This window comes from Pelophylax lessonae, assembly GCF_965119305.1.
Source record: "Pelophylax lessonae genome assembly, chromosome: 13".
Classification (NCBI taxonomy): domain Eukaryota; kingdom Metazoa; phylum Chordata; class Amphibia; order Anura; family Ranidae; genus Pelophylax; species Pelophylax lessonae.
Genome location: NC_138780.1, coordinates 179,076,709 through 179,214,378, shown reverse-complemented (window position 1 = coordinate 179,214,378; position 137,670 = coordinate 179,076,709). Strand labels below are relative to the sequence as shown.

The following is a 137,670-nucleotide window of genomic DNA, read 5'->3' as shown; positions in this document are numbered from 1 at the left end:
GTAGATATTGGGGGTATTAGGAGAGGACAGATAGGTATGGGGGGTATTAGGAGAGGACAGGTAGGTATGGGGGTATTAGGAGAGGACAGGTAGGTATGGGGGGTATTAGGAGAGGACAGGTAGGTATGGGGGTTATTAGGAGAGGACAGGTAGGTATGGGGGTATTAGGAGAGGACAGGTAGGTATGGGGGGTATTAGGAGAGGACAGGTAGGTATGGGGGGTATTAGGAGAAGACAGGTAAATATTGGGGGTATTAGGAGAGGACAGGTAGGTATTGGAGAGTTATGAGAGGAGAAAAGGTAAGAATGGGGGGTTGGGGGGCAGGTATAGGAGGTCAGCTGGCTTAGCAGTATCTTGCTGTCATGCACATTTCATCCTCTTAATGGTGAAGTTATGTTAGGGCAGGAAGTGGCCCCAGAGAGCCTGGCAGGGCCCATTGTCTCCGGCTCCTGGGACACAGTTACATTTATACTGGGAGTCACATCTGGAAAAGAAGCTTTTAGCGGAGAGCACTGGGAGTACTGGGGAGTGAGAGAGAGTCCATCGTCCATTACTGGGCAAGAGGCGGCCAACCGTGTGCTGGTTAACCCTTCACCCTCCGCTGTGTGCTGTACTCTGGTTAACCCTTCACCCTCCGCTGTGTGCTGTACTCTGATTAACCCTTCACCCTCTGTCCACTGTGTGCCGTACTCCACTTAACCCTTCACCCCCACTGTGTGCTGTGCTCCAGTTAACCCCCTACTCTCTGCACTGTACCATATTCTGGTTAACCCTGTGCCCACTGCTGTGTACTGTACACAGGTTAACCCTTCACCTGCCACTGGGTGCTGTACTTTGGCTAACCCTTCACCCTCTGCTGTATAGTGTTTACTAGTTAACCTATTAATCTCTGTGGTGTGCCGTATTGTGGTTAACCCTTCACCATCCACTGTGTGCTGTATTCTGGTTAACTCTTCATTGTCCGCTGTGTGCCATATTCTGGTTAACCCTTCACCTCACGCTGTGTGCCATATTCTGGTTAACCCTTCACCTTCCGTTGTGTGCTGTATTTTGGTTAACCCTTCACCCTCCACTGTGTGCCATATTCTGGTTAACCCTTCACCTTCCGTTGTGTGCCGTATTTTGGTTAACCCTTCACCCTCCACTGTGTGCCATATTCTGGTTAACCCTTCACCCTCCGCTATGTGCCATATTCTGGTTAACCCTTCACCTTCCATTGTGTGCCGTATTCTGGTTAACCCTTCACCCTCCGCGGTGTGCCGTATTCTGGTTAACCCTTCACTCTCTGCTGTGTGCTGTATTCTGGTTAACCCTTCACCCTCTGCTGTGTGCTTTATTCTGGTTAACCCTTCACTCTCTGTTGTGTGCTTGTATTCTGGTTAACCCTTCACTCTCTGCTGTGTGCTGTATTCTGGTTAACCCTTTATCCTTCGCTATGTGGCGTATTCGGTTAACCCTTCACTCTCTGCTGAGCGGTACTCTGGTTAACTCTTCACCCTCCAATGTGTGCTAAACTCTAAATAAACCCTTTATTCTCCACTGTTTTACCCTTAACCCTTACTGTGCCATGTTAACTTTTCTGTTCCTCAGTATTTGTTGTCCACATGTTAACCCTTCGGTCTCTGTGTTGTGTACAGAGATCCAGGTATCCCCGTCAGATACGCAGTATAACTATGTGGTCACCATGGATCTTTGTCTCTGTCATTTTGCACCCACAGCTCAGTGGTTCCAGTGACAGAAATGACCCTGACATGCTGTGTCATTATGTTTATTGAACCCTCTGGCTGTCACATGTGTCACTGGGGGATATGTGACACACTTGTGTCACATATCTCATACATTGATCCGCACCAAGTCTAATCATCATTATAATATAATTTCTCTGCCACAAATGTGAATTGCAGCATGAGCAAGAAATTTATAGACAAACTGTATTGGTATCAGATTTTGCCATAAAACTCAGAAAAGCTAATTTCCTCCACCAGCACCAATCTGTTCACGAATAGTTTCCTGAATTATATGATTCCAGGCTGAGATCCCAGGACTCCATCATACTGGTCAGCCAGTCATATCGGCGGATTTTGGGTCTGGTGTCCAGTAAATTGGCAGTCTCTGATAAGGGTAAAAGATGGCCAAAGCCTACAACAAGCAGCTACAGCCTCCAATGAAGCCTGCAAAGAAGGGGAGGCTACCCTGTGTCGTGGCCTGGTCTCAGCATGGTATAGGGCTCTTCCAGCTTTAAGGGAGTGAGGTACTATGTACGGGGTGAGGCCTGGACCATCTGCAGCCATGATCAGGGGGGGACTGGGCCAGGGGGCAGAGGGGCAATTGCCCTCCCCTGGGCCGCTCTGATGCCCCATAAAAAAGGCTGCACCGCTTCTGCCACAAACATGCTTAAAGTATTCCTGGTGAAGAGAAATAAAGGTTAAAAAGTCCCTGCCTCTGACCTACTGAGTGCGGGTTGAAGACAAGGACAAAGCACAGGCCTCCCCCCCAGCATGGATGGTGTATGTAAACTGTGTCTGAGCAGAAGCCAGTTTCATGCCCAACTGAAGACTCTTTCTCCCCGGCCAGCTGCACCCGAGCTGTCCCAGATCCCCCACCCTCCCCCTGCTGGCCAGGTCGGGAACCCGGATTCAGCCGGTAAGTAGAGAGTATCTGGAGCAGGGCTTCAGCTTGGAATGGGGGCCAGGAGGAGGATTGGGAGAGTGGGAGGGGGGTAAGGGAAAGTGGGAGGGGGGCCGACTCGCTGCACCATGCACCTCTGGTTTGTACTTGCCCCCTGGGCCGAACGTTGCCAGTCGGCCCCTGGCCCTGATATCACTCTATGGATGCAGCACCTGGTCACTATATTTCCATCCTATAGATTTACTGGAGAGCTCCTATCTCATACCTAGGGACCCCCCATACAGAGCTGCTGTTAGAAACTACGGGCCCCCGTACAGACCACCTGACAGGGACCCACCACCAAAATTATCAAATTATATTTTCGCAAAATTGGTGCCGGCATTTCAATACCAAACTCTCCGTGCAAATTGAACAAGCCCAAACACCTTTCACCATGAGCAGGTCTCCTCGGGTTTTCCGTGACATGCCTCTAGTTTTGAAATCTCATCCTGTGATAGGAGTTACCCTACGGACCTGTGAGAGCACACGTAACCACAAGGGGCTTTTTATTGCAGATTCCCCTCTGTACTCTATTTTAGGCAACCCAAAATTTGCCCCGGAAACTCTAGCACAGTCGTTTACTCTGTTGCGACGTTTAGGCACCTTTCAAGCTTCACACTTCTTACTGAATAATCAATGGCCATCCATAACCTCCCTTACGAATACCCAAGGTACCTTCAAACTCCCTTTCTGGAACGCCTTACAAGTCCACGATTTCCTTCACTCTCTACCACTCCCACGTTCCTTCTGTCGCCCCCTGATACCCTTCGAGGAATTATGTTCGGAAGAGAGCATCCTCTCAGGCTCCCTTTCCAAAAAGTATAATTTACTAATTTCACCGACTGACCAGCCTAACCTGCCTTGGGTTGGTAAGTGGGAGAATGACCTGGGTCGAACCTTCTCCTTGAATCAAATACGATACCTGGTCAGATTTACATCTAAATCCTCAGTATGTACCAAACTTCAGGAAACCAATTTCAAGATTCTCACCAGATGGTATTACACGCCCACAAAACTTCATAAATGCTTCCCAGACGTTTCGGACCGCTATTGGATATGTCGGGAGGCTGAGGGCACCCTGCTACACATATTCTGGTCCTGTCCAATACGGTCGCATGTCTGGTCGGAAAGATTCTCACCAGATGGTATTACACGCCCACAAAACTTCATAAATGCTTCCCAGACGTTTCGGACCGCTATTGGAGATGTCGGGAGGCTGAGGGCACCCTGCTACACATATTCTGGTCCTGTCCAATACTGTCGCATTTCTGGTCAGAAAGATTCTCACCAGATGGTATTACACGCCCACAAAACTTCATAAATGCTTCCCAGACGTCCAATACTGTTGCATTTCTGGTCGGAAAGATTCTCACCAGTTGGTATTACATGCCCACAAAACTTCATAAATGCTTCCCAGACGTTTCGGACCGCTATTGGATATGTCGGGAGGCTGAGGGCACCCTGTTACACATATTCTGGTCCTGTCCAATACTGTCGCATTTCTGGTCGGAAAGATTCTCACCAGATGGTATTACACGCCCACAAAACTTCATAAATGCTTCCCAGACGTCCAATACTGTCGCGTTTCTGGTCGGAAAGATTCTCACCAGATGGTATTACATGCCCACAAAACTTCATAAATGCTTCCCAGACGTCCAATACTGTCGCATTTCTGGTCGGAAAGATTCTTACCAGTTGGTATTACACGCCCACAAAACTTCATAAATGCTTCCCAGACGTTTCGGACCGCTATTGCAGATGTCGGGGGGCTGAGGGCACCCTGCTACACATATTCTGGTCCTGTCCAATACTGTCGCATTTCTGGTCGGAAATACACAGGACTATACAGAATTTTACTGATCATCCTATCCCGAACGATCCGGTTTTCTTCCTCCAGCATCTCACGGATATAACAGCGTCCTCCTATAAAAAGTCAATCATCAGACACCTCCTCAACGCCGCCAAATCTTGTCGCCCCCTTCAGTGGCCACTGTTGCGAGTTGGGTGCGTAGAGTGGAAGACATAAGTAAAATGGAGGACCTTGTTCTGTCTTCCCAACATAAACATGACAAATACACAAAACTGTGGCGAAACTAGGACCTATTTTTTTTTATCAGAGGAGGGAGCTGCCCTACTAGGGTCATAGTCATACCTTGGGTAGTAGACTACTCCCTTATCATTTACTGCCAACCTTTATCGGAAACCATTCCCCCCCCATTTTTTTTCTCTTTCTTCCCTTCTTCTTCCTCCTTTGACTCCTACCCCCCCCCCCCCTTTGATCTCCCTATTCCTTTAATAAAAGAAAGGTGGGGAAGATTTGAGACCTTTTCAAGAGTGTAATGTACGAATATAATTATATTATTGTTCTTTTCTGTGGTTGTTATAAACACCTTGCCGTTGTATTTCTCTTCTCCCTTGCCTCAATAAAATTTATATTTGAAAAAATGATCTGTGGGACGACACTTTAAAATGACCTCAGAGCTATTGCTCTCACCTAGGTATTTGCGGTGACACCTCACATATTTGGAGCAATTTTGGGTTTACATACACGTCATTGTCCTATGCTGTGACCCCTTGGTGACGGGGGTGCTTTACATTTTCTTGTATTTTTTAAAAATATTTTTTTTAACTTTTAAAAAAAAAAATTTCTTTAACTTTTTTTGCCACCTTAAGGGACTAACAAGCCCCCTGTGTGATAGCATTAGGCAGGGAACCAATCATCTTTATGAAGACATTGGGGTTGATTTACTAAAGGTAAACAGACTGTGCACTCTGCAAAGTGCAGTTGGTCCAGAGCTTAGTAAATGATGTAAAGCTTCACTTCACAAACAACACCCAATCACATGCAAGGAAAATAAAAATAAATAAAAAAAACAGCATTTTTGCTTGCACATGATTGGATGATGGAAGTCAGCAGAGCTCCCCCTCATTTACTAAGCTTTGGAGCAACTGCTCTTACAGAGTGTGCAGTCTTTTTGCCTTTAGTAAACCAACCCCATTGATTTACTGAAACTGAAAAGTGCAAAATCTGGTGCAGCTGCGCATGGTGGCCAATCAGCTTCTAGCTTCATCTTGTTCAATTATGCTGAAAACCTGTAAGTAGATTGGTTTCTATGCACAGCTGCACCAGATTTTGCACTCTCCAGTTAAGGAAAATCAACCAGTGAGGGTCTAATAAACCCTCAGTATCTCCCCTGTCTTCCACTGCAGCTAATCAAGCACAGATCATGCTTGATTAGCTGCATCTAACGCTACATGTAGCTGCGGAATGACAGCTGTGAACCAAGAAGTGACGTTATAAATGCTGTTTCTGGGTTCATTATTAGCAGGGGTGATCAGGGGAACCACCTGCTCTAACTGTGAGAGCCCAAGAAACACCACAGGAGTCGACCTAAATGGGGCTGGGGGGTTTGGGGCACATCAGAGCCCCATAAAAGTGATCAGGCGTTGCTAGGACCACATATATCACTTTAATTTTAAAGAGCTTCACCGGCTGTAAAACTCAATAGCAAGCTCACGGCTGCAGCAGCCGCTTTCTTTACTCCTTGTATACCACGCCGTTTATAAACGTACGTTGGTAGACAAGCGGCTAAGTTGTACTTTGAGCACAGATCCCCTCGGGACCGATGTCCTTCATTATGATTAACAGCAGTCAAGGAATCCTTTGTCATTCTGGTCAGAACTCTTTCCAGTGTTTCTACTGGTCTCAGCTCAAAATACCAACAATTCAGCCTCTAAAACCCGAACAACTGCTCATTCAGGGCTCTTCCCACAAGTCTCTGCATTTTAAGTTCCAACTACAATTCATGTAAAGTTTATGTAAACCATAACAATGGACTTCTCTTATTTGCTCCCTGGTCTTTTAAATATCCCATTGAAAGTGTTTTGTTATATCAGTTTGATAAGTGCAAAAACATCTGTTGATCCTGCCAGAAATCTTGTAAACTGATAACTTTAAGGCCCCTTTCACACGGGCTTTCTGATCAGGTCCGTCTGTCAGTTTTTAAGGCGGATCTGATCGGATGCCCCATGCACCCCTATGGAGCAGCAGATGTCAGTGGTGACATGTCCGCTGACACCCGCTGCTATCCGATCCAATCCTGTCCGTGAAATCCAGATGGATGGAAACCCTATTTTCCATCCGTCTGGAGGATCGGATTGGATAGAAACGGACAGGCGGTCCGGTTTCATCCGATCTCCCATAGAGGAGAGCGGGGATCTGACAGCTCAGTCTCAGCACAGTGAGCGGAGACAGAGCTGTCATCCGCTTGCTCAGCAGGGAGCAAAACGAAGTCCGCCGGGCAGAAAGGCCGTGTGAAAGGACCCTTAGCCCACATTTGTGCGATTGCGGAGATCGCATGTAATTCAGAGTGCACTGCTCCTAAATGACATGCGATCTCATGTGCGGTGCGAATTTCAGCCATACACTTTGTATGGCTGAATTTGCACCGCATTCGCACTAAACTCGCACATGAGGCTTTTTCTTTTTATTCGCAGCAGAATCGGATCGCATGGTGATTCACACTAGTGCGATCCGATTCTGTGTGAACTTGCAGATCGCACTGCGATATGCAATCGCAACTGGGGGTGTCGTTAACTTTTAATTGACACCCCCTGCGTATCGCATATGGCAGTGTGAACTGCCAGAGGTGCGGATGCGATGTGGGATCACGCTGCATATTCGCAGCCTTCCCGCATCGCACAAATGTGAACCGGCACTTAGACCCCTTTCAAACATGCGAGCTGTTCATTTAATCAGTTCAGTCACATCAAAATGGATGAAGTATTCATCAGTTTTTATCCGTTTTCATCAGTGCTCATCAATTTTTCATCGTTTCGGACGAAAAACAGACCATTTGTCAGTTTACATCTGTTTTTTGTCCGATCCATTTTTTAACAGAAGAATACTAGAGCTTTGATCAGTTACAAAAAACGGATGATGACGGAGGCGGATGTAAACGGATCATCCATTTACATCTGTTTTTCCATAGAGATGCATTGATGTCCCCTTTTCATCCGTCGGATGGGTGAAAAACAGACAAACGGACAGCATGGGGCCTTAGTGAACTCAGTCTGGACCAGTGGCGGCTGGTGCTCCATGGGCCGGGGGGGCGTTTGATGGACCTCACCAGCTCGCACACCATACCACCCTCCACCCCCCCCCCGCCGTCGTCCCCCCTCCCCCTTTGACCTCTGGGTCCAGCTGCGTTCCTCTAGCCCTCAGGACGACCTCCTGCGACCACGTGCCACTGCTACAGAGGAGGAGACAGCCTCCCCCTTCCCTCCGGGACTCTGCTCACCAGCCAAAGACCCCGCAGCACATGTGCTCCTGGCTTTTATACAGTATCCCAGAATGCACTGAGACAACTTGTCCCTGTCAATCACCAGGACTGTATCAAAGGCTGTGCACCCATTGGTCAGGTTTCCTCCCACTGTCCAACATGCCTCCCTATTGGACCAATGTGAAACACTCTCTAGACACAATTAATCACATACTGAGCACAATGAGCAGATCTTACTAACAGATCCCGCTCTCTGGTAAGCAAAGACCAATATAGATTTGTCTGCAGCCCCTCTGGTAAGCATACAGAGCCAAAATCTATACTCTCTCACTAGCACCTACCTAGGAGGGTGCTACATACCTAGGCGGGTGCTACATACCTAGAAGGGTGCCACATACCTAGGAGGGTGCTACATACCTAGGAGGGTGCTACATTACTGTTTTTGAAACCGTTAACATTGGCGGGTTTAGTTCTGCTTTAAAATTTACTGCTTTTCAGGGGCTCTGGGCTTCAGCAAAATGGCAGCCTCCAGCAAGAAGAAACAGGGGCAATGCTGGAGGCAATTTACAGAACACACTAATGTTGGTAGCTTATTTATTAAGGTGGAATGTATGTTCCTTGCTAAAGAACATTATTTTTTATCATGTTGTTATGGGTAAAGATCCGCTTTAGGTGTCCGTTGTCCTGGTGGCAGAACTACAACTCCATGGGTATAGTTTGGCCCCCCGGTGGAAGAGGAGATGTGCCAAACCAGACAAGGATGTTAGCGTGATAACTGGCAAGATGAAGATTTTAGATTTCCACTTGTGCAATGTACAGATGAGTCGTCTCCTGTGCGGAGCGCCCCTCCCCCACACACACACCTGCAGGATGGTGCAGACAGGTGCTAGTGACAGGCTGTAACTGAAGCTGCAGGTTCCTGAGCCACATCCGCCGGTGACAGAGCAGAGAGCCGTGTCCTGTCAGCACAGCCCGGGGATTGTATGCATGCCACAGTGAGATGCCATCCCGGGGGCATTGTCCAGGATAAGAGGGCACCGGGAAACGTGACAAAGCGGTAGATACCTTGAACAGACACCCCCCCCCCCCCCCCAGCAAGCAGAGCAGAGAGTCAATACATAAAATCATTCACCTACTTACTAGTCAGCCCCATCCACACTCACTAACGTACCAAAATACCCCCTGCATATCCTGCCATGGCGGATAGCATTCTGTACAGGTTGTCTTGATTGGTTTCACTGTCAATGCCCAAAACAAAAGCCTTTTTCTAAAAATGAAGTCCGGCTTTTTTTTTTCCAGTCTTGCACACAGGGGAGGACTGGGCCAGGGGGCAGGGGGGCAATTGCCCCCTGGGCTATTCTGATGCCCTATAAAAAGGCTGCACCGCTTCTGCCACAGACATGCCTAAATGATTCCTGCTGAAGAGAAGTAAAAAGTCCCCACTGCTGACCTACAGGATGAAGACCAGGACAGAGTGCAGTCCTCCCCCCCAGCATGGATGATGTAAATTGTGTCAGAGCAAAGTCCGGTTCCATGCACCACTAATGACTCTCCCCTGGCCAGCCTCAACCGAGCTGTCCCAGCTCCCCCCAACTGCCCCCTGCTGGCCAGGTCGGAAACCTCTGGCCAGTGGTTAGAGAGTACCTGGAGCAGAGCTTTAGCTTGGAATGGGGGTCAGAAAGATGCCGGGAAAGGGCAGAGAGGGAGGGGGGCCGAGTCGCTGCACATGGACCTCTGGATTGTTTCCCCCCCCCGGGGCCGAAAGTTTCCAGTCAGCCCCTGCTTGCACAGTTGTACCAGCTCCTTTTCTGTAGTGAAATTGCTTACTCTGATTTCACTGCACACTGTGAGCTTCTTACATTGTGCATTAGAAGCTGCAGCAAGTCAGATAGAGCCCCACGTCTGGCTGGAGGACAACCAGCATCATCCAACAACAAAGAATGCATAGTGGCTCAAGCAGGGAACATGTTACAAAATCAAAAACAAGGACTATACCTGCGCTTGGTGAATAAAATAATGTATCAAGTCCAATAAATAAGGCTGATAGCACCAATAAGTATGATTGTAACCCATAGAAACACTATAAAACAAAGAGGGGTGCAGCGCCAAAATATAAAAAACTTAGTCCAATCAAGGAAAAGTTCATATAGGAGAAACAGAGATAATCCCCACACCAGATGCCGTGACTGCTGAAGGCACGCTTCACCACTGTGTCTGGAGGAGAAACCTGCTTACCAGAGGAAATTGACCCTCAAATTATAGAGCGGTCAAATAGACCCCACTGTGTAAGTTCTCAGCCGCATCGAGATTGGATGGTCAGGCTAATATGTATAGGCCACTTCTCCAATGCCAGGCAGACAAACCCAAACGAGTGAACAGGCCAACCTCAGGAGTAAAGGAACTCAGTTAGTATAGTTGTCCTGAAACAGTTTATTGAATAAAAAACCTTAATACACACGTCTAAACAGATCAATTCAAGCATATAAATGGATGTACGAAGAAGGCCGCAGCGTGACGTGCTTGCGTCGTGTCTTGGCGTCTTACGCGTTTCGTCATCAATTAGACATTATCGGAGGCGTGTCGGCACCCTACAAGCACGCTTTATACATAGCACGGAAACCGGAAATGGCCAAAGACCAGAAGACAACGAACTAGATTGGGCTCCACGTTGCGTCTCAATCACAGGAAGAAGAAAAAAAAGAACCAATAGTCGACCTACATGTCCCGGAACCAAGAAAAAGGAAAAAACCTTTTAATGTATATTTAAATACAAGCCGGAGCACGTAAAAAAGGAAGGACGAGTTTGTAAAAATAAATAAATTGTTTTAATCCGGAAAAAAGGAAAAGAATTATAGCAGCAATGGAAAAAAAGGTGAGAAAAAACCCAAAGTGGAGCGCCCCCTAGTGGGGACAATATATACAGCAAACAGCTACCAAATAAAATGCATAAATACATAATTCGTAAATGATACAACTGAATAATGTCCATAGAGCAGTCTTGAAGACTACCCTTGTTGTCCATATGAAAGATGGGGCACAGTCTCCAGACTCAGGGCCAGCCTGGAGGGGAGTGGAAGCAATCTCCAAACATGCAATAAAACAGAGAAAATAGGCGACTCAGAGTATAAGCTGTGAAAGATTTAATATAGCAGGACACGATAAAAACTCACAGCAAAGTGTGTAAAATCAGGCACATGAGATGTCCGGTGTGGGGGGGTCTGCATGGGGCCGCCTTATTGGTCTTGTAGTGCCGCTCATGTCGTTGTCCTGTCCAGCAGGATGTGAAGATGGTGTGGAGGGACGAATCAGAGGGCTAGACTGCAGGGGGAGCCCAGCGTCTTCCATGTATGTGTCACTGGCATGATCACGACGCGTTTCGGAGCATGCGGACTGTAGTAGGCTGCCAGCGTGCGCTCCTTTTTCAATACTTTGATGTGAGTTTTTATCGTGTCCTCCTATATTAAATCTTTCACAGTTTATACTCAGAGGCGCCTGTTTTCTCTGTTTTATAGCATCATCTCCCAAACTGCCCTTTTATTTATTGCATTTCATTTTTTTTAAATCATGGAGACCCAGCATGACATTACTGTTTTCAGGAGGCTGTATATAGCCCCTTCCACCAACCACAATCTGGCTGCATTTCATAGAGATGCACAGAGACCCGAGTTATGAAGTTCCTGGGTCTAAAATATGTAATAAAACCAGAAAGGATTTATTTAAAAATGTTATTAGCATGTTGATGAGGGGGGAGGTGTTGAACCAGAGAAGGAAAAATATAAATAGAATTAACTTCAGCTTTATGCTTTGGCTGGAGGTGAGGAAGGGAATAGGACGTCTGTCTGAATCTTATTGCTGGGGAGTTCCCCGCTCCCTTCTGGTCATTGTGCCATGCAGGCCATTCCTGTGATCCAGGCTTCCTATTGCCTCATACTGCACATATTTCCGTGACAATGTAGCTTGTAGCCAAACCATTGGATTCTCTGCAGGAAGATTTAGAGAATGATGATTGGGTGCAGGGATCCATTAAATTGCCAACACCCTCTACAATATTACTATCTTCCTCAAATAACGATGCCAGTCTGTGGTGCACACCATACTGTTATACACACACTCATGGGGAAGGAGGGGGGTTATTTATAGGGAACACCACACTGCCGTACACACACTCAATGGGGGTGTTTTATGGGGAACACCACACTCCCGTACACACACTAAATGGGGGTCATTTATGGGGAACACTCCACTGCCGTACACACACTCAGTGGGGGGGGGGGGTCATTTATGGGGAACACTCCACTGCCGTACACACACACTCAATGGGGGTGTTTTATGGGGAACACTCCACTGCCGTACACACACTAAATGGGGGTAATTTATGGGGAACACTCCACTGCCGTACACACACACTCAATGGGGGTGTTTTATGGGGAACACTCCACTGCAGTACACACACTCAATGGGGGTCATTTATGGGGAACACTCCACTGCCGTACACACACTCAGTGGGGGGGTCATTTATGGGGAACACTCCACTGCCGTACACACACACTCAATGGGGGTGTTTTATGGGGAACACCACACTGCCATACACACACTCAGTGGGGGTCAATTATGAGGAACACCACACTGCCGTAAACACACTTAGTGGGGGGGGGGGGGTCATTTATGGGGAGCACCATACTGCCGTACACACATTCAATGGGGGTAATTTATGGGGAACTCCATACTGCCGTACACACACACTCAATGGGGGGTAATTTATGAGAAACACCACACTGCCATACACACACTCAATGGGGGTAATTTATGGGGAACACCACACTGCCGCACACACACTCAGTGGGGGGGGGGGTCATTTATGGGGAGCACCACACTGCCGTACACACACACTCAATGGGGGTAATTTATGGGGAACACTCCACTGCTGTACACACACTCAATGGAGGGTCATTTATGAGAAACACCACACTGCCATACACACACTCAATGGGGGGTCATTTATGAGGAACACCACACTGCCGTACACACACTCAATGGGGTTTTTTTATGGGGAACACCACGCTGTCGTACACACACTCAGTGGGGGGTTATTTATGAGGAACACCATACTGCCGTACACACACTCAATGGGGGTGTTTTATGGGGAACATTCCACTGCCATACACACACTCAGTGGAGGTTTTTTATGGGGAACACCACACTGTCATACACACACTCAATGGGGGATCATTTATGAGGAACACCACACTGCTGTACATGCACTTAATGGAGGTTCGTTTATGGGGAACCCCACTCTGCCTTACACATACAATGAGGGTTATTTATGGGGAACACCACAATACCATACCCACACTCATAGGGGGGTTATTTATGGGGAACACCACACTGCTGTACACACACTCAATGGGGGATCATTTATGAGGAACACCACACTGCTGTACATGCACTAAATGGGAGTTCGTTTATGGGGAATACCACTCTGTCGTACACATACAATGGGGGTTATTTATGGGGAACATCATACTGCTGTACACACACTCAATGGGGGTTAATTTATGGGGAACACCATACTGGGGGATAGGGAACATCACACTGCCATTCCCACACTCTTTGGGGGTAATTTATGGAGAGCACCATACTGCTGTACGCATACTCAATGGGGGGTCATTTATGGGGAACACCACACTGCCGTACACACACTCAGGGGGGGAAGGGGTAATTTATGGGGAACACCACACTGCCACACACACACTCAATGGGGGTCATTTATTGGGAACACCACACCGCCACACACACACGCACTCAATGGGGGTCATTTATTGGGAACACCACACTGCCACACACACACTCAATGGGGGTCATTTATGGGGAACATCATACTGCCATTCCCACACTCATAGGGGGGTTATTAGTGGGTCACACTACACTGCCGTACACACACTCAATGGGGGGGGGGTCATTTATGGGGAACAACACACTGCCATACACAATCGGGAGGGGGGGGAATGGGGGAAAGATATTGTTGCCCCAGGACAGAAGGACTTCCGCCAGTGTCTGTAGTTAATCTGAGGGACCCCACATTTGTCCTGAACAATTTCCAACCAGCTGCTGCTAACATCTCTTCTATATAAATATCACTGATTAGAAATATTGTCTGCCAACATACAACCACATCTAACAGTGAAGGAAATGTATTATATGGAAGAAAAAGACAATAATCCCTGTTGTTCTTAGACTTCAATGTGACATATCTCCATTCAATGACATTATTTCCCTGATCACAAGTCATGTCTGGGTCACTCATGATACAATCGCTCACACATCAGAACAAAGATTCTTCCTTCTGAGAAATAAGGATCCCACTATGTACATGTAACTGTGCAGGATCCCTTTAGTAAGAAGAGGAGGGACATGCTTCAATGTGTGGATGGTGTGGGCCCTGCCTATGTGTTAGAGACTTAATGAGATCCCACTTTTGAGCAAAGCACAGCGTGGGGTCCCATGTATGCATTGAGCACAGTGAGAGACATCTGAAGAAAGGACAGTGCTGGGTCCCACGTATGCATAGAGCACAGTGAGAGACATCTGAAGAAAGCACAGTGCTGGGTCCCATGTATGCATAGAGCACAGTGAGAGACATCTGAAGAAAGCGTAGTGCTGGGTCCCATGTATGCATAGAGCACAGTGAGAGACATCTGAAGAAAGCACAGTGCTGGGTCCCATGTATGCGTAGAGCACAGTGAGAGACATCTGAAAAAAGCACAGTGCTGGGTCCCATGTATGCATAGAGCACAGCAACAGACATCTGAAAAAAGCACAGTGCTGGGAGACACGTATGCATAGAGCACAGCAACAGACATCTGAAAAAAGCACAGTGCTGGGAGACACGTATGCATAGAGCACAGTGAGTGACATCTGAAGAAAGCACAGTGCCAGGTCCCACATATACATAGAGCACAATGAAATACATCCCAAGAAAGCAAAGTGCTGGGTCCCACATATGCGTACAGCACAGTTAGAGACATCTGAAGAAAGCACAGTGCTGGGTCCCACGTATGCAGAGTGCAGCAACAGACATCTGAAAAAAGCACAGTGCTGGGACCCACGTATGCATAAAGCACAGTGAGTGACATCTGAAGAAAGCACAGTGCCAGGTCCCACATATACATAGAGCACAATGAAATACATCCCAAGAAAGCAAAGTGCTGGGTCCCACATATGCGTACAGCACAGTTAGAGACATCTGAGGAAAGAACAGCGATGGGACCCAAGTATGCATAGAGCACCATGCGGGGTCCCATATATGCGTAAAGCACAGTGAGAGACATCTGAAGAAAACATAGCGTTAGGTCCTACGTATGCGTAGAGCACAGTGGGAGACGTCTGAAGAAAGCACATTGCCGGGTCCCACGTATGCATAGAGCACAGCAACAGACATCTGAAAAAAGCATAGTGCTGGGTCCCATGAATACATTGAGCACAGGGAAAGACATCTGAAGAAAGCGTAGTGCTGGGTCCCACACATGCAGAAAACACATTTTGAGACATCTGCAGAAAGCAGAGCACGAGGTCCCAGGTCTGCAGAGTGCCCATTGTGGGGTTCCACATCTGCAGAGAACACAGTGCAGGGTCCCACCTCTACAAAAAGCACAATGCTAAATTCAACATTTGCAGGGAATACAGTGCTGGATCCCATGCCTGCACAGAGCACAGTGCGGGGTCCCACATCTACAGAAAAAAAAGAGTATGGGGTCCCATGATTGCATAGTGTAGGGTCCCAAGTTTGTAGAGTACACAGTACAGGGTTCGATGTTTACACAGTATGGGGTCTGAGGTTTGTAGGATGCACAGTGCAGGGTCCAATGCTTGCATGATGCATAGTCCAGGGTCCTATTTTTGCACAGTGTGGGGTCCCATGTTTGCAGAGTACACAGTGCGGGTCCCATGTTTGCAGAGTACACAGTGCGGGTCCCATGTTTGCAGAGTGCACAGTAAGGTCTCGGAGGAACACGCCGCTTACATTCCTCAGCATCATTAGCTGCACTTGACGTTGTCATCACATGCTAATTATCATCAGCTAATAAGAGCAGCAGAGCCACTATATTACAGATAAGATCAGGAGGATGTAATCTCATCGGAAAATCTCCCTTCACTGGCTCATATAGAGGGAGGGGGGTGCACGGGGTGAATATAGGTGTGTGTGTGAGGGGGGGGGGTGTAATAACTAACCCCCGCCTCCCTCTAATTCCAGGGACACAGCCAGTCTGAATACAATGAAGGACCCCCCTTCCTTGTAAAATGATAGGTGACTTCCCCACCCAGACAATTTTAAAAGCTCTGCAAGCTCAGACAATGGCAACAGTACACTGGTAACTCAGCAAAGTGCAAAACGGTCACCCAGATTTACTATACAGCCAATACACGACTCTCTTTACATGTACTGAGGGTCCAGCCTGGCATCAGTGCGTGGTCTGTCAGGGCAGCCAGCATGACCCGCACACCATCTGTCCCGAATTTCTGGCCTGTGACCAACTGACACCCACCTGACTGTGCTGCATGTCCCTGGCAGATGTCTCCTGTCCCTGGTACTGCTATGACATGGCACCTTCTGCCCTTACCCAGCAGGAGAGTGCTCAGGCCAGGGCAGAGAAGAACTGCTGACAAATACTACAAGCCAATTCCTTCTACAAATATATAATAGAAAGTTTATTGAATATGTACAAAGGAAAATAACTTTTTTTACAGTCAGCAGACTAAACCCTCATCCTCCGTCTTCCCCACATCCCACTCCGTCTGGAGCTCCGAGCAAACTTCAGTGTAAAGCAAATCCCAGTCCCAGTGCACGTCGTCCTGTGGAGGAAAGCCACATTAATATATAACTCCCATACAATATCATCACCCCCAGCTGCCCCCCCCCCCCCCGACATGTCATATACCTTCCAGACATGCTACCTCCCCTCAACATGTTATCCCCCCCCCCCCCCCCCAGACATGTCAACCCCCCTATACATGTCATCAATCTCAGTCACCCAGGACCATAACTATAACAGGCCATGGATATATCTGGTTCCCATCATTCCAGTCTGATCTCACCTCTCTCACTTCCCCTTCTGGTGACAAGACTTTGGTGAGGAGTTTTAGATCGATGTCTCCATCCTGATAAGAGAATATGATAGTGTTGAGTGAAAAGAAACGTCTAAAGTCAAACTGTCCATTAATATACATAAATGCAGATTTTCGGTTTACACCAGATAGTAGAGCCAACTGTCCTTCCCTGTCACACCAGAACCACACCAACCTCAATACTACAACAAACACTACAGGTACTCTTGGCTAAGGGAGTTATGCATTGTCTGGGGGAATTCACTGGAGGGAAGGATAACTTTTGGCAAAAGCTTAGTGTAAGGATGAATGGGGAAAACTCAGATCTGGTCATATGTTGTTCACCCCTTTTTGGGAGAAAATCCTCTTCTGTGACAGGACAACTGATTAATGGAAGTGAGGAGGAGGTCCAAGTAAAAAGGATAGTTACATTGCCTGGAGCAGGGACAGGTAAGGCATCCAGGCCAGTGGCAGTATGTGGGGCACAGGGGTGCCTATTGGCAGTATGTGGGACACAGGGGATGTCTAGCAGCAGTACGGGGGAAACAAGGGGTGTCAAGTTAAAGTATGTGGAGCAGACAGGGTGCTTCGTAGCTGTATGTAGGCCAGACAGTGTGCCTAGTAGCAGTATGTGGGCCAGACGGGGTGCCTAGTAGCAGTATGTGTAGCAGACAGGGTGCCTAGTAGCTGTATGTAGGCCAGACGGGGTGCCTAGTAGCTGTATGTGGAGCAGACAGGGTGCCTAGTAGCTGTATGTAGGCCAGACGGGGTGCCTAGTAGCTGTATGTGGAGCAGACAGGGTGCCTAGTAGCTGTATGTAGGCCAGACGGGGTGCCTAGTAGCAGTATGTGGGCCAGATCGGGTGCCTAGTAGCAGTATGTGGGTCAGACAGGGTGTGTAGTTGCGGTATGTGGGCCAGACGGGGTGCCTAGTAGCAGTCTAGTGGCAGTATAGGGGGCACAGGGGATGTTTTGTAGCAGTATGGGGGGCACAAGGGAGGTTTAGTGGCAGTATGTGGGGCACAGGGGATGTCTAGTGGCAGTATGTGGGTCACAGGAGATGTCTAGTGGCAGTATAGGGGGCACAGGGGATGTCTAGTGGCAGTATGTGGGGCACAGGTGATGTCTAGTGGCAGTATGTGGGACACAGGGGATGTCTAGTGGCAGTATAGGGGGCACAGGGGATGTCTAGTGGCAGTATGTGGGGCACAGGGGATGTCTAGTGGCAGTATGTGGGGCACAGGGGATGTCTAGTGGCAGTATGTGGGGCACAGGGGATGTCTAGTGGCAGTATAGGGGGCACAAGGGATGTCAAGTGGCAGTATGTGGGGCACAGGGGATGTCTAGTGGCAGTATGTGGGGCACAGGGGATGTCTAGTGGCAGTATAGGGGGCATGGGGGATATTCACTGGCAGTATAGAAGACACAAGGAGCTCACCAGGGTCTGGAAAGCGGCGTGTCTCATAAGGTCATTGTCCAGGTCTCTATAGGTCATCACTCGATTTACTTGGACACTAAAGGAAAGAAAATCCAGGTGCACATTATATAAGTGATAGAAATTAGAAGCATTGGGGACAAGGAAGTACACAAAGTGTGGAAGGGTGTAGAGGACACGGCATACAGAGACATAGAAAGATACCTTACCTGGGGGGTGCAGCAACTTGCTGCGCTAAATCCTCCTCCTGAACCTCCTCCAGATCCGGAATCACCGGAATATCTGCCGAGACAATTCCAGAAATGTCAGAATATCAAAAAATGTTCTCTCTCAGTTATCCCTGACCTGTACCCGTATCCCCGTCTTCTCTCTGTTATCCCCGTCTCCTCCCTGTTATCCCCGTCTCCTCCCTGTTATCCCCCTCTCCTCCCTGTTATCCCCCTCTCCTCCCTGTTATCCCCCTCTCCTCCCTGTTATCCCCGTCTCCTCCCTGTTATCCCCCTCTCCTCCCTGTTATCCCCCTCTCCTCCCTGTTATCCCCGTCTTCTCCCTGTTATCCCCGTCTTCTCCCTGTTATCCCCGTCTTCTCCCTGTTATCCCCGTCTTCTCCCTGTTATCCCCGTCTTCTCTCTGTTATCCCCGTCCTCTCTCTGTTAATCTCGTCTTCTCTCTGTTATCCCCGTCTTCTCTCTGTTATCCCCGTCCTCTCTCTGTTATCCCTGTCTTCTCTCTGTTATCCCCGTCCTCTCTCTGTTATCCCCATCTTCTCCCTGTTATCCCCGTCTTCTCCCTGTTATCCCCGTCTTCTCCCTGTTATCCCCCTCTCCTCCCTGTTATCCCCCTCTCCTCCCTGTTATCCCCGTCTCCTCCCTGTTATCCCCCTCTCCTCCCTGTTATCCCCCTCTCCTCCCTGTTATCCCCGTCTTCTCCCTGTTATCCCCGTCTTCTCCCTGTTATCCCCGTCTTCTCCCTGTTATCCCCGTCTTCTCCCTGTTATCCCCGTCTTCTCTCTGTTATCCCCGTCCTCTCTCTGTTAATCTCGTCTTCTCTCTGTTATCCCCGTCTTCTCTCTGTTATCCCCGTCCTCTCTCTGTTATCCCTGTCTTCTCTCTGTTATCCCCGTCCTCTCTCTGTTATCCCCATCTTCTCCCTGTTATCCCCGTCTTCTCCCTGTTATCCCCGTCTTCTCCCTGTTATCCCCGTCCTCTCTCTGTTATCTCCGTCCTCTCTCTGTTATCCCCGTCCTCTCCCTGTTATCCCCGTCTTCTCCCTGTTATCCCCGTCTTCTCCCTGTTATCCCCGTCCTCTCTCTGTTATCCCCGTCCTCTCCCTGTTATCCCCGTCTTCTCCCTGTTATCCCCGTCTTCTCCCTGTTATCCCCGTCTTCTCCCTGTTATCCCCGTCCTCTCCCTGTTATCCCCGTCTTCTCCCTGTTATCCCCGTCTTCTCCCTGTTATCCCCGTCTTCTCCCTGTTATCCCCGTCCTCTCTCTGTTATCCCCGTCCTCTCTCTGTTATCCCCGTCCTCTCTCTGTTATCCCCGTCCTCTCTCTGTTATCCCCGTCCTCTCCCTGTTATCCCCGTCTTCTCCCTGTTATCCCCGTCTTCTCCCTGTTATCCCCGTCTTCTCCCTGTTATCCCCGTCTTCTCCCTGTTATCCCCGTCCTCTCCCTGTTATCCCCGTCCTCTCCCTGTTATCCCCGTCCTCTCCCTGTTATCCCCATCTTCTCTCTGTTATCCCCGTCTTCTCTCTGTTATCCCCGTCTTCTCTTTGTTATCCCCGTCCTCTCTCTGTTATCCCCGTCTTCTTTCTGTTATCCACGTCTTCTCTCTGTTATCCCCGTCTTCTCTCGGTTATCCCCGTCCTCTCTCGGTTATCCCCGTCCTCTCTCGGTTATCCCCGTCCTCTCTCGGTTATCCCCGTCCTCTCTCGGTTATCCCCGTCCTCTCTCGGTTATCCCCGTCTTCTCCCTGTTATCCCCGTCTACTCTCTGTTATCCCCGTCTACTCTCTGTTATCCCCGTCTACTCTCTGTTATCCCCGTCTTCTCTCTGTTATCCCTGTCTTCTCTCTGTTATCCCCGTCTTCTCTCTGTTATCCCCGTCTTCTCTCTGTTATCCCTCTCTTCTCTCTGTTATCCCTCTCTTCTCTCTGTTATCCCCATCTTCTCCTTGTTATCCCTCTCTTCTCTCTGTTATCCCCGTCTTCTCTCTGTTATCCCTCTCTTCTCTCTGTTATCCCTCTCTTCTCTCTGTTATCCCCGTCTTCTCTCTGTTATCCCTCTCTTCTCTCTGTTATCCCTGTCCTGTACCCATATCCCTGTCTTCTCTCTGTTATCCTGGTTCTGGGCTCATGTGACCCCACACAACCACCTTTGGACTCCATGCATCTCACTCACCTTCACCCTCATCCGACTCATCCAGACTTTGCTGTTTCAAGCGGCTGCTGCAGTAAGGAGAGAGAATGTAAACAGCGCACCACAATGTACACAGAATGTATAATAAAATATACAGAGCATGCTAAAATGTGCCAAGTTGTAATAGTATATTATAATGTGCACAGAATGTATAATAATATGTATAACATAATATACACTACATACTATATAATTGTATAATAATGTACAATTCCCAGGAGTAATAGGTGTTTGCATACAGCCACCTGTACAAATCAATTACAGGCTATGGCTGTATGATGGTAATCACATATTTGAGTGTTTATTTGAGTAGCAAATATAGTATACGGTGTATATATTATTCATTTTATTATACTTGTGTAGTTAATATAATGTACATAGCATATTATAATGAGAACAGAAGAGTGAGAGATGGTCATTATCCTGTACACTATACTGGGGGCCAAGTCAATCATTGTATCATTGAACATGTGACAGACTCCGGACACCCCGACTGGGTATCTCCGCCAAGAAGCTGCTTCCTAAGCTCTGGAACACAAGATCCGTGAATCTGGCTATAGTTACCCCAAGAACTCGACAGTACAAGTTTTGGAGTCAACCAGAAAGAACTGTTTTTTGAAACACAGGCACAAAGAGATATACACTGTGGGACAATCCCACCTCCCCCTTAGCAGCCAATTCACATACACATATACATCCCATAATAAGTTGATCTTAAGGCAGACAGAAACAATAGAACAATGGGATACAGGTACTTAACAATAACAAACCCCACCCCACTATCTAGCAAGTGTCTATGAGACACTTCTGCAATATTCTAGCAATCTGAAAAGTCAAACCGTTCATCTTCATATATTTCCTGAGGGACACTGTTCAGAAATATTATTGTCCCAAGTGAAAGAGCCCCTCACTCTTTCAACACAAACCCCACATATAGAACCCAGGATAACCGGGGTAACATGAAAGGCTGAGTCCAGTGTGGTTGTACAGCGAGTCTGATTAGTGCAGACCCGACCGGGGTTCTTGGTCACCCTGTGCCCCTAATAGACACAGGGTGACTTATACATAAGAGAGGCCGGGGAAGCTGGACAAGGAGTTTCCCAATCTCTCTAAAGTAATCTGGGTTCCACAAGCCCCCCCACTCACGTCACAGAACAGACCTAACAACAAAATCACATTACACAGTGGCAGAGATGTCAGGGGCAATGGAGGAAAATGGAAATGGTTAATTGTAATAATTTATATTTAAAATGTTCCTAAACCCACAACAGTAAAATCAGTGTGTATATGCAGTAAAGCATGTTGGTTATACTCACTGTGGAACCTAACCCTGTGCATTGTGTAAAAAGGCTGTTTGATCCTGTCTTCTCAATTCCTCCCCTTCTTCCACTGTCCCCAATCATTCCCTTGATAGAATAGAGGCTAGGGGACAAGCTGCACATGCTCAGTTTGGTGTGTATTGCTAGAGAGCTAGAGAGTGCATGTGATCAGCACAGGGCCAATCAGCACTGTCCAGAGAGAGGGTCAGAGGTCCTCCTACAAGCTTTAGCCAGACACTGATAGAAGTCATAAGACTGCCATATACTGCTGATGAGAAAAGGAATTTAGCAGTATAAATTTACTAATAGGACAGGGTCCTGGGTTTAGTATCATTTTAATATTAGGTTTTCCTCGTATGAATGGCTGTAACAGACAAAACATGGTGGCATCTTACAGGGAAGAGAGAAGCCATTTCTCTGCCCTCTAAGATGCTGCCGTGTTTTCACAAAGGACATGACTACACCTTTAGACTGCGTCACTTACTCTTCCACGTCCTCCGCACCACGCTTTCCCAGCCTGCAAGAAAGAAATATCTTTTTAGCCAAAAACTGTAACGTGAACAGTCCTTCTGTATGCCGGTCTGGAAAGTCCTAGTATTAATATCATGGAAATTAATGTGGCCTATGCGGGGTCCAGACGCCATCTTGGAGCCCCAAGGATCTCCAAGTTTTCCCATAGGACTGCTGAGGGTGTCTCAGGCTGTAACTCTTCCAGTACTCCATCAACAGCTCCCCAATGTTAGAAGGAAATACTCACTTGGAGGTCCCTGAGGAGTCGTCTGCCCATCCCCCCTGCCGCAGCGGTTTGGGGGGGCCCTGAAACAAGAAAATGAAGAAAAATCAGAGCAGAACATTCCAATAGCAAAGAACACTTTGTTACCACTAATATACAGTATAAGATACAGGATTCCAAGTAAGGGCCCATACACATGGACGATCTGATCGGGTCTGCCTGTCAGTTTTTTATACAGACCTGACCGGAAGGTCCATGCACTCCTATGGATTGGCGGGTGTACACCGACTTGTCTCCGTTTACACTCACCTACCGCCGTGTCCATTCAGACCCACTAAAGAAGAATTGAGGAGGACTGCATCTTCTCTAGTTTGGGTGGACCACATCAGAAGTAGCCGGGTGTAAACGGACAGCAGAGTCTGTTTACTTCCAAATGCCCACAGAGCAGAGCGGTGTCTGTCCATGTCCGCTCTTCATAAATTGAGCGGATACAGACCTGTCATTCCCCCCAATCTGCTCCGATCAGCAAAATATATACAGTATAGGATATATGACTCCAAGGAATACATTGCTTCCACTTACAGTCATGTAAAACGTAAACACCCTAGAAATTTTTAACTTTTCAACATATTTGAACAGGCAAACTGTACATCAGCCCTCAAAATTTCCACTCACCTGCCTGCATTTGGCGAGTGGAAAAATTTGGAGGGCGAGTGTGGGGCTGCCTCAGAGAGGCAAATCCAAGCCGTGTCACAGCGGGAGATCCCCGCTCTATGTGATCTGGTCGGCTCTCATCCCTGTGATCCCCGTGCACTGGTGAGGCTATGCCAATGGGCGCTGATTAAGCTGCATTGATGGGCACTGGTGAGGCTGCACTGATGGGCACTGGTGAGGCTGCACTGATGGGCACTGGTGAGGCTGCACTGATGGGCACTGGTGAGGCTGCATTGAAGGGCACTGGTGAGGCTGCATACTCCCTAAGAAAATTAAATAATTGTCACCTAATCTGGACCACCAGATTCTAATTTTTGGTTGTAAAGGTAGGTGCGTACTCACTTTTTCCAAATGACAAATCTGCATTTTTGTTCATTTAAATGACTGAAAGTGAATACACCATGTCAGTTCTAGGTATCATTTATTCAGGCATATAACCTTTATCTAGAAGCACTATCAGAATCACTTTGCAGTGGAATACCTTCCTTACAGGATGTCTCCAACTTAAAAGCTGACCTCAATGCACTGTTTCATTGGGCAACTATGTGGCAAATGAGGTTTAATGTTGATAAATGTAAAGTTATGCACTTGGGGGCTAAGAATATGCGTGCATCATACATACTAGGCGGAGTAGAACTGGGGGAATCCATAGCGGAGAAGGATCTGGGTGTTCGGGTAGATCCTAAGCTTAATAATAGCATGCAATGCCAAGCTGCTGTTTCCAAAGCAAGCAAAGTCCTTTCTTGTATTAGGAGAGGCATGGACTCCAGAGAGAGAGAGATGTAATTTTGCCCCTCTGCAAATCATTAGTAAGACCTCATCTGGAATATGCAGTTCAGTTTTGGGCAGCAGTTCTCAAAAAGGATATTGGGGAACTGGAGAAAGTGCAGAGAAGGGCAACCAAACTGATAAGAAGCATGGAGTAGCTCAGCTATGAGGAAAGATTAGAGGAACTGAATTTATTCTCTCTTGAGAAGAGGAGATTAAGTGCCGGTTCACACTGAAGCGGCACGACTTTGGGGGCGACCTGTGAAGTCGCGTGCACCGTGACTTTGGCGCGACTTGCACGGATTTCAGAAAATGAATGTCTATGCAAGTCGCTCCAGGTCGCCCCAAAGTAGTACAGGAATCTTTTTCTAAGTCGGAGCGACTTGTGTCGCTCCTATTAGAACTGTTCCTGTACCACACAATGGACCGCGACGGTGCGCAACTTGTCAGGCTGACCAAGTCGCCTGACAAGTCGTACTAGTGTGAACCGGCACTAAGGGGGGATATGATCACCATGTATAAATACATAAGGGGTCCATATAGTAAACTTGGTGTTGAGTTATTCAATTTAAGGTCATCACAGAGGTCAAGAGGGCACTCTTTACATCTGGAGGAAAAGAGATTTCATTGACAAATACGGAAAGGTTTCTTCACAGTAAGAGCTGTGAAAATGTGGAATAGACTCCCTCCAGAGGTGGCTCTGGTCAGCTCAGTATATTACTTTTAAAAAGGCCTGGATTCTTTCCTAGGTGTATATAATATAACTGGGTACTAACATTTATAGGTAAAGTTGATCCAGGGAACATCTGATTGCCTCTCGGGGGATCAGGAAGGAATTTTTTCCCCTGCTGTAACAAATTGGATCATGCTTTGCTGGGGTTTTTTCGCCTTCCTCTGGATCAACTGCGGGTATAAGATTGTGTATATGGGATTGTATGGTTGGGTTTTCTTTACTGTTTTTTGTTTTTTATTGGTTGAGCCAGATGAACTTTTGTCTTTTTTCAACCTAACTATGTAAGATCTATGGTTTGCCTGTTCAGATATGTTGAAAAGGTTGACAATTTCTATGGGGTGTACTTTTTTTTTCACATATCAGTAAGGCCGGCCATAGGCAGAGCAAATTGCTTCATTCCCCCATTAACACAGATGAGGTTAATAGGGGAATCCCTCCAGAGGAGCCATTGTGTTCTCCCGGCAGGGGGATGAGGGAGGCCACCCCCGCCGAGGGAGCACAGTGATTATTGTTAGTGCCTATAATTGCATGTAAAATCCGGCAGGCTGGTTGTACCAAAGTCAATCGATTGATCAACCATTCAGCCTGCCCATACATGGTTCGAATCTCGGCTGGTTCCTGCTGAACCGGCTGAGATTTGAACTGTCTATGGCCGGCTTTACTGTCCTTGAATCTTTCTGAATGTATCTGACACAGGCAGCATATGTGGAGTTAGCATGGAAACCTCTTTTCACATTCAGCGCACCTCTCTTGTGGCGGAGCTCCGGGAGGTGTCCCCATCATCTTGTTGGGTGTCCTGAGCAGCCCGAGCACGACGTCCCATCCTGGCGCCCTGCAGAGGGAAGATTTCATAGAAGTGTTAACACCGGAGTCACTGCACTTCACATACATCTCACCATATGGATAATGGGTGGGGGGGGGGGGGTGTATCTGTGTATACAGTGCCTTGAAAAAGTATTCATACCCCTTGAAATTTTCCACATTTTGTCATGTTACAACCAAAAACATAAATGTATTTTATTGGGATTCTATGTGATAGACCGACACAAAGTGGCACAGAATTGTGAAGTGGAAGGAAAATTATAAATTATTTTTAAAAAAAAGTTTTTACAAATAAATCTGTGAAAAGTGTGGCTGCATTTGTATTCACCCCCCGGAGTCAATACTTTGTAGAACCGCCTTTCCCTGCAATTACAGCTGCAAGTCTTTTTGGGGATTTCTCTACCAGCTTTGCACATCTACAGAGTGAAATAGCTCAAGCTCTGTCAGATTGGATGGAGAGCGTCTGTGAACAGCAATTTTCAATTTTCAAGTCTTGCAACAGATTCTCAATGTGATTTAGGTCTGGACTTTGACTGGGCCATTCTAACACATGAATATGATTTGATGTAAACCATTCCATTGTAGCTCTGGCTGTATGTTTAGGGTCGTTGTCCTGCTGGAAGGTGAACCTCCCCCCAGTCTCAAGTCTTTTGCAGACTCTAACAGGTTTTCCTCTAAGATTGCCCTGTATTTACTCCTTCCATCTTCCCATCAACTCTGACCATCTTCCCTGTCCCTGCTGAAGAAAAGCATCCCCACAACATGATGCTGCCACCACCATGTTACACGGTGGGGATGGTGTGTTCAGGGTGATGTGCAGTGTTAGTTTTCCCAACACTCAGTTGACCAGAGCTCCTTCTTCCAGGTTTGCTGTGTCCCCCACATGGCTTCTCACAAACCGCAAACAGGAATTCTTATGGCTTTCTTTCACCAATGGCTTTCTTCTTCCACTCTTCCATAAAGGGCAGATTTGTGGAGTGGGTGACTAATAGTTGTCCTGTGGACAGATTCTCCCACCTGAGCTGTGGATCTCTGCAGCTCCTCCAGAGTTACCATGAGCCTCTTGGCTGCTTCTCTGATTAATGCTCTCCTTGCTCGACCTGTCAGTTTAGGTGGACGGCCATGTTTTGGTAGGTTTGCAGTTATGCCATACTCTTTCCATTGTCGGATGATGGATTGAGCAGCGCTCCGTGAGATGTTCAAAGCTTGGTATATTTTTTTATAACCTAACCCTGCTTTAATCTTCTCCCGAACTTTATCCCTGACCTGTCTGGTGTGTTCCTTGGCCTTCATGATGCTTTTTATTCTCTAAGGTTCTCTAACAAACCTCTGAGGGCTTCACAGAACAGCTCTATTTATACTGAGATTACATTACACACAGGTGAACTCTATTTACTAATTAGGTGACTTCTGAAGGCAATTGGTTCCACTAGATTATAGTTAGGGGTATCAGAGTAAAGGGGGCTGAATACAAATGCACGCCACACTTTTCACATATTTATTTGTTTTAAAAAATATTGACAACCATTTATCATTTTCCTTCCACTTCACAATTCTGTGACACTTTGTGTTGGTCTATCACATAAAATCCCAATAAATACATTTACGTTTTTGGTTATAACATGACAAAATGTGGAAAATTTCAAGGGGTATGAATACTTTTTCAAGGCACTGTATAGGAGGGGGGTCTCTGTGTATACAGTGCTATGGGAGGGAGTCTCTTTGTATACAGTAGTATGGGAGGCGGTCTCTGTGTATACAGTACTATGGGAGGGGGCTCTGTATATACAGTACTATGGGAGGGGGTCTCTGTGTATACAGAACTATGGTAGGTATATATACGGGAGGGGGTCTCTGTGTATACAGAACTATGGTAGGTATATATACGGGAGGGGGTCTCTGTGTATACAGTATATATACGGGAGGGGGTCTCTGTGTATACAGTATATATACGGGAGGGGGTCTCTGTGTATACAGTACTATGGGAGGGGGTCTCTGTGTATACAGTATATATACGAGAGGGGGTCTCTGTGTATACAGTATATATACGGGAGGGGGTCTCTGTGTATACAGTATATATACGGGAGGGGGTCTCTGTGTATACAGTACTATGGGAGGGTGGTCTCTGTCTATACAGTATATATACGGGAGGGGGTCTCTGTGTATACAGTACTATGGGAGGGGGGTCTCTGTGTATACAGTATATATACAGGAGGGGGTCTCTGTGTATACAGTACTATGGGAGGGAGTCTCTGTGTATACAGTATATATATATATGGAAGGGGGTCTCTGTGTATACAGTATATATATGGGAGGGGGTCTCTGTGTATACAGTATATATATGGGAGGGGGTCTCCGTTATACAGAACTATGACAGGGAGTCTCTGTGTATACAGTATATATACAGGAGGGGGGTCTCTGTGTATACAGTATATATATGGGAGGGGGGTCTCTGTGTATACAGTATATATATGGGAGGAGGTCTCTGTGTATACAGTATATATATATATGGAAGGGGGTCTCTGTGTATACAGTATATATATATATGGGAGGAGGTCTCTGTGTATACAGTATATATATGGGAGGGGATCTCTGTGTATACAGTATATATATATACAGGAGGGGGTCTCTGTGTATACAGTATATATATATATATATAGGAGGGGGTCTCTGTGTATACAGTACTATGGTAGGGGGTCTCTGTGTATACAGTATATATATAGGAGGGAGGGGGTCTCTGTGTATAGAGTACTATGGTAGGGAGTCTCTGTGTATTATACTCGCCCCGGCTCTCCGGCTCTCTCCCAGCTCCAGCACGTCCTCCATGTCCCGGTTGGTCACTGCAGTCACTTACTTGTCTCCATAGCAACCGGGCCGCTCTCTCCGGAAGCCTCAGCAACAGTCAACGCCCCCTACTTGGTAGCCGCGCCAGGGAAACAATCCTCCTTCTCTGGTTGGCCAGTTACAGGATGTCGTTTCTCCTTACAAGCTCCGCCTCCTTTCCAAGCTGATGAGAATCAGCGGTGACCGCCCACCCCCTCTAGTGGCCGAATAGGGGGAGTGCGGGATTAGCTCTGTATGCAGCCCTATAGAGCATGTCAGGGTTATACGTACAGTATAGATGTAATAAATAATTGCAGGGTTAAAGTTTAGCTCTTAACGTTAAGCATTAAAGTGTAAGCTCTTCTGGTGCAGAGTCTAGCTCAGTGTTCTCTGTACAGCACTGCAATATATATCAGAGCTACAAACATGTTTAATAATACCAGTGTATAAATGGTTGATGGGATGTTAGAATGTAAGCTTCTTTATTGCAGATTAATGACAGTGTTCTTTGTACAGCACTATGGAATATGTCTGAGCTATATACAATAGAGTGTGTGATGATGGTGGGATATTAGAGTGTAAGCTCCGCTGGTGCAGTGACTGGTGCACATGACTCAGTGTTCTTTGTACAGCACTATGAAATATGTTGGAGCTATCTATACCTGTGAACAGGGCCATCTTACTGAATGGGCCCGGGGCCCCACTTGCCCAGGGGGTCCCACCTGCCCAGCGACCCAGCATTAGTCCAGATTCCTGTGTGAATCCCCCCGCCAAACGTAGCAGGTGGCAAGCGGCTGTCGGCCCTTCACTGCTGTCAGGCCACTTGGGCCGTGGAGGGGGAGCCCACAACTGCAGGAATGGCTGTCCGCCTCCATGGGAACAGGAACACACAGGACAGTGGAGTCTGACTCCCATCCCTGTGTGTGTTCACCGGACCCAGCCGCCAAACATGGAAGCTGTCATTAGCCTGGCACTGCTGTACCAATAAATATCGCCTTATCCATAATTTGCATTTTTATTCTCGTGGGTGATTGTGTAGGCGGGGCCCTAGTGCACTGCATTTCCCGGGGCCCTTTAATGCTCTTAAGATGGCACTGCCTGTGAAGAAGTGAGGCCAGGAGCAGGAAGGGCCTCTCTGTCTATTCTGCTGTAGCGCTACCCCTACAGAAGCCGCTGGTGATTTGGTCCTACTTCTCCCCCTCAGGACACACACAGCCAGGCACACAGAATTTTCAGCATTCTTCCTCTACCTCAAAAATCAGACTAGGACGGGGGTCGGCAACCTGTTGTTCGCAATCTACCGGTCGACCGCGGGTAGGTGACAGGTAGATCATGATCAGGTCTCTGTCTTTCAAACCCTCAGGTTCTAGTGGCATAGAAGCATGGGAAATGTACAGTCTCCTGAGCTCTTCAGCCAGGAAACAGTCAAAACACATCCTAGGTGGTGGAGGCATTCCCCACCCTGCGGCACGCCCCTTACCTGCATCTGCGGGTTGGGGAATGTGTGCGCCGCCTAGGACGCATTGTCGGCTTGGATACCAGTGCTGTCAGCCCTGGATTTGTGGTGACCAGGGTGTAGTGTGCTGATCTCTGCCAGCCCTCCTCTCCATTCCATCCAAAGGGCTTATCTGTGTTATCACATGGGATGGATGAGTGAGGATGGCCAGTGGTGATTAGCGTACCACATGATCAGCATCAGGAAACTGCTTCTGTCCTCCCCTGTACCATGCCCTCCTAAATTTTGTGTACCCTGACCTCTGTGCACTGTGCCCTCCTGAACCCCAGTACCATGCCTTCCATCTACCGTGCCCTCCTAACCCCCAGTACCATGCTCTCCTAATCCCCACTACCATGCCCTCCTGACCTCCATCTATGGTGCTCTCCTGAACCCTCAGTACTATGACCTCCTGACCTCTGTGTACCCTGACCTCCATGCACTGTGCCCTCCTGGCCCCCAGTACCATGCCCTCCTAAACTCCAGTACCATGCTTTCTGTCTACTGTGCCCTCCTAACCCCCAATACCGTGCTCTCCTAACCCTATGTACCGTGCCCTCCTGAACCCCCAGTACTGTGACCTCCTGACCTCTCTGTACCGCAGCCTCCTGACCTCTGTGTACCCTGACCTCCATGCACTGTGCCCCCCTGGCCCCCAGTGCCATGCCCTCCCTAAACTCCAGTACCATGCTTTCTGTCTACTGTGCCCTCCTAAACCCCTGTACCGTGCCCTCCTGAACCCCCAGTACCATGCCCTCCTAACCTCTGTGTTCCGTAGCCTCCAGACACTGCCCTACGCCATAACTTATAAATTGGAGATAAAAATCTACAACCCTAGCAGCGCAATATTTCTTTAAACATAAAGTGCTTACGTACGTATCTATATACTACTAAATAACATACAAATATTTCAGTGCATATGATTATATTAAACATATAATAATAAATGTATATAAAAATAAATTATAGTGCAATATATGAATTAAAGTGCATAAGTGCTCTGTGCAACCCAAAGAAAATGTCCAATACAAGAGTCCAACAACTGTGTGCTTCAGCCAACAGCATCCATATGATGTGTCCTAATCATGCAGGGGTTAAGTGGTGGTGGGTATCTCCAAACACTCGTGAAGAGTGGTATAGGTAAAGGATTACCAGAATATGTGGATCCCTGTTACCTTATAGCAACAAGGATCATATAGCGTTTAAATTGTTTCCAGCCTCAGGGTACACTGTTATCCAATCTCCTTAATGTCAGGGTCTCCGTGTGTCTCCTTTGTATACCCGCTCCTGAAATCAAACACTCTCTTGCTTCAGGAAGTCGGTCTGGCGTGCGTTCCACAGCTGGGATCTGAATTGAGGCAGCGTGCGGGTCAGCTTGACATGTTTCGTCACTACGTTGACGTCCTCGGAAGCTGCACAATTTTACACTGCCCTACTGACCTCTCTACATTGCCTTACATCCTACCGACCTCTCTATACTGCCCTACGTCCTACTGACCCTTGTACACAGCCCTACCAACTACTGACTTCTGTACACTGCCTTCATCCTACTGACCTCTGTACACTGCCCTACCCACTAGTGACCTCTGTGCACTGCCCTACATCCTACTGACCTCTGTACACAACCCTACCTACTACCGACTTCTATACACTGCCCTACACACTAGTGACCTCTGTGCACTGCCCTACATCCTACTGACCTCTGCTACACAGCCCTACCTACTACCGACTTCTGTACACTGCCCTACCTACTACCGACTTCTGTACACTGCCCTACACACTAGTGACCTCTGTGCACTGCCCTACATCCTACTGACCTCTGTACACTGCTCTACCTAGTACTCACCTCTGTACATATCCCTAGCTACTACCAACTTCTGTACACTGCCCTGCACACTAGTGACCTCTCTACACTGCCCTACATCCTGCTGACCTCTGTGCACTGCCCTACATCCTACTGACCTCTGCTACACAGCCCTACCTACTACCGACTTCTGTACACTGCCCTACACACTAGTGACCTCTGTGCACTGCCCTGTCTACTACCGACTTCTGTACACTGCCCTACCTACTACCGACTTCTGTACACTGCCCTACACACTAGTGACCTCTGTGCACTGCCCTACATCCTACTGACCTCTGTACACTGCTCTACATACTACTGACTTCTGTACACTGCCCTACCTAGTACTCACCTCTGTACACATCCCTAGCTACTACCAACTTCTGTACACTGCCCTACACACTAGTGACCTCTGTGCACTGCCCTACATCCTACTGACCTCTGCTACACAGCCCTACCTACTACCGACTTCTGTACACTGCCCTACCTACTACCGACTTCTGTACACTGCCCTGCACACTAGTGACCTCTCTACACTGCCCTACATCCTGCTGACCTCTGTGCACTGCCCTACATCCTACTGACCTCTGCTACACAGCCCTACCTACTACCGACTTCTGTACACTGCCCTACACACTAGTGACCTCTGTGCACTGCCCTACATCCTGGTGACCTCTGTGCACTGCCCTATCTACTACCGACTTCTGTACACTGCCCTACCTAGTACTCACCTCTGTACACATCCCTAGCTACTACCAACTTCTGTACACTGCCCTGCACACTAGTGACCTCTCTACACTGCCCTACATCCTGCTGACCTCTGTGCACTGCCCTACCTACTACCGACTTCTGTACACTGCCCTACACACTAGTGACCTCTGTGCACTGCCCTACATCCTACTGACCTCTGTACACTGCTCTACATACTACTGACTTCTGTACACTGCCCTACCTAGTACTCACCTCTGTACACATCCCTAGCTACTACCAACTTCTGTACACTGCCCTACACACTAGTGACCTCTGTACACTGCCCTACACACTAGTGACCTCTGTGCACTGCCCTACATCCTACTGACCATTGTGCACTGCCCTATCTACTACCGACTTCTGTACACTGCCCTACATACTACTGACCTCTGTACACATCCCTAGCTGCTACCAACTTCTGTACACTGCCCTACACCCTAGTGACCTCTGTACACCACCCTACCTACTATTGACCCTCGGGCACTGTCCTACATACTACTTACACTGGTGAGAGCAAGGAGCACAGAGCCAGGCTAGCACTGAGGCCAGCCAGGCCTGAAATTAGTCAAGCAAGTCAACCTGCAGTTCCAGTGGTACTGCCTTCATGATGGACTCCTGTATCAGTCTTGTGGGGGTGACCAATTACTCCCCAGACATGGAAAAATTGTGACTATAAGCGAGTTTCTTGCTGAAGCTAACATTTAGGTTGGGTTCGCACATGCTGCAGCCACGGCTCACAGCTGGGGGTCCGGTGTGTCCCTGTTCACCAATTCAGATGCAAATCAGGTTCGAATTTCTGCCTGAATTTATACCTGATTCAGAGCCAAAGACACACAGAGCCCTTTCCAAATGTGGACCACGGCTACTCCGGAGGCATGTGAACCAGTTCCATTAAGAGCCGGTCACACTCTCCTGTCATACAAATATTTCTTCATGCTTGCAGTGATCCTTAATCTCTTTGATGTTGTCCAGGTAGATCCCCACCCCTGAAAGGTTGCCTAACCCTGGCTTTTTTAACGTATCCACTGACCTTTTGTTCTAGAATGAGTCCAGGCAGAAGTCCTAATGGAAGGATCAGAATATTCATTCATCCAATCCAATATCCGCTGGAACTCTCCGTAACATACACACAATGAAGCGTATGTACTACTTAATAATCATCAAAACTGCTGGAACATTTCCCTCTCCACCAAGATATTAAATGTCAGTCCCCCTTCATTGGGCTTTGTCCTTACACAATCACTGGATAAGTCTGTGCATATTGTTCTGATATTTAAGCCCCATACACACACGCAGATCGTCGTCATACAAACGTCGGTGGACGAAAGATCTGCCGATTGTATGCGTGTTAGTATGGTGCCTCCGACAGCTGTCTGCACACAATCCGCGTACAAGAGTCTTTCTTGCAAACATGAAAATTTTTGTCTGCGGACACCAGGCATACGACCATTGTCTATTCAGGGGCTCATTTATATCAGCTCCACTTCAAAAACTACATTTCCTCTGATAGTCCCTCCCTGTAATGTCACCCCAAGATATGATAATTATCCCCAACTCTGTACCCCTAATAGTCCCTCCTCCATCACTCTGTACCCCCAATAATCCCTCCTCCATCTCTCTGTACCCCCAATAGTCCCTCCTCCATCTCTACGTACCCCTAATAGTCCCTCCTCCATCTCTACGTACCCCTAATAGTCCCTCCTCCATCTCTCTGTACCCCCAATAGTCCCTCCTCCATCTCTCTGTACCCCCAATAGTCCCTCCTCCATCTCTCTGTACCCCCAATAGTCCCTCCTCCATCTCTCTGTACCCCCAATAGTCCCTCCTCCATCTCTCTGTACCCCCAATAGTCCCTCCTCCATCTCTACGTACCCCAAATAGTCCCTCCTCCATCTCTGCGTACCCCTAATAGTCCCTCCTCCATCTCTACGTACCCCTAATAGTCCCTCCTCCATCTCTACGTACCCCTAATAGCCCCTCCTCCATCTCTACGTACCCCTAATAGCCCCTCTTCCATCACTCTGTATTGCTAACAACCCCTTTTCCATCACTATGTACCACCAAAAGCCCCTCCTCCATCATTCTGTAGTGCCAACAGCCCTTCCTCTATCATTTCGGACCCATAGCAGTCCCTCCTCCATCACTGTGTACTGCTAACAGCCCCTTCTGCTTCAACCTGTACCCCTAACAGCCTCACTGCCATCACTCTGTACCACTAACTGCCCCTCCGCCATCACTCTGTACCACTAACTGCCCCTCCACCATCACTCTGTACCAGTAACAGCCCCTCCGCCATCCCTCTGTACCACTAACAGCCCCTCCTCCTTCACTCTGTAACACTAACAGCCCCTCCTCCATCACTCTGTACCACTAACAGCCCCTTCTCCTTCACTCTGTACCACTAACAGCCCCTTCTCCTTCACTCTGTACCACTAACTGCCCCTCTGCCATCACTCTTTACCAGTAACTGCCCCTTCTCCTTCACTCTGTACCACTAACTGCCCCTCTGCCATCACTCTGTACCAGTAACTGCCCCTCCGCCATCACTCTGTACCAGTAACTGCCCCTCCTCCTTCACTCTATACCACTAACAGCCCCTCCACCATCACTCTGTACCAATAACAGCCCCTCCGCCATCACTCTGTACCAGTAACAGCCCCTCCTCCTTCACTCTGTACCACTAACAGCCCATCCTCCTTCACTCTGTACCACTAACTGCCCCTTCGCCATCCCTCTGTACCACTAACAGCCCCTCCTCCTTCACTCTGTACCACTAACAGCCCATCCTCCTTCACTCTGTACCACTAACTGCCCCTTCGCCATCCCTCTGTACCACTAACAGCCCCTCCTCCTTCACTCTGTACCACTAACAGCCCATCCTCCTTCACTCTGTACCACTAACTGCCCCTTCGCCATCACTCTGTACCACTAACAGCCCCTTCGCCATCACTCTGTACCACTAACTGCCCATCCTCCTTCACTCTGTACCACTAACAGCCTATCCTCCTTCACTCTGTACCACTAACTGCCCCTTCGCCATCCCTCTGTACCACTAACAGCCCCTCCTCCTTCACTCTGTACCACTAACAGCCCATCCTCCTTCACTCTGTACCACTAACTGCCCCTTCGCCATCACTCTGTACCACTAACAGCCCCTTCGCCATCACTCTGTACCACTAACAGCCCATCCTCCTTCACTCTGTACCACTAACTGCCCCTTCGCCATCCCTCTGTACCACTAACAGCCCCTCCTCCTTCACTCTGTACCACTAACAGCCCATCCTCCTTCACTCTGTACCACTAACTGCCCCTTCGCCATCCCTCTGTACCACTAACAGCCCCTCCTCCTTCACTCTGTACCACTAACAGCCCATCCTCCTTCACTCTGTACCACTAACTGCCCCTTCGCCATCACTCTGTACCACTAACAGCCCCTTCTCCTTCACTCAGTGGTACAGAGTGAAGGAGGAGGGGGCTGTTAGTAGTACAGAGTGAAGGAGGAGGGGGCTGTTAGTGGTACAAACAGCCCACTCCTCCTTCACTCTGTACCACTAACAGCCCCTCCTCCATCACTCTGTACCACTAACAGCCCCTTCTCCTTCACTCTGTACCACTAACAGCCCCTTCTCCTTCACTCTGTACCACTAACTGCCCCTTCGCCATCACTCTGTACCGCTAACTGCCCCTTCGCCATCACTCTGTACCGCTAACTGCCCCTTCGCCATCACTCTGTACCGCTAACTGCCCCTTCGCCATCACTCTGTACCGCTAACTGCCCCTTCGCCATCACTCTGTACCACTAACAGCCCCTTCGCCATCACTCTGTACCACTAACTGCCCATCCTCCTTCACTCTGTACCACTAACAGCCTATCCTCCTTCACTCTGTACCACTAACTGCCCCTTCGCCATCCCTCTGTACCACTAACAGCCCCTCCTCCTTCACTCTGTACCACTAACAGCCCATCCTCCTTCACTCTGTACCACTAACTGCCCCTTCGCCATCACTCTGTACCACTAACAGCCCCTTCGCCATCACTCTGTACCACTAACAGCCCATCCTCCTTCACTCTGTACCACTAACTGCCCCTTCGCCATCCCTCTGTACCACTAACAGCCCCTCCTCCTTCACTCTGTACCACTAACAGCCCATCCTCCTTCACTCTGTACCACTAACTGCCCCTTCGCCATCCCTCTGTACCACTAACAGCCCCTCCTCCTTCACTCTGTACCACTAACAGCCCATCCTCCTTCACTCTGTACCACTAACTGCCCCTTCGCCATCACTCTGTACCACTAACAGCCCCTTCTCCTTCACTCAGTGGTACAGAGTGAAGGAGGAGGGGGCTGTTAGTAGTACAGAGTGAAGGAGGAGGGGGCTGTTAGTGGTACAAACAGCCCACTCCTCCTTCACTCTGTACCACTAACAGCCCCTCCTCCATCACTCTGTACCACTAACAGCCCCTTCTCCTTCACTCTGTACCACTAACAGCCCCTTCTCCTTCACTCTGTACCACTAACTGCCCCTTCGCCATCACTCTGTACCGCTAACTGCCCCTTCGCCATCACTCTGTACCGCTAACTGCCCCTTCGCCATCACTCTGTACCGCTAACTGCCCCTTCGCCATCACTCTGTACCGCTAACTGCCCCTTCGCCATCACTCTGTACCGCTAACTGCCCCTTCGCCATCACTCTGTACCGCTAACTGCCCCTTCGCCATCACTCTGTAGCACTAACTGCCCCTTCTCCTTCACTCTGTACCACTAACTGCCCCTCTGCCATCACTCTGTACCACTAACTGCCCCTCTGCCATCACTCTGTACCACTAACTGCCCCTTCGCCATCACTCTGTACCACTAACTGCCCCGTCGCCATCACTCTGTACCACTAACTGCCCCTTCGCCATCACTCTGTACCACTAACTGCCCCTTCGCCATCACTCTGTACCACTAACTGCCCCTTGGCCATCACTCTGTACCACTAACTGCCCCTTGGCCATCACTCTGTACCACTAACTGCCCCTTCTGGTACAGAGTGAAAGAGGAGGGGGCTGTTAGTGGTACAGAGTGATGGCGAAGGGGCAGTTAGTGGTACAGAGTGATGGCAAAGGGGCAGTTAGTGGTACAGAGTGAAAGAGGAGGGGGCTGTTAGTGGTACAGAGTGATGGCGGAGGGGCAGTTAGTGCTAACTGCCCCTTCGCCATCACTCTGTACCACTAACTGCCCCTTCGCCATCACTCTGTACCACTAACAGCCCCCTCCTCTTTCACTCTGTACCACTAACTGCCCCTCCGCCATCACTCTTTACCACTAACAGCCCCTCCTCCTTCACCCTGTACCACTAACTGCCCCTCCGCCATCACTCTGTACCACTAACTGCCCCTCCTCTCCAACTCTGTGCTGCTTATAAAAAACAAAAAGTGCAATGCTCTAGTGCATAAATAGTGATTACAAATACACATCAGTACTTAAAAGTGTGTAAAAGATAAATGTGAGATCAAAAATATTGAAAGAAAAAAACTGAGAAATTAAATTCAGTAGTCCCACAAGCTGTGATGGAAGCAAGAATCTCCAAGATAGCCAAGGTGACACCATCCACTCTTATGCTTACCGCAATGAGTGTGACACCCCGATAAGAGTGGTCAACAAGACAGGAATGCTCCTTCCAGAGAGGCAATCAAAGCAGCTCCATCAACCAGGGTAGTAATAACAGATGAATCCACATCAATGATAAACTCCCATGTACATGTAAACTCGTCCACAAGTGGAAGCCAGGACCGAACAAAGAATGGAAAAATGCACCAAATAGCGTAATAGAAAACCCAACTCCTATTATAGCTAAGACCAAAGTCCCAGCAGGAAGCTAGGTCCTATTCTTTGAACTAGGCAGAAACAAACTGTTTGATGATAGCAGGGTGTGTGGGGTTATGCCTGCAGGGACAGCCCCCATAGGTGTGGCTAAGCTTTTTTCCTTGCCTAGTGCCTATTCCTGATTGGAGGAGCATAACCCTATAGTCTCTGACTAGATGGAGCTGCGTCTGTCTATGAATGATAGAAAGGAAAGGCAAAACATTTTTGTATAGATGTAAAAAAACATAATTACCTTTTCTCTATTTTATACTAAATGGGTTGTTTTACAAGGTGATCATTTACAATCACTTAAAGGTGCGTGGTCTGGCGTGTGTACACGCCCCTGATGACGTCAGATGTGACGAAACACGTAGGTTTGAGCCACATCCACACGCTACAATGCATGCACAGCTGTTTGTTGCCCATTTTTGATGTTGGAAGGAGTTCATTCCGTTGGCATCTCTCACGCCAGTTACATGCATGATTTTACACGTTTGACATGTGAGTTTAAAGTCCATTAAAGCTTTACTTTTTGACAATATTACGCTATTTGCGGCATTTTTCCATTCTATGTTTGGTCCTGGCTTCTGCTTGTGGACGCGTTTACATGTATATGGGAGTTTATCATTGAAGGGGGGTCGCACTCATTCTGTTAAGCAGAGCATGAGAGTGAAAGGTGTCACCTTGACTATCTTGGAGATTTTTGCTCCCATCACAGCTTGTGGGACTATTTTGAATTGCATTTTTACTTTTTTTATCTGGCTCTTTCAGTATTTTTGATCACACATTTATCTTTTACACACTTTTAAAGTACTGAAGTTTATTTGTGTAGCACTACTCCTCTGGGATCTTCTTAAACAGATCCCCCTGGGTTACCATTAGCAACTACTTGTAAATTCTTAGTACTTTAGATGCTTGGCTCAGTCAGTAAACAGTCCAGGGGATTTGGTTTTTGTTTTTATTTTTTGATGGGATGGGAGAAGGGATGAGTGGGATACTCCAACTTCGTAAACTATGCACAATCTTGACGACTTCTATCTATGTTGGATGCGGCAAGGCCGCTGCTTCACCTTGCCACTGAAGTGAAGTATTTGAAAGGCGAACTACTTGGAAATTACACTTCAGGGTTCTACTTGGAACCCCTTTTCTCTCTAACTGTGTGCGCTGACCTCACTGGAGTGGTCCCCTTCCTGGGCAGACCCCTTTGCAAGACCCCTGGTACTCACGGACACTGTTTTCCCCAGCTGACTCTGCCTTCACCTCCACTGTCAGCTTCTCCAGGACCTTTATGGCTCAGCTCCACACCTGGCTCACCAGGCCGACTGCCTGTGACCACTTTCCTTAGCATACAAAAGGAGAGACAGCTGTCCCCCTCCTCCTGGGACTCCGCTTCCCACCAAAGATGCCCTGTCATATGTGCCCTCAGCTTTTATGGTCAATCCCAGGATGCACTGCGGTTGTGCCCTCCCACTGGGACAGCCACAAAAGCCTGTGTGTCATTGGCTGGGTTTCCTCCACTGTCCAACAGGCTTCTCTTTTGGATACAGTGGGGACACTCCCTGAGACCAAGTGACTCAAACCTGGACACATGCAACAGGCAAAACTAGAAATCCTGCTCCCTGATAAGCAGACAGAGCAACTATGGCTTTCCTGCTGCTTTCCCGTAAAGCAGGAAAAGCCGAAACTGTATCTTCTATCTAGCTCCTGACTAGGAGGGTGTTACATTTGTAATCACAATTTATGCACTAAAGCGCTGCACTAATTGTCTATCCAGCAATATGATTTGAGTACACAATGCATGATAAAATATAAAATAATTTATTTCCTCTGTACAAGATATAAAAAAAAAATTTACATGAAATGAAGCAATCACAGTACATGGTATGAACAGACTAAGTAGCAGCTGACCAGTCTTGTTTGGAAGGTCTGAGAGGTAAGTCCCTGAACACCCTACACCCAGCAATGACTCCTCAGCCTCACGTCGGGCACACCGCTGTATCTTTCCTCCGCTGGGCTCTGCCTGATGTCCTAGCTGGAGCTACTGGTGGTCTGGATCGGGCAAATATAACCTGAGGTGGTTCTGGGGCTCCTGGAAGAGACAAGCCAGTTACGTTGCTGGTTGGAGGATAATCAGGACCAGACAAAGAGATGGATCCCTTACCTTGTGTGAGCATTCGTGTGTCTGCGCTGAGCCCAGGTCCTGCCATGTTCTGTCCCTCTGACACGGATACTCTGTAGAGGAAAAGTTCCCCATTAGCTACAATAGAACCTACATATCCCAGCTATAGGAGACTGGCCTCAGTACCCACCGGACAATGCGAGAGGCTGATAACTTCCGGGCCACATACGTCTTGTGACTGGAAGGAGGAACTGGCTGCAGATGGCCGCTGTGCTGACCTGGAGGCTGACAGGATGTGTATATACATTATAATCCATAGAGAGTAATGGCAGGTACACATACAGTATATTATGCATAGAGGAGCCCAGTTTGTAAATACACATATATTATACATAGAGGAGGCCAGTATGTACACATACAGTGCCTTGCGAAAGTATTCGGCCCCCTTGAACTTTTCGACCTTTTGCCACATTTCAGGCATCAAACATAAAGATATAAAAACTGTAATTTTTTGTGAAGAATCAACAACAAGTGGGACACAATCATGAAGTGGAACGAAATGTATTGGATATTTCAAACTTTTTTAACAAATAAAAAACGGAAAAATTGGGCATGCAAAATTATTCAACCCCCTTAAGTTAATACTTTGTAGCGCCACCTTTTGCTGCGATTACAGCTGTATGTCGCTTGGGGTATGTCTCTATCAGTTTTGCACATGGAGAGACTGAAATTTTTGCCCATTCCTCCTTGCAAAACAGCTCGAGCTCAGTGAGGTTGGATGGAGAGCGTTTGTGAACAGCAGTTTTCAGTTCTTTCCACAGATTCTCGATTGGATTCAGGTCTGGACTTTGACTTGGCCATTCTAACACCTGGATATGTTTATTTGTGAACCATTCCATTCAGTGGTGGGATTCAGCCGGTTCGCACCGGTTCCATAGAACCGGTTGCTAACTTTCTGCAAGTTCGCAGAACCGGCTGAATCCCTCTGCGCGTCTGAGGAAGCGCAGGACAATTGAATGTCCCGCGCTCGGACAGACGTGGCGGCCGGGGGGCGGAGCAGTGCGCTCCTCCCCGCCCATTCTGTGACAATAGCGAATGAGAATTAGCTATTGTCACATGATCCTCCTCCTGGCCAATCAGGGAGCGGGTCCTCCCGCTTCCTGATTGGCCGAAAGGCAAACACCGTGCCATTGGACGAGGAGGAGGCGCCGCGGGAGGACTCGGAGACGCGGGGAGCCGACTGCGAGACCGTCCATGAGGTAAGTGCATGGGTCTCGCGGGGGGGGATCGCTGGCACTCTGCAATTGGGGGCAATGCTGTGGCTGGCACTTTGCAATTGGGGGCAATACTCTGGCTGGCACTCTGAAATTGGGGGCAATGTTGTGGCTGGCGCTCTGCAATTGGGGGCAATACTCTGGCTGGCACTCTGCAATTTGGGGCAATGCTGTGGCTGGCGCTCTGCAATTGGGGGCAATACTCTGGCTGGCACTCTGCAATTGGGGGCAATACTCTGGCTGGCACTCTGCAATTGGGGGCAATGTTGTGGCTGGCGCTCTGCAATTGGGGGCAATACTCTGGCTGGCACTCTGCAATTGGGGGCAATACTCTGGCTGGCACTCTGCAATTGGGGGCAATGTTGTGGCTGGCGCTCTGCAATTGGGGGCAATACTCTGGCTGGCACTCTGCAATTTGGGGCAATGTTGTGGCTGGCACTCTGCAATTTGGGGCAATGCTGTGGCTGGCGCTCTGCAATTGGGGGCAATACTCTGGCTGGCGCTCTGCAATTGGGGGCAATACTCTGGCTGGCGCTCTGCAATTGGGGGCAATACTCTGGCTGGCGCTCTGCAATTGGGGGCAATGTTGTGGCTGGCACTCTGCAATTTGGGGCAATGCTGTGGCTGGCGCTCTGCAATTGGGGGCAATACTCTGGCTGGCGCTCAGCAATTGGGGGCAATACTCTGGCTGGCACTCTGCAATTGGGGGCAATGTTGTGGCTGGCACTCTGCAATTGGGGGCAATGTTGTGGCTGGCACTCTGCAATTTGGGGCAATGCTGTGGCTGGCGCTCTGCAATTGGGGGCAATACTGTGGCTGGCGCTCTGCAATTGGGGGCAATACTCTGGCTGGCGCTCTGCAATTGGGGGCAATACTCTGGCTGGCACTCTGCAATTGGGGGCAATGTTGTGGCTGGCACTCTGCAATTTGGGGCAATGCTGTGGCTGGCGCTCTGCAATTGGGGGCAATACTCTGGCTGGCACTCTGCAATTGGGGGCAATGTTGTGGCTGGCGCTCTGCAATTGGGGGCAATGTTGTGGCTGGCGCTCTGCAATGGGGGCAATGTTGTGGCTGGCGCTCTGCAATTGGGGGCAATGCTCTGGCTGGCACTCTGCAATTGGGGGCAATGTTGTGGCTGGCACTCTGCAATTTGGGGCAATGCTGTGGCTGGCGCTCTGCAATTGGGGGCAATACTCTGGCTGGCACTCTGCAATTGGGGGCAATACTCTGGCTGGCACTCTGCAATTGGGGGCAATGTTGTGGCTGGCGCTCTGCAATTGGGGGCAATACTCTGGCTGGCACTCTGCAATTTGGGGCAATGTTGTGGCTGGCACTCTGCAATTTGGGGCAATGTTGTGGCTGGCACTCTGCAATTTGGGGCAATGCTGTGGCTGGCGCTCTGCAATTGGGGGCAATACTCTGGCTGGCGCTCTGCAATTGGGGGCAATGTTGTGGCTGGCACTCTGCAATTTGGGGCAATGCTGTGGCTGGCACTCTGCAATTGGGGGCAATACTCTGGCTGGCGCTCTGCAATTGGGGGCAATACTCTGGCTGGCACTCTGCAATTGGGGGCAATGTTGTGGCTGGCACTCTGCAATTGGGGGCAATGTTGTGGCTGGCGCTCTGCAATTTGGGGCAATGCTGTGGCTGGCGCTCTGCAATTGGGGGCAATACTCTGGCTGGCGCTCTGCAATTGGGGGCAATACTCTGGCTGGCACTCTGCAATTGGGGGCAATGTTGTGGCTGGCACTCTGCAATTGGGGGCAATGTTGTGGCTGGCACTCTGCAATTTGGGGCAATGCTGTGGCTGGCGCTCTGCAATTGGGGGCAATACTCTGGCTGGCACTCTGCAATTGGGGGCAATGTTGTGGCTGGCGCTCTGCAATTGGGGGCAATGTTGTGGCTGGCGCTCTGCAATTGGGGGCAATACTCTGGCTGGCACTCTGCAATTGGGGGCAATGTTGTGGCTGGCACTCTGCAATTTGGGGCAATGCTGTGGCTGGCGCTCTGCAATTGGGGGCAATGCTGTGGCTGGCGCTCTGCAATTGGGGGCAATACTCTGGCTGGCACTCTGCAATTTGGGGCAATGCTGTGGCTGGCGCTCTGCAATTGGGGGCAATACTCTGGCTGGCGCTCTGCAATTGGGGGCAATGTTGTGGCTGGCACTCTGCAATTTGGGGCAATGCTGGGGCTGGCACTCTGCAATTGGGATCAATGCTGTGGCTGGCGCTCTGCAATTGGGGGCAATGTTGTGGCTGGCGCTCTGCAATTGGGGGCAATGTTGTGGCTGGCACTCTGCAATTTGGGGCAATGTTGTGGCTGGCACTCTGCAATTTGGGGCAATGCTGAGGCTGGCACTCTGCAATTGGGGGCAATGCTGTGGCTGGCGCTCTGCAATTGGGGGCAATACTCTGGCTGGCACTCTGCAATCATTAGGGGCAATGCTGTGGCTGGCACTCTGCAATCATTGGGGGCAATGCTGTGGCTGGCACTCTGCAATCATTGGGGGCAATGCTGTGGCTGGCACTCTGCAATCATTGGGGGCAATGCTGTGGCTGGCACTCTGCAATCATTGGGGGCAATGCTGTGGCTGGCACTCTGCAATTTGGGAGCAATGCTGTGGCTGGCACTCTGCAATCATTGGGGGCAATGCTGTGGCTGGCACTCTGCAATCATTGGGGGCAATGCTGTGGCTGGCACTCTGCAATCATTGGGGGCAATGCTGTGGCTGGCACTCTGCAATCATTGGGGGCAATGCTGTGGCTGGCACTCTGCAATCATTGGGGGCAATGCTGTGGTCACTGTGCATTGAAAGGGGGCATGCTGGTCTCTCTGCATTGAAAGGGGGCACTCTGGTCACTGTGCATTGAAGGGGGCATGTACACTGGTCACTGTGCATTGAAAGGGGGGCACGCTGGTCTCTCTGCATTGAAAGGGGGGCACGCTGGTCTCTCTGCATTGAAAGGGGGGCACGCTGGTCTCTCTGCATTGAAAGGGGGAACGCTGGTCATTCTGCTGGGAAAGTCGGAACTGGTTACTAAAATTTTTGAATCCCACCACTGATTCCATTGTAGATTTTGCTTTATGTTTTGGATCATTGTCTTGTTGGAAGACAAATCTTCGTCCCAGTCTCAGGTCTTTTGCAGACTCCATCAGGTTTTCTTCCAGAATGGTCCTGTATTTGGCTCCATCCATCTTCCCATCAATTTTAACCATCTTCCCTGTCCCTGCTGAAGAAAAGCAGGCCCAAACCATGATGCTGCCACCACCATGTTTGACAGTGGGGATGGTGTGTTCAGGGTGATGAGCTGTGTTGCTTTTACGCCAAACATAACGTTTTGCATTGTTGCCAAAAAGTTTGATTTTGGTTTCATCTGACCAGAGCACCTTCTTCCACATGTTTGGTGTCTCCCAGGTGGCTTGTGGCAAACTTTAAACAACACTTTTTATGGATATCTTTAAGAAATGGCTTTCTTCTTGCCACTCTTCCATAAAGACCAGATTTGTGCAGTATACGACTGATTGTTGTCCTATGGACAGAGTCTCCCACCTCAGCTGTAGATCTCTGCAGTTCATCCAGAGTGATCATGGGCCTCTTGGCTGCGTCTCTGATCAGTCTTCTCCTTGTATGAGCTGAAAGTTTAGAGGGACGGCCAGGTCTTCGTAGATTTGCAGTGGTCTGATACTCCTTCCATTTCAATATCGCTTGCACAGTGCTCCTTGGGATATTTAAAGCTTGGGAAATCTTTTTGTATCAAAATCCGGCTTTAAACTTCTCCACAACAGTATCTGGGACCTGCCTGGTGTTTTCCTTGTTCTTCATGATGCTCTCTGCGCTTTAAACGGACCTCTGAGACTATCACAGTGCAGGTGCATTTATACGGAGACTTGATTACACACAGGTGGATTCTATTTATCATCATTAGTCATTTAGGTCAACATTGGATCATTCAGAGATCCTCACTGAACTTCTGGAGAGAGTTTGCTGCACTGAAACTAAAGGGGCTGAATAATTTTGCACGCCCAATTTTTTAGTTTTTTATTTGTTAAAAAAGTTTGAAATATCCAATAAATTTCGTTCCACTTCATGATTGTGTCCCACTTGTTGTTGATTGTTCACAAAAAAATTACAGTTTTATATCTTTATGTTTGAAGCCTGAAATGTGGCAAAAGGTTGAAAAGTTCAAGGGGGCTGAATACTTTCGCAAGGCACTGTACACATCTATTATACACAGAAGAGGCCAGTATGTACAAATATATTATACGTAAAGGAGGCCGGTATTTGCACATATATTATACGTAAAAGGAGGCTGGTTATATTATAGACAGAAGAGGCCAGAACGTGCACATATATAACACATTGAGAGGAGCAGTATTTACACACATACATAGAGTAGGCATGTACTGCAAATACACATACTCTACATGGAGGAAGCCAGTATGTAGACATTTATTATACATAGAGGGGAGTAGCATGTACACATATTTTATACACAGAGGAGGCCAGTATGTAGACATATATTATATATAGAGGGGAGCACTATGTACACATATATTATACATAGAGGAGGCCAGCAAAAATAAATTATACATAGAGGAGGCCAGTATGTACACATATTTTATACATAGAGGAGGCCAGTATGTACACATATGTTATATATAAAGTAGGCCAGTATGTACACATATTTTATAAATAGATGAGGCCAGTATGTACACATATATTATACATAGAGGAGGCCAATACTGCATGACACTATAAGGTGCATGGAGGACCATAGGAAGAAAACACTGCTATGCTTTGGTTGAACAGCCAGGGCCTTCTGTCTGTCTGTCAGCCGGTTTTCTGCTGAAGGTCAGATTTTGCCATCAGAGGAATCGTGCCCTTCGTCCTCCCAACAGTCTCAGACCATAAATCTGCCCTGAGCCCGCACAGCCATCACCCATGCCTATCAGCGGCGGGCAGAATGGGGTAACTGTAGAGAGGAGATCTTACAAGCAGCCCATGTGAAAGTCGCCCACCTGACCCCCATCACTGATCCTGTACGGCTTCTATATGATAGCAATGTGTGGGGAATTTCTGGCCATGTTCCTTTCAGCTCCTCCACCCTTGTAGAGAGGAAATAAACAAGAATGTGTGTGAAAGGTATAGTTTGTTATGTGGGAACAAGCAAGGCTCTGGACTTTTTTTGCTCCAAATAAACTTGTTATGACTAAATAATGAGATTATCTTCCGAAAATTCACAGAGTTTTGGATGCCCATGGGTTAGATAAGTGGGCCAGGCTGGTATTATTGAGGAGTGTGTCAACTGTTAATCAGCTTCTTTGCATACATGATAAAAATTATATAAAAATATCCTGTGAACAATCGAACACTTTCCTTTTGGCTGTTAAAGTGGCAAATATATACGCTCAACAAATATTTTCACCGCACATGACAGTGGAACAGATACCATCGCTGTTATAAAGTGCCATCACTATAGATTTAGGACAAAATGTAAAATTTTTCTACGGCCTGGATATTAGAAGAACAATTCAGAACCTCTACCCCAATGGAGTTCTCTGATTGAGGGAATCGCAGATCATTGAGCGTGGGATGAAAAGGTGATAGTAAAATGTTATTATAATACGGTTCATGTCTACTGAGGAGTCCTTATACCTCCTATACTTAGAATTACTCCTTATATTTGCATTGCACTCCATACCAGTGTATAACGTGTAGCACGTTTTCTAGGTATTGGGCCCGATGTGGGTCTGCCATTGTTACCGGTAACACTTCCAGCATGTTTGAGCTGTGAATCCAGGTGTGAGCACTGAGACAATGACCATTCCGCCATCTTTGGTTTGTTTTGTTTTATTGAGTTTAGGGGATGGGAGAAGGGAATGAGTGGGATACTCCTCCGGCTCAACTAGGTACAATTTTGGGACTCTTGTAGAAAAATGCCTGTTACGCTGTCTTGACGCCAGCTGAATGCCAGCCAACGCTTCCTGACGCCCGAAGACACCATAACACCGAAAACTGTGCTGGAACCTCGACTTAAACTCAGAAGATCCAGGACTGTAGAATACTTGACTCCTGACACTGCTTTGCTTAAAAGTCACTGAACAGCTCCCTCCGGCCCTGCGCTGGCTTGAGGTACCTCTTTGTAAATTCCTGTGCTGCTGCAACTCTCAACTTGTACACTCCACACTGTACAAGGACTCTTCAGAGCCCAAACTTCAGGCGCCCCCTTTAACACTTCAGGGTCCTCTACCTAGGTACCCCCTCTAACACTTCAGGGTCCTCAGACCAGGCACCCCCTTTACAGCTAGCTGACTCTTGGATCCTAGAACCTTCTCCGGAGTGGGCCCCTCTGACACTAGGCAGACCCCCAGGGGCAATCCTCAGTACTCACAACCTTTATAGGCTTTCCTGGGACTGGACCCCTCTCTCTCTCTCCGCTGGTTCTCGGCACACCGGATCCCCTTTCAGCTCCGCCGAGACATCCACTTCTTCTGACAGGAGGAGAGACAGCCGTCCTCTCCCTCCTGGGACTCTGCTTCCCACCAAAGACACTGAGTCATGCCCCCCCCCTCAAACTTATACCCACTCCCAGAATCCTCTGCGGTAGAATCTGCCTTCTGGGGTAGATACAAGCCTGAATGTATCTCTGATTGGGTTTCCTCCACAGCCCAATGAGAAACCTTTCACAGGGCCAGTGGGGAGACTCCCCTCTCAGCAGACACATTTGGGAGCCATGACAACCTACCTGACAAAAAGAAAATCATGGCTCTGCTGTTAGGCAGACAAAGCCCACTATATTTTACCTAGCACCTACCTGTAGGGTGCTAAATCCATAAAAGAGCTGTGTCACCAAAATATAAAAAGATCACATCTGAGTGCAGATAGTGCAATGTTTCAGAGTTGCGCAGGGCCCCTTATCAGGAATATGAAGCCCCCCTACCCTAACCTCTGACATCATAAAACCCCCAAAATGATAAACAGTAGTGACATTTTAAAATACCTCTTTATGACACCAATCTGTGGTGTGCTGGTGACACATTTCCTATACTCAGAAAGTGAACTCACCTGGTCCCCACTCTGACTCCGCCCTGATGGAGGCCGATGGTTGGTGCCAGGTAGGTAAGGGCAGGTGTTGGTGTCGACCTCTGGGTTCCATGCCAATCGTACCCTTTGAGTACCATCCCTGAAAAAGACAGAACCGTGTGACCGTAACTGACACGTGACATGAAAGCCATGTGCTCCTGTGCTCAGTATACTGGGTGTGACTTTTGAAACGTGCTCCTGTGCTCATTGTACTGGGTGTGACTTTTGAACCGTGCTCTTGTGCTCATTGTACTGGGTGTGACTTTTGAGCCGTGCTTCTGTGCTCAGTGTACTGGGTGTGACATGTGAGCCGTTTTCCTGTGCTCAGTGTACTGAGTGTGACTTGTGAGCCATGCTCCTGTGCTCAGTGTACTGAGAGTAACATATGAGCTCTGTGCTCCTGTGCTCAGTGTACTGAGTGTGACTTGTGAGCTGTGTGCTCCTGTGCTCAGTGTACTGAGAGTAACATATGAGCTCTGTGCTCCTGTGCTCAGTGTACTGAGAGTAACATATGAGCTCTGTGCTCCTGTGCTCAGTGTACTGAGTGTGACTTGTGAGCCGTGCTTCTGTGCTCTGTGTACTGAGTGTGACATATGAGCCGTGTACTCCTGTGCTCAGTGTACTGGGTGTGACATATGAGCTCTGTGCTCCTGTGCTAAGTGTACTGGATGTGACATGTGAGCTGTGCTAAGTGTACTGGATGTGACATGTGAGCCGTGAGATCCTGTGCTCAGTGTACTGGGTGTGACATGTGAGCTGTGTGCTCCTGTGCTCAGTGTACTGGGTGTGACTTATGAGCCCTGTGCTCCTGTGCTCAGTGTACTGGGTGTGACATGTGAGCTGTGTGCTCCTGTGCTCAGTGTACTGAGTGTGACATATGAGCCATGTGCTCCTTATGCTAAGTTTACTGAGTGTGACATATGAGCCAGTTTCTGTGCTCAGTGTACTGGGTGTGACATATGAGCCGTGAGATTCTGTGCTCAGTGTACTGGGTGTGACATATGAGCCGTGAGATCCTATGCTCAGTGTACTGGGTGTGACATATGAGCCATGAGATCCTGTGCTCACTGTACTGGGTGTGACATATGAGCCGTGTGCTCCTTATGCTAAGTTTACTGAGTGTGACATATGAGCCAGTTTCTGTGCTCAGTGTGCTGGGTGTGACACGTGAGCTGTGTGCTCCTGTGCTCAGTGTACTGGGTGTGACTTATGAGCCGTGTGCTCCTGTGCTCAGTGTACTGAGTGTGATATGTGAGCCGTGTGCTCCTGCGCTCAGTGTACTGGGTGTGATATATGAGCTGTGTGCTCCTGTGCTCAGTGTACTGAGTGTGACTTGTGAGCTGTGTGCTCCTGTGCTCAGTGTACTGGGTGTGATATGTGAGCCGTGTGCTCCTGTGCTCAGTGTACTGGGTGTGACTTATGAGCCATTTGCTCCTGTTCTCAGTGTACTGAGTGTGACTTGTGAGCTGTGTGCTCCTGTGCTCAGTGTACTGAGTGTGACTTGTGAGCTGTGTGCTCCTGTTCTCAGTGTACTGAGTGTGACTTATGAGCCATTTGCTCCTGTTCTCAGTGTACTGAGTGTGACTTGTGAGATGTGTGCTCCTGTTCTCAGTGTACTGAGTGTGACTTGTGAGCTGTGTGCTCCTGTTCTCAGTGTACTGAGTGTGACTTGTGAGCTGTGTGCTCCTGTTCTCAGTGTACTGAGTGTGACTTGTGAGCTGTGTGCTCCTGTGCTCAGTGTACTGGGTGTGACATATGAGGTGTGTGCTCCTGTGCTCAGTGTACTGGGTGTCACATATGAGCCGTGTGCTCCTGTGCTCAGTGTACTGGGTGTGACTTGTGAGCTGTGTGCTCCTGTTCTCAGTGTACTGAGTGTGACATATGAGCCGTGTGCTCCTGTGCTCAGTGTACTGGGTGTGACTTATGAGCCATTTGATCCTGTTCTCAGTGTACTGAGTGTGACATATGAGCCGCGTGCTCTTGTTCTCAGTGTACTGAATGTGAAATATGAGCCGTATTGCTTAGATAGTTCTCACCTGGCTCCAGGGTTGGAGTGCTCAGCACCTGTGTGGATTGCTGTGCCCGAGAGGGGGCGGAGTGCAGACCCTACACGAATCCCACCTCCGGTGACGGCTTTGCTAGCAATGTTCAGGTTGGTGAGCTGAGGGAGAGAATTCTATATTAATGCAATTATTCGGCTTCTGGAAGTAAGGTGGAGCAAATAAACAAAGTTATAGCAGGAAGCCATAGAGTAGTCGGGAAACCTCTGGAACTGATGATAAGGATGGATCTCTGCAAATCTTGTCTTGATTAGGGATCAGTTATTTGTACTAGCAGACTTAGGGGTTAATGTATTTACATAATCTTGAGAGTGATCCCTAATAGGTTAAGGAAGATACAGACACATTGTAGACTGGCACTGAGGTGGTAATGCACATGCTGGTGTGGAATGTGGACTCCAAGTACTGGAGGAGCAACATCACCGCAGTTGGTGTTAGCTCCTGTGGAGAGCCATGTTGTGCTCGAGCGTGTTCCTGTGGATAGCAGGGTCAAAGAGGGGATGGTGTGTGTTCCTGTGGAGCGCAGGGTGGTGGAGAAGGTGTGTGCTCCTGTGGAGTATAGTGGATTGTGTGCATTCCTGTGGAGGGGAAGGTATGTGTTCTTGTGAAGTGGGGTGGTAGAAGGGGTGGTGTGTGCTCCTGTGAAGTTCAGGGTGGTGGGGGAGATGGTGTGTGTTCCAGTGCGGGGCAGGGTGGTGAAGAAGATGGTGTATACTCCTATTGACTGCCAGGTGGCGGAGTTGAGAATGTGTGCTCCTGTGGAGTGCAAGGTAGGTGGTAGAAGGGAGGGGAGGTTTGAGTGTGCTCCTGTCGAGTGCAGGGTGGTGGAGGGGATGGCGTATTTGTTCCTGTGGAGTGCAGGGTGGTGGGGGGAATGGTATGTGTTCTTGTGGAGTGCAGGGTCAGAGGGGATGGTGTGTGTTCCTGTGGAGTGCAGGGTGGTGGAGGGGATAGTGTGTGTTCCTGTGGAGTGCAGAGTGGTGGAGGGGATAGTGTGTGTTCCTGTGGAGTGCAGGGTGGTGGAGAGGATGGTGTATTTTCCTGTGCGGTGCAGGGTGGTGGAGAGGATGATGTGTGTTCCTGTGCATTGCATGGTGGTAGGGGGAAATGGTGTGTGTTCCTATGGAGTGCAGAGTGGTGGAGGGAATGGTATGTGTTCCTGTGGAGTGCAGGGTCAGAGGGAATGGTGTGTGTTCCTGTGGAGCGCAGGGTCAGAGCGGATGATGTGTGTTCCTGTGGAGTGCAGGGTCAGAGGGAATGGTGTGTGTTCCTGTGTGGAGGGAATAGTATGTGTTCCTGTGCAGTGCAGGGTGGTGGAGGGGATGGTGTGTGTTCCTGTGGAGTGCAGGGTCAGAGGGGATGGTGTGTGTTCCTGTGCGGTGCAGGGTGGGGATGGGGGGCCAGTGTGTGTTCCTGTGGAGTGCAGGGTGGTGGGGAGGATGGTGTGTGTTCCTGTAGAGTGTAGGGTCAGAGGGGATGGTGTGAGTTCCTGTGCGGTGCAGGGTGGTGCTGGTGAGGGATGATGTGTGTTCTTGTGGAGTGCAGGGTGGTGGAGGGGATGGCGTGTGTTCCTGTGGAGTGCAGGGTGGTGGAGGGGGTGGTGTGTGTTCCTGTGGAGTGCAGGGTGGTGGAGGGGATGGCGTGTGTTCCTGTGGAGTGCAGGGTGGTGGAGGGGATGGCGTGTGTTCCTGTGGAGTGCAGGGTGGTGAAGGGGATGGCGTGTGTTCCTGTGGAGTGCAGGGTGGTGAAGGGGATGGCGTGTGTTCCTGTGGAGTGCAGGGTGGTGAAGGGGATGGCGTGTGTTCCTGTGGAGTGCAGGGTGGTGGAGGGGGTGGTGTGTGTTCTTGTGGAGTGCAGGGAGGTGCAGTACTGGGACTGGAATGTGGCACAGCCACGGAACACAGATCTTAATAAGCAGTGCAGTTAGAGAGGTTAGTTACCTGTTGGGTAAACTGTCTTAGCTGAGTGAGGTTGTTTCGGCATGCTTGTTTCTCTGCCAATCGCTGCAATGATGCTGTCACTGCTCCCACATTATAGGGGTCTTCCAGCCCTTTCAATGATCCTGCAGAGTTACAGCGTGTACGCAGAGCACTTGTCTGGGCACTGGCTACACCAAGGAAGAGAAGAGTGGACATGTGAGGAGAATGCAGGAAATAGAAAGAAAAGAGTATGTGGTGTAAAACAGATGGCACTGACATACTTGCAATACAATGGCGCAGTGGTAATATAATGATATGTGTAATGCTATAACAGGAAACTGTATGAAAAAGTCAGCACTTTGAGCTGCATCTGTGAAGAAACCAATCACATTCCAGCTGTTATGCGCTTTGGAAAGCAAGCTGAAAAACAAAGCATCTGACTGGTTGTAATGGGCATCAGAGACAATGCTTTTTTATACTAGGATATAGTAAGGTTCCAGCACACTAGTGGGGTACATACCTGGTCGGGAAGAGCTTGGCCGGCTCAGTCTTTGGCTGTAGATTTGGGCAGCACTCTGGAAGGAGGAGAAGGCTCCCAGGGTAGAGGTTTGGGAACGGGGTACAGGCTGGATCCCAGGGCCAATACTGGTAGAGTGGGCTGAGCTGGAGGAAGTGCACAATCTGCTTCCTGTGGAGGGAGGACAAGACTGGTGCTGATGTGATGGGGACCTGACCAGTTGTGTGGTACTACCATCTGATAAGACACTGGTCACAGAGAGACTAGCGGCAGAGATATCAGCAGTCTCAGAGAGCCCGGCTCCTGCTGAGGCAAAAGGGGATTTTAGAAGAGGGGGCCAGCAGTTCAGGGAATGACTGGCATCTAAGAAAAAAAGAAAATTATCTTGTTGTATGGGGTAATATGACACTGTAAGAGCTCACCTGGGACATTCCTGGACTGACTGACTGCCTGCTGCTGGATGTTCAGATTACCATTTTCTGGTCTTCTGTCCATCACACCGTCCAGAGTGCCTGCAAAGGAAGACATGTTAGAAGAGGAAACTGGACAAGCAGTGGATAGGACTATAAGTGGATGGGACAATCAGCAGAAGAGACAATCAGTGGATGAGGTAATTAGCAAAAAGGACAATCAGCACATAAGACAATCAGCTGAAGGGGACAATCTGTACATGGGGCAATCGGTGTCATCTGTGCACCATACCAAAGAGAAGCCCCCCTGTCCCTTCATGTGCAAACCCCTCGACCACTCACCTGGCTGCCTCCCTTCTCTTGGCACACTGGCTGACCCACCCAGGAAGACACTGGCGGATTTGTTCTTGTGGGTATAAAAAGTGAGAACCTCCTCTAGGTCACACTCACTGAAAGACATGGCACAACCTTAGAGAGCATGCAGGGCGACATGGCAGTGGCGCAATCTCAGGCAGCATGTAGGGTAACACAGCAAAATCTCAGCATGCAGGGTGACATGGCACAACCTTAGCGAGCATACAGGGTGATGTGGCACAACCTCAGCAAGCAAACAGGGTGATGCGGCACAATCTCAGAAAGCATACAGGGTGCCGCAGCACAATCTATAAGAGCATTAGGGGTGACACGACACAACCTCAGAGTTCATGCACCGTGACGCAGCACAGCCTCAGAGAGAATGCAGGGTGACGCGGCACAATCTCAGAGTGTGTGCAGTGTGACGCGGCACAACCTCAGAGAGCATGCAGAGTGACATGGCACAATCTAAAAAAGCATGCAGGGTGACGCACCACAACCTCAGAGAACATGCAGGGTGGTGTGGCACAACCTCAGAGAACACGCAGGGTGTCACGGCACAACCTCAGAGAACATGCAGGGTGATGCAGGACAACCTTAGAGGGCATGCAGGATGACACGGCACAACCTCAGAGAACATGCAGGGTGACGCAGGACAACCTTAGAGGGCATGCAGGATGACACAGCACAACTTTAGAGAGCATGCAGGATGACACGGCACAACCTTAGAGAGCATGCAGGCAGGGTGACATGGCACAACCTTAGAGAGCATGCAGGATGACACAGCACAACCTTGGAGGGCATGCAGGGTGACACGGCACAATCTTAAAGACCATTAGGGGTGACGCAGCATAATCTCAAAGACCATTAGGGTTGACATGGCAGAAACCCAAACAGTATGCAGATTAACACAGCTGAGCCCACAGTAAGCCAATTATTATTACCTAGCTTCAGATATGAAAGCCTGAAAGTCCTCAGGGTCCACACCTTTACCTACACCGTCTGAGGAGTCTGGGGAGCTCATCTCTCGTGTCTCCTATAAGAAGCCACAACATGAGTGACACAAGAAATACAAAGCATGGCAAGGAGTGCAAGCCTGGCTACATAGGGAATGCTGGGTATTCAGTGCAGAGTACACCATATATTGTAAAACACAGAACAAAATTAAGATAAGTCTATGCACAGTAACAGCACCTAGTACAGCAAAAATAAAAGCATTCTGGGTAAACAGAAACAAAAATTCTATTTACGGATTACAGTATACCGAAAATAGTTTTGTGAACATAGAACTTCAGGTGCTAAGGACAGGAAGAACAGGATTCTGGGTACACAGAGAAGGATACAATAGAGGATTCTGGGTTTTGAGCACATGGTCACCTTGTTGTACAGGGTAATGAAGTCACCCAGCTGATTGGCCAGCATGTGACGTCTTTCCTGGAGTGGTAGAGAACGGCTTGGGAGTGTCACGCTCACAGATCGCTGCAAGTTACTGGCTGCCCGCTGCAGAAACCGCATCACCAGCTCCTGAAATAAGTGACAGGAGTCAGGCAATGCCACAGAAATCTTTTATACTAGAACGACACCAGTCACTCACCATCTGCTCCTCCTCCTTGGGGAGTGGCTCTTCTAAATCTTGTTGTCTTTCGAGACGGCTTTGCACCCGCTGCAGGTAAGTGGAGAAAGCCCAACGAGCCTGAACCTTGCTGCAAACAAAGATCATCATAATTGTGGGAAGACGGAGTACCATTCGTAATCCGCCATGTTTTCAGCAGACATACCTCAGATTTTCCCCTCTCTGTAGGATCTCCAGGATGCTGACCCGAGGAGCGGGTGGGGGAGGGGGAGGGGGAGGGGAAGGGGAAGGGGAAGGAGGCACTGTCTGCGGCTTCAGGGACGGAGGATCCGGCATCTCTTCCACCTCTTCCTCCTCCGCTTCCTCCTCCTCTTCCTGCTCAGTTGTGGAGCCCTCTGGGGGACGAGACAGCCCTGTTATAGATATAAAGAACATATCAGTGTACAATAGAAAGCTGTAACAGTTACTCCAAGTAGTTTAGAAGGAGGGGCATACAATATTTAATTACTACAAGGTGTAGGAAGATAAGCCTATGATATACCATTTCTGTTAGAGATATGGGGGAGGAACTAGCAGCACAAAATTATTATAGGAGGTGCAAAAAAGACAAGCATATGGTATCAAAAGTCTGCGATACCCTATCTAAATAGGAACTGCAGGGGAGGAGCCTGTAATACCCAATCCTAATAATAACTTTGTGAAAGGAGCCCGTGACAGCCGGTCTCAATAAGAACTGCAATGGGGGAGCCTGTGATACCCAATCTCAAAACTGCAGAGGATAAGCGTGCAATACCTAATAATAATAAGTACTGCAGGGGAGGAGCCTGCAATACTCAACCTTATTAATAGGAACCGCGGGGGGGGGGGGGGGGAAGCCTGTGATACTCAATCTCAACAAGAACTACAGTGTGGGAGCATGTGATACCTAATCTCAATCAGAACTGCAGAGGTATGAGCTTGTGATACCTAATAACAAGGAGTACTGCAGGGGAGGAGCCTGAAATACCCAACCTTAATAAGAACTGCAGGGGAGGAGCCTGTGATACTCAATCTCAAAAAGAACTGCAGAGGCTGAGCCTGTGTTACTTAATAACAATAAGTCCTGCAGGGGAGGAGCCTGCAATAACCAACCTTTGTAAAAACTGCAGGGAGGAGCCTGCAATACCCAAACTTAATACGAATTGCAGCGGAGAAGCCTGTGATACTCAATCTCAATAAGAACTGCAATGGGGGAACCTGTGATACCTAATCTCAATCAGAACTGTAGAGGTATGATCTTGTGATACCTAATAACAAGAAGTACTGCAGAAAGGATCCTGCAATACCCAGCCTCATTAAGAACTGCAGGGGAGGAGCCTATGATACTCAGTTTCAATAGGAACTGCTGGAGAGGTACAGAGGAACTCCCAGATATTTTTCCTTTCTGTGAATCCAATTGCTCAGGGTCCTCCAGATAAGTAAAACTCCTAAAATCCTATCTGCATGTAGGAAGGTTTATGGGTCACTTGTATACAGGGCAGACAGCTCTCCCTCCATTTACCTGCCCGGCGAACCAAACCATGTTTTCTGGCCTTGCGCATTTGTAGTGACAGCAATTTGCGCTCATACAAGGCAGCATGCAGCTTGGGTCTGGTGTCACACTTGTGATTAATGACCATCCTGTAGGAGAGAGGGAGATAGTCAGACTGTGCATGTCTAGGAGGTGGATAAAGGACAGTTACACTGTGCATGTCTATTAGGTGGATAAGGGACAGTTACACTGTGCATGTCTATTAGGTGGATAAGGGACAGTCACACTGTGCATGTCTATGAGGTGAATAAGGGACAGTTACACTGTGCATGTCTATGAGGTGGATAAAGGACAGTTACACTGTGCATGTCTATGAGGTGGATAAAGGACAGTTACACTGTGCATGTCTATGAGGTGGATAAAGGACAGTTACACTGTGCATGTCTATTAGGTGGATAAAGGACAGTTACACTGTGCATGTCTATGAGGTGGATAAAGGACAGTTACACTGTGCATGTCTATGAGGTGGATAAAGGACAGTTACACTGTGCATGTCTATGAGGTGGATAAAGGACAGTTACACTGTGCATGTCTATTAGGTGGGTAAGGGACAGTTACACTGTGCATGTCTATTAGGTGGATAAGGGACAGTCACACTGTGCATGTCTATGAGGTGGATAAGGGACAGTTACACTGTGCATGTCTATTAGGTGGGTAAGGGACAGTTACACTGTGCATGTCTAAAGAGTGGACAGGGAAAGCCAGGCTCATACCTACCTGTCTGGGAAAAGGTGAGTGGCCAGCATGTAGTTCATAGATGTTTTATGTTCCAGGAATGAGCTGTATCAATAGGAGAAAATAATATAATACACGCAGCCAGAATGATAGGCAAATAAATGTGTTCTACTAACACACTCACCCATATAGTGACCATGTGTCGTGTCTGGGGAAAATACGAACATAGCCCCCCCTCCTCGCTTCTTCTTCCTGGACTCTCTGCAGTATTTTTACCTGGAAACACAGGACAGTTATTTACACTCTGCACAGTACCACTTCTCTTGTATGCCGGGTGTAATTCTCAAAATCTGTTATTATTCTGTATGTTTGGACTCTGCACAGTACCACTTCTCTTGTTCTGCATTCTGGGTGTAATTCTCAGTATCTGTTCTTGTTCTGTATGTATGGACTCTGCACAGTACCACTCATCTTCTCCTATATGCTGGGTTTAATTCTCAGTATCTTTTCTTATTCTGTATGTATGTATGTATGTACTCTGCACAGTACCACTACTCTTGTTCTGTGTTAAGTGAAATACTGTACACAAAGTGCAGGGACAAAAGTAAAGAGACAGGCAAGTGTAGAGTGGCACACACGTATACACAGGAAAGCTGACCTCTTCAGTAGAAAGTCCCAGGGTGCAGCTTGTGCGATTCCCGCTTTTGTCTCTGCTCCCAGCCTGCAGGCCCGTTTCAATGTCACTGGCAGATAGGGGGCGCTGTCTCTGTGAAGGCAATCATTTACTTTTATATAATGTATGTTTTTTGAGCAAAGTTTTGATTATTTTTTCCCCAATGATTCTTACTCTTGCTTTCTGAGCCCGCTTGTCATGCAGCATGACTCCTCCACGGCCCGGCCTCTGCAGGGGGTCCTGACACTCCAGACCTGCATAATCAGCACTGTTATTCATCAAACCGACAAAAACACCCTCCCCACCTACATTATGAACAATAAACCCACTATATTATACTTACCAACCAGCGTCAGCATGTCTGAGATCATGGAGGCCTTCACCTTCAAATCCAGAGGAGCATCACTACAGGTACAATAGGGAGATTACTACTATCAGTGCTACAAAGAGACACACACTGGGCAATCACAAGAGTAACAATATATAGAGGCCCACGCTGTTCACCTTGGAGCACTGTGCAATCACCAGGGCAACATTATTTAGAGATTTACACTGACCAATACAGTGCACTTTGCAATCATAAAGATGATAGTATAAAGGGGGCGTAACTACAGGGGTTGCAGGGGTTGCTATTGCAACCAGGCCCCATGCCCTGTGCAGCTCCCCTGTGAACCTGGATAGGAGGGGCGACGGGGGCAGCATGTATAAAAATCACTGTCCTCCTTTCTCCTCCTGTAGCTGCAGGAGGAAAATGGAGGAGATTGGTTCCTCTGTATGCTGCCCTCACCACCTCCCCTGGTCCCCCCCCCTCACTGTGCTCCCTTCCCTCTCCTGCCGGCTGCTGCAGGGGATGTGTCACAATAGAGAACCAGGAAGGGGTCGGTAAACATGTAATTTACCAGCTCCTTCCTTTTCTGAATGGACAGAGTCATAGTCAGTGACATTGTAAAAAAAATAAAATAAAATTATAAAAAATGATACAATTAAAATACCAAAAAATAAAAACTACTGATACCAGTGGGTGAACTTCCAGGATCACAAAGGTCACACTTACGACCAGGCCCTGGCATTCCACCACCGTGGGGAGGCCCCAAGATGGCAGGAAGGGGACCCACAGCAGAACTTTCGAAAGGGCCCGACAATGAGAGTAAAGGGCCCCAGGATCAGTGGGAAGAGCCCAAGGCTTGAAGGGAAGGGCCCCGGCCAGGGGGCCCTTCATGGTTTCTTGCACCGGGGGCCCTGAAGGTTCTAGTTTCACCTCTCATAGTATATAGGGCCTGACACTGACCACCAGGGGGCACTGTGCAATCGCCAGGGTAACATTACATAGAGACTCACACTGACTAACAAGGGGCACTGTGCAATCACAAAGATGATGTTATACATAGACAGACACTGACCACCAGGGGGCACTGTGCAATCACCAGGGTAACATTACATAGAGGCTCACACTGACCAACAAGGGGCACTGTGCAATCACAAAGAGGATGTTATACAGAGACTGACACTGACCAGCAGGGGGCACTGTGCAATCATCAGTATTGAGGGGTTGATTTACTAAAACTGGAGAGTGCAAAATTTGATGCAGCTGTGCATGGTAGACATTCAGCTCCTAACTTCCTCTTGTTCAATTAAGCTTTGACAAAAAAAACCTGGAAGCTGATTGGTTTCTATGCAGAGCTGCACCAGATTTTGCACTCTCTGATTTTAGTAAATTAACCCCAGAGGCTTACTGTCACCATCAGGGGGCACTGTGCAATTACCAAGATGATGTTACAGAGATAGGCTCACACTCACCAGCAGGGGCGCTGTGACATCACTAGTATTCATACTCACCAGGCTAGAGATGGAGATAGATTGACTTCCAAAAGCCAGGGCTTCATATTGCTGTCAATCAGCACATCAAAACCATAGAGCTCTGCAGTAAAACAACAGGGAAACAGTAATACAAACAATTGCAGGAGGTCAGCACCACTATTTCCCCCACAAGGAGGGCACACAGCCACACACTCACCAAAACAGTTTCCTCTGTTGGCAAGTAAGGATTTACAAGCAGCAGCAATCAGAAGTTCCCCGGAGATAATGGTTTTAATGATCAAATCCTCCACCTGAGACATGAGGCCTGAAACAAGAACATCCAGCATTAGAACTAGACTGGTGACATATCAGGGTCAGGAGAGGTTTGGGGACTGTCATCGCACCTGCAGTGTCCTTTCCTTCCTGTTTTAGGTATCGAAGCATTGCGCTCATACTCCATTTATTCCCATAATCCTCCACTTCTGGGTCATCACAGCTAAGAAAAGACAGAAGAGAGTGAAAAAACAATGGAGGAGGAGAATATAAGGTTTTAGGGGTTGATTTACTAAAGGCAAATAGACTGTGTACTTTGCAAAGTGCAGATGCACTCTGCAAGAGTGGTTGCCCCAGAGCTTAGTAAAGGAGGTAAAGCTTCACTTTGCAAAGAATGGAAGATAGCAGAGCTTCTGGTCATTTACTAAGCTCTGGAGCAACTGCACTTTGCAAAGTGCATAATCTATTTGCCTTTAGCAAATCAACCCCATAGTCACTGTGCATATATATATATATATATATATATATATATATATATATATATATATATATATATATATACACATACATACATACATACACACACACACACTGTATATAGTATGTGTATTTCTGGAGCCCCAGGTACCTGACATAGTCACCACTCTTCTTATTTACACTGTAGTTGGTAAGATGCATGAACTGGTTTTTGATGTTTTTGGCTGTTCGGTCATAGCGAACTGTGGCAAACCTGCATAAAAAAAGAAAAAAAAAAAAAACATTGTGAAAAGTACACCATCAAGCTGTCAAAAATGTTTTCTTGAAGTTTATTGAGGAAGAAAAGAATTCAGAAACAGGTTATACTGATGCCTACACTGTTTAGCCTGCCCCGTATACCCCCCCCCCTTTACCCAGCATCCCTCAGTTTTGCGAGATAGCAATATACGGATCCAGAGAAATCAAGAGAGGTGGAATCTAAATTTTTTTTACAGTCTGGGCATCCTAAAAGCAACCCAACTGAGGGGTGGGCAACAGCTACTGACCAATTAAATTTAGAGTACTATCTGCACGCCAAAGGTATCTGAAGGAGCCAACTCCCAAATCAACTGCCATGATCAAGGGGAGGACAGGGGATCAACCCAATGTGGATGGAGACACCCAACAGAGGCCTGGTCAGTACACCGGTTCCAGAAGTAGCCCTCAATTAAGTAGTAACAGTCCCTCCTGGTGAACCAGACAAAAGCTCTATCCCCAGCCAGAGACTGCAAGGTAGCTTCTGTGGCGTCTTGACCCCAAATCTAGATCAAACCTTTCTGACCTCATGGACCGTTAAACTCACAATTTTGAATCCCACAGACCACCAACATGAATTTTACACTTGCTTATTTCCTGTTGCCTGTAAGTGGTGGAGTCAGCACGCCGCCTGTATCCCCAGGAAGATGTCAGCTGTGACGAAACGCATCGGAATTGGCGTGCTGACGTCACCACGTAGAACCCAGAAGGACGGGCGACAGTGCATCTGGCCGGCTATCTGTAATACAGCGCTATATTATCTGATTGAATGTGAGTTTTTTTCTTTTACCATTAAAGTATTGCCTTTACATACTTCACCATGGAAGCTTCTGCATTTTTTATATGTTGACCCCGCAGTGGATGCTGTTTATGCCCCTCATTGATTGAGTACCATTTAAGGCTGCACTTCCACTCAGCGCTGATTCGCAGCTATCCTACATCTCATTGGCCTCCTTACCTGGACCCATTGGGGATCGAGTTGAATGGTGGATTCTTTACCATCATCTGGTAAGCGCATTGGCATGTCATATTAACGGACGCACCGTGGAGGAACACATATAGTACTGCTGTGGTGGAGGACTTCACAACTTTTCCCACACTGTTATTTCACTTTAAATTTTAAATTTTATTCATTTAAGTTTTTTGGGCCCTTTACTATTAGTTTTTTATTAATTTTTTTCTCATACATATTCTTTTCTTTTCCTGTACTGTGCATCTTATTATCTTAAGTTGTATTGTTGCTATACTTGGCCTTCAGAGCCGAGTTGTATGTTTGTATCTTTTTATTATAGTTGTGCACATGTATACACCTGGTTGTGTTATTCCACACTGTCAGAGTTTTTCACTTTAGAATATTCAATATTTTTTTAATTATATATATTTATCAAATTTAGCGCAGCTACACTTTATTTATTTTATCTAGGTGTTTTCCACTTCTAGCTGCAGCTATAAACTTTTTTGGGTGTTTTAGCGCGGTTATTTTTAGAATTATATGAATTTTACATGCCTTATACACACATTGCCCCGGCTCCCTGCCCCCCTCCCCCTGGATCACACAGCTGTCTTAAGGGCTGAATATCGGGTGGTATCGGCTTGTTCAATAGAAACTGGTTGACATTCGGCCCTTGTGTACGGCAGGCAGTCTGACAGAAGTTGGCCCAACGTCTGGCTTCTGTCGAAGGGGCATGACCGAAAAAAGATCTGTGGATCGGCATCTGCCCAGCACCCTCACCCTCAGCCAATGGCTGAGAACACTGACCGATGTGTTCTAATGAGGGATTGGGGGGGAGCTCTTCAGTACTTTTTTGTTCAGCCCGTTGGGTTTTAGGAAAAATAAAATGATAGCATGTACCAGGCTTTATACACACACAATGCTACGGCTCTCTGTCCCTCCCCTCACTCTGCATCACATTGCTGCCTTACACAGAATCATCATTGGATCTCACCACCTTATCCAGCCATGTGCTTGAGCTCCGTGTTCCCTCCCACAGTCTGTAATCAGCACTACCATTGGAAGTCCCCTCGGGTATCAATGAGCACTGACAGTATTGTTTGTCAGTGGGTATTGAGAACAACACTAGAAACAACAGTGGGTGGTATACATCCACTATAATGTTGATTTGCTGGAGAACCCCTGGGGACCACCAACATTTTCTTGTGGACCATCACTGGTTTACAGATCACTGGCTGGCAACCACTGATCTAGATGCCTCTCCTTGAGCCCAAATGCCAAAGGAGAGGCTGAAGGTGACAGAGTCAACAAGAGAGAACATGGCCATAGCAAGGCAATTCCTAGACAACCCACAAGCCCCAAAGGGAGAGGAAGGGTCATTTTTATGACAAGTAAGGAAGAGAGCAAAGGTCCACCTGAAAGGTACCAGTGGGGGGCCTAAGTTGAACCACCTTGCCCATTGATGAAGCAAAGTTATGAAGCATCAGACCCAAGCGAGGTTGGCAGGAGTAAAGACCAGTCTAAGGGCTTAGGCAGTGAGTCCAGAAAAGTGACCCACTTTGAAAGGTCTCCTGTTCTTCTGCAATGGGCATGCCAGGAGGAGGCACTAGGAGGTAAGATCCAGTAAACAGAATGGATACTTCTAGGGGATGCTAAATAGACAGAACTTTAAGGAGCAAAAGAACCAGCTGGAGTGGATTCTTGGCAACCTTGTAGATCGAGAGATTCATCTGGAGGTATGGGACTCATGGTTGGCAAATAACATGATCAACAGTACCCAAAAATAGAAAACTCCCCTTTAAGTAGGGGTACAAGTTCAAGAGGCATACAATTATGAAGATACGTTCCTGCCAGGGCCGCTTAATAGGGGGGGGGAGCCACCAGCCCTCTTGTAGGGGGCCCGAGCACACAGGGGGGCCCACACAGAGAGGGGGATTAGTGATGGACAACAAATACAGAAATATTCCTCCAGCACCTGAATCTGATCTGTCCTTCTCCCTGCTATCAGCTTTTATCTGTTGAGAAAGAGACATTCGTCCCTCACTAATCCCCCTCCCTTGTGTGGGCCCCCCTCCCAGCACTGGCTCTAATTTTATCTCTACTCAGGAGTTTATTTGTAAATTGTAACTTTGTTTCTCTCTCTCTATATCTCTCTGATCACTGAGCTTCAACTGCCCAGCCTGTATATTTTTCTCATCTCATCTTCTTTTTTATTTAACATAGTTTTTTTTTTTTTAGATTTAGCAGGAATTATGTGAGTTATGTTATATTTGTGTCTGATAATAGTGATTTTGTTGTAATTTTAGCTAAATATATCTTTAATATTTTCTTGGGGGGGCCCTGCCAGGTAGTCTGTACGGGGCCCCGCAATTTCTAACAGCTGCCCTGGTTACTGCCAAGGGAAGAACGAGAGTGCGGGGAACTCAAACAGGACTTGGCTGATTGGAAACAGCCCTGTTAAAAGACTGATGAGGAACAACTGAATAAGATGTTTATTTCAGGAATCTGTCTTGATAGCTACAAGGGGTGACCTGAGCACCCGAATGCTGGCAGGGTACACTGACCAGGGACTCTGCTGAATGAATAAACAGCCCCCGACTCAAGCTCTGCAGTCTTAGTGAAAAGCAGGATTTGAATGCAATGCAATGCATTGCAGTAGAAGAAGGAGCAGGGTGGGGTTCTTGTAGCTTGTGTGAAACTGGCCATACTTACCTAGTAAGCCCTTCTTCATACAGGTAAATGACCAGAGGATCGTACCAGGTGATTAGCACATAGAGGCGGACATCAAACTTAAACCCTAGAGGAGGGAAAACAGTGAGTTTTAGACAGCAGGCTTGCACCTCCAAGCTACTCCCCTTCTCACTACCTGCTTACCCACCAAAGCTCTGATCATTTGATCCAGATCACATCTCACCTATATACCACCCACCCAAGGATCGTATGATCATGACCATATCTTCCAGAATCGTATCCTCATCACCCGCTCAGAGGATAATAAGAACCCTACTCACCTTTACACCACCTGCTCTCCTCCTCACCATTCACCAGAGGATCACCTAACCCCAACTCACCCCTTACCTATATACCACCCACCCCGGGATCCGATGACACTCCCCCCCCCCCCTCACCTCCTCATCAACCACTCAGAGAAACATAAGAACCCTACTCCCTTCTAAACCACCCGCTAACCTCCTCACCACCCACCAGAGGATCATATGACCCCGCTCACCCCTCACCTATATACCACACACCTGAGGATCAGATGACGCCCCCCCCCCGCTCACCTCCTCACCACCCACCAGAGGATCATATGACCCCAGCTCACCCGTCACCTATATACCACACACATGAGCGTCAGGTGATGCCCCCCCCCGCTCACCTCCTCACCACCCACCAGAGGATCATATGACCCCAGCTCACCCCTCACCTATATACCACACACCTGAGGATCAGATGACGCCCCCCCCCGCTTACCTCCTCACTACCCACTAGAGAGGATTATATATGACCCCTACTCGCCCCTCACCTATATACCACCCACCCAAGGATCTATTACACCCCCTCCCTGCTCACCTCATCATCACCCGCTCAGAGGATGATAAGAACCCTACTCCCATCTACCCCACCCGCTCACCTTTTCACCACCAACCAGAGGGTCTTTTGACCCCAGCTCACCCCTTATCTATGTACCAGCCACCCAAAAATAGGATGATGCCCCCCACTCACCTCCTCATCCCCTAAGATCATAAGAACCCTACTTACCTCTACACCACCTGCTCACATCCTCACCACCCACCAGATCATCAAATGACCCCCACAAAACCTTCTCGCCACCTTCTCACCTCCTCCACATACAAACCCTCTACCAAACTACGAGGGCTTCTGAGGCTCACCATCTATGAGTAGAGGGTTACCGATGTAACGAGACACTAGAATATTGTCTTCCAGGCTTATCTGTGAGGGCTGGAAGAGAGACAGAAAGTTAGGTATCAGTACAAAGCAGGAAAGAAGAGGGGTATACTCCAGGACCTGTAAAAGCATGGATTCTTAACCTGCGGCCCTCCAGCTGTTGCGGAACTACAAGTCTCATCCTGCCTCTGCCTTTGGGAGTCATGCTTGTTTACCTGAAGCTTTGCAATGCCTCATGGGACTTGCAATGCCACAACAGCTGGAGGGCCACAGGTTGAGCACCCATGTGTTAAAGTATAACTAAAGGCAAGATTATACCCTAATCCCTCTCACTCTGACCCCCCGACTGCTGGACGCAGGCTTCTCTGCTAGGAGACTTTCTGACCATAGCCCTTATTTGGTGACATTCAGGCTCCAGCATGGGCGCCCTCCACCAGCCTGGCGGCTTAACCCAACCTGGCTTACCCTCATTCCTGAGGAGAAGGACTTGACAGCAGTCTGGAAGCAGTTTTTTCATGACAATGACCACACTGCCCCTCCTCCGGCGGTCTGGGAGGCATTTAAACTTCATGTCAGGGCGACCCCTTATCTCCCGTATCAATAAATTGAAGTCTAACTCCACAACGGCCCTTATCCAAGCCTCCCAAAAATTATCCTCTGCTGAGCAGTCCTATGTAGCAGACCCTTCGCCCCCTAAGGCTGCACAGCTTAAATTGATGGCTAGAGTGGTTACCCAGTTAGAATACGAGAGGGCCAGGAGGAAGCTTTTCTTTCAAAAACAAAAACTTTTTGAGCATGGGGAATGAGCGGGTAAACTTTTGGCTTATTTGGTACACAGCGAGAAGAGCAAGACATTTTTTTGGTTTTGGTGGAGTGGAGAGGGATTAGAATGCTTGTCAGTTTTTATTGCTGTCTGTGACACTGTTAAAGCGGAGTTCCAGCCATTTCACTCACCTGTCCAACGGTCCAGCGATGCGGCCGCCCCGAAGCCTCGATCCTCTCCCTCGGCGCCGGCATCACTGCTGTGGGCACCCGGCTGTGACAGTTTGCAGCTTCAAAGCCGGGTACCCACTGCGCATGCGCGAGTCGCGCTGCGCGTCTTGATTGGCCGGCAATCTTCTGGGACCTCTGACATGTCCCAGAAGATTGCAGGGAGGGAGGGGGAGAGGAGAACTTCCGTTCGGGGCGCCGCGGCACTCCGAGCGGAAGTGGGAGCAGGTACCTGTCAAAACTAGGTACCCGCTCCCCCCCCAAAAAAATGACATGCCAAATGTGGCATGTCAGGGGGTTAGAATACCTAAAGCGGAAGTTCCACTTTTGAGCAACGAGCGGCCCCGCTGGGCGGAGTGGTTTATGGATCCTTCCTTAATATAACCTGCACTGTGAAAAGCAACACAATTTAGATGACGTTGGACTGCGGGTTAAAGAGGAAGTAAAGTCCAAAAAAAAATCCGAGAAAAAAAAAGCCCTGTAAAGAGAAAGGCATAATGAGCTAGTATGCATCGCATACTAGCTCATTATGTAGTACTTACCTTAAAACGAAGCCCCCGCCGTGCCGCCACCTCAGCGACAGGACGGCGACATGTCCTGCCGTCCCGCTTCCGGGTTCGCGTCCTCCGGCCATCTGATTGGCCGGAGGCGCGATTACATCACTCCCGCGCATGCGCGCGGGAGCCGCTGTTCACGGCACTGAGCTCTGAAGGAACGGCACGGGTGGCCGTTCCCTCAGAGCGCCTGCGCCGATGACGTCATCGGCAGTTTGCGCTGTAAATATCTCCTAAACGGTGCAAGTTTGGGAGATATTTATAGCACCTATAGGTAAGCCTTAATATAGGCTTACCTATAGGTAAAAGTTATACAAGAGGGTTTACAACCTCTTTAAGTTGTACCGGCTGGATCGGTATCGTTGGGGGTGGAGCCATATCTATCCAGACAGGCTTGTTTGAGATCCCCTGCATTTATGCTCCATTGAATCTTTATTTGAGGTGAGCACCCACTCACAAGGGGGTGCACAGTTGTTGTCGAGCTGTGACAATCTGGTCACTCACGTTTGGGGAAGCACTAGCCACTCTTAGGTGGCCTGAGCACTTATTTAGAAGAGTTTTTCTCATCACTAAGCACTACTTGGACTTTCTTATTGGACTTTTATTTATACACTTTGCAACATTTTTTGCACTTTTTATTATCATTGTTTTCTCCACACATTTATATATTTTTTAATATTTGCACGTCACATTATTTATTGATTTGAAGTGCTACTGATCATTATTATATACTTACGTATATATATTTTTTATCTTTGTTCATTTATTTCACTGGTTGTTAGGTAATTTTTACTCATATTTGCGCAACACTATTTATTTTTTTAAAGGGAAATCTCCCCAATGGGACACAGATGGCTAAAAAAAACAAAAAAAAAAAAAACCCTACCTTGCTCTAAGGCCCCTTTCACACAGGCGGACCGTTCAGATCCGCCTGTCCGTTTTTTTGGCGGATCTGAACGGTCCCCCCATGCATCTCTATGGGGGATCGGATGTCAGCAGAGACATGTCCGCTGACATCCAATCCGATCCGTCAAATCTAGACGGATGGAAACCCTATTTTCCATCCGTCCAGCGGATCGGATGAGAACGGACTGACGGTCCGTTCCCATCTGATTTCCCCCATAGAGATGCATGGGGAACGGACAGCTGTGTCTCCGCACACAGCGCGGAGACATAGCGGTCATCCTCCTGCTCAGCGGGGGATCGGCGGCTCGATCCCCCGCTGAGAAAAGCGGAGTCCGTTTGACGGACTGCTGTGTGAAAGGAGCCTAATAAAATAAAATAAAACGGAATTTTTGTAAAATCTTACCGTAAAATTCCTTTCTCTGAGTCCTCCGACAGTCGCCGCCCCCCGCCCCTCTTTTGGGGTTTTTGTGTACTCTTACTGCTATGCTAACAAACTGAGTTGGGAATGCTGGTGCAGGGAGGTATTGACTAGTGGGACAGCCCCTAGGGGTGTGTCTATGCTAAAAGCTTTTGTTATTAACAAATCTTGTGCCTAGCTACTCCTGCGGAGCAAAGGTCAATACCCATTGGTGAAGACTTGTGAGTGGGCGGCGACTGTCGGAGGACGTAAGAGAAAATACGTTTTTCCTGTCCTCAATCACTGACAACCACAGCTAAAAATCCAAGACACGGGGACTGGTACATAAATACTGAATGCACACTTGGAGAGAGACAGCTTGAGACACGCAAATTTCTATGGCAGCTCAACATAGAGAGAACAGAGGGAAAAAGCACGGCAAGACAGGCACACAGGCAGTAGTAAGAGAAAATGGCTCACAACAGCTAGACAATATTGTTACCGTGACATACAGAGTTCACCAGATAGATTCCCCGTCCTCTGGATGATGCCACTGGCTTTACAATCCAAGGGCCGCGGTCCTTAGAATAAGCATCTGCAGAAAGAGACACTGATGGGAGATTTCTTCACATATTTGTATATAAAAACTCAGAGATTCCCCATCCCCAGCTGCTAATAGTACAATTGTCCTATCATAAGAAGTATTCAGCAGAGTCTTCTTCTAGTACAGAATAGATGGTGACACTTACTGCAGAAATCCTGGTATTCTCCGGGGAGCAGATAAGTCTGGGGCTGCAGGCTGAAGTTGCATACACCATGCGTTTGCTGCATACGCTGTACATTCTTATACAAACGATCCTTGCGGGTCAGCTCGTAGGACCTAAAACACACAAAAGTGGATGGGAACATGAAAGTACATCTCCCTGGATAACCAGCACTTTCTAAACGGATGGAGGGTGTATAATAAAGGATTAATGGAGATCATAACACTGAGGGTCAGGACACTTTCTCCCTCTTGCCACCCGATGGCATCCCATATCATTTCTACTGTTCAGCCTGCATAGAATTATTCAGGTGGCACCTAAACAGGGGTCACACAGCCTGGAAGATTTTTTAAGAAAGATGACTGCCCAACATTTCTGCAGCTTTATTATGCTGATACAGAGACGGACAAGAACCTTCTCGCTACCCGCTAACTTACTTCCAGAGATAAAGGCTGCAACAGGGTCCTAGGCACGGTAGCGGCTTTGGCCCCCCATCCCTTTGACTGACATGGATAAGGATTGGAAAAGACATGGTTTGGAACATGCATGGATTGAACAGGCCCCACTAAACACCAACTGCCTAAATACGTCTTTCCTATTTTTAAATAGGAAACATGTTATACTTACCTGCTCTGTGCAGTGGTTTTGCACAGAGCAGCCCCGATCGTCCTCTTCTTGGTTCCCCCACCAGCACTCCTGGCTCCTCCTCTTCTCTGAGTGTCCCCATAACAAGCTGCTTGCTATGAGGGTACTTATGCATGCTTGCTCCTGAACCCCGCTCTATGTGTCCATAAGACATACAGCCCCAACCCCTGCTACCTCCTCACTGGCTGTATTTGACAGCAGCGGGAGCCAACAGCTTTCGCTGTCGTCTCTCAGCCAATGAAGAGGCAGAGACCCAGGAGAGCAGCTGCTCTTGTGCACAGCACTGGATCATGATTGGTCTCAGGTAAGTAAAAGGGGAGGTGGGCCATGGCAGGAGCTGCATACTGAAGGTTCTTTACCTTCAGCCTTTAGAATCACTTTAAAACCGCTTGCTGATCACAATACATATATATATATATATATATATATATATATACACACATACATATACACACACACATACATATATATATATATATATATATATATATATATATATATATATATATATATATATATATATATATATATATATATAGCAAGTGGTTTACCGGGGTTATGGCTAAAGCTATTAGCGACAGCGGGAGGGGTTGTTCCCCGGGTGGCCATAGAGGTGAAGAGAGACCAGATCCTCTCGGATCACCTCTATGATCTTTGAGGACCGGAGTCTAGGAAGGAAGTAAACATTTTTTTTTTCTTTTGCTTTTAAAGGTGGAGGAGAGATTTGGGGTCTTATAGACCCCAGATCTATCCATAAAGAAAAAAATTAAAGGGACAGTGTAAAAATAAAATAAATAAGAAAAAAAAAAATGTAAAGCGCCCCCATCCCTCCCTGCTTACATGCTGAAGCAAACGCATACACAAGTCGCGCACACATACTGTATGTAAACGGTATTCGTAACACACATGTGTGATATCGTCAGGAACGTTACAGCAAGACCAATAATTCTAGTGCAAGACCTCCTCTCTAACTCTAAACAGATAACCTGTAAAAATGTTTAAAGCATCGCCTATGGAGATTTTTAAACATTGTTGTTTGTCGCCATTCAGCAAAACTGCGCAATTTAAAGCGTGACATGTTCGTATCTATTTACTTATCGGAACATCATCTTTTAGATTTTACCCGAAAATTAGGTTATAAATCATGAAAGTGTATTTTTTCCCAAAAAATTGCTTTTGAAAAATGGCATTGCAAACACCGTGTGAGATAAAAAAAAATGATCGCCATTTTATTCTCTAGGGTCTCTCTGTGTTTGGGGGCTCTAAGTAATTTTCTAGCAAAAAAAAAAAGATTTTTTACTTATAAACAAAGAGGGCCAGGAAAGTCTTTGTCTTCAAGTGGTTAATGCAGGAGCATAAAAGTTGTAGCTGGACCACCTGGAAATCCCCTGGGCCTAGGCTGCTGTCTAGTTTGCCATGTGAATTATCAGGCTCTGTTACGATGTCACACTATGAATTCCCATCATGCCCATACCTGGGAAAGTGGTTGACTCTCTGGAAGCTCGTCAGATTTCGCAGGAGATGTGGCTTTATGTGTGATCCTGTCCACATGAGGTTAAAGTCATTACTATTGGCATTGACCTGGGAAAGGAGATAAGATGTTATCACAAGATGGCGGTGAGAAGATTTACGGAAGATATACAGACTTGTGTATCTCACCTCCTGAAAGCCATGAGCAGAGAGAATGTTGCGCACCAGTCGACTGTCTGTACGCACCATCTTGAAAGCCAGGCGGTAGCGTTCTGTGGGGGAGCAGTGAGAGATGTCAGAGAACACAGAAAAAAGCTTCAAGGATCCTGACCAGACCATGGACTCATGGGCCCAGATCACATGACTAAGCACTGACAGCTCTGCTAGCCTTACCTCCCACGGTGCGCCATGACGGCTCTTTGGTGAGGATGGCCTCCGGGTGGAAGACGATTACGGGTACTCTGCGAGAGACTCCAGTCCAGAGGATGCGGGGGGTATCCCTAGACAGAAACACAGAAAAGGTAGTGAGTATTAGGGATCGACCGATTATCGGCAAAACCGATATATCGAGGGCCGATATGCACTTTCCCCGATATATCAGAATTGTCCCCAGAGGTGACCAATATTCCCAATATTTCAGAAAATGCTTGTACCGGAGTGATGCCTTCAGCTAGAGGCATCAACCCGGTACCGGCGTCCATAGCCAACGGTTGGCCGTCTTGTAATGACAGCCAACGCGGCTGAGAAGCCACTCGGCTGTCATTACAATGAGTGGGAGGGGACGCCCCCCCCCCTCCCGCGGATTGCCCGAGTCTCCCGTCCCACCGAGGCAACCAGCCTGTATGGCCACCGAAGACCCGATCAAAGTCGCATACGGCTCTGATGCAAAATCCCCGAAGTGATGTCCTGACCGGGTACTCGGCGCCAGATTAAAAAAAATGCCAGCATTCAAAACAGCCAAAACTTGGCATTTTTAATGCTTTTAAGTGCAGAGGAGGGGTTTGGGGTCTTTTAGACCCCAGATCCCTCCACAAGAGTACCGGTCAAGTAAAAAAAACAATGTAAAAACATTTTTTCTTAAATGTACGAAAATATCGGCCCATACCGATACGCGATGACCACAATGTCGGTATCGGCAATGAAAAAACAATATTGGTCGATCACTAGTGAGTATACTGACCCTCAGAGACAGAAAATACACAAATTCAGGGACATCGCTGATATAGAGAACATTTATTGGGAATACCGAACAGATGGTGACAGAGCATAACCAGGGAAGAGAAGGAAAGCGCAGCACAAGCTGAAACCTTCATAGGAAGAGCGAGCAGCCCCGGTGCTCCCTTCTTTATAACAGCCAGTACCTGGCCAGCTTCATTAGGGCCTGTGCACATGGGTATCTGGGTGTATCAGAGCTGCCTCTCCCTTAAAAGTCAATATGAATGCAAAAGCAGCTGAAGGCGGTCAGACGGGAAAACACTGGATACATCTGAAGATATGGCTGCCGTCCTACGATAAGATAAGTAGCTAAGTCTACATCCTACTAGCACCTGACTGGTTGCTATGGGCCACTGTGTAATTTAAAGCAGTATTAATACCAAAGACACAAATATAATACATTGAAACTTACCAAGCCTTAAAATGTGGTGGCTGCATTGGTTTCCTTTTTTTTAGATACTTTTTCCTTTATTTTTAACCAGGTGATCTGGCCAGTACCACAGCTCCTGTCTTAGGCCCCTTTCACAAGGGCTTTCAGATCCAGTCCGCCTGATTGGATGCTCCATGCACCTCCATGGAGCAGCGGATGTCAGCGGAGAAATCTCTGCTGACCTCCGCTGCTATCCGATCCAATCCTGTCTGTGAAATCCGGACTGATGGAAACCCTATTTTACATCTGTCTGGAGTAGGGATCGACCGATTATCGGCAACACCGATATATCGGGGTCCATCTGCACTTTCCCCGATATATCAGAATTGGCCCCTGAGGTTACCGATATTACCGATATTTTGGGAAAATGCTTGTACCAAAGTGATGCCTGCAGCTAGAGGTATCACCCCGGTACTGGCATCCATAGCCGATGATTGGCTGTCTTGTAATAACCAATGTGGCTGAGAAGCCACTCAGCTGTCATTACAAGGAGCGGATGGGGACATCTCCCCCCTCCCACCGCCTTCCATGGCTTGCCCGAGTCTCCCATCCCACCAGGAGACCCGGGCATCCTACCTGCACGGCTGCCGAAGAGAAGACCCGATCAAAGCCGCATTCGGCTCTGATCGGGTCTCCATGTAAAAAACCCGGAAGTGATGTCATGACTTCCCTTCCGGGTACTGGGTGCCAAATTCAAGAAAAGTGCGAGCATTCAAAACAGCCAAACTTGGCGTTTTGAATACTCTTAAGTGCAGAAGAGGGGTACCCCCAGATCCCTCCACAAGAGTAGCTGTGAAAAAAAAAATTGTTTTAAATGTCCGAAAATATTGGCCAATATCGGCCGATACCGATATTCGATGACCAAAATATCGGTATTGGCAATATAAAAAACATATCGGTCGACCACTAGTCTGGAGGATCGGATAAGATCGATCTCCCATAGAGGGGAACGGGGCTCTGACAGCTTTGTCTCTGCAAAGAAAGTGGAGACGGACCTGTCATCTGCCTGCTCAGCGGGGATTGGCCACTAAGCAAAACTGAGTCCGTCGGGCGGAGTGAAAAGGGCCTTAGGGTTTTTCCTCTGGATTGAAGAGCAATGGAGACATCTTTGGACAGCAGCATTGTCAGCCTGGTGAGAGGGTAGTGTTAGATGCATTAGTGGATTTAGATGGAATTAAATACCAAATTTTTATACCTTAAAGTGGAGCACCACCCAAAAGGGGAAGTCCCTCTTTAAGTATTCCTTCCCCCCTCCCCTGACACTTTTGGAATGTCATTTTTTTTAAATATTTTTGAAGGGGGGGGGGGCAGGTACCTAGTTTTGACAGGTACTACCCACTCATACTTACGCTCAGATCGCCTATGCCAGGGGTCTTCAAACTTTTTAAACAAAGGGCCAGTTTACAGTTCTTCAGGGGGCCGGGCTGGGACCAGTGTGGGTAAAACATTTTCCAGTATTAGTAGGAGTAAACACTGCCCCATCATTGGCTTTAGCAGGAGGAATAGTGCCCCATCATTTGTTTTATCAGGAAGAATAGTGCCCCATGGTTGGTATCAATGGCAGGAATAGTACCTCATCATTGGTAATAATGGTAGGAATAGTTCCTCCCTCAATGGTATCAATGGGAGGAATAGTGCCCCATCATTGGCTTTAGCAGGAGGAATAGTGCCCCATGGTTGGTATCAATAGTAGGAATAGTGCCCCATCATTGGTATTAATGGGAGGAATAGTGCCCCATCATTGGTATCAATTTGAGGAATAGTACCCCATCATTGGCTTTAGCAGGAGGAATAGTGCCCCATGGTTGGTATCAACGGTAGGAATAGTGCCCCATCATTGGTATTAATGGGAGTAATAGTGCCTAATTGTTGGTGTCAGTGTGAGGAATAGTGCCCCAACATTCGTATTAATGGGAGGAATAGTACCCCATCATTGGTATCAATGGGAGGAATAGTGCCCCATCATTGGTATCAATGGGAGGAATAGTGCCCCATCATTGGTATTAATGGGAGGAATAGTGCCCCATCATTGGTATTAATGGGAGGAATAGTGCCCCATCATTGGTATTAATGGGAGGAATAGTGCCCCATCATTGGTATTAATGGGAGGAACAGTGCCCCATCATTGGTGTCATGGGAGGAATAATGCCCCATCATTGGTATCAATAGGAGGAATAGTGCCCCATGTTTGGTGACAGTTCGAGGAATAGTGTCCCTAGGGCCAGATAGAGGCAAGGAAAGGGCCGCATTTGGCCCCCGGCTAGATCATTTCAGGCTGGCCCCTTTTGCAGGCATAGATATGTAAAACAATATAAATAGGTGTCTATACTGTATAAATCCAGAAATACCCTGTCTCACCCCGCTCTGCACATGCTCAGTTGCTCTATTTTTAGGCACTGCTGAGTTTGTAGAAGCCGACAGCTTTAAAATAAAATTAAACCCTCCTATTCCTTTACAGCCAAGAAGTTGCTTCTGTTTGATCTGCAACTGCCATGGTGCTGCACATGTGATCAGTTATGACTCCAGCCATTGATGGTTTGACAGTTTGGTTAAGGACACAAGCAAATGTGACAGTTAGGAATCTGAGCATTCCCGTATTGTAACGTTTTTTAAAACCGTTAAATCGATGGGTTTAGTTCCATTTTAAATCAGCTACAGCAACTGTATTTTCTTTTGGGATAGAATTTTTACATAGTTAAATAAAAGCTGATCATTGTAAGCACCCCTATCAGTGGTAAATGGTTTGATGCAAGCCTCTAACTGACACTTGTGCTGGACAGTTTGATCTGTTAAAGGAAGTTGAAAAATAACAGACAGATCTCCAGAATCCCAGACAGATCTCTAGAGCCATGGAAAGATCCCCTAAACCCAGACAGGTCTCCAGAATCACAGACAGACCTCCAGAGCCACGGAAAGATCCAAGATTCACAGACAGACCTCCAGAGCCCCAAAAAGATCCCACAAACCTGGACATACAGTATCTCCAGAATCCTGGACAGATCTCCAGAGCACAGGCAGACCTCCAGAGCCACGGAAAGATCCCATAAACCCAGGAAAGATCTCCAGAAACCCGGACAGATCTCCAGAATCCTGGACAGATCTCGAGAGCCACGGAAAGATCCCATAAACCCAGGAAAGATCTCCAGAAACTATGAGAGATCTCCAGAATGCTGGACAGATCTCCAGAATCCCAGACAGATCTTGAGAGCCACGGAAAGATCTCATAAACCCAGGAAAGATCTCCAGAAACTCGGAGAGATCTCCAGAATGCTGGACAGATCTCCAGAATCCCAGACAGATCTTGAGAGCCACGGAAAGATCCCATAAACCCAGACAGATCTCAAGAAACCCAGACAGACCTCCAGAGCCATGGAAAGATGCCCTAAACCCAGAAAGGTCTCCAGAATCACAGACAGATCTCCAGAGCCCAGACAGACCTCCAGAGCCACAGAAAGATCCCAGAATCCCAAACAGACCTCCAGAGCCCCAAGAAGATCCCACAAACTTGGACATATCTCCACAATCCCAGACAGATCTCCAGAGCCCAGGCAGACCTCCAGAGCCACTGAAAGATCCCATAAATCCAGGAAAGATCTCCAAGATCCTGGACAGGTCTCCAGAATCCCGGACAGACCTCCAGAGCCATGGAAAGATCCCATAAACCCAGACAGATCTCAAGAAACCCAGACAGATCTCCAGAATACTGGACAGATCTCGAGAGCAACGGAAAGATCCCATAAACCCAGACAGATCTCAAGAAACCCAGACAGACCTCCAGAGCCATGGAAAGATGCCCTAAACCCGGACAGGTCTCCAGAATCACAGACAGATCTCCAGAGCCCCAAGAAGATCCCACAAACTTGGACATATCTCCACAATCCCAGACAGATCTCCAGAGCCACTGAAAGATCCCATAAATCCAGGAAAGATCTCCAGAATCCTGGACAGATCTCCAAAATCCCAGACAGACTTCCAGAGCCATGGAAAGATCCCATAAACCCAGACAGGTCTCCAGAATCCTGGACAGATCTCTGGAGCCCGGGCAGACCTCCAGAACCACAGAAAGATCTCATAAACCTGAACAGATCTCCGGAATTCCGGACAGATCTTCAAATTCCCAGACAGATCTCCAGAAACCTCTCCAAAGCCCGGACAGATCTCCAGAGCCATGGAAGGATCCCATAAACCCGGACAGATCTCCAGAGCCATGGAAGGATCCCATAATCCCAGAAATCCCCCCAAAGCCTCAGAAAACCCCCAGAGCCAGGGACAGACCTGTAAATCCCCGGATAAGTATAATATTCTCCCCCCTCGTACGGAATTCTTCTTCTCCTGCTAATATAATACACCACACCTGACCACATTCACCCTCCTTATACTAATATTCACCCCCATGTACTAATATTCACCCTCCGGCCTCCTCCTCCTCCTCCCGGCATAGTCGGCTCGGCATCTCTTTTCGCTTCTCCGTTACCACAACAACAACGCCGCCTTGCGTCATTTCCGAGTCCCGCCCATCACCGCTGGTTGCAGTGGATAGAGGGCGGGGCGCTGCTCGTTGGTCCGAGCTCCACGAGGTTCTCGTTTATCCAATAGAACGTAGCAGAAGAAGCACGTGATGGGTAGAAGGCGTGGCTAGCCTTGACAGCTGGGACAATGAACCTCTGCTAAGGGAAGTCAGACAGGCGCTGAGAGGTGAGAAAAGGGGGGTATGGGTATAGTAATGAGGGGTATTATAGGGGGTATGGGTATAGTAATGAGGGGTATTATAGGGGGTATGGGTATAGTGATGAGGGGTATTATAGGTGGTATGGGTATAGTGATGAGGGGTATTATAGGTGGTATGGGTATAGTAATGAGGGCTATTATAGGGGGTATGGGTATAGTAATGAGGGGTATTATAGGGGGTATGGGTATAATGATGAGGGATATTATAGGTGGTATGGGTATAGTAATAAGGGGTATTATAGGGGGTATGGGTATAGTGATGAGGGGTATTATAGGTGGTATGGGTATAGTAATGAGGGGTATTATAGGGGGTATGGGTATAGTAATGAGGGGTATTATAGGTGGTATGATTATAGTAATGAGGGGTATTATAGGGGGTATGGGTATAGTGATGAGGGGTATTATAGGTGGTATGGGTATACTAATGAGGGGTATTATAGGTGGTATGGGTATAGTGATGAGGGGTATTATAGGGGGTATGGGTATAGTGATGAGGGGTATTATAGGGGGTATGGGTATAGTAATGAGCGGTATTATAGGGGGTATGGGTATAGTAATGAGGGGTATTATAGGGGGTATGGGTATAGTAATGAGGGGTATTATAGGGGGTATGGGTATAGTGATGAGGGGTATTATAGGGGGTATGGGTATAGTAATGAGGGGTATTATAGGGGGTATGGGTATAGTAATGAGGGGTATTATAGGGGGTATGGGTATAGTAATGAGGGGTATTATAGGGGGTATGGGTATAGTAATGAGCGGTATTATGGGGGGTATGGGTATAGTGATGAGGGGTATTATAGGGGGTATGGGTATAGTAATGGGGGGTATGGGTATAGTAATGAGGGGTATTATGGGGGGTATGGGTATAGTGATGAGGGGTATTATAGGTGGTATGGGTATAGTGATGAGGGGTATTATAGGTGGTATGGGTATAGTAATGAGGGGTATTATAGGGGGTATGGGTATAGTAATGAGCGGTATTATGGGGGGTATGGGTATAGTGATGAGGGGTATTATAGGTGGTATGGGTATAGTAATGAGGGGTATTATAGGGGGTATGGGTATAGTAATGAGCGGTATTATGGGGGGTATGGGTATAGTGATGAGGGGTATTATAGGGGGTATGGGTATAGTAATGAGGGGTATTATAGGGGGTATGGGTATAGTAATGAGGGGTATTATAGGTGGTATGGGTATAGTGATGAGGGGTATTATAGGGGATATGGGTATAGTGATGAGGGGTATTATAGGGGATATGGGTATAGTGATGAGGGGTATTATAGGGGGTATGGGTATAGTGATGAGGGGTAATATAGGGGGTATGATTATAGTGATGAGGGGTATTATAGGGGGTATGGGTATAGTGATGAGGGGTATTATAGGGGATATGGGTATAGTAATGAGCGGTATTATAGGGGGTATGGGTATAGTAATGAGGGGTATTATAGGGGGTATGGGTATAGTAATGAGGGGTATTATAGGGGGTATGGGTATAGTAATGAGGGGTAATATAGAGGATATGGGTATAGTGATGAGGGGTATTATAGGGGGTATGGGTATAGTGATGAGGGGTATTATAGGGGATATAGGTATAGTGATGAGGGGTATTATAGGGGATATGGGTATAGTGATGAGGGGTATTATAGGGGGTATGGGTATAGTGATGAGGGGTATTATAGGTGGTATGGGTATAGTAATGAGCGGTATTATAGGGGATATGGGTATAGTGATGAGGGGTATTATAGGGGGTATGGGTATAGTAATGAGCGGTATTATGGGGGGTATGGGTATAGTAATGAGGGGTATTATAGGGGGTATGGGTATAGTGATGAGGGGTATTATAGGGGGTATGGATATAGTAATGAGGGGTAATATATAGGATATGGGTATAGTGATGAGGGGTATTATAGGGGGTATGGGTATAGTAATGAGCGGTATTATGGGGGGTATGGGTATAGTAATGAGGGGTATTATAGGGGGTATGGATATAGTGATGAGGGGTATTATAGGGGGTATGGGTATAGTAATGAGCGGTATTATAGGTGGTATGGGTATAGTAATGAGGGGTATTATAGGGGGTATGGGTATAGTAATGAGGGGTATTATAGGTGGTATGGGTATAGTGATGAGGGGTATTATAGGGGGGTATGGGTATAGTGATGAGGGGTATTATAGGGGGTATGGGTATAGTGATGAGGGGTATTATAGGGGGTATGGGTATAGTAATGAGCGGTATTATAGGGGGTATGGGTATAGTAATGAGGGGTATTATAGGGGGTATGGGTATAGTAATGAGGGGTATTATAGGGGGTATGGGTATAGTGATGAGGGGTATTATAGGGGGTATGGGTATAGTAATGAGGGGTATTATAGGGGGTATGGGTATAGTAATGAGGGGTATTATAGGGGGTATGGGTATAGTAATGAGGGGTATTATAGGGGGTATGGGTATAGTAATGAGCGGTATTATGGGGGGTATGGGTATAGTGATGAGGGGTATTATAGGGGGTATGGGTATAGTAATGGGGGGTATGGGTAAAGTAATGAGGGGTATTATGGGGGGTATGGGTATAGTGATGAGGGGTATTATAGGTGGTATGGGTATAGTGATGAGGGGTATTATAGGTGGTATGGGTATAGTAATGAGGGGTATTATAGGGGGTATGGGTATAGTAATGAGGGGTATTATAGGTGGTATGGGTATAGTAATGAGCGGTATTATGGGGGGTATGGGTATAGTGATGAGGGGTATTATAGGTGGTATGGGTATAGTAATGAGGGGTATTATAGGGGGTATGGGTATAGTAATGAGCGGTATTATGGGGGGTATGGGTATAGTGATGAGGGGTATTATAGGGGGTATGGGTATAGTAATGAGGGGTATTATAGGGGGTATGGGTATAGTAATGAGGGGTATTATAGGTGGTATGGGTATAGTGATGAGGGGTATTATAGGGGATATGGGTATAGTGATGAGGGGTATTATAGGGGATATGGGTATAGTGATGAGGGGTATTATAGGGGGTATGGGTATAGTGATGAGGGGTAATATAGGGGGTATGATTATAGTGATGAGGGGTATTATAGGGGGTATGGGTATAGTAATGAGCGGTATTATAGGGGGTATGGGTATAGTAATGAGCGGTATTATAGGGGGTATGGGTATAGTGATGAGGGGTATTATAGGGGGTATGGGTATAGTGATGAGGGGTATTATAGGGGATATGGGTATAGTGATGAGGGGTATTATAGGGGGTATGGGTATAGTGATGAGGGGTAATATAGGGGGTATGATTATAGTGATGAGGGGTATTATAGGGGGTATGGGTATAGTAATGAGCGGTATTATAGGGGGTATGGGTATAGTAATGAGCGGTATTATAGGGGGTATGGGTATAGTGATGAGGGGTATTATAGGGGATATGGGTATAGTAATGAGGGGTATTATAGGTGGTATGGGTATAGTGATGAGGGGTATTATAGGGGATATGGGTATAGTGATGAGGGGTATTATAGGGGATATGGGTATAGTGATGAGGGGTATTATAGGGGGTATGGGTATAGTAATGAGGGGTATTATAGGTGGTATGGGTATAGTAATGAGCGGTATTATAGGGGGTATGGGTATAGTAATGAGGGGTATTATAGGGGGTATGGGTATAGTAATGAGGGGTATTATAGGTGGTATGGGTATAGTGATGAGGGGTATTATAGGGGATATGGGTATAGTGATGAGGGGTATTATAGGGGATATAGGTATAGTGATGAGGGGTATTATAGGGGGTATGGGTATAGTGATGAGGGGTAATATAGGGGGTATGATTATAGTGATGAGGGGTATTATAGGGGGTATGGGTATAGTAATGAGCGGTATTATAGGGGGTATGGGTATAGTGATGAGGGGTATTATAGGGGGTATGGGTATAGTGATGAGGGGTATTATAGGGGATATGGGTATAGTGATGAGGGGTATTATAGGGGGTATGGGTATAGTGATGAGGGGTAATATAGGGGGTATGATTATAGTGATGAGGGGTATTATAGGGGGTATGGGTATAGTAATGAGCGGTATTATAGGGGGTATGGGTATAGTAATGAGCGGTATTATAGGGGGTATGGGTATAGTGATAAGGGGTGTTATAGGGGATATGGGTATAGTGATGTGGGGTATTATAGGGGGTATGGGTATAGTGATGAGGGGTATTATAGGGGGTATGGGTATAGTGATGAGGGGTATTATAGGGGGTATGGGTATAGTGATGAGGGGTATTATAGGGGGTATGGGTATAGTAATGAGCGGTATTATAGGTAGTATGGGTATAGTGATTAGGGGTATTATATGGTGTATGGGTATAGTAATGAGGGGTAATATAGGGGGTATGATTATAGTGATGAGGGGTATTATAGGGGGTATGGGTATAGTGATGAGGGGTATTATAGGGGGGTATGGGTATAGTGATGAGGGGTATTATAGGGGGTATGATTATAGTGATGAGGGGTATTATAGGGGGTATGGGTATAGTAATGAGCGGTATTATAGGGGGTATGGGTATAGTGATGAGGGGTATTATAGGGGATATGGGTATAGTGATGAGGGGTATTATAGGGGATATGGGTATAGTGATGAGGGGTATTATAGGGGATATGGGTATAGTGATGAGGGGTATTATGGGGTGGTATGGGTATAGTGATGAGGGGTATTATAGGGGGTATGGGTATAGTGATGAGGGGTATTATAGGTGGTATGGGTATAGTAATGAGCGGTATTATAGGTGGTATGGGTATAGTGATTAGGGGTATTATATGGTTTATGGGTATAGTAATGAGGGGTATTATAGGGGGTATGGGTATAGTGATGAGGGGTATTATAGGGGGTATGGGTATAGTGATGAGGGGTATTATAGGTGGTATGGGTATGTTGATGAGGGGTAATATAGAGGGTATGGGTATAGTAATGAGGGGTATTATAGGTGGTATGGGTATAGTGATGAGGGGTATTATAGGGGGTATGGGTATAGTGATGAGGGGTATTATAGGTGGTATGGGTATAGTAATGAGCGGTATTATAGGTGGTATGGGTATAGTGATTAGGGGTATTATATGGTTTATGGGTATAGTAATGAGGGGTAATATAGGGGGTATGATTATAGTGATGGGGGGTATTATAGAGGGTATGGGTATAGTGATGAGGGGTATTATAGAGGGTATGGGTATAGTGATGAGGAGTATTATAGGGGATATAGGTATAGTGATGAGGGGTATTAGAGGGTGTATGGGTATAGTGATGAGGGGTATTATAGGGGGTATGGGTATAGTGATGACGGGTATTGGTATAGTGGAAAGAGTATTATAGAGGGTTATGGATATAGTATTAGGCGGTAAAATAGGGGGGCATTGGTATAGTGGCAGTGGGGTATTTTAGAGGGGTATGAATATAGTGGTTGGGAGGTGTTTTGGGGAGGGGTATGGGTATAATGGTAGAGGGGTATGAGTATAGTGGTAAGGAGTATTTTTGAGGAGTATGGGTAAAGTGGTAAGGGGAATTATAGGGGGTATGGCTGTAGTGGTAAAAATAGTATAGGAAGTATGGGTATAATGGTAATGGATACTATTGGGAGTATGGGTATAGTGGTGAGGGGTATTGTTGGGAATATGGGTATAGTGGTAAAGGTGGGGGGGGGGGGAGGTTGTATTATAGTGGGTATGTGTACAATGGTGGGGAGCATAGTCTAGAGGCATAAGGGTATAGTGGTAGTGAGTAATAAAGGTAGTATGGGTATAGTGAGGGGTATTAATATGGGTATGGGTAGAGTGGTAGGGAGCATATTATAGAGCGGTATAGCAGTAGTAAGTATTACAGGTAGTATGTGTATATAGTGGTAGGGGGTGATTTGGAGTGGTGAAATGGTAATATAGAGGATATATGTAATGTATATAATGGTAGAGGGATATGGGTATAGTGGGATGAGGTATAATAGAGGGTATGACTATAGGGGTAGGGATATTATAGGGGGTATGGCTATAATGGTAGAGAAACATTATAAAGGGGTATGGGTATAGTAGTAATGGATATTATAGGGGGTATCGTATAGTGGTAAATTGGGGAATCATAGAGGAGTAAGGGTATAGTGGTGGTGGTGGGGGGTATTATGGAAGTATGGGTATAGTGTGTGTGTGCAGGGGGGGGGGGGGGGGTGTAATATAGAGGAGTATTATAGGGGTATGGTTATAGTGTGTGTGTGTGGGGGGGGGGGGGGGATGATATTCTAGAGGAGTCTGAGTATAGTGATAGAGGGGAGTGGTGTTTTATGGTGGGTGGAAAAAAGCAAGTGAGGGGAGTTTGAAATAGTAATATGTATTTGAGGGGGTGGGAAGGAGTTAATTGGGGGAACAGATAATGCAGTTATTTGTGGGGTGGGTAAGGGGGGATGGGGTATTGATTGGTAAGGTGGGATGGGGTATTTATTTGGGAGGATGTTTACGATGAGAGGAGGTATTTGATTGGCAGGAGCGGTAAGGTAGAAGGGGGGTATTTGCACAGGAATGGGTCGGGTGGAAGGGGGGTATTTGCAGAATAATGGGTAGGGTGGAAGGGGGGTATTTGCAGAGTAATGGGTAGGGTGGAAGGGGGGTATTTGCAGAGGAATGGGTAGGGTGGAAGGGGGTATTTGAAGAGGAATGGGTAGAATAGAAGGGGGGTATTTGCAGAGGAATGGGTAGGGTGGAAGGGGGTATTTGCAGAGGAATGGGTAGGGTGGAAGGGGGGTATTTGCAGAATAATGGGTAGGGTGGAAGGGGGGTATTTGCAGAGTAATGGGTAGGGTGGAAGGGGGGTATTTGAAGAGGAATGGGTAGGGTGGAAGGGGGGTATTTGCAGAGGAATGGGTAGGGTGGAAGGGGTGTTTACGATGAGAGGAGGTATTTGATTGGCAGGAGCGGTAAGGTAGAAGGGGGGTATTTGCAGAGGAATGGGTCGGGTGGAAGGGGGTATTTGCAGAGGAATGGGTAGGGTGGAAGGGGGGTATTTGCAGAGGAAGGGGGGTATTTGCAGAGTAATGGGTAGGGTGGAAGGGGGGTATTTGCAGAGTAATGGGTAGGGTGGAAGGGGGGTATTTGAAGAGGAATGGGTAGGGTGGAAGGGGGGTATTTGCAGAGGAATGGGTAGGCTGGAAGGGGTGTTTACGATGAGAGGAGGTATTTGATTGGCATGAGAGGTAAGGTAGAAGGGGGGTATTTGCAGAGGAATGGGTCGGGTGGAAGGGGGTATTTGCAGAGTAATGGGTAGGGTGGAAGGGGGGTATTTGCAGAGGAATGGGTCGGGTGGAAGGGGGTATTTGCCGAGGAATGTGTAGGGTGGAAGGGGGGTATTTGCAGAGGAAGGGGGGTATTTGCAGAGTAATGGGTAGGGTGGAAGGGGGGTATTTGCAGAGTAATGGGTAGGGTGGAAGGGGGGGGGGTATTTGCAGAGGAATGGGTAGGGTGGAAGGGAGGTTTTTGAAGAGGAATGGGTATGGTGGAAGGGGGGGGGGTATTTGCAGAGGAATGGGTAGGGTGAAAGGGGGGTATTTGCAGAGGAATGGGTAGGGTGGAAGGGGGTATTTGCAGAGGAATGGGTAGGGTGGAAGGGGGGGGTATTTGCAGAGGAATGGGTAGGGTGGAAGGGGGTATTTTCAGAGGAATGGGTAGGGTGGAAGGGGGTATTTGCAGAGGAATGGATAGGGTGGAAGGGGGGTATTTGCAGAGGAATGGATAGGGTGGAAGGGGGGTATTTGCAGAGGAATGGGTAGGGTGGAAGGGGGGTATTTGCAGAGGAATGGGTAGGGTGGAAGGGGGGTATTTGCAGAGGAATGGGTAGGGTGGAAGGGGGGGGGGGTATTTGCAGAGGAAAGGGTAGGATGGAAGGGAGGTATTTGTGGAGGAATGGGTAGGGTGGAAGGGGGGGGTATATGCAGAGGAATGGGTAGGGAGGAAGGGGGGTATTTGCAGAGGAATGGGTAGGGTGGAAGGGGGTATTTGCAGAGGAATGGGTAGGGTGGAAGGGGGGGTATATGCAGAGGAATGGGTAGGGTGGAAGGGGGGTATTTGCAGAGGAATGGGTAGGGTGGAAGGGGGGGTATATGCAGAGGAATGGGTAGGGTGGAAGGGGGGGTATTTGCAGAGGAATGGGTAGGGTGGAAGGGGGTATTTGCAGAGGAATGGGTAGGGTGGAAGGGGGTATTTGCAGAGGAATGGGTAGGGTGGAAGGGGGTATTTGCAGAGGAATGGGTAGGGTGGAAGGGGGTATTTGCAGAGGAATGGGTAGGGTGGAAGGGGGTATTTGCAGAGGAATGGATAGGGTGGAAGGGGGGTATTTGCAGAGGAATGGGTAGGGTGGAGGTGGGTATTTGCAGAGGAATGGGTAGGATGGAAGGGGGTATTTGCAGAGGAATTGGTAGAGTGGAATGGGAAAGGTGGGTGGGGGTTATTTGGGGATATGAGTACAGTAAGAAGGGCTGTTTTCGGGGGATGGGTAGGTTGGGTATTGGGGTGAGTATTGCTCAGATGAATGATTGTGTGTCCCCGGTCCATGTTCTGTCCCCCCAGCTGACGGCTGATCAGAGTCTGCAGGGTGTCGGTGGCCAGCATGAGTCGCTTCCTCGCTGTTCTTCGCAGTTGGCTGATGATGGTTTCCATTATAGCGGCTGGAAACACATTGCAGAGCTTCCGCGATCACAGCTTCCTGAGCGATAAATTATACACGGGGAGGCCGAGCCAAGGTAGGAGTCGCATGCTTCTGAGAAACGTCACCACTTCTTGTCCCCAGTATAGTTCTTGAAGTACCGATACATGAAGGGTGGAACATTGAATTAATGGATGGACTATCTTTTTCACACAAGGACTTATGATTGGTAGCACTGGTCACCTTACATGTTTTGGTCACTTTATATATTTAAAGCATAATTAATCTTTGCCATGTGTTATGTAGTATCGGCCATTTTCACTGGGCACTTGCTTTTTTGCACAAAATTCACTATATATATATAATTTTATGTATACTTTTTATATTTTCTTTATGTGTTTGCCTCATTTGGCGTGGTATTTGGGCACGGTATGATTCATGACCACTTTAGTCTAACATTATGAAGTATGAATAGAGCAGCACCAAACCCACTCCTTTATTGCAAATTCAAGGCAGGAGAAAGCTCCGCCCCCCTGCCCCACCTAATCTGCCTGCACGCTCTCCCACCAATCACCTGCGTGGGACCCAGAGTCCCTGGTGTGGCTCTCATGATATAGTAATAGCGTAGTACACATAATCAGCCTGTCACCTTGGGGGGGGCGCTGTACTCGCATGAAGTTAACGTGTTCTCTGATGATGATCTCTTCTCTCCCTTCCTCTTAGTGAACGGCCTGCAGGCTCGCACCTTCGGGATCTGGACGCTGCTCTCGTCTGTGATTCGCTGTGCCTGTGCCATCGATATCCGCAATAAGACGTAGGTTTGACATTTTGTGCCTGCTTGTTGTCCCCTCTGTGTGGTGTCACCTCCTCTGAGCTCCATTTTGTTTTCTTCCCGCAGACTCTACCACCTCACCCTGTGGACTTTTATCCTGGCGCTGGGCCACTTCATGTCCGAAGTCTGGATCTATCACACTGCTCTGATGACCATTGGAGTCATGGCGCCACTTATGGTCGCAAGTGAGTAACTGTCTCATCCCCCATTCTATCACACTTCTGTCTCAGTTACACCATAGTGTGGGGTCTGTGTGTGGTCTGCAGTCTCTGTGTTTGCTGTGATCTGTGTGCAGGAAAACATCCCATCCAGAGAGACATCACTTGACGCGTTGTGGAAGGAGAGAATGGCAAGCATATGTCTCGCAGAATGCAGGATGGTGGCAGAGAAGGAGCACTCGGGGCTCGTACACATAAGGGGGTCTTATGGGGGTATTGGTCTCAGGTGTGAATGAGCTCTTAGGCTCTGTTTTGGCTAAGCGTAAAGTTATGTCATTTCTCTGCCTGGGGAGGAGGAAAGCCCAGCACAAAATTGGTGACATCTCACTGCCTGGGGAGAAGGAGGAGGAAAGCCCAGCACAAGGATGGTGACATCTCACTGCCTGGGGAGGACGAGGAGGAGGAAAGCCCAGCACAAGGATGGTGACATCTCACTGCCTATGGAGGAACGAGGAGGAAAGCCCAGCACAAAATTGGTGACATCTCACTGCCTATGGAGGAACGAGGAGGAAAGCCCAGCACAAAATTGGTGACATCTCACTGCCTATGGAGGAACGAGGAGGAAAGCCCAGCACAAAATTGGTGACATCTCACTGCCTGGGAAGAAGGAGGAGGAAAGCCCAGCACAAGGATGGTGACATCTCACTGTCTGGGGAGAAGGAAGATGAAAGCCCAGCACAAGGATGGTGACATCTCACTGCCTGGGGAGGACGAGGAGGAGGAAAGCCCAGCACAAGGATGGTGACATCTCACTACTTGGGAAGGAGGAGGAGGAAAGCCCAACACAAGAATGGTGACATCACACTGCCTGGGGAGGACGAGGAGGAGGAAAGCCCAGCACAAGGATGGTGACATCTCACTGCTTGGGAAGGAGGAGGAGGAAAGCCCAGCACAGGGATGGTGATATCTCACTGCCTTCGGGAGAAGGAAGATGGAAGCCCAGCACAAGAATGGCGCCCTCCCACTGCCTAGGGAGGAGGAGGAGGAAAGCCCAGCAGAGGGATGGTTTCATCTCACTGCCTTTGAAGGAGGAGTAAATCCTAGTGTACCCCAGCACTAGGTTACATCTCACTGCCTGTGAAGGAGGAGGAGGAAAGCCCAGCACAGGGATGGTGACATCTCACTGCCTGGGAGGTAAGAGGTGAAACGCCCAGCACAAAAATGGTGACATCTCACTGCCTGGGTAGGAGGGGGAAAGCCCAGCACAAGGATGGTGATCTCTCATTGCCTGGGGAGAGGAAGGAGGAAAGCCTAGCACAGGGATGGTGACACCTCGCTGCCTGGGGAGGAGGAAAGCCCAACACAAAGATGGTGACACCTCGCTGCCTGGGGAGGAGGAGGAGGAAAGCCCAACACAAGGATGGTGACATCTCACTGTCTGGGGAGAAGGAAGATGAAAGCCCAGCACAAGGATGGTGACATCTCACTGCCTGGGGAGGATGAGGAGGAGGAAAGCCCAGCACAAGGATGGTGACATCTCACTGCCTGGGGAGGAGGAGGAGGAGGAAAGCCCAGCACAAGGATGGTGACATCTCACTGCCTGGGGAGAAGGAAGATGAAAGCCCAGCACAGGGATGGTGACATCTCACTGCCTGGGGAGAAGGAAGATGAAAGCCCAGCACAGGGATGGTGACATCTCACTGCCTGGGGAGAAGGAAGATGAAAGCCCAGCACAGGGATGGTGACATCTCACTGCCTGGGGAGAAGGAAGATGAAAGCCCAGCACAGGGATGGTGACATCTCACTGCCTGGGGAGAAGGAAGATGAAAGCCCAGCACAGGGATGGTGACATCCCACTGCTGCAGTAAAAAGATCACTAGGTTTACTCAGGACCTATATAGGGGAGCCGCCTCCTACCTCCATATGTGGATCTTTTTAACTATTTACCCACCTTTTCATCCCTCACATCCACCCTGCTGCATTACTGCTCTGGCTACAGCAGCGCCATTGTTTTTTTCCTACATCAAACTTGTAGGCCAAACCATGACCGCACAGGATAGAGATGGTATAAATCAATGGAAGCATCCGCATGCAACTTCACGGCGGCTGCCATGAAGCTGAATGTGGATGCTCCCATTGATTTATACCATCTTTACGCTGTGTGGTTGTGGTTTGGCCCGTCATGGCTTCTTTGTCCCCTTTGAATGGTCCAATGCCCATAACGCCACTTCTTGCATGACTCGAGAGGGGTTAGGTGGTGACATTGTGAGTGGCCCTTTGGGATTGCAGCCGATAATATAAGTTTGATACTTTATCCTCTTGATGATGCTTCTGTGGTTTCCCTGATGAAGTAGCAGTGGGCTGCGAAACCCGTTGGAATCAACCACTAAAAACTTTGTGCATCACTTGTTTGGTGTTTTGATGATGGCTGTATTTTATGTCTGTAACGGTCATATAGACCTATGAGCTCTTTTAATACATTATGTAATAACATTATATTGTGCTATCTTACTCTATTTTCACGCCATAAAAGTCCCTGGGTATTTATTTTTTTCCTCCAACTATTTTTTGGGATGTAGTTGTGTATGCTTTTTTTTTTTTTTTTTTTTTTTAAGACCGGGTATGATTTTGCGAGAATATTCTAATATTCTCTTTTATGTCTAAGACCCGTCCACAGGACCACTCCAGTCATAACTGAACATTTAGGTAAAGGGACCTCCACCCACCTGCTTAAGGCTCTCATGCATGCCTTTCCCTTCTGTAGGTAATCTAGGAACCCTGGCTAATGACACAGGACAGGATTTCCCAGACACACCCCTTGCTTCTCGCATATAAGAAATCATCATGTACTAAGAAGCTCATCCCAGCCACCAATTACATCCCAGCCTTCCTGATGATGCATGAAAAAAAGGATTACACCCTGTGAGGTGCTGAGTACAGCGTGGCTGCATGGAGATTAAGAAGTCAGATTGTAGCACAGCTGCAGTGTTTGCTGGGACTGGATCACTGCGTAACAACTGGCTTAAGACTGGGAACACCAGTGTATATATATATATATTTTTTTTTGAAAGTTCACTTTTAAGTTATTTTACTTCATTTCATGTGAAAGCGTTGTTTGCTGAAACTTTGATACATTGCTGTACCATATTTCCATTATTATATTACATAGACCGATCTATAGATTCTTCCACTAGCCGTTATCAGGGAATGCGATTAGCATTCCTTACTAATGACTGCTAAGATAAGCTCATCTAGCCTAAGGCTGGCCATACACACACAGAATTTCAGCCATTTGCAGACTGAACGATTATTCGTCAGTTGAAAGCGAATTGGCCACTAACTTACAGAATAAACTCTTTTACATAATCGTTTTTATGATCATAATGATAACATGCACAATACGAGTCAGAATATTATTTTCGTTTCAATTTTACCATACACGTAAAAACTTTCCTAGAAACTATAAAAGTTTTCGCTATGGATCCATCGACATTAGCCGGGCACACGATCAAAATCGTCGGTAAACTTGTGTTCACTAACGGCCCGATTTTCGAACGATTTTTCCTAAAACAACCATTTTCAGCCAAAATTCTGTGCGTGTATGGCCAGCATAAGGCTTGGCCATATATGATACAATTTTCTTGAAATTTACCTTCAACTATGTAGTACAAAGGCCTGCCTAATTGGATACAAGTGAAAGTGTTGTTTAGCTTTGACCTCATATTATGTGGTTTATCTAACAGAAAATTGTACAACAAAAGTTGAACATGTATGGCCAGCCTTATGCCTCATACACACGCAACGATTATCGGCCGACCGATTGGTTGGAATGTGCCTAGACTGCACACGAATTTTCTCGGCCAACAAAAATCTACTTCAGAAGTGATGTCATGTTCTGGTCTACTTTCCGTGTGTTTTTTCTTCTCTGAGCATGCCCAGTCTTGCTCATCAGATTTTTGTCTGCCGAAATCTGTACTGACTGACGGAAAATCGGCCGTTGTGTTGACGGCCAACAAAAATTTTATAGCCTGCACACCAGATTTTTTTTGGCCGAAAAGTCGCAGTCGGTTGTCGGAAGCATCATACTAACAAGCCGAAAATCGGCAGATCGGACGTTGGACAAAAATTCCCTGCCAATTTTTTCGACGCGTGTGTACGAGGCATTAGGCAGGCCATACACAGTGCAAATTTCTTTTCTGCAGCCACAGGTTGCAGGAAATAAATGAGCACGATTCCTCCATCAACACAGACGTTGCTGACAGGGGAAGCCGCCCCCGCCAGGAGAAGACAGTGATTATTGCTAGCGGCTGTAGCAGCCCCCAACGATAATCGCAAGATAGTCTGGCAGGCTGGTTGTATCCAAGATGATCAATCGACTACATTTAGCCTACCCCTACATTCCTGCTGCACCGGCCGAGATTTGAACTGTGTATGGCCGGCCTGAAGGTTGCCATTGATGGATCGAAATTTGGCCGGTTCAGAAAGCATCAGACAAATTTCAATCCAAGTGTAGATGAACAGATGTCGAGCTGTTGATTAAATTCTGTTCCAGCGCCCTGTAGGGTAAAACCTGCTGGATCAGCGTATGCAGCCAATGGCTGCAGCAATGATTTGTGTATTCTGACAGCGGGGGAGTCTTCCTGCTATCAGAATACAATCATGCAGTGGGGAGGATTCCCCCATCTACATCAGATGTGGGGAGGGGGGGGGGGGTCAGTTCAGTTTTTTTTATTCAGCCAAAAAGCTTTATAGAGAGTGTTATGGGTTAGAGGTAAGACGTGGGCTGACATATAATGGTTGAAGGCAGGACATGGCATGTGATTGGCTGGAGGTGGGACATGGCGTGGGTTAATGTGTGACAGGCAGGAAGTGGAGTGCAGCGTGGGCTTAGATGCGATGCTGTAAATGCAGCGTGGGTTGGGATGTGATGGTGTAAATGCAGCGTGGGTTTAGATGCGATGGTGTAAATGCAGCGTGGGTTGAGACGTGACGGTGTAAATGCAGCGTGGGTTGAGATGCGATGGTGTAAATGCAGCGTGGGTTGGGACGCGATGGTGTAAATGCAGCGTGGGTTGGGATGTGATGGTGTAAATGCAGCGTGGGTTTAGATGCGATGGTGTAAATGCAGCGTGGGTTGGGACGCGATGGTGTAAATGCAGCGTGGGTTGAGACGCGATGGTGTAAATGCAGCGTGGGTTGAGACGTGATGGTGTAAATGCAGCGTGGGTTGAGACGCGATGGTGTAAATGCAGCGTGGGTTTAGATGCGATGGTGTAAATGCAGTGTGGGTTGGGACGGGATGGTGTAAATGCAGCATGTGTTTAGAAGTAATGGTGTAAATGCAGCGTGGGTTGAGACGCGATGGTTTAAATGCAGCGTGGGTTTAGATGCGATGGTGTAAATGCAGCATGTGTTTAGAAGTAATGGTGTAAATGCAGCGTGGGTTGAGACGCGATGGTGTAAATGCAGCGTGGGTTGGGATGCAATGGTGTAAATGCAGCGTGGGTTGAGACGTGATGGTGTAAATGCAGCGTGGGTTGGGATGCAATGGTGTAAATGCAGCGTGGGTTGGGATGCAATGGTGTAAATGCAGCGTGGGTTGAGACGTGATGGTGTAAATGCAGCGTGGGTTGGGATGCAATGGTGTAAATGCAGCGTGGGTTGGGATGCAATGGTGTAAATGCAGCGTGGGTTGAGACGTGATGGTGTAAATGCAGCGTGGGTTGAGACGCAATGGTGTAAATGCAGCGTGGGTTGAGACGCGATGGTGTAAATGCAGCGTGGGTTTAGATGCGATGGTGTAAATGCAGCGTGGGTTGGGACGGGATGGTGTAAATGCAGCATGTGTTTAGAAGTAATGGTGTAAATGCAGCGTGGGTTGAGACGCGATGGTTTAAATGCAGCGTGGGTTTAGATGCGATGGTGTAAATGCAGCATGTGTTTAGAAGTAATGGTGTAAATGCAGCGTGGGTTGAGACGTGATGGTGTAAATGCAGCGTGGGTTGGGATGCAATGGTGTAAATGCAGCGTGGGTTGAGACGTGATGGTGTAAATGCAGCGTGGGTTGAGACGTGATGGTGTAAATGCAGCGTGGGTTTAGATGCGATGGTGTAAATGCAGCGTGGGTTGGGATGCGATGGTGTAAATGCAGCGTGGGTTGGGATGCAATGGTGTAAATGCAGCGTGGGTTAAGACGTGATGGTGTAAATGCAGCGTGGGTTTTGATGCGATGGTGTAAATGCAGCGTGGATTGAGACGTAATGGTGTAAATGCAGCGTGGGTTGAGACGTAAAGGTGTAAATGCAGCGTGGGTTGAGACGTGATGGTGTAAATGCAGCATGGGTTTAGAAGTAATGGTGTAAATGCAGCGTGGGTTGAGACGTAATGGTGTAAAGTTGAGACATGGCGTGAGCTTGTGACAGTAGGGATGTGGCATGGACTGATGTGGCTGGCTGGAGGTGTAATGTGGCCCATGGTGATGTGTGACAGGCTGCAGGGAGAATGTGGCGTGGATTGATTTGTGACAGGCAGGATGTTGTGTGGGCTTATTGCTGATGGACTGGAGGCATGATGTGGCAGAGGCTGACATGTGACAGGCAGGACATGGTATAGGTTAATGTGTAACGGACATGATGAGACACAGGCTGACATGAGACAGAAAAAGACGTGGTGCTGGCTGATGTGTAAAAAAAAAAATAAGAGGCGCTGGCTGACGTGTGACGGGCAGGATGAGGCGCGGGCTGACGTGTGACGGGCAGGATGAGGCGCGGGCTGACGCGTGACGGGCAGGATGAGGAGCGGGCTGACGCGTGACGGGCAGGATGAGGCGTGGGCTGACGTGTGACGGGCAGGATGAGGCGTGGGCTGACGTGTGACGGGCAGGCTCCAACGCGGGCCGACGTGTGACAGACCATATGAGGCTCAGGCTGCGTGACAGGCAGATTATGTGACCAGCAAGCTGCAGTATGAGCCGATGTGTGACAGGCAAAATGAGGCGCAGGCTCAAGTGTGACAGAAAGATTGCCGTGCTAGCTGATTTGTGACAGGCAGAGTGACGTGGGTCAAAGTTTGACAAGATGAGGGACAGCCTGGATTATTGCACAGTATCACATGTGACAGACAGGATGAGGCGCTGGTTGACGTGTGACGGGCAGGATGATGCGCTGGTTGACATGTGACGGGCAGGATGAGGCGCTGGTTGACGTGTGACAGACAGGATGAGGCGCTGGTTGACGTGTGACAGGCAGGATGAGGCGCTGGTTGACGTGTGACAGGCAGGATGAGGCGCTGGCTGACGTGTGACAGGCAGGATGAGGCGCTGGTTGACGTGTGACGGGCAGGATGAGGCGCGGGCTGACGTGTGACAGGCAGGATGAGGCGCTGGTTGTCGTGTGACAGGCAGGATGAGGCGCTGGTTGACGTGTGACAGGCAGGATGAGGTTCAAGCTGGTTTGTGATAGGTTGGATGCAGCATGAGCTGACACGACACATTATGGTTATGTGAGGCGGGGGAGCGAGCACAGATTTATCTGATGAATTAATGTGATCTGTACTATCCCCCTCCCCTGCAGGTTTCTCCATACTGGGCATGCTGATCGGATTCCAGTACCTGGAGGTTATACCGGACCCCCCAGCTACCTCCATGAAGAAGAGAAACTGACACCAGAGACCCATCACCCTGTCGTGTCCCTGGGACCTCCCATTACAAGGTGCCAACAGAAATCAGGTGGAGCGCAGGAGAGACAGAACATTCCACAACGTGCCACTTTCCTTCATTACATTTTTATTTAAATAAAGAGAAGACATTATCTGGGTGTCCGTGTCACCATATGCCCGATGATTGTGCACGCTCCAGTCTTTGGTAGTCCATCCCTGAGTCTTGAAGTCGGTGGGGGCCCTGCCCTCAGGGGTCCTGGGAAAGCAGAGGAGCTGGCCCCTCACCACTTTCTGATGTCATCATCACCACCTCCACTTGTTGCTGTACGGGTGCCTGGACGAGAAATAAGAGGTCTTAATCCTTGCACCTGAATACCTGAACCATCACCCCTCACCAACCACCACCAAAGCGGTGCCAAACCAAAGCCATAGGATTACACTGTTAGCGGGAAGGGGTTAGTGCACATGGCATGCCAAACACACATACACACACACACACCCCACATACACCCCCCCCCCCCCATACAGACAGAACAAAGTAAACGGAACAGACCCTTCTGTTACTTCCTCTCAATTGTAGCACTGCGGTCTTCAGACCACCACAGACAATTTCCAGCAGCCAGGATTTCTGGGCTGTTGAATGACTTTATACACTTAAAATCAGCACGAGCAGCCGCTGGAATCTGATAAATTACTGGGTCTTCGCTCCATCCTTGAAGGGTTTCTTTTTGTCTGAGACGTAATGGTGCCTCAGCTACCAGAATTAGTGCTGTTATTGGAGTTGCACTGGAGGGGACTGTTCCTTGATGTACAATCTTCACCACAGATGGTGAAATAATAAAAGCAGTTCCCTAGGTGAAATAAAAGCAGTTCCCTAGCATAAATCCAACGCAGCACTTACCTTGCATCAAGCGGTCACATACTGCACCATACCGTATGTCCACAATGGAGTTTTCTTGCAGAGGCTGCAATAATACAAGCTGTCAGCAGAGGACGCTCTGCACCATTCACCCCACAATGACAGCTTTGTCAGAGGCTGCCATAAAATTAAGCGGCCAGCAGCGGGTGCTCTGCACCATTCACCCAGCACTGGCATCGCTCAGAGGCCCTATAGTTCCTCCAGAGGTTGCTAGGGGATCCTTAAGCAATGGCTAATTGACCTCCCATCTTAAGGTGCCTGCATAGTTCTAGGTCCAGCACCACTTAAGTCAGTTGCATGGCACCAATGATCCGTTTAGCTCACTGTAACGGACATTCTTCACACTGACCACCAATGTAAGGGGCATTTCATAGTAGAGGCTCCCTGAGACCTGAAAATTGTTATAAAGGTTCCTCTGGGGTAAAAAAAAAAAAAAGAAAAGCCTGCCCTACACCAGTAAACCCACTGGCTCCCAGAGGCTGCAGTAATATGAGCTGTCAGCAGAGGGTGCTCTGCACCATTCACCCCACACTGGCAGCTTTCAGAGGCAGCAATATGAGCTGTCAGCAGAGGGTGCTCTGCACCATTCACCCCACACTGGCAGCTTTCAGAGGCTGCAATATTAGAAGCTGTCAGCAGAGGGTGCTCTGCACCATTCACCCCACACTGGCAGCTTTCAGAGGCTGCAATATTAGAAGCTGTCAGCAGAGGGTGCTCTGCACCATTCACCCCACACTGGCAGCTTTCAGAGGCTGCAATATTAGAAGCTGTCAGCAGAGGGTGCTCTGCATCATTCACCCCACACTGGCAGATTTCAAAGGCTGCAATATTAGAAGCTGTCAGCAGAGGGTGCTCTGCACCATTCGCCCTACACTAGCTGTCTTTTCACAAATCGGAGACTGTGATTGGATGATTATTTATCAATTAATATTCCTCTGTGTGTTAATTGTGCTTGATTCTCCCTACATGACTCAGACCGGCCATACATGGATCGAATTTCTGGTTGCAGGAAAGAAATTTGCTTGATTCCCCAATCAACACAGACAGTGTTAATGCAGAAATCCCTCTGGCCGTGCCATGGTCTTCTCCCAGCAGGGGAATCCTTCCCAGCTGGGAGAAGACAGCGATTATCGCTAGTGGCTATAGTAGCCGCTAGTGATAATCACAAGAGAATCGGGCAATCTGGTTGTACCCAAGTTGATTGATCCATCAACTTGGTACATTCAGCCTGCCAATTAACGGTTTGAATCTCGGCTGGTTCCTGCTGAACTGGCCGAGATTTGAACAGTGTATGACCAGCTATTGCAGTTCAGTCTAGAGAATTCCTGCAGCCTTTCTGGAGATTACTTTCTGTGCCTCATAAGCTTGCACTCTTTGTGAACTTAGCAATTTGATTTTATTATGGAATCCTTACCCTACACACTGGCTGTCATGGGATCCTTCAGATTAAGTATCCAGTCATCAGGCAGAGAGCTGAATTATTGTGGAGCATCCCAGTTCCAGGTTCCGTGTCATTCTATTGCCTGATAATAGGCTTGGCTGAGGAACACAGACTGCATTTTACATGCATGGAATCCCTCTCATCCATAGAGTCATAGGTTAAGTTATGAGCAGATATGGATGAAGGGGGAGTTGGCATTTCATAGTTTGGAATATATAGAATATAGGTGACCTCAGCGTACAGCAGCCCTGAGCCGCAGAGGGTTATGGGAGTTGGGTGAACTCACTACAAATATATAGCTAAAGCCTCATACACACGCTACGAATTTCCCCCGACCGATCGTCCGTCTTTTGTCCAGAGTGGTGTTTTGTTGGTTGGAATGTGCTCTAGACTGCACACAAATTTTCCCGCACAACAGAATTCTACTTCAGAAGTGATGTCATGTGTTGGATTGCTTTTAGGGATGCACCGAAATGAAATTCTTGGCCGAAGCTGAATAATAATGAAATGCTTGGCCGAATACCGAACGCGGTGTTTCGCATTTTTTCCATTTATTTTGCCAATTTTTGTCTCTCTCTCTCTTGTCCTCTCATGTCTTTCTCTCTCTTGTCCTCTCATGTCTCTCTCTTGTCCTCTCTCGCTCTCTCTCTTGTCCTCTCATGTCTCTCTCTCTCTTGTCCTCTCTCTCTTGTCCTCTCTCTCTCTCTCTCTTGTCCTCTCTCTCTCTCTCTCTCTTGTCCTCTCTCTTGTCCTCTCTCTCTCTCTCTTGTCCTCTCTCTCTCTCGTCCTCTCGTGTCTCTCTCTCTTGTCCTCTCGTGTCTCTGTCCTCTCATGTCTCTCCTTACCTCCCTCCCTCCCATCTGCAGAGTCGATGTTTGCTGTATGGCTCCTGTGCCCTGTCACAGGCAGAGGCGGAGTACATTTGGTATCACTCCGCCTGTGACAGACCCCGGCGCTAAGCGGCTATACAGGAAGCATCCGCTCTGCTTCCTGTAGTGCCTCCGGCTATGTTTACAGTGATGCTCGGGGATGGCGGGTCGCCGGTCGGGGACCCGCAATCTGGGCTTACCGACCCACCATCCGCGTCATTAAAAACGTCATTGTTCGGCAAAATTTATTCGGCCTATTTACTTATTTGGCCGAACACCGAAAGTGCTTTTTTGGCTATTTTCGGCCGAATAATTTCGGTTGCCGAACATTCGGTGCATCCCTAATTGCTTTGTATGTGTTCTTTCATCTCTGAGCATGCCTAGTCTTGCTCATAAGATTTTTCCCCGTCGAAATCTGTACTAATGAGACGAAAATCGGACATTGTGTTGACGGAGGACAAAAATTTTATAGCCTGCACATCAGGATTTTGTCAGCTGAAAAGTCGGAGTCGGCTGTCGAAAGCACCATACTAACAATCCGAAAATCGGCAGATCGGTCGTCGGACGAAATTTCCCTTCCGAATTTCTTATCGTGTGTACTGGGCTTTAGGCAGCCAGTGAACAGATGGGTGTTAACCAAAGGATGTTCTCCACCCCGAAACAAACTTCAGGCTTCTGCCCTCGTTGATTTATTTAGGAATGAAGAAAGTCCAGGCTGAAATGTCATCAACTGTGAAGACTGTCCTTTCTATAATAAAACCTGCAGCACATTCTGCTCTAGGACTGCTAAGATTTGTAGTTCCTTAACTGCCTACAACAGACAAGATAATACTGTGCATAGTAAAGAGTTAGCAGATACTTACTGTATGCATTGCCTCCTGATTGGCTCTCTGTCTGCGGAGGTCCGCCTTAATAAACCCTGCAAAACAGATCTGTGTTAATAGAGAAGCAATATATGGTGGGTGTCAAAGACAGTATATGGGGGGTCATAGTGTTTTCGTACTTACCGTAAAAGCCATTTTTTAAGTTAATTGAGGAACATACGGTAGTAATTCAGAAAGTTGAGTGCTGCCTCCTTCAGGAGGACTTTCAAACAGAAAAATTGTAAACTGGTCCCAAATATAACCTCCTCCTCCAACCAACATGCCTCTCATGGACTCCAAGAAATGGATTTTACGATAAGTACACAAGTCCTATTTCTTTCTCATCCATTGAGGGACACAGGAATTCAGATGCAATCGGAAGTCCAAAAGTATTTTGATTGAGGGGTGGGCAACACAGCAAAAAAGAATAATAGGCCTAACTAGGAGGACTGGGGAGCCTGCAGCCCAGAAACCACTAGGACCAATGCCTCAATCTGAATGGATGAGGTTGAGACCTCCCCACTGAATAGGGAAAGTCTGCCAACATGACCATGGAGAGAGCATGAAGGATCCACTGCAGACAAAGATAGGGAAGGTCACCGCCAGAGGGGAATGACACATGTAGTAAACCTAAGCATGTGCGAAGTTGATTAACCAGAACCAACCAAACACAGGTGGACCAATAGGAGATTCCCAACTGGGAAGAAGGGACAAACAACCTAATGTGCTCAACAGAACACAACACTGGAAATAATCCCTGGAGGGAACGGGTGTCTAAGAGGACCAAACACTACAGAAAGGTCACAACAAGTCAACTTGGTTTAAAGGCCAAAGTCATCCTTATGCCTCGTACACATGCATCGATAGTTGGCCGTGAATTTTCAGCCAACGTCCGATCGACCGATTTTCGGCTTGTTAGTATGATGCTTTCGACAACCGACTGCGACTTTTCGGCCGAATAAAATCTGGTGTGCATGCTATAAAATTTTTGTTGGCCGTCAACAGAACGGCCGATTTTCCGTCAGTCAGTACAGATTTCGGCAGACAAAAATCTGATGAGCAAGACTGGGCATGCTCAGAGAAGAAAAAACACACAGAAAGTAAACCAGCACATGACATCACTTCGGAAGTTGGTTTTTGTTGGCCGAGAAAATTTGTGTGCAGTCTAGAGCACATTTCAAACAACACTGGACAAAAGACGGCCGATCGGTTGGCCGATAATCGTTGCGTGTGTACGAGGCATTACCCATTATGGCCAAGGGGATAAAAACTATGTGACTAAAGGAAGATTCCTAGCCTGGCAACCAAGCTCACCAAGAAAGGTACACCAGAGAATGTACCGAATAGCACACAAGTGCCTGATGAAAACCCCAAGACCACAAAAAAATGTAAAGGGTTTAATCCCACAGAGTCAACATGACAGAAGGTTAAAGGTATCAGAAGACCCAGCCACAAGGGTTGGCATATATGATGAACTGGGACTTATCCACAGATATGAGAGATGGGAACCACCAAAAGGACCCAGAGGTTGAAGCTAAATTTCACTACTCATACTCCTAGGGAACCTTGGGGCCTGCATAAAAAAGCTGCACATCCTTCCTACACCTTAACCACATAGTTCTTGGAAGCTCCTGATCCCCCTTAGGTCCAACAAAGCATCAAAAGCTACAGAGTGAAAAACTAGTGCTAAGGGCATCATCCTGAATAAGGAATAGACCAGGGGAAGTATTTTGTGGACTTCCTCCAGGAGGCTGCTGATCAGCCAGGGAGGGAGGATAAAACCACTGATGAAGAGGTCCCACAAAGTCTTCTGGACAAGCTCCGCAGCAAAGTACCTGCAATAGTGGGTTAGGGTGCTATACCTGCTGTCAAACCAGAGAAGCACAGCTTTTTCCAGAGAAGGCCTCCGCCTGCTGCGAAGGATCTGAGGTGCAGCCAAGTGCATATGCTGCTCCTCTTGGAGCAGATGCTATGAGCTGAGAAAAGACAGATTCAAAGCTAACAGCGAAAGGACCATTCGAACAGAACGACCATACTTGGCATTGACCTGCAACTATTCCTGTTGCAGGAGGGTCTCCCCTCTCTCCTACAGACTATGGTATTGCAAAACTTACAGAGTGTCTAACAGAATTCAAATCATAAAACTTAGCCAAGGTGGGGTACTCAGATGTGAATAGACTATTTAGAGGAATCAGATGGTAGTCCCAAGGATGGAGTTTATCCGGAAGCTAGAATGCCCCAGATACAGTGGCAAGAGACTACCCTAGTCACCTGAAAAGGTGCCTGGATTTTTATCTGAGGCCTTGCCTCACAATTTGGGCCCAGTTGTATTACTGCTACATGACCACAACAGATCTACACAAAAACACAGTGGGGACAGTCCCACTGGTAACCCATACTCTATTCTTGGGGAAACTACTCGGTACCCTCTGAAGGAACCAGACCTCGTAATCGGGAGCTCAGTACCCCGTTGATTGTGGACTGTCTTTGGAGTCTTCCTCAGATCTCTGGAAGGGAGCGGATTCCGCAGATCCATCTTAAGGGACCTACAGTACATGTGCACACAGAACCTTTTGACCATGTATGTCCAACTTTTTGTGCGAATTGAGCGCCGAGGGTTTCAACACGCTCCAGTGACATTCTCAGCAGTTTAACTCCGACCCTCTGGAAACCATAGATCAGCTAGGTCACGGTGACCATTTTGACTGTTTCCCAAGAGTCTTCTTCTTAAAAGAATGTTTTTGACGCTCCAAGGTTTACAGGGGGTTGTGTCGGACCTCATTGATACCATGCCTTTGGAGGATCAGCCTGCTGTCCCCAGCCAGGTCCTGCAGTTGCAAAGAGTATCTCATTACACCTGCTATACAAGATATTTCTCTATAAGGACTAGATTTTTACAGTGATGGCAAACCTTGGCACCCCAGATGTTTTGGAACTACATTTCCCATGATGTTCATGCACTCTGCAGTTTAGTTGAGCATCATGGGAAATGTAGTTCCAAAACATCTGGGGTGCCAAGGTTTGCCATCACTGTGCCCCACCTGTGATTGTGCTGGAAATGTTCCTATTTGAGAGGAAATTTAATAAGCTGGAATGTTCCTGCTGTGGATCAGCTAGTGTGTGCAACCTAAATAGGAACACCACCAGTCAGGTAAAGGGTGGGCTCACCTTTAAGGATTCTGCTGATAAGCATTTAGAATCCTTTTCCTAAATGTCAGTTGAGCTGGCTGGTTGGGAGCTAGGTTCCTTCAATGAGAATCTCTACATAGCTGGTATGGACTCTTCTTTCAGAGAGTAGGTGAAGCACCGCCCCACACATCCCGTGAGGTCCGGGTAGCAGAAGAAAAATTCAGGAGTAAACAAATGAAGATAAAATAAAGCAAAAAATGGTTAGCCTTTTTCCAGCAGATAAGCTGGGGAAAAGATGTGCATAATTTTAGGACACTAGCAAAAAATGAATGAATGCTGGGTAAAAGAGGGGGTAAAGGCCCGTACACACGTAGCGATTGTCGGCCGTAAATATTCGGCCGCCGAACGATCGGCCGATTGTTGGCTTGTTAGTATGATGCTTCCGACAGCCGACAGCGCATTTTTGGCCGAACAGAATCTGTTGTGCAGACTTTAAAATATATTTGTTGGCCAACACCAGAACGGCCGATTGTTCGCCAGTCAGTACAGAATTCAGCCGACAAACAGCAGATGAGCAAGACTGGGCATGCTCAGAAAAGAAAAAACACACGGAAACTTAACCATTACATGACATCACTTCTGCAGTCGGCTGTTGTTGGCCAACAAAATTCGTGTGCAGTCTTTAGCACTTTTCAACTGACAGGACAGCACCGGACAAAAGACGGCCGATCGTTCGGCCGACATTCGGTACATGTGTACGGGGCTTTATTCTGGGGCTGGCTTACAATTTTTCTGTTTGGTATGGCCCATTCCTGCTGAAGATGGTAGTATATCCTGACTTTATCTGAATCCATGTGTCCCTCAATAGGCAAGGAAAACATTCATATTTTACAGGATTTATATAGCGCCAACAATTTGCACAGCACTTTACAATGTAGGTGAGACAGTACAGTTAAAATCCAATTCAAGACAAGAGGGGCTAGGTGAGCCTTGCTTGTGAGAGCTTACATTCTAAAATAAAAGGGCAAATGTTACAAAAAGGTAATGATTGTGTGGGGATGAGTTGATGGAGAAGGTAGAAGTTGTTAGCTAGAGGTGGAATAGGCTTCCCCGAAGAGATCACCTGCAGGCAGACAGAGAAAGAGAGAGCCAGATAGATTGTGGTAGGGAGTTCCAGAAGATGGGAGAGGCTTTTGAGAAATCCTGGAGGCGAGCATGGGAGGAGGTGATGAGGGAGCTAGAGAGCAGGGGGTCTAATGCCTCGTACACACGCAGCGATTATCGGCCGACCGATCGTCCGACTTTTATCCAGAGTGGTGTTTTGTTGGTTGGAATGTGCCTAGACTGCACACAAATTTTCTCGGCCAACAAAATTCTACTTCAGAAGTGATGTCATGTGCTGGTTTACTTTCCGTGTGTTTTTTCTTCTCTGAGCATGCCCAGTCTTGCTCATCAGATTTTTGTCTGCCGAAATCTGTACTGACTGACGTAAAATCGGCCGTTGTGTTGACGGCCAACAAAAATTTTATAGCCTGCACACCAGATTTTTTTCGGCCGAAAAGTCGGAGTCGGTTGTTGAAAGCATCATACTAACAAGCCGAAAATCGGCCGATCGGACGCTGCCAATAATCGATGCGTGTGTACGAGGCATTAGAAGGAGTGGAGAGGGCTGCTTGGGTGAGAATTTAAGACAAACTTAGTGATATAGCTGGGGTCAGAGTTGTTAATGGTTTTGTATGCTGTTAATATTCAGAATTTTATTCCATTGGTGAGTGGAAGCCAGTGAAGAGATTGGCAAGGAGGGGCTGCGGACAGGGGAGCAGTTGGGTACGGTGGATGAGTCTGGCAGCAGCATTCATGAATAGATTGAAGGGGGGATAATCTTTGTAGAGGTTGGCCAATGAGCATGGAAGGTATCAGATATAGAAAGTAGCGGGGAGTTGCGGTTTATTGTGCAGCAGCTGTCCATTTTGGCTGCATTGAACCGGCGCTAGGGAGTTATGCGGTCACATAATTCCCTTTTTTCCCCACTCCACTTTATTTCAAGTGCATAAAAGGGACACTTCATGCATGTCACTGTACAACAGCGAGGTGCCCAGTGCCTCTGTACAGTGACATGCAATCCAGCCTGGAATGCTGCAATAAAATGCAACATATCTTTTCTGCACAAACCCATAGAATGCACTACCAAGCAAGCGCACTCTTGTAACTAGTGATCAACCGATATGATTTTTTTATTGCCGATACCGATATTTTGGTCATCGCATATCGGTATTGGCCGATATTTTTGTACATTAAAAAAATGTATTTATATATTTATTTTTTGACAGGTACTCTTGTGGAGGGATCTGGGGGTCTACAAGATCCCAAACCCCTCCTCTGCACTTAAAACGCCAAGTTTAGCTGTTTTGAATGCTGTCTTTTATTTTAATTTGGCGCCAAATACCCAGAAGTGATGTCATGACATCACTTCCGGGTTTTTACATGGAGACCCGATCAAAGCCAAATGCGGCCTTGATCGGGTCTTCTCTTTGGCGGCCTGCATATGCAGGCTGGTTGCCCGGCTCTCCTGGTGGGACGGGAGACCTGGGCGAGCCGCGGAAGGCGGCAGGGTGGGGGGGGGTACAGCCAAGCGGCTTCTCAGCCTATGTTCCTCAGTTAACAATTGCGCGGTCGTGCGATGCTGTACCCAGTACCCAAATACAATTGATGTCCTTTTTTCCCCACAAATAGAACTTTCTTTTGGTGGTATTTGATCACCTCTGCGGTTTTTAGATTGTGAAAAAAAAAAGAGCGACAATTTTGAAAAAAAAAAACAAGATTTTTTACTTTCTGCTATAAAACATTCCCAATAAAAAAAATCAAAATCAGTTTAGGCCAATCTGGGACGAGCGGGTCCACCCTCACATCGGCGTCATGCCGCACCTCTGACGTCGCCCGTCAGTGCCCCCACTGACGCCGCTACGTCAATTGCGTGTCCTACAACTGCGGGAGGGGGAGGTCCACCTTCAGCGTTCCTTCCTCCACGAGGACACTGATGTTTCCTGTCTGGACCCGCCATTGCCCGCTCAACATGACGTTAGGATCCCAGGCGCATCAGCCAGCTTCGGGGATACATGGTAGGTTGGACACCAGATCCTCAGTCTTTCCTTTCTTCACCATCCAACCTTCCCCTCGGCATCCTCCTTCTTTGGGTTAGCACTTTGTCATTCACCATTCCTCCCCCCCTCTCCAGGCAACCTGCCACCCCACGCGGTCACCAATCTCGTTTCCACCCCTTCACACCCACTCTCGCTCTATGCACTTTGCAATTTCCTCACACCCACTCTTTTCTTTCACCCAGCTTGTATCCTTCTTACTTTTCACATCAGCTCTTTTTCATCCAATCTTAACCTTCATTTCACACCATTGACAGCACTATGTTATATAATTTTTTTTTCTTTTTTCTTCTCCTTTCACACACACAACAGATTTGGAAGGTCCATTTCCCCATCATTCTCTCACCACCCACCTACCGCGGACCCCCCTCTCTGGCTGCTCTCCATGGGACCCTTCAGCTCCCGGGTCAGGCTTCGGTCCGCCACCATTACACGGGAATCCAATTTCCATTTAGTTTCATCAACCTGTGAGTAATTTATACTCCTTTGCAACATCATTACTCCCTTTTGATTTGTATATTATAGCCTTACATTCCAATACATACTCAAACTTATTGTTCTTTTGTAGATTCATTCAAATACATAGATCTCTGAAGAAGGGAGATGTAGCTCCCGAAACGCGTCAGATCAATATTTATCAAAATCTACCTTAATGGAACTACTATTATTGCATCTAGGCTATTATCCAAACCAAGTGGTTACACCAGGATACCTATCAGCGTCTAATATGATACATGTTTTTACACTATGCTTTTACGGCCATTGAGCTATGCTATGTGATATTTTTTACATGCTATTATTATTCGCTATACTTGTCTATACTATGTAATAAAATCATATATTGTTATACATATTTATTGTGGTATTCATTCAATCTCCAGCCAATAGCACCAACCTCATACAAAGTCCCACGGGCCATTTTCTCTGTGTTTACAATTTGTATTCTGCTACATATTTTTGGCAAAAAAAATCCAAAAAAGCGTATATATTAATTGGTTTGCGCAAAAGGTATAGCGTTTACAAACGCTGGGGATGGGATAGATTTTTGGACTTATTAATGTTTATTACATTTTTCTACACTTTTTGGGTACCAGTGACACCAATACAGTAATCAGTGCTAAATAATATGCACTGTTACTGTATAAATGACACTGGCAGGGAATGGGTTAATACTGGGGTGATCAAGGGGTTTGGTGTGAGCCTAATTGTGCTTACTAACTGTGGGGGGGTCTGTGAAAGGCACACAGAGATGGTGTTTCAGCTTAGCTAAGACACACGTTCTCACTGTGCCTGTCTGACAGGAGAGCCGCCTTCTTTGTTTACATAGGCAGGCGGCTCTCCTGTCAGTTTCCCTGAAGATCATGGGAGGCCGGCGGCGATCGTGCCCGCTCCTCCCGCAGTCTGGCTCCCGTTGTGTCTAATCACAGCAGGAGCGCGGCGCCGGTGGCACGCACATGCCGCCGAGACCGCGTGCACATAATCACGTACATATACGTGATTATGCGCAGCTGAGCCGCCATGCTGCAGTAAATCTGCGTGGGGCGGTTGGCAAGTGGTTAATGTTCGAAATTTGCTGAGGGAAACCCCTTATGAATTTGTTTACGTTATTGCATATTATCCTCACGCTATGTAATTGTCTATTTTTCTTATAATTATTTCTAATAAAATTCAAGTGAAAGAAAAACAACTGTTTTCTGTGTGTCCTAATGGTGACTGGCGTTTTTCCAGTGCCAAAAAACGCCAGTCACTGCAGTATGTGTGACATGGCCCTAAGTGCGGCAGGGGGGTGACATACCTGTGATAATGGCTCCAGCCAGCAGGAAGCTGCACAGAAAGATATTTCCAGCCTGAACACTAAATCTCTCCAAAATCTGCCCTTGTGCGGTTGTGAAGATCAGTCCAAACACCTGCATGAGACATAAAGACCATAAAACATACATATGGCAACACCTTCCATCCCTGGTGCATGCAAACTGTCCCCTGTAGACACAGCATCAGCCATATCTCCTGAGAATGCCACCGGAATACTGGTCATGCTGATCCCCTGGCTTTATTACTTTAGGTATTAAACATTTTGACCACAAATCGGGATCCTGAGAATCTGCATCTGGCCCCGTTTGTCACTGTCAGATCCTCGTTAATCTTCTACCACTCATTAGTGCGAGTCCAAGACTAATTACACGGTGTAGCAACCAAAGTTAGGCTACTTATTGACCGACACTGAGCCAACACAGTCCATCACAAAGTACAGATGGATCGGGGAGATGCGAGCCCTGAATCCAGATATACTCTGCACAACGTGGTACAAGGTGTGTCCCGAACCACTTGCCGCCCATGCAGAGATGTATAGTAACTAAGTAGAACTTCTTCACTACTGTACTTAAGTACGGAAAGTCGGTATCTGTACTTTCCTAGAGTAGAATTTTTTTCTCCTACTTCCACTTTTACTTCACTACATTTTTTCAATGATTTCAATACTTCTACTCCAATATTTTTTTTTTTTGTGCTGCATAGTTACTCGTTACTATTATAAAAATTACCACTGCCAGAACAGTAGATGACAGGTTTCATGAAGCTCAAAACATGTGTATTATCAGCGCATACGAAAATAAAAGCTACTGTATGTATAAATAAAAGCTGCATTTGAAATAATAAAAAACAATATGATGTTCAAACTTTTGACTTCTTTCTTTAATAATTACATAACACAGTACTTGTACTTTTACTTTCAGTACTTGAGTAGCAAAATTTTTAAAAAAACTACTTGCAATACTTAAGTACAAAAAATGTTGAATACTTTAGTACTTCTACCCAAGTCACTTTTTGATCGAGCACTTCCACTTCTACTCAAGTCACTCTTTGATCGAGCACTTGTACTTTTACTCAAGTATGGGTTTCGAGTAATTTATACAACTCGGCGCCCATGCCAATTCTGACACTTCTATCCTACGTGTAAAAAATCATCATTTTTGTGTTAAAAAATTACTCAGAACCCCCAAACATTATAAATGTTTTTTAGCATTTTTTTCCCTAGGGAATAAAATGGTGGTCGTTGCAACTTTTTATGTCGCACGGTATTTGCACAGCAATTTTTCAAACGCGTTTTTTTTTTTATTTAATGCGCAGCAATTTTTAAAACGCGTTTTTTTTTTTTAAATTAAAAAAAAAAAAAAAAAACACCACACTAAAGTTAGCCTGATTTTTTTTACATAATGTGAATGATGATGTCACGCCGAGTAAATGGATACCCAACATGTCACGCTTTAAAATTGCGCACACTCGTGGAACATCGCCGAACTTCGGTACTTAAAAATCTCCATAGGTTTAGAGTTAAAAAAGGAGGTCTTGGGCTAGAATTATTGCTCTCGCTCTAACATTCGCGTTGATACCTCACGTGTGGTTTGAACGCCGTTTACATAAGTTGGGGGCGTGATGTACATATGCATTCGCTTCTGCGTGGGAACGCACGGGGATTGGGACACTTTAAAAAAAATATATTTTTAATGTTTACCGTATATGCCGGTGTATTAGATGACTTTTTAACCTTAAAAACTTCCCCCAAAAATCGGGGGGTCTTCTTATACGTGGAGTACAAAATGTGAACCGTAAGAGAACTCCCGTCATACTTACCTAGGTGGATGATGCATCTATCCTCTGCGGCTCTAACACTGAGACCAACACCGCTGATCAGGGCCGCTGATAGGGGGGGGACCACCAGCCCTCTTGTAGGGGGCCATAGCACATAGGGGGGGCCCACACAGAGAGGGGGGATTAGTGATGGACAACAGATACAGAAATCTTCCTCTAGCACCTGAATCTGATCTGTCCTTCTCCCTGCTATCAGCTTTTATCTGCTTAGAAAGAGACAGTCGTCCCTCACTAATCCCCCTCCCTGTGTGGGCCCCCCTCCCAGCACTGGCTCTAATGTTATCTCTGCTCAGGAGTTTATTTGTAAATTGTAACTTTGTTTCTCTCTCTCTGTCTCTCTGATCCCGGAGCTCCAACTGCCCCCAGCCTGTATATTTTTCTCATCTTCTTTTTTATTTAACCTAGTTTTTTTTTTAGATTTAGCAGGAATTATGTGAGTTATGTTATATTTGTGTCTGATAATAGTGATTTTGTTGTAAATTTGGCTAAATATATCTTTAATATTTTCTTGGGGGGGCCCTGCCAGGTAGTCTGTACGGGGCCCCGCGATTTCTAACAGCAGCCCTGCCGCTGATTGCTCGGTTGCGGTCAAACACCGCTATATCCCCTCGCTCTTTGGAGCGCTGGAATGTGAAGGCTGAGCCGGGTGTCGGTCCAGACATGTGGGTGGATCCCGACTTCATTGTCGCGATTTTGGACCGGCTCTGTGATGTCAGCAGACCGGTGATATCAGCCCGCTCTCTGCTGAAAACGGGTTACAGGAGTGCAGAACAAACTTCACTCCTGTGATCCACAGGAGAAGCTTTGACTGTACTTCTCCTTTAAAAAGAAGAAACGCGAGTGGTGGTGTCCTTAGAGGCTCTATACTTGATGCAAGTTCTCACAAAGGACAGAGGTGGCAAAGCCTGGGGACCACATAGGGTGATGCCCCTCCTCAGGCCTCAGCCACTTATATTTCAGATGAAGAAGGGGTTTATGCAATTGCATTTAGCAATCTCTGAACAGTTTAAAGTACAAAGCAGACGATTGTTATGGAGTTCATGGAATGTCAGGAACGTTCAGAAATCCTTAACCCTTTGTGTGTGGCTGTATTTATGAGCTGTCAATGAAAGTGCATGAGCGCAGCAGAGCCGAATGTATCAAGGTTTGAGTCAGGTTTACGACTTTGAGGTCCTTTGAGGGTGGGGTGGGGGTTCATGGTCCCCTGGGGGTCTTTATTGGAAGAAATCTAAAAACTGGAGAATTATTTGCCCTCTGCACACCATTCTCCATCTGACACCATTCTGGCCCATGCACGATACCGACATGATGTGATCAGAGCAACAGTGACATATGAAGTGTCCAATCAGATGTCACCGACCAATTGAATAGACAGACCCTAACTGTGCTTCATTGATACTTCCTTCAGGTGGTCGCTGACTCTTTCTGCCAGCCCTGGGGACTCCCTTCATCTTCCTGCTAGCCCTGAGGGCTCCTCACTCTTTCTGGCATCTCTGGAGGCTCTTGACTCTTCCTGCCACCTCTGGGATCTCCCAACTCTCCCTGTCACCCCAAGGGCTCCTCCCTCATGCCGGTGGCCCCTAAATCATCTAGCCACATCTAGGGGCTCCTGACTATTCCCATCATACTTGGGAGCAGTGCTGTATTTTGGCCTAGTCTGACAAGGCCCAGGCCTAGGGCAGCACTTTGCAGGGGGGGCAGCAAAAAAGCCGCCCCCCCCCCCTCCACTTGAGACTATTGGCCACTGGTTGCTAAAGCCTCCTCTCTCACCCCCCCCCTCTCTCTCTCACTCCCCCTCTTTCTCTTTCTCAACCCCTCCTCTCTCTCACTCCCCCCTCTTTCTCTCTCCCCCCTCTTTCTCTCTCTCTCTCTCACTCCCTCTCAACCCCTCCTCTCTCACCCCCCCTCTCGCTTTCTTTCTGTCATCCCCCTCTCTCTCTATCCCCCCTCTCTCTCATCCCCCCTCTCCCACCCCCCTTCTCAGCCTCTCTTATCCCCCCTCAGCCTCTCTTATCCCCTCTCTCAGCCCACCCCCTCTCTCTCTCTCACCCCCCTCTCTCCCGCCCTCACCCACCCCTTCTCTCTCTCCCGCACTCACCCACCCCTTCTCTCTCTCCCTTCCCCTCTCAGGGGTTCATGCTGTGACTTGTAGTTCTTCAGTTTTGGAGGGAGCCACATCTGTTAAAAAGGAAGGAGTGGGACAAATTTACTTAGGAGGGAGAAGGGGGGAGCCCAATTTTAGTCTTGCCTAGGGCAGCACAAAACCAAAATACGCCACTGCTTGGGAGCTCCAGGCAGTTGCACACCAATACTATCTCACACACATTATACACACTTACCTGTGCAGACACATTGAGCAGACCCGACGATGTTCCTTCTGATTCCGGATGAGTCAATTCTGCGGCAAACTCGAAGCCCAGAGGGAGATAACCCGTCATAAAAAACCTGCACAATTCAAACAGAGGTTTCATGATCATAGCACCCCTAAAGTGACCCCCAAACAACATGCTGCCTGTAGGTGAGAAACCACCAAAACCAGGTCCCCACACAGGGCTGAACCTGCTTATCTGACAATTTGTTGGACAGTTCCTCCGCCATTATCCTCCTGCAGACTCTGCACATCACAGAACAGAGCTCATACTCTACAGGGGGGGGGGGGGGAATCAGCGGCCACAAAGATTGATCTACACTGGAGAACCCACAGCTAACCAAATATTATATCAAAGCCCCATCCATACTCACCCCAGACACCCAGCTGTGATAAAGACTGCCCAGAGGAATCCCAGATCCAATATAAATGTGAAGACCACCATTCCAACCAACGATAGGACATAGACAGCCAGCGTCGTCTGTCTGAGAGAGACACAGCAGTTATAAGAGGTTTAAAAAGATAGACAAAGGGGGTAGGGAGAATGGAGACACACAGGACACCACAGGGCACCATCTTGCTCACTTGTATGTCTTGGTTCTGTCCAGCCAGAGCCCAGTGATAAGAGCACCGCACATCCCAGCGATGGTGATTGTCAGTCCAATCCGGCCAGCATTCACCTCCTCCCCCTGTGCAAGCAAGAAAATGAGAATTGTTGGTACACTCAGGGGGGGGGGGGGGGGGGGGCACATGAGCCTGGTACACTCAGGGGGGGGGGGGGGCACATGAGCCTGGTACACTCAGGGGGGGGGCACATGAGCCTCGTACACTCGGGGGGGGGGGGGGGGGGGGCACATGAGCCTCGCACACTCGGGGGGGGGGGGGGGGGCACATGAGCCTGGTACACTCAGGGGGGGGGGGGGCACATGAGCCTGGTACACTCGGGGGGGGCACATGAGCCTGGTACACTCAGGGGGGGGGGGGCACATGAGCCTGGTACACTCAGGGGGGGGGCACATGAGCCTGGTACACTCAGGGGGGGGGCACATGAGCCTGGTACACTCAGGGGGGGGCACATGAGCCTGGTACACTCAGGGGGGGGGGCACATGAGCCTGGTACACTCAGGGGGGGGGGCACATGAGCCTGGTACACTCAGGGGGGGGGGCACATGAGCCTGGTACACTCAGGGGGGGGCACATGAGCCTGGTACACTCAGGGGGGGGGGGCACATGAGCCTGGTACACTCAGGGGGGGGGGGCACATGAGCCTGGTACACTCAGGGGGGGGGGCACATGAGCCTGGTACACTCAGGGGGGGGGGCACATGAGCCTGGTACACTCAGGGGGGGGGGGGGCACATGAGCCTGGTACACTCAGGGGGGGGGGGGGCACATGAGCCTGGTACACTCAGGGGGGGGGGGGGGCACATGAGCCTGGTACACTTAGGGGGGGGGGCACATGAGCCTGGTACACTCAGGGGGGGGGGGCACATGAGCCTGGTACACTCAGGGGGGGGGGGCACATGAGCCTGGTACACTCAGGGGGGGGGGGCACATGAGCCTGGTACACTCAGGGGGGGGGGGGCACATGAGCCTGGTACACTCAGGGGGGGGGGCACATGAGCCTGGTACACTCGGGGGGGGCACATGAGCCTGGTACACTCGGGGGGGGGCACATGAGCCTGGTACACTCAGGGGGGGGGGCACATGAGCCTGGTACACTCGGGGGGGGGGCACATGAGCCTGGTACACTCAGGGGGGGGGGCACATGAGCCTGGTACACTCAGGGGGGGGGGCACATGAGCCTGGTACACTCAGGGGGGGGCACATGAGCCTGGTACACTCAGGGGGGGGGGGCACATGAGCCTGGTACACTCAGGGGGGGGGGCACATGAGCCTGGTACACTCAGGGGGGGGGGCACATGAGCCTGGTACACTCGGGGGGGGGGGGCACATGAGCCTGGTACACTCAGGGGGGGGGGGGGCACATGAGCCTGGTACACTCAGGGGGGGGGGGGGCACATGAGCCTGGTACACTCAGGGGGGGGGGGGGCACATGAGCCTGGTACACTTAGGGGGGGGGGCACATGAGCCTGGTACACTCAGGGGGGGGGGGGCACATGAGCCTGGTACACTCAGGGGGGGGGGGCACATGAGCCTGGTACACTCAGGGGGGGGGGCACATGAGCCTGGTACACTCAGGGGGGGGGGGGCACATGAGCCTGGTACACTCAGGGGGGGGGCACATGAGCCTGGTACACTCGGGGGGGGCACATGAGCCTGGTACACTCGGGGGGGGCACATGAGCCTGGTACACTCGGGGGGGGGCACATGAGCCTGGTACACTCAGGGGGGGGGGCACATGAGCCTGGTACACTCAGGGGGGGGGGCACATGAGCCTGGTACACTCAGGGGGGGGGGGCACATGAGCCTGGTACACTCAGGGGGGGGGGCACATGAGCCTGGTACACTCAGGGGGGGGGCACATGAGCCTGGTACACTCGGAGGGGGGGGGGCACATGAGCCTGGTACACTCGGGGGGGGGGGGAACATGAGCCTGGTACACTCAGGAGGGGCAGCGAGCCTGCCGCACATGGGAGGGCAGAGAACCTGCCGCACACGGGAGGGCAGCGAGCCTGGTACGCATTAGACAGTGAGCTTGGTACACATAGGGCAGTAATCATGGTACATATGAGGCAGTAGGCCTGGCACACAAAGTGCAGTGAGCCTGGAACACACGTAGCAGTGTACCTGGTACATATGAGACTGTAAGCCTTCCAAACACAGGGCAGCAAGCATACCACACACACACACACGGTCCTGAGGCTGGTACACACACACACACACACAGGGGAAGGTGGCACTTACCGGGTAATGTTCTGTCACCATGCGGTTCAGTAAGGTAGATAGGGAGTAAAATGCACCTGTGTTCAGACCTAAAAAAAAGAAATATCAGAATACAACAGCAGTGAGCGGAGGACCAGTGCCGCTATCCATATAGCCAACCACCAACAGAAGAAGTGATTAATTCATTAATATCAGAAGCTACTCCTGGGATCAGAGTGGTTAAAGAGGACCTCTTCTGCACTGCAGGTAACATCAGGTCACAAATGGGTTGATTTACTAAAGGCAAATAGAGCAGTTGCTCCAGAGCTTAGTAAATGAAGGTAAAGCTTTACTTTGCAAAGAGTACTCTATCATGTGCAAGAAAAAAAAAGGAAGAACCGTCAGTCCGTTCTCATCCGATCCCATCCGATCCGCTGGACGGATGGAAAATAGGGTTTCCATACGTCCAGATTTGACGCATCGGATCGGATGTCAGCGGACATGTCTCCGCTGACATCCGATGCCCCATAGAGATGCATGGGGGGACCGTTCAAATCCACCAAAAAAATGGACAGGCGGATCTGAACGGTCCGCCTGTGTGAAAGGGGCCTTAGGCTGGCCATACATGTTGGATTAACTTGTACAATTTTCCATTAGATTTACCAAAAACCAAACAGCTTTCAATTGTATCCAATTAGGCAGGTCCTTGCACTACATAAGCTGGATACACACTATACAATTATCTTTGGTTTTTGGCCTTACAATTTACCAAAACCATATATTATGAGGTCAAACCGAAACACTTTCAATTTGTATGCAATCTTGCAGGCTCTTGCACTACATAGTTGACGGTAAATCAAATCTAAAAGGAATCAAAACAACAAAAGTTGTATAGTGTGTATCTAAATGAAAACTGTACAAGAAAAGTGAATATGTATGGCCGGCATTACTCACTAAGTGAGTCTTTAGAGCCAGGGACACCCCTGGGGCTGTGCTATGGGTCTGGACCTGGAAAGAGCTCCACAGCCAACACAGTATACAAAGGTCGGGAAAACACCAACATGCAGAGCCCATTGCTGAAGGTCACATTCCGGGCTAGCCTACGGTTGCCAACTCATTCCTTTATTCAAGGACAGCTATTATTACACAGGTTCTGAGGCTGATATAATGCACAAAAGGCAACAAGTGAGTTAAATTAAAAGCAAAAAGGGGGGCCAATGCGCTACCAATGGAGTATTGAAAGACGTGAATCACAATAGAGTGGCAATAAGTAGTAGTGTCACCACATACTTGCATAAATAACTCTAATAAATAAATCAGTGCTAAATTAAAATAGATAAATATTCCATGAATAACACTAGATATAAATAAACATGCAGAATAGTGCAAATTCATTAAAGTGCTGTGCATAAACAAGAAATCATGAATAAGACACATAATTCACATAAATACCAAAAAGTTCATATAAAGTGCTAGATGTAACAAAATCAATGGAAAAATGATATAAATAGTGACAAATTGCTGAATGTAGAAAAAAAAAAAAGCAATGGATCAATGGTAATATTTACGACCAAAAAATTCACAATCCACAAAAGTGCTGATGTTGAAATTAAGAGTTCATATAGAAAAAGTTAATGTGCAAATTCATATATAAAAAGTTAATGTGCAAATTCATATATAAAAGTTCATGTGCCAATGTGCAAACATATAGCCAATGGTGCTGTTCTGGTCATGTGAAGTGCTTCCAAATCCAATAGTGTCACCGATGTGCACCATATCTCACAATATATGCAATGGCCGCTCACCTCCAGGTAGGTTACAACAAGCGTGGTAACAGAGAAAGAAATTCTCCTATAGGAATCCAAGCGGTGGTAACCGGACAGCTGGTAGGTGGTGGTCTCTTAGGGCAAGGGTCCTCTTATCTCTCATATATGGAATCAATAAAAAAGGGGCCTCATGGTGTAGTAGATTAAGACATTTAAATAAAAATATAGATAAAACGCTCTTTCACAAGCTCGCGTTGTGTAGGGGAATGTAAACTTTCGGTCTCGGCTGTAGACCGGAAGTGGCGTCACCCGGCTCCTCCCGACGCGTTGCGTCACTCTCGTAACTTTATCAAGAGTATTTATTTGAATTTAGTGTCAATTTATTTATTAGAGTTAAGTGAGTTTAATTCTCCCCTTATCAGCCACAGAACCTGTGTAATTAATGTATGTCCTAGTTTAAAGGGATGAGGTGGCAACCCTAGACTAGCACCGTACATTCAGTTCAGTGGCTTCCAAATCTGGTGCTAATGATACGCCAATTCAGATAGCTGTTATGCAGAGACCGGCTGAAGCAGTGGTGTGATAGAGAATCTTAATTGAAGACACAATTGAAGACACAGAGAAAAAAAAACCATGAAGCAAGGAAAGCTAGCAAAAAAATATTCTTTTTCCCATATATTCTGCCTCTATAGTTGGATTACACCCTCTATATATTCTGCCTCTATAGTTGGATTACACTCTCCATGTATTCTGCCTCTATAGTTGGATTACACTCTCCATGTATTCTGCCTCTATAGTTGGATTACATCCTCCATATATTCTTGCTCTATAGTTGGATTACACCCTACATATATTCTGCCTCTATAGTTGGATTACACCCTCCATATATTCTGCCTCTATAGTTGTGGATTACACGCTCCATATATTCTGCCTCTATAGTTGGATTACACGCTCCATATATTCTGCCTCTATAGTTGGATTACACGTTCCATATATTTTGCCTCTATAGTTGGAATACACCCTCCATATATTCTGCCTCTATAGTTGTGGATTACACGCTCCATATATTCTGCCTCTATAGTTGGATTACACCCTCCATATATTCTGCCTCTATAGTTGGATTACACGCTCCATATATTCTGCCTCTATAGTTGGATTACACGCTCCATATATTCTGCCTCTATAGTTGGATTACACCCTCTATATATTTTGCCTCAATAGTTGGATCTCCCCTCCTTACATTCTGCTGATGTAGTTGAGCATGTGACATTACAAATAAAAAAAAAAATATGACATTAGTACACACTGAGCCGCTCAGCCCAACCACATTGCTTAATAATTACTATAAGTGTCATCATTTATCCTGTATCGTGGCCAATATTTTATTAACAACCTTTGGATCATTGCTTAATACCAATTTTAAGTATTCTATACATTAGGTATTCTTCGGATTGTTCTCTGTGTGACAATTTGTATATTCCCCGGGAGTTGCGATGCGTGCTGCGTGTCCTCCCTCTCCTCCTCTGCTTCCTAGCGTTAGGGGACAGGGTGGGCGGTCTCATCACGCATCGGCGCCACGCCTCCCGCCGACGCATGACGTCTTTTTGGCGCCATCTCGCCGGCGAGGTTTTGTTCCACCAGTGTACATAAGCCAGCCCGCGGGACGGTAACGCCCTATGGCTGTTGCCTTTCCCGTGGTGCATTAGGCTTACACACGATCGTGACGCTGGGCTCACCAAGGCGGCTTTTTGGGCTTACACGCAATACTCCACATGGTAATCTAGTTCTCACTGTTGCACTTCACCTCTGGTGTTATTCACTCATTCTTTTTCCAACTTTTTCCTCATTTGCCCTTCACTGGCTTATAATATCACCATTAGCTTGGCTTTTTTTCATAATTAGTTCCTAGGTCTTTTTTCTACTCTTTACACGTGGCTTGGGACAATGGTATCACCAATTCCTCTCTCACCTATCACCTATCTATGGCATACCTGTCTGGTGTTTTTACGGTCTACTCGCTTACACCCCTGTCACATTCATTTATGGTTTCCTTCCTTTTTATCACACTCCGGCTATGAGTGATATGACGCCCTTTATTATATACAACTATTTTTATTGATGTTTACCATTATACCCATATGTATAGACAACATATATATTTCTCTCTACAGATACTGTCTACGTTCACCACTATGGGTTAGCCATATCTCATATCCTGACACGCTTTCACCATGTTCCACATATGTTCTTCCTGCCCGCCTGCCGGTGCGCCCTCAGCTCCCATGGGGGACATGCTATGTCCACATAGACTCATTACCAATCTAGTACCATTACGTAAGTGATTGGGTTAAAAATGGGGCTCATTTTCTTTCCCCCGTTCCCTCCTCCTACCTTTTCTCCTCATTCTAATTGGCATTCATTAACATGATCCTTTTTACTTATGCATATATATTACTTTTTAGAATTTTACAAAACATCTACTCCTGATGAAGTGGCAATGTGCGTCCACGAAACGCGTCGAGTCCATGATGTTTTCCATATATTCAGTTACTTTACTACCTGGAATTACCACATTCTATGTTGTGTACATATGCAATATATATACTTTTTGAAATCTGCTCTGATGTCTGTCTATATTATGAATTTGGAGGTGCTATACTAAATTGTCATTACCTGTTTTACATATATTTATTGTATGTTGTTTACACTGCAATGTTCATCCATTTCTATATGTATGTACCCATGCTCTATTGGATAGTTGTATTTTATTGCTGATGACCTGCATCATTAAATCAAGTTTTTCTTTTACTATGTTGTTGGATCCACTTTTACAATCATTTTTAGCCATATTACCTATCCCAACCATTGGTATGCACTTCATTTAAAGTCCCAACTGCCCCCTTCTTTTTACCCTTGCCCCTATATTTATGGTGACTTAGGCATTGGCTCTGTGTACTTTATTATTACTATGTTGTTGAAACGATTCACACATATTTTATATATTATGCTACTTTACCCTGCCGATAGCCTCATTAAGGTTTAGTCATACTCCCCTTTCCCCCAATTTGCCTCTATAGTTGGATTACACCCTCCATATATTCTGCCTCTATAGTTGGATTACACGCTCCATATATTCTGCCTCTATAGTTGGATTACACCCTCCATATATTCTGCCTCTATAGTTGGATTACACGCTCCATATATTCTGCCTCTATAGTTGGATTACACCCTCTATATATTCTGCCTCTATAGTTGGATTACACGCTCCATATATTCTGCCTCTATAGTTGGATTACACGCTCCATATATTCTGCCTCTATAGTTGGATTACACGCTCCATATATTCTGCCTCTATAGTTGGATTACATCCTCCATATATTCTTGCTCTATAGTTGGATTACACCCTCCATATATTCTGCCTCTATAGTTGGATTACACGCTCCATATATTCTGCCTCTATAGTTGTGGATTACACGCTCCATATATTCTGCCTCTATAGTTGTGGATTACACGCTCCATATATTCTGCCTCTATAGTTGGATTACACGCTCCATATATTCTGCCTCTATAGTTGGATTACACGTTCCATATATTTTGCCTCTATAGTTGGAATACACCCTCCATATATTCTGCCTCTATAGTTGTGGATTACACGCTCCATATATTCTGCCTCTATAGTTGGATTACACCCTCCATATATTCTGCCTCTATAGTTGGATTACACGCTCCATATATTCTGCCTCTATAGTTGGATTACACGCTCCATATATTCTGCCTCTATAGTTGGATTACACCCTCTATATATTTTGCCTCAATAGTTGGATCTCCCCTCCTTACATTCTGCTGATATAGTTGAGCATGTGACATTACAAATAAAAAAAAAATATGACATTAGTACACACTGAGCCGCTCAGCCCAACCACATTGCTTAATAATGACCCTTCCAGCTGTCATGTGAGCCACAGCGCTCGCACCACTCACCGTATGACACAACCAGCAGGATGAAGTTTCGGTTCCTCAGTAGCCGCAGTATGGACTGTTTATATGAGTACTGACCGGGGGGAACAGAGAGCAGAGCAACCTGGGCCAGGGTGGGTGGTGTGGGGGGAGCCTCCTGGAAGACTGAACACAACACACAGTTTATTAGTCTCCGCACTAAAATTCTGCTATTCCATACACGCAGCTGTCCCTACATCTCCCCTATTCCATACACACAGCTGTCCCTACATCTCCCCTATTCCATACACACAGCTGTCCCTACATCTCCCCTATTCCATACACACAGCTGTCCCTACATCTCCCCTATTCCATACACACAGCTGTCCCTACATCTCCCCTATTCCATACACACAGCTGTCCCCGCATATCCCCTATTCCATAAACACAGCTGTCCCTACATCTCAGCTATTCCATACACACAGCTGTCCCCGCATATCCCCTATTCCATACACACAGCTGTCCATACATCTCCGCTATTCCATACACACAGCTGTCCCTACATCTCCCCTATTCCATACACACAGCTGTCCCTACATCTCCCCTATTCCATACACACAGCTGTCCCTACATCTCCCCTATTCCATACACACAGCTGTCCCTACATCTCCCCTATTCCATACACACAGCTGTCCCTACATCTCCCCTATTCCATACACACAGCTGTCCCCGCATATCCCCTATTCCATAAACACAGCTGTCCCTACATCTCAGCTATTCCATACACACAGCTGTCCCCGCATATCCCCTATTCCATACACACAGCTGTCCATACATCTCCGCTATTCCATACACACAGCTGTCCCCACATCTCCGCTATTCCATACACACAGCTGTCCCCGCATATCCCCTATTCCATAAACACAGCTGTCCCTACATCTCAGCTATTCCATACACACAGCTGTCCCCGCATATCCCCTATTCCATACACACAGCTGTCCATACATCTCCGCTATTCCATACACACAGCTGTCCCTACATCTCCCCTATTCCATACACACAGCTGTCCCCACATCTCCGCTATTCCATACACACAGCTGTCCCCACATCTCCGCTATTCCATACACACAGCTGTCCTTACATCTCCTCTATTCCATACACACAGCTGTCCCTGCATATCCCCTATTCCATACACACAGCTGTCCATACATCTCCGCTATTCCATACACACAGCTGTCCCTACATCTCCCCTATTCCATACACACAGCTGTCCCCACATCTCCACTATTCCATACACACAGCTGTCCCCACATCTCCGCTATTCCATACACACAGCTGTCCCTACATCTCCCCTATTCCATACACACAGCTGTCCCCACATCTCCGCTATTCCATACACACAGCTGTCCTTACATCTCCTCTATTCCATACACACAGCTGTCCCTGCATATCCCCTATTCCATACACACAGCTGTCCATACATCTCCGCTATTCCATACACACAGCTGTCCCTACATCTCCCCTATTCCATACACACAGCTGTCCCCACATCTCCACTATTCCATACACACAGCTGTCCCCACATCTCCGCTATTCCATACACACAGCTGTCCCTACATCTCCCCTATTCCATACACACAGCTGTCCCCACATCTCCGCTATTCCATACACACAGCTGTCCCCACATCTCCTCTATTCCATACACACAGCTGTCTCTACATCTCCCCTATTCCATACACACAGCTGTCCCTGCATCTCCCCTATTCCATACACACAGCTGTCCCTACATCTCCCCTATTCCATACACACAGCTGTCCCTACATCTCCCCTATTCCATACACACAGCTGTCCCTACATCTCAGCTATTCCATACACACAGCTGTCCTTACATCTCCCCTATTCCATACACACAGCTGTCCCTACATCTCCACTATTCCATACACACAGCTGTCCTTACATCTCCCCTATTCCATACACACAGCTGTCCTTATATCTCCCCTATTCCATACACACAGCTGTCCCTACATCTCCCCTATTCCATACACACAGCTGTCCCTACATCTCCCCTATTCCATACACACAGCTGTCCTTACATCTCCCCTATTCCATACACACAGCTGTCCCTACATCTCCCCTATTCCATACACACAGCTGTCCTTACATCTCCCCTATTCCATACACACAGCTGTCCCTACATCTCCGCTATTCCATACACACAGCTGTCCCTACATCTCCCCTATTCCATACACACAGCTGTCCCTACATCTCCCCTATTCCATACACACAGCTGTCCCTACATCTCCCCTATTCCATACACACAGCTGTCCCTACATCTCCCCTATTCCATACACACAGCTGTCCCTACATCTCCCCTATTCCATACACACAGCTGTCCCTACATCTCCCCTATTCCATACACAGCTGTCCCTACATCTCCCCTATTCCATACACACAACTGTCCCTACATCTCCCCTATTCCATACACACAGCTGTCCCTACATCTCCCCTATTCCATACACACAGCTGTCCCCACATCTGCGCTATTCCATACACACAGCTGTCCTTACATCTCCGCTATTCCATACACACAGCTGTCCCCACATCTCCGCTATTCCATACACACAGCTGTCTCTACATCTCCCCTATTCCATACACACAGCTGTCCCTGCATATCCCCTATTCCATACACACAGCTGTCCTTACATCTCCGCTATTCCATACACACAGCTGTCCTTACATCTCCCCTATTCCATACACACAGCTGTCCCTGCATATCCCCTATTCCATACACACAGCTGTCCCTACATCTCCCCTATTCCATACACACAGCTGTTTTACACCTCAGTTATGTGTGAGTAGTCCTTGAGTTGATGCGCACCAAATATTACCAGGATGAAGAGAAGGCTGGAGACAGCTGCAGTTCCATAAAACATGATGCTGATGTGATACGATAGCCGGTCCATATCTTCAATTTTGGGGACCAGGACTGGTGGCAGGAGGAAGCCCACTGCGACACCTAACTGGAGCAAAGAGGAAGACTTTACCACCACGCACTGCCACCATCATAACTATCCCACTGCAACACCTAACAGAAGTAATGGTGGGATGTCACTGGCACACACTGCCACCATCATAACTATCCCACTAATGGTGGGATGTCACTGGCACACACTGCCACCATCATAACTATCCCACTGCAACACCTAACAGAACAGAAGTAATGGTGGGATGTCACTGGCACACACTGCCACCATCATAACTATCCCACTAATGGTGGGATGTCACGGGCACACACTGCCACCATAACTATCCAGAAAAGACGGCACTATAATGGTCCAAGTAGTGTGGACTATAGAAAAGTTTATTCAATCAAAAGTAAGAATAGTGAAATTATTTGTAAAAATTGTAACGCACCACCTACACAATACACCATGTACACATGACATCATTGTCAGATAAAAACATTAAAAAGAGTCCCCCCATTTGCCTCTGTTGCGGCTCTTTCCTTGCCCTAGGTTTACCCCTGGCCTTGATAACCCACATCTGTTTTCGTGGTGGTCGGACCATGGCTTTGTGGATGTCTACTCGTTATTTACCCCTACAAGGATACTCCCTTTTGGGGCCCTCCGCTCCTCACATGATATACTCTTGCGGGAACATTATCGATATATGCAACTCCACAATTTCCTTCAGCAACTCGTTAAACATAAACCTTTACCCTATACGCTCACGCCATTTGAAAGCCTCTGTAGGGCACGACCCCACTCACCGGGACTCATATCCCTCTATATGCTTCTATTATTTCTTGTGATACACCCCCTTTCACGGTCTATCATTCTAACTGGGAACTGGAATTGGGATGCAAGTTGGACAAGGAGGACTGGCAGCACATGAATGACGGCAGCTCTCTCAAAATGTTCCCGAAAAGTTTTGATTCTAGAAAATGCTTATAAGGTGTTCTACAGATGGTATTATACCCCAGCCAGGCTGGCAAAATTTATACCGGCGTATTCTCCCTTGTGTTTTCGTGGATGCACTCAGGAGGGGACCATGGCACATATTTGGTGGACATGCCCCAAGGTGCGCAGATTATGGATCAGGATCTATGCTTTGCTCCGTAATATTTTTCAGGTCACCCTGAAGAGAGACCCGTATGAGGCGCTTCTATGTAAACCTATACCTGACTTGTCCCGTAAGCAACGTCAGTTGGCCCAGCATTTGTTTACAGCTACGAAATTGACAATTGCCCGATCCTGGAAGACCCCGTTGCTTAGTTTTCAGGCTCTCAAAAACCGTATGAATGATATCCTAATTATTGAAAAATTGACAGCCATAGTCTCTGATACCCATGATAAATTTCTTAAAGCGGAGTTCCAGCCTTTTCACTCACCTGTTCAACGGTCCAGCGATGCGGCCGCCCGAAGCCTCGATCCTCTTCCCTCTGGCATCACTGCTGTGGGCAACCGGCTGTGACAGTTTGCGGCTTCACAGCCGGGTACCCACTGCGCATGCGCGAGTCGCGCTGCGCGTCTTGATTGGCCGGCAATCTTCTGGGACCTCTGACATGTCCCAGAAGATTGCAGGGAGGGAGGGGGAGAGGAGAACTTCCGTTCAGGGCGCCGTGGCGCTCCGAGCGGAAGTGGGAGCGGGTACCTGTCAAAACTAGGTACCCGGTCCCCCCCCCCCCCCCAAAAAAATGACATGCCAAATGTGGCATGTCAGGGGGTTAGAATACCTAAAGCGGAAGTTCCACTTTTGGGTGGAACTCCGCTTTAAGGTGTGGGACTCCTGGATCTCGACTGTTGCCCCTTCCCGATTTCAGACCACTCTTCCCTTTGATACCCCCTGGACGCTCGCCGCACAGGACCCGTTTTCTCTTCCTTTTCCCCATCCTCTCTTTAGTCTTCTTTTATTGTCGTTTCTTTTTTTGTTTGTCTCCTTTTCTCACTCCTTTTCCCTCTTTCTCCTTTGTCTCTCTGTGCTGCTTTCTTCTCTGGCTCGGTACTTTAAGTCCATGCCTACGCTTGCTTCATGGAACGTTCTGGGACTTCTTCTCCTGTTGTTTTTATTTGCACTATATGTCACTAGGGGGGACTTTTGGTCCCTGTCTGATGATTTTTTGCTGATATACTTTATTTGGTCTACACTGTTTTAAGTTTGGCTTACGCTCTGTGTCTGCATCCTGTTTTGCTGTGACCTGTTTCATGCGTTCCATTTGTTTTTTCCATATTGTACACATATGCCTTGTTTTGATGTATGTTTATGCCTTTTCTTAAAATAAAAACTTTTTTACAAAAAAAAAAAAACATTAAAAAGAGTCCGGACTCTGAATTCGTGATCGACCGGTATTGGTTTTTTTGCTGCGGATACCGATATTTTGGCCATTGAATATCGGTATTGGCCAGTATGGGCCAATATTTTTTTACACTTAAAAAACTTTTTTTAATCACTTGACAGGTACTCTTGTGGAGGGATCTGGGGGTCTAAAAGACCCCAAACCCCTCCTTTGCACTTAAAAGCATTCAAAACCCCAAGTTTGGCTGTTTTGAATGCTGTCATTTTTTTGAATTTGGCGCAGAGTGCCCGGAAGTGATGTCATGACATCACTTCCGGGTTTTTACATGGAGACACTCCACTCTAATAGCGATGTTGTAGCGATGTTACAAACTGAAAAGGACCAGCTGAGAAGCATTACACCTCCATCCCCTTGGCGGATGCAGTATAAAAAGTCCCAATCTGTGTTTTATACTGCATCCGCCCGCCAAGGGGATGGAGGTGTAATGCTTCTCAGCTGGTCCTTTTCAGCTTGTACCATCGCTACAACATCGCTGAGTTTTGATATATTAGACCAGTCAAAGATGGGAGCGGGTTGGGGGAGGTTTGGGCTGCCTCCCTTCCATTGTGGAGACACTCAAATTAGAATAGAAAGTGTTAGGACTGCAGGTAACACAGGGTGCCGTGTAGTGGCCCTGCAGCTTACACATGCGTTTGCAAATGCATGTCAACTAAACCCCTGTTCTTTATTTATATCATGAGACAGGTCTACTATGTTGGTGGCAGACTGGAGGGTGAGTACATCTGACTGGGGGCTGGCTGGCTTCCATGCAACTCTTTTAATCCTTTAAACTTTTGTTTTTTCTGATACAGGGATGGAGACGCTGGGCATTACCTGCTGGTGTCTCACTTAAAGTCCCAAATAGCCTATATTGTTCAGATAAGAAATTGTTGCCTGCACACCAGTGTGAACTGCCAGTGCCATTGAGTGAACGGCCGCTAATTTTGGATGAGATATAGTGGTTATCAGTACAGCTATCAAGTAGTAACTTTGTATTGACTGCATGAGGTTCCCCTGTAAAAATTGGATACACCGTTATCCCGAACTATTGATTGGTTTAGATTTTGTCGTCTATTTACTGATTATTACTTCTTGGCAACTACATGCCGGTAATCTGCGATGGAGCAGAGGTAGTTGTATCCTGGAATGACAACCCCACATCTTACCCAAGTACCACCTCGATTGTGGTTCCAAGAGGTACCATACCCGGTACCATATCCCACAATCCTTTGCATGCAGTCACTACTAGCCACTGATTGGTCAGAGAATCGTTGTTATCCCACCCACTTACTTTAGTACTACTTTAGTGGAAAAGCAAACCATACCAAACCATACCGAACCGTTCCAACACCTTACCATGCGGTACCATGCAGTGGAAAACCAAACAGGGCCAAGCAGGACCGAGTAGAGCCACGGTGGCACTTTTCCACTGCAAGTACCGGCTCGGCTCTACTCGGTCCTGTTTGGTTTTCCACTCCATGGTACGGTGTTGGAACGGTTCGGTACGGTTTGGTATGGTTTGCTTTTCCCACTAAAGTAAGTGGGTGAGATAACAACGATTCTCTGACCAATCAGTGGCTAGTAGAGACTGCATGCAAAGGATTGTGGGATATGGTACCGGTATGGTACCTCTTGGAACCACAATCGAGGTGTTACTGTTAGCCGTACCGTTCGGTTCCATGTAGTGGAAAAGCGCCGCCGTACCGTACCGAACCGTTTCTACACCATACCATGCGGTTCCAGCAGTGGAAAAGCACAAAAGCGAGCCGAACCGTTCGGTTCCATGCAGTGGAAAAGCCAAATAGTTATTATATCAGGCAGGGCCGGAACATGGGGTGGGCAGGACGAGCAGTTGCCCTGGGCGCAATGGTTTATTTCAGGGATGATGGGGGCGCCTTGACCCTAACCCCAAGGGAAGGGGGGGGGGGCAGTTTGGCATCCTTGCCCTGGGCCCTGGATGACCTTGTCCCGGCACCGATATCAGGGTTTGCATTCAGAGTTCGGACTCTTTATGTTTTTTATCTGACAATGATGTCATGTGTACATGGTGTATTGTGTAGGTGGTGCGTTACAATTTTTACAAATAATTTCACTATTCTTATTTTTGATTGAATAAACTTTTCTATAGTCACACTACTTGGACCAATATAGTGCCGTCTTTTCTGTATAGTTCCTTCCATACTACTCCTTTTTATAGATGTTATTTTAGGGTACCCTATTAGGTGAGTTAGTGGACTAGGCAGGTCTGTTAATACAGTACACACAAGGGCATCTCTAGGCCTGGTCTGGCAGGTACTCTATCTGCCACTATATTCTTTTTAGTACACCATCATTAACTATCCCACTGCGGCACCAGTGAGGTCACTGGTATGAACGATCACCAATAAAAGGATCAGTTTTTGGAAGTAGATAGGGAGGGAGTTTATTCTGTAGTGTAAATGGGCATTTATGTTTTACAGCAGCCTTTTTCAACCAGGGTGCCCAGGCACCCTGGGGTGCCTTGAGGTTTTTTTCAGGGGTGCCTTGGCAAAATGCCAAAAACTGATCCAAATTTGTATACAAGCCAGCAGGTGGATGAAGCCTGCCCCCTAGTTACACAAAGTCACGGGTTTTCATTATGTACCATCTAGGGATCAACCGATTATCGGCAAAGCCGATATATCAAGGGCCGATATGCACTTTCCCCGATATATATCGGAATCGGCCCCGGAGGTTACCGATATTGCCGATATTTCGGGAAAATGCCTGTACTGGAGTGATGCCTGCAGCTGGAGGCATCACCCCGGTACCGGCGTCCATAGCCGGCGGTCGGCTGTCTTGTAAAGGCAACCGATGCAGCTAAGAAGCCACTCCGCTGTCATTACAAGGAGCGGGAAGGGATGGGATGTGATGTGATGTTCCCCCCCCCCCGAGGCCCGGGCAACCAGCAAAGAGAAGACCCGATCAAAGCTGCATTAGGTGGCATTTAATGTACAAAAATATTGGCCAATATCGGCCGATACCGATATGCGATGACCAAAATATCGGTATCGGCAATAAAAAATCAATATTGGTCGATCACTAGTACCATCACGACTAGGTACTGGCATCCTAACAGCTAATGAGGTCATCAGTTGATAAGGAGGATGTCCGTTACCTCCACAGCATCCTTGTTTGACCCTCCTCTGCCTCTCTCCATCAGCAATGGGGTCACCAGAGCTGGCTGATGGGGAGAAATTGAAGGAGAAGAGAAACAATCACTGTCACCAATGATGGGGCACTATTTCTGTCACTGACACCAATGATGGGGCACTATTTCTGTCACTGACACCAAGTATGGGGCACTATTTCTATCACTGACACCAATGATGGGGCACTATTTCTGTCACTGACACCAATGATGGGGCACTATTTCTGTCACTGACACCCAAGTATGGGGCACTATTTCTATCACTGACACCAATGATGGGGCACTATTTCTATCAATGACCCCAAGTATAGGGCACTATTTCTATCAATGACCCCAAGGATGGGGCACTATTTCTGTCACTGACACCAAGGATGGGGCACTATTTCTGTCACTGACACCAATGATGGGGCACTATTTCTGTCACTGACACCAATGATGGGGCACTATTTCTGTCACTGACACCAATGATGGGGCACTATTTCTATCAATGACCCCAAGTATGGGGCACTATTTCTATCAATGACCCCAAGTATGGGGCACTATTTCTGTCACTGACACCCAAGTATGGGGCACTATTTCTATCACTGACACCAATGATGGGGCACTATTTCTATCAATGACCCCAAGTATGGGGCACTATTTCTATCAATGACCCCAAGTATGGGGCACTATTTCTGTCACTGACACCCAAGTATGGGGCACTATTTCTATCACTGACACCAATGATGGGGCACTATTTCTATCAATGACCCCAAGGATGGGGCACTATTTCTGTCACTGACACCAAGGATGGGGCACTATTTCTGTCACTGACACCAAGGATGGGGCACTATTTCTATCAATGACCCCAAGTATGGGGCACTATTTCTATCAATGACATGGATGAGCGAGTTTGGGGTGGAGGAACTTGACTGGCCTGCAACCAATTAGAACACCTTTGGGATGAATTAGACTGACCTCAATGAATTGTGAATGACCTCACAAATGCGCTTCTGGAAGAATGGTCAAACATTCCCATAGACACTCCTAAACCTTGTGGACAGCATTCCCAGAGGAGTTGAAGCTGTTATAGCTGCAAAGGGTGGGCCAACTCAATATTGAACCCTACGGACTAAGACTGGGATGCCATTATGATGTGCGTGTAAAGGCCGACGTCCCAATACTTTTGGTAATATAGTGTATGTAAGAGTCCATTCACACTAATACGGCTTGTCAGCCTGACAAGTCGCGGTCTGTCGCGGTCCATTGTGTGGTACAGGACCCGTTCTAATAGGAGCGACACAAGTCGCTCCGACTTAGAAAAAGGGTCCTGTACTACTTCGGGGCGACCTCGGAGCGACTTGCATAGACATTCATTTTATGAAGTCCATGCAAGTCGTGCCGAAGTCGCGCTGCACGCGACTTCACAGGTCGCCCCCAAAGTCGTGCCACGTTGGTGTGAACCGGCACTAAGGGTTTACAACCATTTCAATGTATCACAACAAGGCTGAGGGAATATGAATAGACCCTTACAGTTGTTGTGGGGTGTCACATGGGATGATGTCTGCATTAGGTGGCATCTGTAAATGCAATTATTGGGGAACAATGTCAATCTAGGGAAGCCCCCACTCCCCAATATGCCATGCAGGATTAGCTTTTCCTGACGGATTTTCAGCCTCTATAAAGTATCTCCAGCCAGGCGTTTTTTTTATTTTGGATGACGTGCTAAGGGATTGGACCCCCTGTCAGTTTTTATTGGTTGCTGCGTCCCCGTTGGGGAGATTTACCTTCTCTATATATCTAGAAATTGATGAGAAATCCAAAATGTTACAGTTGGCACCAGAACAGGAAATGAGGGAAGGTCCTCTAATCGGGACACCTGTTCTGGTGACAACTACCAGATGGAACAGGGAAGGGTTAGACCCCCTTTTTGTTTGTCTTTTCTTTTTTTTTGTCAGTTTCCTTTTACAGAGATTTCCATTAATTTCCTGTAGTGGACACTCAACGGGAAGCAAAAGAAATCCCCTACCAGTTGGCACCAGAACAGGAAATGAGGGAAGGTCCTCCAATCGGGAAACCTGTTCTGGGACACCTGAACAGGAAATGAGGGAAGGTCCTCCAATAGGGACACCTGAACAGGAAATGAGGGAAGGTCCTCCAATCGGGACACCTGAACACAAAATGAGGGAAGGTCCTCCAATAGGGACACCTGAACAGGAAATGAGGAAAGGTCCTCCAATAGGGACACCTATTCTGGGACACCTAAACAGGAAATGAGGGAAGGTCCTCCAATCGGGAAACCTGTTCTGGTGACAACTACCAGATGGAACAGGGAAGGGTTAGACCCCCTTTTTGTTTGTCTTTTGTTTTTTTTGTCAGTTTCCCTTTACAGAGATTTCCATTAATTTCCTGTAGTGGACACTCAACGGGAAGCAAAAGAAATCCCCTACCAGTTGGCACCAGAACAGGAAATGAGGGAAGGTCCTCCAATCGGGAAACCTGTTCTGGGAAACCTGAACAGGAAATGAGGGAAGGCCCTCCAATCGGGACACCTGAACAGGAAATGAGGGAAGGTCCTCCAATCGGGACACCTGAACAGGAAATGAGGGAAGGTCCTCCAATAGGGACACCTGAACAGGAAATGAAGGAAGGTCCTCCAATCGGGACACCTGAACAGGAAATGAGGGAAGGTCCTCCAATCGGGACACCTGAACAGGAAATGAGGGAAGGTCCTCCAATAGGGACACCTGAACAGGAAATGAAGGAAGGTCCTCCAATCGGGACACCTGAACAGGAAATGAGGGAAGGTCCTCCAATAGGGACACCTGAACAGGAAATGAGGGAAGGTCCTCCAATCGGGAAACCTGAACACAAAATGAGGGAAGGTCCTCCAATAGGGACACCTATTCTGGGACACCTAAACAGGAAATGAGGGAAGGTCCTCCAATCGGGACACCTAAACAGGAAATGAGGGAAGGTCCTCCAATCGGGACACCTAAACAGGAAATGAGGGAAGGTCCTCCAATCGGGACACCTGAACAGGAAATGAGGGAAGGTCCTCCAATAGGGACACCTGTTCTGGTGACAACTACCAGATGGAGCAGGGAAGGGTTAGACCCCCTTTTTGTTTTGTCTTTTCTTTTTTTTGTCAGTTTCCCTTTACAGAAATTTCCATTAATTTCCTGTAGTGGACACTCAACGGGAAGCAAAAGAAACTCCCATACCAGTTGGCACCAGAACAGGAAATGAGGGAAGGTCCTCCAATTGGGACACCTGAACACAAAATGAGGGAAGGTCCTCCAATAGGGACACCTATTCTGGGACACCTAAACAGGAAATGAGGGAAGGTCCTCCAATCGGTAAACCTGTTCTGGTGACAACTACCAGATGGAACAGGGAAGGGTTAAGCCCCGTACACACGTACCGATGGTCGGCATACAAATGTTCCTCTTTTCTCCCCGGGATGTCGGTGTCTGTTGAAAAGTGCAAAGACAGCACAAGGACAGCACAAGAATTTTGTCTGCAGACTTCAGCTGACTGCAGAAGTGATGTCATGTAATGGTTGACTTTCCCTGTGTTTTTAATTTTCTGAGCATGCCCAGTCTTGCAAATCTGCGGTCTGTCGGCCGAATTCTGTACTGACAGGCGAACAATCGTCCATTCTGGTGTCCGCAGACAAAAATTTTCATGTTTGCAAGAAAGACTTTTGTCCGCGGATTGTGCGCAGACATCTGTCGGAGGCACCATACTAACACGCGTACAATCGGCAGATCCTTCGTCCACCGACGTTTGTATGCCGACGATCGGTACGTGTGTACGGGCCTTTAGACCCCCTTTTTGTTTGTCTTTTGTTTTTTTTGTCAGTTTCCCTTTACAGAGATTTCCATTAATTTCCTGTAGTGGACACTCAACGGGAAGCAAAAGAAATCCCCTACCAGTTGGCACCAGAACAGGAAATGAGGGAAGGTCCTCCAATAGGGACACCTGTTCTGGAGACAACTGGTAGGGGATTTCTTTTGCTTCCCGTTGAGTGTCCACTAGGGAAATTTATGGAAATCTCTGTAAAGGGAAACTGACAAACAAAAAACATAAGAAAAAAAAAAAGGGGGGGGTCTAACCCTTCCCTGCTCCATCCAAAAGTAAAAAAAAAAAATTTTGGCTAGAGATCTACTTTTCACACATGATTTCCCATAAATCCGTGTCCTGTGATTGGGATTACCATGCAGGACTAATCCTCAATGCTGATTAACGCTGTGAGTGCCAGGCCCTCCGCACCCCATGGGCCCCCAACACACCCCAAGTCTTACCTGGTTCCCGAACACTCCAACAGAGCAGGCGGTGGAGACCTCCGATGAGCTGAACCACACAGAGGCAATGTGTGATGGCATTCCAAGGATGAAGACCTGGGCTACCGCGCACACCAACTGTCCAAACAGCGTCACGCCATACAGGTCCGGTCGGGCACTGCCCGTCTTAATCCAAGCCCCCACACAGTTCAGGCCAGACCCGATGAGGGCAATGATGCGCAGACCGCGAGTCTCCAACAGCCAGGTGACTGGGAAGATGAGCGGGATGTACGCCAACATGTAGGCCATGGAGAGCCAATCGATGGTCAGGCTGCTGACCCCATAGTACTCCATGAAGATATTACTGATAATGCCATACTGGAGCCACTGGAAGGCATTACACAGGGAATACGAGCTGAACAGGAGGACCATGAACCAGCGGCGGGTGTACAGCTTGGTCACCTGACCCCCCGCCGCCGCCGCCGCCATAGGAGACGTCTCGCCGTTTTTTAGCCTTTCTTGCAAACCCAAATTCTTTTCTGGGGTATCCGGGAAATTATTGGGGTGCAGCAGCTCACCCCCCGATGACTCCTTCGCCATGGTGACACCAGAATCTCACAGCGCCTGCTGGAATAAAGAAGAGTCAGTTTTTCTGCCCAGAAAACAGGAAACAATCACAGCAATCACAGCCACTCACCTGGTCTTCTGTCTCATTGGCTGCTGCAGACGATATAAGAGATGACCGTCCAATCCTGAGACATGTCAACTGTGTTCCATGCTGACCGCTAACAGCAAATCTCCCCCAACTGACTCTCTCTCTCTCTCTCTCTCTCTACTCCGCACTGTCCCCTCTGCTCACTCCAACTGACTGTCTCTTCCCACACTGACTCTCTCTCTCTCCTCCGCACTGTCCCCTCCCCTCACTCCAACTGACTGTCTCTTCCCACACTGACACTCTCTCTTCTGCTTTAAAAGTTTCTTCCTAAACTGTCTCCCCTACTTCATTCACTGCCCACCTCCCCAAACTGACTGTCCTGTCCTCCCGCACTCTAGCTGTCTCTTCTGATCACTGACTGTCCCTCTTCCACAATGTCTCTGCTTTCACTGACAGTCGCTTTCCCCCCACTGACTTCCTCTCTCATACCTCCCCCAGTCTCTGCTCTGCAGGGTCATGTGTCTCTGTCGCTCTCAGTTCCTCTGTCTGAGAAATTCCACTTTGTGCCACATGTTGCACTTTTCCCCCTTCCTGTGACTCCGCCCCAAACAGCCTTCTGTCCCCTTCTATGCAAAACTGTCACCCCCCCCCCCCCCCCTGTCCTCACCCGCTCTCTGGGTGTCTCTCTCTCTCTCTGTGGATGTTTCTCACTTTCTTTTCCCTCTCTCTGGATGACTTGTTCCCTCTCTCTAGAGGTCTCTTTAGCTCAATGAATGTAGCTCTCTGTAGATGTCTCTTGTTTTTTCTCTCTCTGGATGTCTTTTTCTCTAGATGTTGCTCTCTCTCTGGATCTGTCTTTCTGGATGTTTCTCTCTCTTTCTATCTCTGGATGTCTCACTCCCTCTCTAAATAGGTCTCTTTCTCTCCCTGTGTGTCTCTTTCTCTCCCTGGATGTCTCTCTCTCTCTCTCTCCCTCTCTCTCTCCCTGGATGTCTCTCTCTCTCTCCCTCTCTGGATGTCTCTCTCTCTCTCCCTGGATGTCTCTCTTCCTGGATGTCTCTCTCCCTGGATGTCTCTCTCCCTGGATGTCTCTCTCCCTCTCTCCCTGGATGTCTCTCTCTCCCTGGATGTCTCTTTCTCTCTCTCCCTGGATGTCTCTCTCTCTCTCTCTCTCCCTGGATGTCTCTCTCTCTCTCCCTGGATGTCTCTCTCTCTCTCTCCCTGGATGTCTCTCTCTCCCTGGATGTCTCTCTCTCTCTCTCTCCCTGGATGTCTCTCTCTCCCTGGATGTCTCTCTCTCTCTCTCCCTGGATGTCTCTCTCCCTCTCTCCCTGGATGTCTCTCTCCCTGGATGTCTCTCTCCCTCTCTCCCTGGATGTCTCTCTATCTCTCTCTCTCCCTGGATGTCTCTCTCCCTGGATGTCTCTCTCTCCCTGGATGTCTCTCTCCCTCTCTCCCTGGATGTCTCTCTCCCTCTCTCCCTGGATGTCTCTCTCCCTCTCTCCCTGGATGTCTCTCTCTCTCTCTTTCCCTGGATGTCTCTCTCTCTCTCTCTCTCTCTCTCTCTCTCTCTCCCTGGATGTCTCTCTCTCCCTGGATGTCTCTCTCTCCCTGGATGTCTCTCTCTCTCTCTCCCTGGAAGTCTCTCTCTCTCCCTGGATGTCTCTCTCTCTCTCTCCCTGGATGTCTCTCTCTCCCTGGATGTCTCTCTTTCTAGATGTCTCTCTCCCTGGATGTCTCTCCTTAGATGTCTCTCTCTTTCTGGATGTCTCTCTTTCTAGAGGTCTCTCTCCCTGGATGTCTCTCCTTAGATGTCTCTCTCTCTCCCTGGATTTTGCGCTCTCTCCCTGGATGTCTCTCCTTAGATGTCTCTCTCTCCCTAGATGTCTCTCCCTGGATTTTGCTCTCTCTTTCTGGGTCTCTTTCTCTCCCTGGATGTCTCTCTTTCTGGATGTCTCTCTCTCCCTAGATAGCTCTCTATCCCCGGATTTTACGCTCTCTTTCTGGATATCTCTCTTTCTCTGGATCTCTCTCTCCCTCGATGTTGATTTCTCTTTGTTTGTCCTCTCTGTGTTTCTTAGAAAGTTTTAAAAACTTGGCAACTGCTCAGCCCCGCCCACCCAAACCAACCTCCACGTGGTGCCTTCCACTGAACCACCCCTTCCATATCAGCCAATCCAATGTCAGATTGTGGGGGAGACCCACAGGCATCCAGATATTATTTTTAGGTGGTACTTTTGTTGTTTATTATTATTATTATTATTATTTTTGTGGTTGTTATTTCACAAAGGGAGGTGATATTGTTGGATTATTATTATGTTTTATTATTATTGTTATTACATAAAGGGAGATGGTATAATATTATTATAAAAAAGGAGATTTTGTTGTTATTTCTTATTATGTTTGTTTTCTGTGATCCTTGTCTGCCCAATCACATTGGCCTTTCAGCAGTGGCATCTCAGAGGGACCAATTCCATCTCTTGCTGGACTGTGCGCTCTGCAGGTGCAGTTCTGAGTAAATAAGGGAAAGTTTTTCTGACTTTCACCATCCAATCATGTGCAAGAAAAAAAAAATGCAGTTTTCCTTTTTTTTTTTCCTTTTCCTTGCATGTGATTGGGTATTCTTTGCATAGTGAAGCTTCTTTGTATTTATTAGGCCCCGGAGCAACTGCACATGCAGAGAGAATATTTGCCTTTAGTAAACCAACCCCACGTTACACCTCTACACCTCATTCACATTGACTGCAGCTATGAAATCTGGCAACTTCATCTGAAATCGCACAATTTTAACCACTTTACCACCGGAGGATTTTGCGGTCTTACGTCTGGGCCACTTTTTGCGATTCAGCACTGTGCGACTTTAACTGACAATTGCGCGGTCGTGCGACGCTGTACCCAAACAAAATTTACGTCCTTTTTTTCCCCACAAACAGAGCTTTCTTTTGGTGGTATTTGATCACCTGTGCGATTTTTACTTTTTGCGCTATAAACAAAAAAATTGCGTAAATTTTGAAAAAATAACAATATTTTTCACATTTTTTTTATATGAAATTCCCCCCAAAAAAATGTAAAAAATCAAAATTTTTTAATTTTTGGCCAATTTGTTTTCTGCTACCTATGTTTGGTAAAAAAAAAAAAAAAAAAAAAGAAAATCACAATAAGCGTATTTTGATTGGTTTTGCGCAAAAGTTATTGCGTTTACTAACTAAGGGAAAGATTTCTGTCATTTTTGGTGTT

At 47.7% G+C, this 137,670-nt stretch overlaps 4 protein-coding genes across 7 annotated transcripts; 1 reads left to right on the top strand and 3 right to left on the bottom strand.

Moving 5' to 3' along the window:
- Positions 1-16,628: 16,628 nt before the first annotated feature.
- Positions 16,629-25,998, bottom strand: IFT43 (intraflagellar transport 43). Its single transcript, XM_082274845.1, has 8 exons — positions 25,914-25,998; positions 22,978-23,036; positions 22,705-22,737; positions 20,884-20,930; positions 18,696-18,768; positions 18,490-18,565; positions 17,044-17,106; positions 16,629-16,800 (listed from the first exon to the last, which is right to left on the bottom strand). The coding sequence occupies exons 1-8, from the start codon at positions 25,989-25,991 to the stop codon at positions 16,696-16,698; spliced, it is 534 nt and encodes a 177-aa protein (XP_082130971.1). The 5' UTR covers positions 25,992-25,998; the 3' UTR covers positions 16,629-16,695.
- A 14,549-nt stretch (positions 25,999-40,547) lies between these two features.
- Positions 40,548-78,559, bottom strand: TTLL5 (tubulin tyrosine ligase like 5). 2 transcript variants are annotated; one of them, XM_082242866.1, is made up of 31 exons: positions 78,461-78,559; positions 72,800-72,906; positions 72,596-72,678; positions 72,411-72,517; positions 70,277-70,407; positions 70,040-70,122; positions 66,665-66,734; positions 65,484-65,568; positions 61,677-61,778; positions 61,180-61,271; positions 60,993-61,100; positions 60,815-60,896; positions 59,322-59,383; positions 59,153-59,232; positions 58,964-59,071; positions 58,490-58,581; positions 58,348-58,410; positions 57,601-57,719; positions 56,266-56,473; positions 56,082-56,190; positions 55,865-56,011; positions 55,432-55,523; positions 54,476-54,582; positions 54,146-54,235; positions 53,727-54,029; positions 53,228-53,394; positions 51,264-51,388; positions 49,210-49,327; positions 41,060-41,154; positions 40,912-40,982; positions 40,548-40,839 (listed from the first exon to the last, which is right to left on the bottom strand). In XM_082242866.1, the coding sequence occupies exons 1-31, from the start codon at positions 78,550-78,552 to the stop codon at positions 40,727-40,729; spliced, it is 3,411 nt and encodes a 1,136-aa protein (XP_082098992.1). In that variant the 5' UTR covers positions 78,553-78,559; the 3' UTR covers positions 40,548-40,726. The 2 variants fall into 2 exon arrangements, with proteins under 2 accessions (XP_082098992.1, XP_082098993.1); XM_082242867.1 differs by having other exon boundaries at positions 53,727-54,026.
- Positions 78,560-78,652: 93 nt separating this feature from the next.
- On the top strand, positions 78,653-96,239 carry ERG28 (ergosterol biosynthesis 28 homolog). The gene is made up of 5 exons (XM_082275058.1): positions 78,653-78,746; positions 87,366-87,538; positions 88,165-88,255; positions 88,340-88,458; positions 96,003-96,239. Exons 2-5 carry the CDS (start codon positions 87,406-87,408, stop codon positions 96,089-96,091), a joined length of 432 nt encoding a protein of 143 aa, XP_082131184.1. The 5' UTR covers positions 78,653-78,746; positions 87,366-87,405; the 3' UTR covers positions 96,092-96,239.
- On the bottom strand, positions 96,198-134,585 carry FLVCR2 (FLVCR choline and putative heme transporter 2). 3 transcript variants are annotated; one of them, XM_082275054.1, is made up of 12 exons: positions 134,476-134,585; positions 133,800-134,402; positions 123,888-124,029; positions 121,055-121,195; positions 115,350-115,417; positions 113,068-113,171; positions 112,857-112,967; positions 112,454-112,559; positions 108,262-108,373; positions 100,180-100,235; positions 96,989-97,052; positions 96,198-96,421 (listed from the first exon to the last, which is right to left on the bottom strand). In XM_082275054.1, the coding sequence occupies exons 2-12, from the start codon at positions 134,376-134,378 to the stop codon at positions 96,369-96,371; spliced, it is 1,536 nt and encodes a 511-aa protein (XP_082131180.1). In that variant the 5' UTR covers positions 134,379-134,402; positions 134,476-134,585; the 3' UTR covers positions 96,198-96,368. The 3 variants fall into 3 exon arrangements, with proteins under 3 accessions (XP_082131180.1, XP_082131181.1, XP_082131182.1); XM_082275055.1 differs by lacking the exon at positions 96,989-97,052; XM_082275056.1 differs by lacking the exons at positions 96,198-96,421; positions 96,989-97,052 and adding an exon at positions 98,359-98,545.
- Positions 134,586-137,670: the final 3,085 nt, after the last annotated feature.

What these genes read in the sequence shown, in the direction of transcription:
- TTLL5 (XM_082242866.1), bottom strand. Translation starts at nt 78,552, where the DNA reads ATGACGCAAGGCGGCGTTGTTGTTGTGGTAACGGAGAAGCGAAAAGAG. An exon ending in TCAGCCTCTCGCATTGTCCG is followed by an intron (nt 40,983 to 41,059) that starts GTGGGTACTGAG and finishes TTTCCTCTACAG; the next exon opens with AGTATCCGTGTCAGAGGGAC. An exon ending in CACACGAATGCTCACACAAG is followed by an intron (nt 40,840 to 40,911) that starts GTAAGGGATCCA and finishes TGTCTCTTCCAG; the next exon opens with GAGCCCCAGAACCACCTCAG.
- ERG28 (XM_082275058.1), top strand. Translation starts at nt 87,406, where the DNA reads ATGAGTCGCTTCCTCGCTGTTCTTCGCAGTTGGCTGATGATGGTTTCC. An exon ending in ATCGATATCCGCAATAAGAC is followed by an intron (nt 88,256 to 88,339) that starts GTAGGTTTGACA and finishes TTCTTCCCGCAG; the next exon opens with ACTCTACCACCTCACCCTGT. An exon ending in GGCGCCACTTATGGTCGCAA is followed by an intron (nt 88,459 to 96,002) that starts GTGAGTAACTGT and finishes CCTCCCCTGCAG; the next exon opens with GTTTCTCCATACTGGGCATG.
- IFT43 (XM_082274845.1), bottom strand. Translation starts at nt 25,991, where the DNA reads ATGGGACGTCGTGCTCGGGCTGCTCAGGACACCCAACAAGATGATGGG. An exon ending in GGTGCGGAGGACGTGGAAGA is followed by an intron (nt 20,931 to 22,704) that starts GTAAGTGACGCA and finishes TCCTTACTGCAG; the next exon opens with CAGCCGCTTGAAACAGCAAA. An exon ending in CAGAAGGGGAAGTGAGAGAG is followed by an intron (nt 16,801 to 17,043) that starts GTGAGATCAGAC and finishes TTTCCTCCACAG; the next exon opens with GACGACGTGCACTGGGACTG.
- FLVCR2 (XM_082275054.1), bottom strand. Translation starts at nt 134,378, where the DNA reads ATGGCGAAGGAGTCATCGGGGGGTGAGCTGCTGCACCCCAATAATTTC. An exon ending in GACAGAACCAAGACATACAA is followed by an intron (nt 112,968 to 113,067) that starts GTGAGCAAGATG and finishes TGTCTCTCTCAG; the next exon opens with ACAGACGACGCTGGCTGTCT. An exon ending in GGCTGGAGCCATTATCACAG is followed by an intron (nt 100,236 to 108,261) that starts GTATGTCACCCC and finishes TCTGTTTTGCAG; the next exon opens with GGTTTATTAAGGCGGACCTC.